Here is a 137279-nt window from a genome sequence, read left to right on the forward strand (position 1 = left end):
CATTATCATTCTAATAATTGAACGGCCCGAAGTCAATTATTCCGCTTATACTACGGTTACCACACCTCAAGACATCGATCCGATTATATATTTAATGGGATTCGTCCGGTTTTTGTACTTAGATCGCTATTGTGAGTGGGACTATTTCTTCCGCGTCTCATCCAACAGCTCTTTTGCTAGTTCCGAAACGTCATTTTAAAGCTGTTAACGAAGGCTTGAGCCGTTGATAGCATTCTACTGCAGTTATTAATAAAGTTATTAGAAAGAGAATGAGAGCGACAGAGAGAGAGAGAGAGAGAGAGAGAGAGAGAGAGAGAGAGAGAGAGAGAGAGAGAGAGAGAGAGAGAGAGAGAGAGAGAGAGAGAAAGAGCGCTTGTGTGAACTAGGCTCCCTCTGTGCGTCTCTAAACAGCGCAGTTATTACCTCGCTAGTGAAAAAATGTCACGTGTAGCCTTTAAGTTGCTTAAAATCGTCTGTCATATTGTTGTTTTTTAGTCCTGTAATTTCCGTTATTACAGTTAACTATGCGAAGTGATATGGAACTGTAATGCGGTCAAGAGAGCTGCCTGGAACTACGTTCGCTGTGCATCTCCCAGAAAATAATTGCACACCTCAGAACGTTCATCAGCCAATCAGATTCAAGCATTCAACGGCCCCGTAGTATAAACGTTTATAATTTCTATTACATTACTACTAGTACTGTTACTACTAAACAAAAGTGTGTGGGCCCTTAGAATCCCCCCGAATCCTCCCCCCGCCCCCCACCTTTAGTGGCGCCCCTTCCCTTTTGCATAGATGGTAATGAAATCTGAATTCTGAATATATTTCAAAATGGCATTACTGTAGAAATGTAGCAAATTGCTGTCATATTCAGTTTTGAAATGAAGTTCGAAAAAAGTATGTAAAGTGCAAATTAGCATGTAGGTACATAGAACATGTACCTAGGTAGGTACATTTGTTAGATGTAGTCATTGAGGCCAATAAAAATGATTCAGTCTAGCTACATAAATAAATGTGAGTTTTGAAAAAGTGACATAAGTATAAAAAAATTAGCCTGAGTCCAAACAATCACACATTTACTCAAGCTAAATGAGAGCAGGTCACTGGCTCGCTTGCTTGCACCTGGTTCTGAATGTGTCCTAACATCACACAAATCATCCCACTTATGGCTCTTATGTCTCTAAAGCTCGCGGTCCTCTACCCCCAGCAGCTTTGTCATGCTTGACTGTGTCGGTGCAATGCGGTAGATGGTAATAATGATTACGAGGTCAAAAGGAATGATGGGACCTAAGAGGCCAGAGGGCAGCTTTCTCCTGCCTGTCAGTCCGTTGATTTCGGTATAGGGTTAGATGACAGCCGACCTATCAGCCCCTAGCTTTAGGTGCAGCTCCCAAAGGGATCAATCAATTAGCAGTGTCAACACCGATATTAGCCAATGTGATGGTCATTCACGTCATGAGAAAGCAGCAGGCACATCCGATAAAACAAGAAAACTGCAATATTTGAACACATTCGGTTCGAGAAAGCACTCTATCTCTGCAGAGGATCTAATTGGATACTGGAGGGGGGGGGGGGGGGGGGGGGGGGTTTCAGTGATTTGTGCTGCACCTCACCTCTATCTGTATTGGCTGGAGGCAGCTGTGAGGAAGAGTATGATGGGTGTGCAGGCTGGCACGTTTCCTCAGCGGGAAAGCTCTCATACACTGCTCTGCTCTCCTTGATCGAATTCCATTTGCTGTTCTGGTCAGTTGCACCGTATCAGAGAGCATGACAAATATTAATCTCCTGTTCCTGTCAGAGCGGCGCTCCCATCGCGCCCTTGAATAATTCAACAGCGACAATGCGAAGTCGGTAACAGAAAAATGGGAGCGAGAGGGCTGATGTTGTTGATCGGTGAGGAAATCTAAAAAAATATTTCACTGTGCAACGCTGTCAGGCATGGTGACAACATGCTCACAGGTATGCATGCCCTGCAGCCACAGGTGCCAGTGCTGATTTCAAGACGATTGGCTCGCTGGGTTGAAAAGTCTCCTTTTCACCTCTTTAAAAGCAGATTACGGACACAATGTTAACACCAGCTTCTGAGGAGTACATACTTTGGTGACAGCACCTTATCTGTGACCTGAGGCGGGTGAGGTCAGAGGTCAACCACTGTCCAGAAAACAAGCCTGACTTAACCTGCACAGCTCTCAACGTCATTGCCCGCTTCAGTGAAAATCTACAAATCAGAACAGTTCAACAGACTTGCGCTTCTGCTACAGCAGATAATCTGCTCACAGATGTCCACCAGTCTGAAACCATTCATCTCAGTCAGTCTGTGCTCAAAGACGTAGCTGGAAGATGAAAACCATGATACTTCTGGGTTTTGATACTGCCAGGAGTTTGTCAGCGTATACCAGCCTTGAAAACATATAATACAAACCTGATACAAAAAAAGTATTTTTGTCGAGCTTCTAAAGCTGCACTGTGTAACTTTTCCGTCCACTAGAGGTCGCCTGCTCAAAACAAAGGTGTAGTTTGATGACGCCAGGTTTGAGCGTAGAATCTTGGGACATGTGGTCTTCACCTCACAGCCGGTGAAAAAGAATCAGGATAGGACTCGGGCAGAAATCATGTTCATGGATGCGATTATTAACGTTACTGTAGTATGAAGCAGAGCAGGACCGAGTGTTGTGGAGCTGAGCAAGGCCGCTGGAGCGATTGTTAATAAGATGAAGGTAACAAACGCCTCGCGAGCAGTGGGACTTTTATTATGACACAGTCGCTGGCACCACTTCCGCTTTTCCGTTTATCATAATAGATACATCTGAGTGTGTTGAAAATTAAGTTATGACGTTACTCTGTGCGTTCGCTCGGTGGCTGCTATGACACTGCAGTAAGAGTAAAGCGTTTCTGCAAAATAAAAACGGAAACTGAGGGTAACGCAGATATGACGCAATCGACAGGCGACTTCCTCACACGTCCCGGTTCCTTGGCAATTAAAATAGCAATTTCTCACGATTTACAAATAGTTGGAAACATTTGGGATATTGTAAGTACTCAACTGAACAAAATATATAACTGTGACCTAGTGGTTTTTGGATATTTTACTGAAAAATGTTTACATATTGCACCTTTAAAGTTTAAAGGTGCAATATGTAAACATTTTTCAGTAAAATATATTAAAGTTTAAACTGACAAGTGTGCTTGTTGGGCTTAATACAGACATTAAAGGGTAACGTTAGGCCATTGAGAATAATTACTGCATTTACATTTACAGTGATCATTTCTACACATGATTGATCAGAACCTGATCAAAACATAAACATGAAAATTGGAGCTAAACTATGGACATCCTCAGCATTTAGTCAGATTTAATGAATTATTATTGTGTGCCTGTCACTGGACGGAACCTGCATCAGGGCTCGACATTATTGCTTGTCCGGGACAAGTGGATTTTTTGAAGGGGCAAGTGAAAGAGAATTTTAATTGCCCGACCGGACAAGTATCCTGATTAAAACGTCCGAAACCAAAAAATATCTAGGGAATCACCAAAATGCAAGAATGATTCTGCATTAATTTAGTGTAAGTGGCGATCGACAGTGGATAATAATATATAGGCTAATGAACTGACGGTAGCGCTGTTGACACTCGTGCAGCCTCGAGGAGAAATCGAAAACAAATGAGCACTGCTCACACAGAGAAACTCAGTAACATACTGAGGTAAAAAATCGAAATGTGCAGTTTTTATATTTATAACATATGATACAGTTAAACAGCATCACACGAACAAGAGTGCTGTTTTTTCTGAATACCATCCTGATTGAAAATGTGACATTGATTTCATATGAAAGACAGTTCCATAAACAATTCACTTACATTTTAGATGCAATATGACTGTATCCTATTTCAGCAGCAGAAATTGTTCCAAACAAAAATCACAGCAGAACCACAACGCATCTCACAGCAACGGTTACGATGCGTTACTGAATGATTCAGCGTTTCAACTAATCGGTTGAATCAAAGATTCAATGACCTATTCGTAAACGACCGCCTAATTCTTGAATGAATCAATCGTCTGAACGAATCGACTCAATGACTCACTCATTAAGACGGTCACCTGCACCACCTACTGGTGGTTTAGTTTTGTGTTTAAATATTCTTTCCAACTTTTCGTATTTGTATATTCAAAAAAATATTTAAAACAGCCTCATAACATTATTTAATGCAGTTGTAATTTTTCAGTGTAAATTATTTAATTTGATTGGTAACAGCCCTATACGTCTTATTCTAGTTTAATTTATTGATCAAATTTAAGAATATAAAATGTAAGCTGAAGCATAGCCTATATTTAATAAGATTAGGGGAACACACCCTTTATAAAAGGTAAAAATATCACAAATAAGCAGATTTAAAATGACACAGCTGATTGAACACTGGTGAGAATATTGCTTCAGAATAAATTTTATTTACAAAAAAAAAATAAAAATAAAAAATATTCCGGACAAGCACATTTTTTACTCAGACAAGTGAATGACCGATTAACTTGTCCAAAGGACAAGCACATGAACAGGCTTAATGTCAAGCCCTGCTGCATTTAAAGCAAATAAAATCATTTCAATATATGCTATGCCATAAAAGATTAACAAATAGCTTTACAAAGGATTTTCAGTGTATTTTCTGTAGTTTTCAGCATGCTATGCATGGCAGAAATAGGCTTAGCACCAAACTGCTTATGTAGACAGTGTGAATAATGTGAAACATGCTAATTTTAGTGCCAAAGTAAATACTCTACAGTTCAAAAGTTTGGAATCAGTACTTTTTTTTTATTAATATTTTTATTCAGCAAGTATACTTTAAACTAGTCAAAAAAGTGACAGTAAAATATGTTACAAGAGATTTCTATTTATGTTTGTTTTTTTAAACTTTCTATTCATCAAAGAATAGAGAAGAAAAAAAATATCAGTGTCTACAAAAAAATATTAGGCAGCACAACAGTTAAACATTGCAACATTGATAATAATAAGATGTTTCTTGAGCAGGAAATAATCATATTAAAATGATTTGTGAAGGATCATGTGACACTGGAGACTGGAGTAATGATGCTGAAAATTCAGCTTTGCCATCAGAAATAAATTAATGTATTAAAATAGAAAACAGTTATTTTAAATTGTAATAATATTTCACAATAAAATATATATAATATGATCAAATAAAAGCTAATTCATCATTATTTATGCTTGTTTCCTTCCATGTCAATGTAGGCTGCATTGGTCACATATCCATATACCAAAATCTGCTTTAATGATTTTTTAACTACATAAATCATGTGGATTAACATTGACATGCATAATATTAAAAACCTTGGTCATGACCTTTGAAACAAAGCTCAAGTACCTCCAGCTTATTTGTTTGGTGTGGGAAAGTAACTCTGAGCTATAGAATTAAATGCTCCCCAAATGTTATGAGAAGCGTTTCAGTCAATTGCAGCGTGCAGGAAATTGAGCGAGTTTATGAGTAATTTACTGCAGCAGCAGCTGTGTTTGCTAGTTCTCTGACATTTACTGTTTGACTCGGATGTGTGCAAAAAAAAAAAGGGCTTTTTCAAAAGATCTACTATATTTTGCATAAACACGTATCCCATTAATGGTAATTTGTTTAAAAGTCGCAAAGATCTTTTGTCTAAATTCTGGGAACCTCAAGAAACTTTTATGGATGTTGTTACACTTGCACTGAACACAAAAAAGCAGTCATTCATAGCAGTCATTTTTACTATGGTAGTATCTCAGATCTCTCTGACCCAAACCAAATCTATTTTTACCCTCACAAATCCGTTACCACTTCATTGCTCTTAGACATGTTGGAGTATAGCTGACAATACAAACATCACAAAGTCTAATCCTTCCCTTTCTGCTCAGCTCACAAATACATTGAATTGCACTATTCAACTTCCAGAAATTGTTGTCTCTTAGACACCCATGCAATTTGAGAGGTGGTTAGCGGCGCGGTCAAGGACTCAATCTACTACCAAAGCCCAGAAACTCTTCGCCTACAGTCAGGACCTGTCTGTCTGAATATTAAAGACTACATGACATTAATCCCTAGCACACTACTCTCAAATGGCTAATGAGGGCCACTGAGGATCACTGTCTGGCTCCTCCGCATGGACGCTCAAATGTGAGTCTGGGAACTCAGTCACATGGTCACTCTCAGTCTCCTTCCATTTTTAATTGCCACATTTCCTGTTTCTGATATAAATAAATCCCCCTATCTCTTGAAAAATAAGCACCAAAATCAAAGCAGGCCGTGGAAGATGAAAGGAATTCTCTGTTATCCTTCAGATGAGGAGCTCTCCACAATGGATTAAACCTTCTGAAGCTGTTTCCTGATCTAAGACGTATTGTTATGCTGCAACATCTGAGTATAATTGCATTGCTAGAATTAAGTTATTGTTGTTTTGTTTTTGTTTGTTTTTTTGGGAGGGAGGGGGCTAGGGGGTTCAAGCTGATTTTTAAAGATTATAAAACAAGAAACAAGTCAGCATCATTACAAACACAAAACGCAACCTTATGTTACTAAGATGTCCTTCTCCTTTTCCTCAGTTTCTATGCACAATAGGAATAAGCATATATTCCAGAAAGACAAAAAAAAGGCACCAGAGAACAACAAAACATACACTTCACTTGTTCTTCATTACACTGAAGTGAACATGGCCCTCTGGACTTAACAATTACCCACAGAACAATGAGTCTGTCTGAGAGGGGTCGACAGGTAAGTCCCTAAATCACCCTCTCAAAGCAAAATCTACCTAGACAGTCACATCTTACACTCATAAAAGCAAATAGATAGACAGCACATACACACAATTAGAATAAATGTGAAATTGATTTTAGTTTTAGTATTGATTTTAGTTTAGAAAATAAATAACCATTCAAAATGTTGGGGTCAGTAAGAAATTCATTTTAAAGAAATTAATACTTTTATTCAGAAATGATGCATTACCTTGATCAAAAGTGACAGAAGACTTCCTAAGTGTTATAAAAATATGTTTCAATTAAATCTGGTTATTTTACACATTCATCAAAGAATCCTAAAATAAAGGATCCACTGTTTTCAACATTGATTGCTGCTGAAAATTCAGCTTTGCCAACACAGGGAATTACATTTTAAAATATAGAAAACATTTACTTTATATTGTGCTACGCAACACAGGGGTTTTCAAACTGGCGTCCGGGGACCCCCCAGGGGTCCTCCAGAAGGCTCTAAGGGGTCCCCAGAAATTTTCAGAGAATAAAAAGACAAAGCAAAATTGGTTAAAGTCTACCGAACATTCCGTTTCATTATGTTTTTCTCCATTCTTGCCGTATACATACTTTCCAGAATTGTATATGTTTGCTTTGTATCTTTCTAGTGAGTTTTTCTCACTACAGTCACCTTTATCTTGCTCACTGGGGTTATAAGGCAGTATTCTTAACGCAGTACGTAAGCTGCTTACATACATTTATTGTGAAAGTTGCTTACAAATATTTTTTATTAAAAATTTTCTTCAGGTTTATACATCCAACATTAAATAAAATTTGGAAACAATATTTTTTATTTATGTCACACGTACCATTTATCTAACTATTTAAATGTTTTTTCATACATAAAAATATATAGATGGACTCTAGGAAGGGGGTCCTTCATAAAAGGTTGATCATTTTTGGGGGTCCTTGCCTTCATAAAGTTTGAAAACCAACGAGAATGAACGTTGGTTCTTGCACATCAAACGAACATGCTTGAGCTTCTGTTCATCATAACGGATGTGTGCCTTGATGCAAGTGAATATTACATTTATGTGAATATTATATGTGAATTAAGCCTAAATATATATAGGCTATATATGTTCAGCGTATAAAGCGACCGTTTGTCTTCAGAACATTTGGACTAAACCGCTCGATTCATGGATTACGATCTCTTTACGGACTTTTTAAAGCGTCAAGTGGTAGTTCAAATATAAAAATGTCTTCATTTGTGTTCCGAAGACGGTTTACGGGTTTGGAGTGACATGGGTGAGTAAATGATGACAGAATTATTTTCATTTTTGGGCGAACTAACCCTTCAAATCCTTGCGGCTCCACATACAAAGTGTTTAATTGATAAATAATCGGCTCCTCAAGAAATCCACTTAGACTGACCACGGAATCCCTCCCTCCCTCATCTCTCATGAGATAAGGACAAAGAGCCGTTTACTTTGGGTGGCACGCATATTCCCCACTCACAAACAAACAGAAGTAACGTTAGCAAAAGAAGGGGGGCAAACTTGCCTTTCCCAGGTGTAGCACATGGTGAGGTGAAAGGTGGGGAGGTACTTTACCACCACTCTGTTCGTGAGGGGGCAGGTCTCACAGGGAGGAGGAGGAGGAGGAGGAGGAGGTTTATCAGATGGTCTGTCTGCTTTTGAGTCTCTATTGAATCTGACGTTCTGCTCTGCGCTCTCAAATGAGAAACAACTCCCACCAAAATCGCAACTTTTTTTGTTGCATCACAAAGCCAAAAATCGTCGGATAAACTTTGGTCGGATTTACAATTGTTTAAAGAGGTTTTGTACTGGTTTTGCATCGTTAATTTCTTGTGATTGCGTGCAACTGAGACTGGAAGTTTCCCCTGGACTGAAAGTCATGATGTCAGATATCTCAGTCAATGACCATCTGGAGGGGATATTGTCTGATTTCGAGGGTAAGTGTGCGCGTTCATTCATTTTAATGTATAAGTGATTTATGGAGCTATGGGAAACTTTGCAAGTGTAGATTATTTAAAATATATAAAGTCTATAAAAAACTTTTTTATAAACAACTTTCACCACGTGTATAGCTACATAAAGGTGCAATGTAAATTAAAATACATTAAGAATTCAGAAGTACATATTCTTATTTTAGAACTTTTGAAAAGTATATTTTAGTCTATTTTGCCATGCAATTTTTTTTTTTACTGCTGATAATGGGACGAGTATGAAAGTTTATTTGATGTCTTCTCATGAAGTTATTAGAAAAGCAGTACATTGTAAAGAGCCTGACACCATTCCACTGGTGTTCTGCTGTAATTATCCTAGTATTTTAGCATCTTTTTACACTGCAGTGCAGAGCATCAAGAACCATCTCCACAGCCATGTCCACTATTGAATCTGACACACATTTCTCAGGAAGAGAGGCACCCTTTCCAATAGATCCGTCATGGATGGACACAGCGGGAACTGGAGAACAATAGTTTCCCTCAGTGTTTAGACAGGTGCTGATGTGAAGAGGAAAAACAAATTAGTTCAAGCACTCAGAATAGAGCACCAGCTATTATTTTGTGTGCTATGTGGAGACAGTTGTCGGCTGAGGAAGAGCTTTAGCTACCTTGGTAAAGTTGCAGAGCGGTTTGTCGGGAGTGGTAGATGCTTCAGCAGAAACTCATTCTTAAGAAGACTGTGGCAATTACACGTGATGACAGCGAAAATTGAGGTGTCCTTTGCTTAGCAGTAAACAAATATGTTCACTGGGTGTGTTCCTTCCAGAGCTTGACTAGAACCACAGTCCTCAACATTTTTTCAATGCGTTAAACAAAATCACTTGACATTTCTGTCAGTTGCACTGAACTTTTATTAAGCTTTTAAAAAGTACTATGACTTGAGACAAGTCATAAAATGGATTTAATTAGAAGATGTGATCATCGCCATCCATGTCCCTTTGAGTATGGATGTGTAGGCATAGTGTTCTTAGCGTTGGCTATTACATTTTTCTCAGATTCATACCCAGGCCATGTGATTCCTAGTAGCAGATGCTACAAGAGAGATATTACATTCTTTCAGTTTCACCTCAAACCAACAAATAGGGTCATTTCCGAACAAGAGACCAGTGTGCCGCCATGTGCTTGAGCGAAGATAGACAGAACCGCTGTTCATGCTGTGAAAAACGCCTCTTGGAATGTTGTGGGACGTATAGTGAGATCCTTGGTTCTTTCATATGGCCATTTGTGGTCGAGAGGCTGTGAAATGTAGTCATCCATTTCTTATCAGCAGAAGTTTAATTGTAGGCTAGGCATGAACTTTTGTGATCCATAGTGATGTCTGTTCAGCGGGTGACGACGGATGCATTTCCTGTAAATGTGAATGTGTGGAAATGAGGGAAAGCAAAATGTGCCCCCCCAAACAGCCTCAGCCTTCCTGTTGTGTAATTTGAGACTGTCATATTCTGTATCTTGAGGCTACATTTTGGATCAAGCAGAGCCGGAGTCATATGCTCTTGAATAATAGTACTGATTCACTAAAGTCCACATTAAAACTAAGGATGTTGGTTTTCATTGCTTTTTCATCCTATACATTCCTCACAGCATTATGGTAGTCATAGAATAAAGATTGAGGAGATATAGGGGCCCTCGTAAAGCCTTTCGGGATAAGGAAGGCTAAGCTTTATGGCCTGTGTGAAATATCTATGTACTGTGTCTATGTATGTGTGTGTGAGCACTACTGGGGAAGAAAACAAATTGGACTGCTAAGTTTTTTGAGTACATAATATCACTCAACATAGCACACAAACTGACCTTGAACTTCAACTCTAGAAATGTGCCATTTAAGGAAAGACTTACTTGACCTTCTGATGTCCTTTTGAGTTATCTGTTCTTTCTGCTATAGCAAATACCACTTCACAAAATAGTTGTCCAAATAGTGGCTTTTCAAACTTACACTATGTAATGTCATACCATACCATACGTTACTCAGTTACCGGACAAAATATGTGGAAACTAACCACAGTTAGCCCCTTTATTATTCATACGCAGAATTCATAGTGAGGATATATATATATATATATATATATATATATATATATATATATATATATATATATATATATATATATATATATATATATATATATATATATAATTATATAAAAATTTAATTTGCTTTATTTATATATTTATTTTTCTTGATTATTTTACTTTTTTTTTTTTTTTTAAATGAAGAGCATGTTAACAGGCACCAAGCTTTTTGATGTCACATTGTGTTATGTCAGTCATAGATATTTAATTTATGATTGAGCTAGATTGGGGGCAATTACAGTAACATGATGCCTCTTTTTGCCTTAGCTGCATCTCAAAGACTCCAATGTGCACATACCTTCTAAATCCGCCATTTGGCTGTCTGACAAAACACTGATTATAACTTCATATTTCTAGAGTATTTGGGTGTAAATTGTAGTTTATGAAGGTAATGGAGGTTTACTATTAAATAGTAAGTTTATGGATTCTTTTTATCTCAGCTCAGCCATAGTTTGATTGTTATTCCTAGGAACAGGTCTACTCGAAACTAAGCAAGAGGGTGTAGCATTAATCAACTTTTGTTTACCCTTCGATCACTATTTAGAAGAGGTATCGTTTTTTCGAGATATTTCTCTTAGATCAGATTCGACAAAAAGCTGCCAAGTTAAAATTAGAAAGACACAGAAATCTGGGAGAACAACACAAAGTGGCTCAGGCATGTTTCTATGTAATTGCCTGACAGTTGATACCACACATTGAGTATATGTGGACTATTTTACCATTTATTCCCATTTGGAATATTAGATACCAAATCTGAAATGGTAATGAAAGCACACTGGTGTTGAATGGCACATGCTGCTAGACTGGATCAGTATGAGGGAGGAGCTAAATTCAACACTGTGAAAGTTGTTCATGGCCCCTGGGGGGTGTGAATTCAGCACCTTATTCGCATCGCTGCAATGCTGAAAATGGCAGCTCGGAATTCAGCTTCCAGATGTGCCTTAGCAGAGGTGGTCCGAACAACGTCTGAGCTATGTGCTTAGGGTGGTGTTTCAAGGGGTCGCTTGAGAATACCTGTGAGGAATGTGATGGTGGGGGATGGAAAACCACAACAGGCCCAAACTTGTCCCCTGACAATCTCCCCCCCCAATCACAGTATACTGTCCCTCCTTAGGTGCATCTCTAAAACTTTCCCTCAAAGGACTATCAGATTAGGAAAGAACCCACATTTATTACTCTGGAAATATTGGTGGTTGCTGATTATCTGTATGTGATCTAACAGAAATTTCTTGGGTAGATATATACATGCATCAGTGACTGTGTGGTGTCCCCTTGACCTCCCCCACCTTTCTTGTTTACTTCTCAATCATCCCCAGGTCTTTCTCTGTTTGCTTTGCAGCCCCACACCATAAACTTTAGGTCCAAAGTAGCATGGCAGCTAGTGTCGTAAAATCATGAACTGCATGATCCTGATTCTATGGCTCTTTTTTCCACCTGGTATTAAGATGCGTTTTGCCTGATCGAATCAAAAGTAGACGAGGGAGACACATACCCGTTTACACCTGACTTTCAACCACTTCTGTCCTGATTTCTTCGAGGGGAGGGTCTATGGGTGGGTAAATGTATGGGTTTTTTTCAGACCTTTGGATCTGATGGACAAAATAATATGCAATTTTCAGTTTTTCATCAGTTTTCATTTCTGCTCTGATAGCCACAAGACCACACTGAACGCTGTACAGCGAGTGTGTGTTAGAAAGAGAGAAGGCTGTCTTTTGTGGCGGAGAATCTACACTACGAAAGCAATCCGGTCGAATGGGTTTTCGACTGCCTCTGGAAGTGGTCGAAAGTGGACAAGCTCAAAACGTTTTAAACCCCGTTTACTCCTGTATTTAGCATCATCCACTTGTTATCATATCAACCAAAGCACATCTTAATACCAGGTGTAAACCGGGCCTATATGAACACACCATACACATAAGGAAATATCTCTTTTATTCTTCCGCATGCAGCTTCCTCTAGAAGGGGACAGAGATATAGTGACATTAAACACCTCTATGACTGTCTTTCTTTTGTGGAAAACGAGCAAAGATATTTTGTAAAAATTGTTTTCTTTTACTTGTCCATACTATGAAAGGCAATGAAGTGCAATGTTGTTTTAAATCAAATTGACTTTCATTGAATAAACAAAAACAGTTGAAAAACAAAATGTTATTTTGTGTTTCTCAGGGGAAAGTGTATGCATACAGGTTTGCAGTGAAATAATTAAAATTTTGGTTCAACTATCCCTTTTGATCATATTTCAGAAACCAATGGGTTTGTTTAGCCCATGAGTCCATCAAATTTTTACCCAGGTGCCAAACATCCCCAAGCTGTATTAAATATGGTTAACAGGAAATTACAAAAGGACCTAAAATGCCCTTAATGAAGGAATGTCAACCATTTCTCCCACAGGAAGCATATAATTATCACAGGAGGCATTGACATCCAAAGAGCCATAACATGTAGCAAACAGTCTCGATCCAGAGAAGAGACAAGGTTTAACTGTCAGGAAAAAGGGAACAGAGAGAAGGAGCTTCTCGGGTTCCTCTCTTTTATCAGATTGTGCAGGCATTGTGCTGCTCCATGTGTTAACCGAGAGGATTAAACTGCAGCAAAGCTGAGAAAAAGAATATTGAACAACGCAGAGATGGTGCGCTCGGCTGCCAGCGTAATTATTTCCTGAGCGTTTGACAGGGTGCCAGTAATTACCTGATACCAGCCCCTTTTTATCTCAGTCAAAGGGTAGTACAAGTTTACACTTGCATGTGCTGCACTGTACAAAAAGCTGCTAGACTGTGCCACTTGGTTTGCTGTTCCTCCCTCACTTTGTGTCTTTTCTTTCAGTTTCCAAAACTGTAGTCAGCTAAAGTGGTGCATACTTCTTTGCTAAAGTGCACTTCTCCATCACTTTGAGTGCCGAAGTGAGAGTACACACTGCAACTTTAACCTCTCCTCCATTGGATCAAATGGCACCCTAATGGTGTTCTTCTCATATTAAATGACTTCTGAGGTGCTGCAGACAATGACATTGTGTGTAGCAGCGATGCACAGGCGGCCTTACCAAGGGACATGCTGCTGGAATTCGATTAGGCCTAAACTTTCACAGCTGTGTGGATGATGATGGGCGAGCTGAAACAAAGGGTCTGTGGTCTCCTCACTGTAAAAGAGGGGGCTGTTCCTGCATGAAATCTGATTTCATTTAGTGCCTGTAGTCTTCTTGACTCTAATTGGTAGCATACCCTACAGGAAGACAGGCAGCCTCGACTTCAGCCCTGCCCCCTGCCGGGCGAAGATAAAATCAGGGCTGCTGGGCGAGATGCTTTGATTGCTTCATACTGATATATGCTTGTTTATACAGGGCAGCACCTGAAGAGGACTGAAAATCTGAAGTTTTTCCTCTGACATCCTGTCATGGTACCAGGGTTTTTGATATGCCAGAGATGGCACGTAAGCTGTGATAGTGTGCAATTACAAGCACCTCATGGCATCACACCCTAGGCAGATCCAATTGTCATCACATGACATGATGGTGTCTACGTGAAATAGTCAAGTTGCCACTTCTAATTGGGTCTGCCACAGAGCCGTTAGGACATTTGTACAGTTCGCCACTGGAATTCTCAGTCATGGTGAAGGGCTGTTGTAATCCAAGCCTTCAGCCCCTGACACTGTGTCTTTGAATTGGCTCTTTGTGCAGGAGGAAAAGCCACTGCCTTTCACAAAGGGAAAAGGTCGGAAAGCACTGTTTGCCTTCGGCTTTTGTGTTGCAGCTTCTGAGAATGAGGGGATTATACAGTGTCACTACAATTTACATGCTCCAGATGTAGACTTACCATTCAGCCCCACAAGAGACTATTTCCACTGTCTTCTTGTACCTTACATTTCCTTAGCACATGTTTTTAATTGAGAAAAAATGTCATGATACTTAAAGTTGATGTAGGGTGAAATGTAGGTCTTCACAATTTTTACTTCACAGTCTATGTCGTGTGGATTTTGATGCATCTGGTATTTTAAATAAAAAAAAAGTATAAATATTTGCAAAAACATGTTCTTAATCATGTTTTTTCTTGTTTTCTAGTAAAAATCGAATCAAAATATCATTTAAAGAATAACATTTACTTGAGGAGCAAAAATACACAAAAATAATGTTAATGTTTTCATCGACCGTATCTTGAATATAATGGTTTGTATAATATAATTTATAATTATATTATAGTATCTCAATACCACTGAATTATTGACTTCTTTGTATGAAAGAGCTCATTTCAGATTTTTGATGTTTGTGCTGTGTACAAATATTTCAGTCTACCTTATCCTACCAGTCCCAATGTCTTACAGACTTACAAAACATAACCTTGGTGCCAGAATAAAGCATATTTGTTCACAGTTGTTATGTCACCCTCGAAGCAAAATCGCACAGACACTAGTGTAATTATGGCTTGGCCCTTCAAAATCTGTCTGACTGACATCCATTCAGTGAGGGCTCCAGGCTGCCTTCACCGTGAAGTGTATCCTTTTAAGTTTTTTGTGGCTCTTTATATCAAATACAGGAAATGACTGTCCTGGCTGATTTATTTATGATTTCTATCACAAAAGAAGTCCAAAACCTTTGATGTATTATCAGTATTATCACAAATTTTGAAATGTGTTACCTGGAAAATAATAGCCTAGTGTTTTGGAACAGAAATGTGCCCTTTGGTTATTAAGTATAATTTAACTCACCTCATTTTACGTTATGTCAATTATTCATTCAAGCCTTCAAGAGTGTCTTCTAACTTTGAAAATTAATCAAATGTGTGTTATTTTTCCTTATACAGCTTTGAAGAGGTCATTTGATATCGATGACGTGAATGAGATCCCCACATTCTCCCCCACATCTTCCGTTACATCTCCCATCAGCCCAAGTGCAATCCTCAACAAGACAAATGATGTGAGGAGTCCAGGGAACCAGGTGTCTCCTCCTTACCGCTCCAGGATTAGTATCAGCTGCAGTCCTGCCCAGAGCCCTGTTATGAGAAATAGGATGGTGTCCAGTCTCTCCTTCAACCGAGGAATAGTGGAAAAGCCCACTATCAATGCCAACTCTGGGATCAACCGAGCGGCCTCTTTTCAAAACAAATTCAACCCCAATGGCTTCATTTCATCTTCAGGTCCAGGAAGCGACAACGACAGTCTCCATAGCTCCTCTTCCAGTCTGGAGTACCAGGCCTCTTCTAAACTCAACTCCTACACAAGCCCTCCCCAGAGTCCTCTTGGTGTTGGGGAATTCAAAGCCCAACATTTAGGCAGTCCTGCACTGAAGAAGTTCTCCTCCCACGGGAATATGTTTCATTCAGAACTAGAGGGTCCTTTGGTCATCGCAACTGAACCCATGGGTATTAGCCATGGCTCCATGCCTTCTCTGGACCTCCAGATGGAAACTGCGGGAATGAGACGAGTGATTTCTCCTGGATCACGATTCACTAATACAGGTCCACAGTGGAGCACAAGTCCCCATAATATGCAGAACAGCAGTCCCTTTGCAAGGGACTCCTCTCTCAACAACCAGTCTCCTAGACCTAAAGATCCAGTGCGCCTCAACAAGTTCCCTCTTGACCTTGACAACCTGGTCTTCAAGTCTCAGATGGAATCTCCAGGAGCACCTAAACCACCTCCAAGATTCAACACGTTATCCAACAGTCTCATTGTCTCTGCAAGTCCCTCTGCATCCATCAGCAGCTTGGACAGCACCGACCTGCCCCTGGCCCACAACAACAACAACAACATCATCGAAAAGAGGGAGCCCATCACTCATCCCGGAGCTATCCCAGTACCCAATATCAGTGAATCTCCTGTATTGCTGTCTCCAGCCCAGACTCCTCTGTTCAACATAGTCTCTAAGCCCCAAGTGGTCCAGGTGGCCCCTGCCTCACCTTTCCCATCAGGCGAGATGGAGATCAGCAATGATATCGATCAGGACGATATCCATGCCAAAGAGAGCGTGGGTTCCATATTACAGCGGATCGCCTCTTTCTCCAGAGTGGAGACTAAGGTGCCAGTGTCTGATCCTAGTCTGGTCATCCCCCTGAGTAATGGCATCAAGAAAGACTCGCCAGCAATACAACGCAAGGAGCTCAAGAGACCTGAAGGTGAGATGTAGTGTCCTTAATATTTCAGTTCAGTTCAGGTCTTAATAGTTAATTAATTGGGTTGTTAAAGTTGACTGGAAGAACAAGGTCAGTGCCACTCATGGTTATGCTACGTGCCAGAAAAAGTTGGTTGTGCACTTAAAATGGGAGGTATGCCCTTTGCAAAGAATATGATTAGCTAAGTAAACAGAACTGTGTGGGTCTAAATTTAAAGAACTTTATTTGAAGTGCTGCTGTCATCACAGCTGTCTTTCCGCACCTTACTGACATACTGTATAGAAAACAGTGACGGGATAGAAGAAAAAAAGACACAAAAAGAGGAATTCCTGGCATATCAACAAATAGCTGAGTGCAAACGGTGATAATAGTTCAGGGGAGCCTGTCATCACTACCTACCCAGTAAAGTGATCCCTGGCAGACATTGCTAAGTCGAACAGTGCCAGAGGCTACAGAATCAGACCCTTATACAGTTACATTTCTCAGGTGTGTCAATCTCTGCTACAGTGATCTCACCCAATCCAGAGACGCCTACCTTACTTGCCATTGGGATTAGAGCAAAACAGACAGGGCTTGGAGTCTTGGCACCTTAATTATGTTCTTATGTATGGCTTTACATAGCAATTGACAATAATGAATTCAGAACTGAGGCTTAGTGATATCAAAGGTATCAGGGTGGAAAATGTATATAGTTCATGTATTGACCCATTTGCAGTGTCAAATATCTATTGAATCAGGACTCTTTAAATTGCATTTCCTTTACAATTATTAATTTAGTAGATGCAAAGCAACAAGCAAATGCTAGTATGTTAATCCAAATTCAGCCCTTATCTTTTTGAAAAACAAATTCCCAGATGTAAAAAAGTGTTGTTAAAGCAGGATTGGTAAGTAGTGTCTTTAAGGGGAGGGGGGAGGGGACTGGGATGATGCATTTTAGCGGCCATCAGTATTGTAAATCCTGCAACTTTTTTTTATATTTTCTTTTTTTTAATGTGTGTACATTTATAACACTATACTTTATATTATATAACCTTTGCATCAAATTACATTAAAAACTAGGCAACACTGCTGCATGTTTCTAATACATACAGCAATACAGTTCTAATACAGTTGAATGTAGTCTCTCATTCAACACTATAGAAGTTTACCCAACTATGAAGGCTTCCGCTTCTGAGAAACACGGAAATGTGAAAAGGGTCAATAGTAATGATAATGATGGGGTTAGGTATCTATAAATGTTGGTTGCTTCATTGTGTGCTACACCACTGTGTAACTATGACAAAGCAGTAAAATGGTGGTGTGTGCATGTTGGATTCACATAAATTGCAATATGTGTATTACTGTGGTGTATTACAAACTGTAAAGAATTTTGAAATATTTCGGACAAAAAATACATACTGGGAAAGCTGTGGGTTTGATTTTAGTCTGACCAGAAATGAGTTGGGGAATTTTCATCTCCACATGTTGTATATTTGCCTCCTCCTGTTGTTTTTCCCTTCGTCTTCATTTCCTGGGGTCATGTTGCAGAGAGGAGAGGGGTGCATTTCCTGACCTAAGAAAACAGAGAGCATTGAACTGGAAGGAATCAGTGGGCGCCTACAACTATGTTTGGACTCATAGATCCTACTTGTATAGCTTATTTAGCAGCGCTAGTTGTGCCGGGTGGGCGTCTTGACATCTGCACAGATTCCAGGCAGCCAGCCCCCATGCTGAAACATCTCTGAAACATAAACATGACTTCATTTACTAAGTGATTTATAATTTCCAGTGTCAAAGTGTGTAAGAGTGGCAAAATGGGCGCCGCCCCAGGCTTGTACCTCAGGCTGATATGTGTTGTTTTCTGTTTGTCAGATGGTTGAGCTGTAAAGGCTGTGCAGATGGGTTCGGATGAAACCAACTTCCTGATGGTTGTACCAGTGGAAGTCTGGGATGTGGGTGCTGTTTATGTCATGCTATCTGCTTCAGGCAGTGTTTTTCAGTGGTTCTGTGGTGTCTTGTTTTCTTTATTTCTTTCCCCTCAATATATCTGGGCGCAGTGCGTACAGATGTAGCCCTTTCACAAAGCCAATGGGAAATACCCGCCCATGTTTTCATCATGTTCCATGTGCATTATGACTTGTTTTACTTTTTGAAATGGGGGTATATTTAGGCCTCACGTCATCCACCCATCATTGAGCTATATGTAGGCCCTTTGCACTGTTTCCTGTGATAACAAGGAAAGAGATCATTCACTGTTGAGGCCAAACACATGACATGCTCCCAACTGCGTTTATAGCTGTCCTCCTGGGACAACAGGGCTTTCCAGTTCATTTATGCTGTCAGTAAAGATGCTAATGTTAATGCCATAAGCTGTAATATAGGGTTATCATGATAACTTGAAGTCAATTTTGATGGAGAAGTGAATAAAATCTCTTTCGCTGCTTTCAGATTTGCATACTATAAGAGTATGTACTACATTTGATAAAGAACTTGCTTATCAACTGTTAAAAAAGTATTTGTTGTATGTAGGCTTATTCCGGTAATTCCTTTACGGTTATTTTTCATACAAGGGATGAAAACTGTGTGAAATTCTGTATCGGGTAAGTAGGAAACATTATGAATAAAACTTGCGTAATAATAACGTTCATTATTATTAAAGTGACGTCTGCTTAGCGTGTGGTTGACTTTTGAGAACAACACACAATTCATATTTTCTTTTGCTTAAATTTTGTTTTACTATAAATTACATGTAAGATTTAAATCACCTTGTGTTATTGTGTAGGCAGTTTTGTTCATCAGATGCATACTTCAGAGGAGGTAGTATGCTAGTGTGTTATTCCAAATTCATATACCAATCTTGTTTTTATTTGTGGAATGCAAATGTTCTAGAATAATTTCTTAATTGCTTAAAGTTGGTGAAGTGTGTAATTTTTTTTCTGCATCAAAAATTATGACCGGTTTTGGTGAGCATTCCTCCCATCTTCCATTGGCCAAACCAAACTGATAACCCTGCCCCCAAACTCACATCATTGGTTGAGACTGTGTTACTGTGCTGGGCTGGTTGGAATTCCCAAACAAACGGAGCAATGTTTTGATAGCACATCACCAAAAAGAATATCAAAAAATAATAATGAAAGGTTTTAATGAACATTCCTCCTATTTTCTATTAGCCGTCCAAAAAGATAGCTTATACCCAGACTCACATCATTGGTTGAGCCAGTGTTGCTATGCTGGTCTGGTCGGAATTCTCAAACAAACAGAGCAATGGGTTGACAACAGCTCAGAGCCACAGTTTTGATACTTTTTTTTTCTTTTTTTTTTTTTTTTACATATTGCTTACTTTTTTTTTTTAGCCTACACATTGTTTACTTATAGTCTTTACAACAAGCTGGAATAGAAGAGCGCATTTCATATATATATAGTTATGTAAAAAATCAGCCATCATGTTACATCAGAAAATGTTCTACTGATGCATGTAAACTGCTTAAATTATTATTTTGCTATCACTCACTTCTGCTCTAAGAGTTTGCTAGTAGAAAAACATGACAACCAAAAACAGCCAAAGGGCCGCCCTCTGCTCTCTTCCTCTAACTGAGTGAGAGAGAGTGAAATCATCTTTGAAGCTACTCATAAATACAGCAAGACCTCCTGAACAGACGATGGATTCTCTACTGAGACCGCCACAGCTACTTATGTGGTAAAATAAAGCATGTCTGCAGTCTGCTGATGTGCTGATGAGTTGCGTTTCTTTTATCACGATGACCTTAGAAGTTCCTCACATATCCGGAGTGTAAAATTCCATTAACCTTGCTATTTCTTCATATCAGCCAAAGTGCTGCTTTCTGCATTTTTACAGTATTGAAATCCAGTCAAAATGAAAGACTCTTTCCATATAAGTCTCTCTCTCTCTCTCTCTCTCTCTCTCTCTCTCTCTCTCTCTCTCTCTCTCTCTCTCTCTCTCTCTCTCTCTCTCTCTCTCTCTCTCTCTCTCTCTCTCTTTCTCTCTTTCTCTCTCTCTCTCTCTCTCTCCTTTCTCTCCTCCATCTCCTAGGTCTTGGAATCATGTCACCACTTGTCTGATGAAGGCTGAAAGCTCTTTGGTCCCTTTTACAGCACAATTTATTCTGGATCTAATGACAATGATTTAGGGAATAAATTCTTCCCAAGCAGATGTTTAAGGCCACCCTCCCATTATCCCCTCCAGCTTAGAGAGAGAACAAGAGAATGCTTGGCTTTGTAGAAGTCTATCGCCTTTCTTTGAGTAAAACTTAAAATTTAAAATTTAGTTATTTTATCAATTTCTGCGTTTCTAAATAGACCGGAAGTTCAGAGAGCAGAAGTAAAATGTCGTACAGTCAGTCGAGCACAAGTTCATTTTTATGAATCTAGGAAATAATGTCGATAGTGTTTTCTTTCTTTTTACCTGGGTAAACTTAAACTTAGGCTGTTTATGGTCCATTCTTGGTGCCATTTCCAGTCATATCACAGCTTCTTTTGTATTGAGAAGGAAATGTGTTTCCTTAGCAGATAAGACAACATTAACAAGCAGCAGAATTCTTATCTTAGGCCCATAGAGGTGGGTCAGTAATGGAATTGACTTGCCTGTTTACCAGAACCTGGTGCTTTTCTCTGAGAAAGATTTGGATGTCTTCTCCCAGTTTAGCATAATTTAGCTTGCTGTCATTGATGATTTATTACCAGTGCACTCTGTCTGAGGCATTGGAGAGATGAGCACTGTTTATGGGTTTCACTGGCATTGTGTGTGTGTGTGTGTGTGTGTGTGTGTGTTGCCATTCCCAGTATTTAGTCTAGAGGAGCTTTTACAAATTACCAAAGCAACCTTCAGGTGCTCTGCAATGTTTACTTCATGTGTAAAGGTATTGCCTGTGAGTACAGTTAAATATGATAGCACTCATTTCCATGAGAGGAAAATATGGCCCTCTGGGTCACATTTGACCTCATCTAATCCTCTGAGCAAGCAAAGTCAATGTTGATAACTGAAGGACAAGCTTTTAAATCTAATGCTTGGCCTCACATTCATCTGCTACATTTTAAAAAAAGGATAAAGATTAAGGAAAATCCACATTTTAAGGAGAAATTGGTTCAGATATCAGGTTTTCTTGTTTAAGGCATGAAGATTAAATTCAGTCGTGATCAACATTCTTTACAGAATAAGCGAGGAGTACCTGCAATGAAATCTGCTGCCAGAGAATTCCGCGTAAATCTCCAGAGATTTCACATGCACGTCTTTCACAAAGTTCTACAGACCCCCTGCCCCTTGCAAGGGTGCTTATGAAATCGTTTGGCTAATTTCTTAAAACTTTGAGCTACTTTATGCTTTACTATACGATTAATTGCGTAATACTCTCTGTTCTAGGAATGCACCAATATTAATAAACTAAAAATAAAAAGCTAAAAACGAAAATCAATGATTTCAAAAGCTACAAGTACACTGTGAACCCTAACGCTCAAAATAAATAGTTGATTTGAGTAGAGCCAACTCAAATTAAACAAATTAGTTCAAACTAATTAACTTATGAGTATTTAGACATTTCTTTTTCTTTTGAGTTCTCAAAACTGACACATTTTAAGTTTATTTTATTTTTTTGAGTTTTATGAACTTGTTTCTTTTAATTTAGACTAACTTAAATTTAACCGAAACTCGGCTGGGATTTCTATTTCCCAGCATGCTTTGCCATGACACTCAAAAGGGGACAGTAAATGTCCAAATTAAGTGTTATTTTGCTTTAGTTTTTTTGTGCAATATTAACGTTAAGTGGGATATTTAGTAGTGTGTAATGTTTTGTCATGCTAGTTTAGAATACAGAGTTTATGTTATGTTATGTTATTTTATGTTTTTTTTTGTAGGGTTACCATTATGGTGATGAGTGAAGCATGAGCTTAGTTTGAGAACAGATATGTTAAATGTATTATAGCTATTGCTGTCCTCATTCAGCAAGTGCTATTTTATGCTAATTGCCTCAGTTTTTTTTGTTTTGCCAACTTATTTCGGTTTACAGTGTACATTTAGACATCACAACATTATGAAAAATAAATGACATCAGGTTTGCCCTCAATTCTTGTTTTGGAGTAAGCTTGATGTGAATGAGTTCAGATTAGCAGCCCAGGGCGCTTCATAACTGATAAGATAAATGAGGATGTTTGGGGGGGGGGGGGTAATTTGATGGGTTAATTAATTCTTAGTGGAAAAATATTTCCACCCTGAGGGAAGTATGCACACATCATGAGTTCAGATGTTCAGTTTTGTTGATGGTCTGTGCGGGGAGCTAACCTTGTTGAGTTCAACACAATACACCGATAACAACAAAGGACAGGTTTATTAACCTGATATTGTGGATGCAAAGGTTCTCTGTGAGGTTTTTTTTACACTTTAGACAGGGGGATCTTTGTTAAATCTGGCCCGCTTCCTAAACAAATAATGCCACAAGTGCTTAAGAGTGACATTAGTTATACTGACATTGTAGTCCAGCTGCATAGAATTGTGGTTTCAGTATTCATGAATAATTTGAATGAGGTCTCAGTGAAGCAAAAACAAACATGTTTCATGCAGCTTATGTGGATAATCCAGTTTTTGTAGCAAAGTTTGTCTTTGACAAAAAGAAAGTTTACTTTTTAGTGAAGTGTGATCCAACGCAGCTGGTAACCTGATATCTGTTTGCATATGATATGATATATGTTGTCCATTAATAAAGAGTGGTATATTGTCTCAAACAGCCAATCTGCTAATGGGCTGTGCACAGAGCTCATTCCAAACATGTGACAGGGAGTGAGCACATCATTCAGGTCCATGGACAGAATTGCTGATTTAGAAAGTGCCAGCAGTAATGCATGGCAGCTGGTTTGGGGCGTTTTCGATCTATCTGTGTTTTTCCTCTGGCGAACAGGCACGGTGATGGGGTGCGAGGAGGGGGGCTCAGCTTGGAGTTTATGATTTAGCACGAGGGAAAAACCTGTTTCTGCTGAGAATTTACTTCTGAGACTTCAGGTCTTTCTACAGATAAAGATATAATTAGTCAAAGAATATCAACAATCTGACAGCAAGTGTCCAATATATTTTTATGGGATACATGCATAAATTGTAATTGTTTTAAAAGGATTTCATTTATGAGAGACTGCACACCTTGATAGTGTTGCATAAGCCTGTTAACTGTTTCCTTGCCAGCATTTTTTTTTAAGTCGCCAGCATTTTTAGGATCATTTTCACAAATCTTCCATTTCCCCCCAGAATATTTTGCTGTATGAATATCTGAATTTGCAATATTAAAAAGAACAGAGCCTCTGCTTTTAAAAAAAGCAACATTTTAAACAAAGGCTAAGAAAATTCCGTCAATGCCGGGGAAACGTTGAAAAATGCCATCAATAACAGGGAAAGAGTTAAAGGTGTCATGAACTGGCTTTTTAAAAAATGTTATACTGTTGTCTGAGGTCAACTTATGACAACCTATTAATACTAATAGACTATTTTCTACCCTGGTTTTGAGGCTCTCTCCTGGAACGCTCGGTTTTTATTGGCGTGCCGCATTGAAGACTTGAAAGTAAACGCCCATGGCTAGGATTGGATAAGATTTGCATATTTAATGAGCTTCAGCTCCCCCATCAGTACATGTGGGAATTGTTTTGAAAGCGTGTGGGAAAATGGCAACCGGAATGATGATTCGGCCACAGGGCTCGCAAAATGTGTTTATCAAACAAACACAATGATCTCTCATCCACCCGCGATTGATTGGAATGTTATTTTTTTATTACTTGGCCCGCCCGATCGGTGGATATAACAGCGAACCGTACACAAACGTGCATACAACAAGCCTCACTGCAGAGTCAGACAAATCAGCATGTTCAAAACTTCTGCAATTGTATTTTTCCTTCAAATATCAAGTCAAGAGAGTGAACAACGCACATCAAGAAAGGAATGTTATTTCACTATTTAAGATGGCCTGCCGTAAGGCTGAAATTACGTTTTGGTAGCCCGTCTGGAAAGCACATAGCCCGGGACGTTGGGCTTTGCGAGCCCTAAGGTATGTTCAGTTAGACACGTACACATGATAAATAGATATCAAACAATCTGTAACAATGCAATACTATCACATATAAAAAACATTTTTACTCACATTAGTGTTGCTTCATTCATTCATGTAATCTCATCCTGTCTGCAAATCCAGTCTCTCATTTACAAACGAATCCGTTGTGAAATGAAGGAACAAACACGCAATGTCTTCCCCACGTGAGCTGGATATTCATTAAAAATAAAGTTCATCCATCCATTCATAATATTGGAATCCGAATGAAGCTTATGTAGATGAACAAATGTAGAACGGGATTTGAATTCCGTTTCAAGGAAGAGGGGAGGTAAATTTTGTTACTTTTTTAAAATTTTTATTTAAGGGAATATACTTTTTACATTTCAATCTACTTGAACCCATGGAAAAACACATTTTAAAACATTTTTTTAAAGCGTTTTAAACACATTTTAAGAAACCTTATGCACTGCATGAATTTTAAATAATTAAAAAAAATTAAAAGGTATAGTTCACACATAAAATGTAGAATTAATAGCCCTCATGTCATTCCAACCCTGTACAATTTTCTTTCTTCTTTGCAACACAAAAGAAGATATTATGAGAAATGAACTATCAGTTTAATGAAATTGCATTTCCTTTTTTAAAATGTTCAAACATTTCACATATTTAATGTCACATGGGTTTCGAACGACATACATAAGGGTAAATAATACCCTTTAGAGTAAATAATGACTTAAATAATGAGTAAATAATGAAAGAACTTATTTTTGGGTGAACTGTCCCTTTAAGCCAAGCCAGCTTTATGTAAATAAATGTAATATTTCACATTTACTGCCTAAATATGGGTGAGTCACAGCATGTTATGCAGGAGAATCTTAACAATGGATGCTTCTGGCAAAAGTTAGCCAGAATGTTTTCATCTTACTGTGATTAAATATTCTCAATATTTTTTTTTTCGAGTCATGGAATTTTTTAATCAAGGTGTCGGTTCAAAGGATCATTGAATAAGTCTGTCAACAGAAGTGCAACTTAATCCCCTTATTTGTTAGACCTAGATGTTGCTCCATTCCAAACATTTTTTTGATCATCCAAGTCTGAACAATAGAAATCAGAATCAGAATTCTTAATTTGCCAAGTGTGCACAAGGAATTTGTTATGGTTTCTGGTAGTTGCTCCACGGGGTGACCGAGATACAGTACCTCCAGAGGTTTGAATAGGGACTGTTTGAAACTGTCCTGCTGGCACGAGCGGAAATAACATTTTAGGACTTTACTGTCGGTCATGTTGAGTGCCAAGGATATAATCACAGACCAGTGACTGCAATCAGAGTGTGGCTGGAGCGTCTCTACTGTTAAGGTAACCGCTCCACCGCGTCATAACAACATGTCGCACCTTCATTCTACAGACGTGACTCACTGGTCCTCGCTCGTGCCTTCGATAATGTACTGTTATGCTTGGTAAAGCATTATATATTTAATTTGTGAAATCTGGGCTCTTGGAGGAACTGATCTCACAGTCGCAAAGACTTTGTTATGCAGGGAGTCCATTGTTTTGACAGCTTCTCTGCCCACGTTAGGCTGACTTTGATCTGAAAAGGCCATTCGCATGTGCTATTGATTGATCTTTCTCTTGAGCCTGAGTTTCCATTTCTCTTACAGAGCTGTGGGAAATAGATGGGTCAAACAACAGACCTGCAGGTACTCCAGTTTCAAGAGAAAGAAAAATCTTACTCTTTATTCATCTTGAATCCCAAACCCCCCTTTTATACTAAAGGACCTCAGATTGGCGCTTTCAACAGGGGGGCTTTTTTGGGAGATTGGCAGGCTGGTGTTTTTTCATCATTTCCATACCCTTTGTGAAGAAGGTTATCTTGACGGTTGCGAAAAGAAAGTCAGGTTTTGAGCTGATAAATGAAGCCGAGAGCCAATTATTTCTGTTAGTGTAAAAGTCTAAACAAATGGCAGTCACAGACCGAGAGTTAGACGCTGAGAGCAGACTGTTTATTCTCCTGATCTGAAATGAAAGGCTTGTTTTTTTTTTTTATAGCTGTTATCTTTTAAGCTGTTTGACATTTTCTCTGGGTTTGTATCAGCCTTCAAGGCACCATATCTTAATAAACAGGAAACAGTAAACTCTGAAGTGCTCTTTCTCACTAATTCTTTACAGTGACTCATGGGTAATGAGGGGTGTTATGTGCTCTTTTTGACAGTTGCAACCATGAGTCTCTCCCCTAAATATATGCCCTGATGTGCAAAAACAGCTCTAAACATTATAACATCACATTGCCTGAAGAAGAATGAACTGATAATGATAGTTCTTAAAAAGAAAAGATGGGAAAGAGACACTCACTTATAAAATCCTTGGAGGCAAATTCACTAAATGGTTGCACCAATTTTTTTTCATGCTGTATTCTTATACGAGAACCACCTGCAACCTGACCAGGTGCTTAATGACGTATCATTAGATATGTACGGTAATAGCCAATCAGCTGACTTTTTAGTGTGCACAGGAATTAATGTGGTAAATGCGTAGTTTATGCGCATGTCTGCATATTTTTTCAGAAATGTAAGTAAACTTCAAATAAGGGTTTCCAATTTTAATATACGGTATATGAAATTAAAATAGATTTAATTCATTTATTTCATTATAAATGTCTTTACTGTCATTTTTGATCAACTTGATACGCATCCTTCATTAAAACGAATCATTTATTTCAAGAAAAATCTTACTGAGCTTACAGGAAAGCTTTAACATACTTCACCAATTCGCACATAGCTCCAGCTGTCTCAATACACACAATCTTATTGTGCAAATCGAAAAAGATTTCCTGGGGGCAACAGGAATCTGAAGTCACATCACAGAGGAGGTTTTATATGCCTTTTGTGGTAAACAACTGTCTCTTTGTCCAAATGGCCCTCTGTTTGTTTGAAGCTGATACTTCCCCAGCACCTGATATGTCTGTAAGTGCCAGATGATAATGCTAATATTTGGAATCTGTAGACAGACAGTACTGTCATTCATAACCAGCTACCACAGTTCATGGATAAACATAGAGAGTTTCTTATCATAGCCGTAGCGTAGGTGGGCAGGGAAGCTCCCAAACTAATCTTGTTAACTCCAAGCATCTGTTTTCCTCTCTTTGAAAGGATGATAGTGTCTTTGGGAGGAGAGCAGCATCAGCTGTGCATAATGGGAGGTTGCTTGTTTTTGTGTTTATCCTTTCCGACAGGACGGGGAACTACTCGCGAGGAAGGAAATGCCAGATCCATGTGCTGAACTAAACTTGTGCATTTCCCTCTTTTGAAAGCTGTAATAAACTCGACCAAGTGTGTAAACATGAAAGATAACCCCATGCAAGATATACTTATGCTTGCTTTTGAAATCCATACAGTTACTATAAAAAGCTAAATGTGTGCCAACTTCGGCCTGCGTTCCTCCGCCTGCGACAGTGAGAACAAAAACTGACAGGGCAACCCACTGACCCACTGCTGGCATTTGCATTCCTCGGGCCTGTCCGCTGAATGAACCGATAAGCTCCTCAATAAAGTTCAATGATTAATCTTTCAAACGCTACCACATAATGCATTTTTTCTCGGATGATGAGAAATCAGCCATACTTTAAATGTGTGGCTGTTGCGCTGTCCCTAGGAATAGGAATCAATCACGAGCCATTCTGATTCCTCTTAAAGGGTTAGTTCACCCAAAAATGAAAATTCTGTCATTAATTACTTACCCTCATGTCGTTCGACACCCGTCAGACCTCCGTTCATCTTTGGAACAGAAATTAAGATATTTTAGTTGAAATCTGATTGCTCTGAAAGTCCTCCATTGGCTCAATGGTACTCTACACTCTCAAGACCCTTAAAAGGTACTAAAGACGTCGTTACAAAGTCCATCTCACTACAGTGGTTCTACAATAACTTTATGAATCGGCGACAATAGTTTTTGTGCGCAAAAAAACCCTAAATAACGACTTACATAATGATGACGATTTCAAAACAAAGCATCATGAAGCTTCGAAGCGTTATGAATCACTGAGTCGATTCAGCGGTTTGAATCGCCAAATTTCAGCAGTTTGGCGGTTTGACACGCGATCCGAATCATCATTCGGCTCAGTCTGACGGGTGTCGAACGACATGAGGGTAAGTAATTAATGACAGAAATTTCATTTTTGGGTGAACTAACCCTTTAATGATTCTGATTCTGGTTACCTTGGCTGCTTGGTCATATCAACGCACCCCTGTCCCTAGGAAGGCTGAACAAAGTGGACCTGCAATCTGGATGAAAATAACAGCGTTTCGTCGGCATTGCGGCAACAACACTCCAGCCTACTAACTATACCCGCAGCGATACAAAATGGCCTCGCCCCCCCCCCCCCCCCCCCTTATTTAATATTCTCGGAGGAGGGGTTTATGTAAATATTGGGGCTGGTGATGTCAGAGACCCTGGAGGAATGTCTAGTAGTCCCTACTGGCCGTTTGCTGTAGTCCTTAGAAATTGATTTCTTTAAAAGCAAATATCTCCCTTTGCTTTAAACTTTGAACGTTGTAACTTTGCAGATGTTGTTTATGCTCAAACAGCAACATTACACACTAGCTAAAGTTAGAAAAGTGAAATCGTGGTTTACCACCCCTTTAAGTTACCGGTTGTGAGAATCCGCTCAGTATCTCTCAAAACACTTTATGAATATTTAGCGCAAGTTTACTAAGTTCTGCACCTGCACAAGTCCTCATTATTGTAAACAAAACGTAGACACTATGTAAATAAAATATTCATTGTGCAGTTTTAACAGATTCATTAATTAAATCGGGGGTTTTCACACTCGATGAGTTTGCACTGAACTGACTTGCTGTCATTCGCAATTTTAAGAAAAAGTTTTGTTTTTCATGAGACTTTGTGACTTCTCCTACATACTTCAGTAAAAAAATTGCACAAAAATCTATCTTTAAATATTATAATAGTGTTTGCTGGTCACTATTCCGATGGCTATAGTGGTCATTTTATGTATTTTTAGATTTTAAAATAGAAGTTTGTTTTTATCAAGTTGTTAGTTTTACTACATCGCGAAACTTACGGCTTTTGAGCTTTGAATTGCAGGAAAAAGTTGTGTGAAGTAGGATACTTGAAAGAGGGACTGTCACGTCAAGGTAGTATTATTGGATGACGTCATCAGAGTCTGCCATACCTTGACTTTTGGTGAATTGACGCCACTGGCTGTATGTTTGTGAGCTTGGATCCCAAATCTGTCCCTCACCTCATGGATAGTCCAACTTTCAAAATCAATTCGAAAAGTAGATGTTACAAGCTGTGTTTGCCACCTCCAATAAGAATCATTCACACCCGTGTGATCATTCCTGACCCTGGACCAGAAGAGCTCCAATCATCTAAGACGGCTTTATTGAAAGGGACTGAACCCGACGTGCTAAACGTGTTTTGTGGGTGTAAATGATTTCTAATTAGATGAGCACTCAATTACAGCGATTTGCTCTCTCAGAGTAAGTTAAGCAAATTGATGAGGCTAATGCTCATTTCACATGGAGATTAATTGAGGCTATGCAGAGTCTTCACCCTTCTGTCTGGAGATAAGGACCACAGACACCCTGCTGAAGCCAGGAGGACATGGACTAATGGGGGTTGGGCACCACAAAGAAAGAGGTTCCTTGAGTCTTTTGTGTCCAGGGTTGTTTGATAAGATATGAATGGAGCCCTTGTTGATGATTGGGTGTTGTTCTCTTCTGTTCTGTGGACAGAAAGTTGGGAGAATGTAGTGGATATCTTTACTGAGAAAGGGAGAGATAGACACAGAGCATCTGGTGGTAAGATCCTGTTATTGTTAGTGCATAGGAAAGCCCCAGCTTCACAGGGCCTTGACCAGTTACTCTCCACAGCCAGCAGAATGGAAACGGAATAAGGATGAGGCTGTTTTGAGCTCTTCGGGGGGACAAATCGACTCAGAGCAGGAAACAGTTACAATGGGATTGATGCCCTCGAATGTATTATAAATGTCAGTCATTATTAGCATAATCATACACACTTATTAAGGGGCCAAGCACCGAAGGTGCGTAGGCACCCAATGTAATCGTTGGGTATTCTTATTATTATTCTTTAACTTCTTCTTCTTCTGCTCTTTAGTCTATGGCAGCCCATAGAACCGCTTGTGGGAAAGTTATGAAATTAGGTACACAGATAGCGGACAGTCTGAACTGTCACCATAGTAAATTTAGAATCTCTAACTCAATCCCTCTAGCGCCACCAACTATCCAAACTTTCACTCATGCAAATAACTTTTGAACTGTAAGGCCTAGAAACAAATTTTTGACTCAAGACGATTCGATTGAATCCTATGACGTCATTTTCTGTAGTGCCAATTTTCCAGCCAAAAAAAACTACTTTTTTAGAACTCCTCCTAGACGGTTTATCCGATTTGCACAAAAAGTTAACCAGAAAATCAGACAATGGCAACAAAAAGCTATGGAATTCAAGTCGATTCATCAAAGTGTTTTGAATAACGTGTAAACGAATTTGACATATATTGGTATATGTAACTTGATACATATCATTACAAGAATGATCTGAGGCTACATGCTGCATTTGGGCTCAGCGCCACCTACTGGTCCGGAGATACGAAAAATGTCTATTTTTGCTTAGAATTTCTGAACGGTTTGCCCAAAAGTGGTAAACAAGGGGTATCGTTAGATTCAAGACAGCATGCTGAGTCGAATGATATCCAGTTTTTCCCTATCGCCCATTTTTGGGGTCTGCCATTTTGAATTTTGTAATAAAATGCTCTATTTTATGAACACATTAGCATATCTTTACGAAACTTGGTATGGGTCATCGGCCCTGAAGGTACCTGAGAAGTTTCATTAGTCTGATCGAGACAGAACCACTGTAGGAACATTGGAATAGCGGGTTGATTAAAAGCTATGGGCCAAATGTCAAAATGTTGATAGTAAGTGGCAAAAAAATGCAATTAAAGTCAGGTGTGGGCTCATAAATACACATATAACTATAACTCCTAAACAAAATTAGATTTTGTTCACCAAATTTGACACGCTTGTGTATGAGGGCACTCTGAGGACACACAAAATAAGAGTTGGGACTGCGCTTGGTGGCGCTATAATTGAATATATAACGCTCTATACAACTCAGTCTATTTATAGGTTTTCATCCTTTTTGCTTAAAATTGTCTCCAAATGTCTTTACTCATTTTTGCAGTTGGTCTGCTGCTAGCCTCCTTGTTTGTTTATGTTGTGCTTGACTAAAAAAATTATCAGAACAAATGTTTGACCTGCTTTTTTGACAGGAAGAGGAATTTACTAAATTTGCAATTCAATAAATGTTGAATAATCAATTCAGGATGCGTTATGGGAAATTAAGTGTTCTTCTACCCTATCTAAACCCACAATACCATACAAAAGTTTGGGGTCAGTAAAATTTCGTATGATTTTTTTAAGATAAAGAATTTTTTTAAGAAATGTATAGTTTTATTTAGCAAGGCTGCATTAAATTGAACCGAGTAAAGGTATTTATAATGGTGCAAATAAAATATGTTCTTTTGAACTTTTGAAAAAGAAAACTGAAAAAAAATGTTTCCAATATTTTGTGTTATCTTTTCAACATTCATAACAAATAAGAAATGTTACTTGAATACCAATATTAGAATAATTTCTGAAAGATCATGTAACACTGAAGACTGGAATGATGATGCTGAAAAATGAAGAATAAATTACATTTTAAATGTATTCAATAATGTATTCAGATATAAAAAATGTAAACAACAATTCACATTTATTTGTATAACGCTTTTCACAATACAGTTTCAAAGCAGCTTTATAGAAAATGCATGTTTCATAAGAGACTTACCGATCTTAAAATTTTGAGCAACAGTATGTAAACCCTTCAATCTTCACAGCTTTTACACAGTTTTTTTTAGGGTTTTAGACTTAGAGCTGCTTCAGCAGAATTGAATTCTGTTTGCATCATTTAATCAGTATTTTCCTGTTTTTCCACTGTAAAGCTGCTTTGTAACAACTTATATTGTATAAAGCGCTGTATAAATAAGGTGATCTTTTTTCAAAACTTTTAATGGCTTAATTTGTCTTAACAGTTACATATATAGTTACAATTTAGTTCAGTTTGTACTTAAATATAACCCTTAAACAAGTAACATGCACCACAGGATACATATTCTTTAATCTCTTGTAGGCATGAGAAAGAACCCCCTGGTTAGTTGGTTGGGCGGGGCAGGATTTATAAATCACTTTGAGGGGAGGGGGTCACCTCAAATCATGTTCCAGGGCTGGGGCCCTTAGGAAATATCCTTATAGGCCCTCTTGGCTTTTTTTTTTGTGCAATTGTTTAAATGTTAATATTTACATGTAAAACTGATATTATTGTTTAGTTGACTACATCTTTGCTTTTAACTAGATATTTTCTTGCAGTGTTTCACACAGCTCATTTTATGGTAGAAAAGAAGTGTCTAACCCTGTTCTTGGAGGGCTACAATCCTGCAGAGTGTAGCTTCAACCCTGATCAAACACACCTGAAAAATCTACCCAATGTCTTAAGAATTACTTACAAAATGTTGTATCATAAATTACAGGACTCAACAGTGCAACCATTTGCACTGCTCGCATTTGCGAGTGAAAAATCGATGTGTGCGAATAAAAATCACGGATCACATGAATCCCTGTGGAAAAACATGAATCGCGTTACTGCCTGAAGTGATAATTAAACTTCAAAAGGCTATGATTTCATTACATAAATGTGAGCGCTTCACGTTACAAATCCTGAACGTGGTGCTGTTGTGCGTTTTACAGGCTCACGCAACAGCTCTTCAGAGCAGATCGCACATATGCACATTAATGCCAAGCAATTGCTTATGAACTAATGATGATCAATTATGACAATGTTTACTTTACGGTGTTTATATAGTAATATATTGTATACGGTTGTAAGAATGCATATTTTGAACAAGCAGCCTGCACTAAAACCATGAAAAAAATATCCTTACTTGATATAAATAAATGTTAACTGACATAAAAAAATATATATAAAATGTACCTGTTATTTACTTTCATTAACTAAATACCAAACTAAAACTTAAATAAAATTAATAAAAACTCTTTCAAAGTTTTTCTTTTAAAGACATTTCTTTTCAAAACTGAATTACTACAATGTTTAACTAACATTAAATTGAAAGCAGAATTAAATTGAATTTAAAATATTAACAAAAACTATATAGTGACGCTAAAATAACACTATATGGCAAAATCTGTTATGGTGTGTTTTATATTTATAAATAGAGAAATATTTGCGCCCCTAAAGTTTCTAAATGTGCTCCTAAACTTTTCAACTTAGGAACACAGGTTGCTCCTTGGGGGGAAAAGTAAGCGTCAAGCCCTGAATTACATTATATGATTGATTAGGGATGGAGCTAAACCCTGCAGGACAGTGAACCTCTAGGGCTGTAATTGCCCATCCCTAAAGTCGAGGATGAGGCAGTTCAGCAGTGTAAAACTACAAGAAATGTATATGCCTCAATTTTAGGACACTTAGACATGTCATACATGCAGCATATTTTGAACTTTTTTTGTTGTTGCAACAAATAATTCATAGAAATATTGATGACTTTGATTTTTTTTATATCCTAATAGGGCAACGTATCCTGGGAGACGAGAGAACAAAAAATAATTTGGATTTGTTTTACTTAAGTCTAGGTGATATAAAAACAAAGTGACATGAAATTATTTTTTGCTGATAATTTTCCACTCTTGCCTGTTTTAGGGTTACATTTAAATTCCAGTTCTGCATTCTGTTTGGTACCATTGTTCAAATTCTGAAATTTAAAAGGTTTTCTCAATTCAATTATGTATGACTATCTAAGCACCGCCTTATACAAACATTGTGGGTATATGAGACCTGTCACTGATTAAATGCTAATAAAATGTTAGCATCCCATTGCTGTGATCCTGAGAAAGTATTGTATCTGTGTGTCAATGTGGAAGTCATTTGGCCTGTTTTTGGAGATGCATGAATTTGTTCTTTCAAGACCCAGAATAAAACGACACTCTTAATAATAAATGTTCCACAAGAGGGGTTTCGCAGCGATGCCATAGTAGAACCATTTTGTGTTTCCCCAAAGAACCTTTCGGTGAAAAGTTCTTAAAAGAACCATTTTAGAATATTTAAAATGCAGTGAAAAGTTTCCATGGATCTTAAAGGTTCTTCATGGAACCATAGATGCCAAATTATGAACCTTTATTTTTTAGGAGGGTAGAGAAGTTAGAAAAACACCCAGGGTCCCCTAACCAGGTCCTAGCCACTCCTAGTGCTTACAGTTTCAATAGCTGGACTCTGATCCCAGGAGAATTTCAGCCATCTTTCTGGCTGTCTTGTTGACTCAGTGCTGTAGTGTGCAACTGTGATGGAGTAATTAACCGTGTGCAACAGACATGTTATTAGAAGCAGAGTTTGGATACGATTTTTCTGCAGGATACCTGATACGGTGTCTGATCTGGAAGCAGTACTCTGTGTAAAGGCCAGGACCATCAGTATTCCCACAGTATGGTTTAGCGCCTGTAGGCATGGCAATTTGTCTCAGCTCCACCAACAAACAAACCCAGGGGAAACGGTGCAAGGCTGGACTTGTAATAGTGGCAAGGCTGATACAAAAAACCCAGAGTTATGGCTTGTGGAAAGACAGCGGCTTTATGTAATGACTTTCCTAGCCGACCTGGAAGGCAAGGCAAACGTTTGTGCTCAAACATGCATTAACATACATGTACTCCCCCTTTCCGCCATACACACACGGGAGTACATACAGACTTTTGACACAAGCACACACAGACTCGCTTATATGTTCGCTTTGGGAACATGATGCTGCCTGCTCATCGCGTTTCCCTGTGGTCTTTCCAATCAGTTGCGTAAAGCACAGGAAATATAGGTCAGACAGCAGATGTGCTCTCGACTACAGGACAAATCACACCCTCTTTTCAACGTGTCAGGATCAAACAGCGTAGCCGGGGGTGCCAAAATTCAGCTTTCTAAACGTCTCTAACCTTTCTAGAGGAGAGGAAAAGTGGGAAACGGATACCACCGTGCTCCGTGGTGGTGTATTGTGGGGGTCCGGCGTGTACGTGTTTGTAGAAATGTATGTGAGTGAGCATGTATTTGTTTGGAGATTTGTATGTGTGTGTGTACCATGTAAGGGTCAGTGACGAACAAGGATGTCTGGGATGATGGCTGGGATGGGATGATGAGGACCTTTTTTTAAAGTGTTGGTTTCATGGATTTTTTTAAAGTATTTTTACAATTTTCTACAAACGCTATACATGTCAGGTTGAGTACCCATTGTGTAAAAATATATGAAATATTTTCCTCGCATAAGAAATCATAATTATTATTTTCAAAAATGCATTTCAAAGTCATGCAAAGCATAAAATTATACACTACTGTTCAAACATTTGAGGTCATTAGATTTTTTTAAATGCTTTTGAAAGCTATTATGCTCACCAATTTTATAATTGTATCCCTTAAAACTCATCTTTACTCTCCAAATTGATGCCTTAATGCCTTAAAATATCTTAAATGTAACTCTACACCCTTGCTTCACGTCGATCCATGAACGATTAGACAAGACAAGCATATAGTTCATCATAACATCATCATACATAATTCACCTATATTGCTAAATGTACAAAATGTTTCATATCATAACAGAAAAACATCTGTATAACCTGGCTTCTCTTGAGACTCCCCTGCTTCAAGCATAGTTAATGATATGCTAAATCCCGCCCGCACGTTAACATGATTGGTTACTTGGTTACAGTAATGTTTTTGAGACTGTCTTTGGTTCACTGAAGTTTTAAGGAGAAAATACTCTGCAATGGTGTTGACTTATGAATTTGCACATGGTTTGTCTTAAAGCATATTAAAAACACCACATAAACATATAAATAACTGTTTGTGGAAACTGATACATAATTGTCAGGATTCTTTGATGAATAGGAAGTTCATAATAACATTTATTTAAAATAGAAATCTATTGTTAGAAAATAAATGTCTTTACTGTCACTTTTGATCAATTTAATGTGATCCTGCTGAATATGAGTATTCATTTATCTTTCTGATCCCAAACTTCTGAATTTCTTCATTTTTTTTACAAACATTTTTGCTTTTCATTGAGACCTATACTCTCTCTGGATATCACCTTTTTTTACACAAAAAAGCACCCCCCCCCCCCCCCCCCCAAAAAAAAAAATATCACTAGTAATTTACTGTATGAGTAGCATTTGAATTGCATTTTTAATAATTCCTGAACAAAAAAAGTGAGCAACATTGACAGCTTGCAGGTACGAAATATGAATGAGCGCCACAAAGGGGAGATATTATAGAAAAAAAGCATCACTGAGCAGTAAAAGTCTGTCATACTGCTGAAGTGTCTGTGATACTCTCTCTCTCTCTCTCTCTCTCTCTCTCTCTCTCTCTCTCTCTCTCTCTCTCTCTCTCTCTCTCTCATTCCAGTCATGCTCATACAACGGCAACGCAATCACATTCTCTTATGACACATTCATTGAGATTGACCTACATCACTTTAGATAATAACTGCAGATTTAAAGAGAAGATGGATAATTTGATGGATGGATTCTAATTTTTCCTTTTCATCCGCTGCAATTCTGGCATACAGGTTCACCCTCCATGAAACCACAGTGCCTGCCTTTGTTTGATCCAGCAGTTATCAGATCAACCACTAGGGGGTAGCAGCGTTCTCATGTCAGATTACCCCAGCTGATTGAAATCCTTTATTCTAAAATATCCATTTACTCACCCCAGTGAAAACATGCTTTCTCACATTCTTTTAGAGTGATGCTAATACGTTTTCAAAAAGCTGTAATCAGCTCTTCACGCACGCCGCTTTGAGAGCGTGCTTTTTTTGCTGGAATTTATACGGCATACTGAAAGATGCTGATTTGTTCTTATTTCACTTTAAATAAGCCTCTAATCACATAAAAACAATAATTGAGAGTCAATTACTCCTGAGTGCCTGGAGCAGAAAAGAGAGAGCATGATTTTTATTAGGCCATGATGAGCGTGTATTCTACATACTAACTTAGTTGGGGCGAGCAGGAGTTCTCATTCTCATTGGTGTTAAGCACCATGTTGGTCAAATCTCCTTTGATCCCATGTAGAGATGCCCGATCTCTAGTGACCCCTATGCAAACCCCACTCCACATCATAGGATAAGGGTGGGATTGTGAAATGCTGATCTGGCAAGGCGGCTCATCTGGAATGCAGTGCCCTTCATGCGTTCCCCTGCAAATGAGTGGGTTAACTTACACATTAGCACAGATTAAGGGTACAAATGAGACCTTGTGTCACTAATGGAGGTCAAAAGAGGGGAAAAGGGTGGAAAGGAAAGGGCGAACACCGTAGGGTACTAGGGAACTGTAGCTCTGTTGTTTTTAGCTAATCTGGGTATATTTTGGTTGTTGCATATGACTGATTGCTTATTTGACCGATGTGATGTGGTGGGATGCATACATATGTGTTATATATTATATTATATTATATTATATTATATTATATTATATTATATTATATTATATTATATTATATTATATTATATTATATTATATTATATTATATTATATTATATTATATTAATTATATTATATTAATTATATTATATTATATATTAATTATATTATATATTAATTATATTATATTAATTATATTATATTAATTATATTATATATATTATATTAGTTATATTATATTTTATTAATTACATTATATTATATTTATTACTTTATATTTTATTTTATTACATTATATTATATTGTATTGAATTGTTATTTATATTATATATTAATTCAATTATTTAATTTGTCTATTAATTTATTATATTATTGTATACATATGTATACACACACATATTATGTAAACAAACTTTTATGTTATATGCGATTAATCGATTTGACAGCACTTATTATTTTTATATATTTTTTTCTTTATCTTTTATAATTTAGGTGATTAATGGCTATTTATGTTTATTTATTTAGTGATTTATTTTTATATATATATATTTTTTATATTATTTTTACCATTTTGATCACCTTTTTTTGCTGTTGATTAAATGATCCGGCATTTCTTATTGTACAAAATGTAATCTGTCAATTAATATAACTTCATAAAACTGATAAACTACTTAAAATTGGAGGATGGCCCAATTTAAAAAAAACATTACTATGCTACTGTCGTTTCTATGCAACCAGCCTTTGCTCTGGGCAGGGGTGGTGCAGTCTCCATCTGAATGTTTTTCTTCGGCTCTAAGCGACGTGCTGAGTCTCTCGCCTCGACCTGTTGGGTGTTTACATGTTGACACTCGCTACTTTGGGACTCTACATTCCTGGCAGAGGCCTTCTTGAAGTTAGCATGTTAGTAAAATTTGAGTTTATTTATTTATTTAGTTTTAGTAACTTTAAAGTAACTTTTAAAGGTAGATTTCACTTGAAAACTTTAGTGAAAAGAACACTCTGTGACACTTCCCCTTTTCAGACCACTTCCACTTTTGTAGATTTTCTAGAGATTTATGTAAACTATCACATTTGTATAGCATTTGGGAATTGTTAGGTGGGATTATTAAAGGGGCATTCAGTTTGTTTTTACACTATTTGAAGTCAGCCGTGATTAATTCGTTCAACTAGCGTGTGCGACCAAGAACTGGGGGGATATTAAAGACCCACTGTGGTGAAAATCAAAGTTGTTGAATTTGGATTTTTCAAAGACAGTCTCAAAAATGCAGTTTGAAATCGCAGTGTTTCTTACATCACAAATGTGTTGTAATCAATTGTGTCAACTTGCGGGCGGGCTTTAGCATATCATTAACTATGACCGCACTGAAGCAGGGGAGTCTCAAAAGAAGCCAGGTTATCCCAGGATATTTTTCTGTTGATATGAAAAATCGGGTACATTTAGCAATATAGTAGGTGAATTATGTATATGATGTATATTACGATGTTATGATGAACTATATGCCTTTCTCCACTGACGTTGTAGGATGTTCAAAGCGTTTCTAAGGATACTGATTTTCTGGAGGCGTCTGTCTGACTCTGAGATGGCGACCGGGAACATGGTTTGTGTAACATTAAAGGGTTAGTTCACCCAAAAATAAAAATTCTGTCATTAATTACTTACCCTCATGTCGTTCGACACCCGTAAGACCTCCGTTCATCTTCAGAACACAAATGAAGATATTTTAGTTGAAATCCGATGGCTCAGAAAGGCCTTTATGAAGCGACGAGAATTAGTTTTTGTGCGCAAAAAAACCCTAAATAACAAATTATATAGTGATGACCAATTTCAAAACACTGCATCATGAAGCTTCGAAGCGTTATGAATCAGTGAGTCGATTCAGTGGTTTGGATCGCCAAAGTCACGTGATTTCAGCAGTTTGGCGGTTTGACACGCGATCCGAATCATGATTCGACTCGCTGATTCATAACGCTTCGAAGCTTCATGATGCAGTGTTTTGAAATTAGTCATCACTATATAAGTCATTATTTAGGTTTTTTTTTGCGCACAAAAACTATTCTCGTCGCTTCATAAAGTTATTGTAGAACCACTGTAGTGAGATGGACTTTGTAACGACGTCTTTAGTACTTTTTATGGGTCTTGAGAGTGAACCGTGCATTGTGCCTATGGAGGCCTTTCTGAGCCATCGGATTTCAACTAAAATATCTTTATTTGTGTTCAGAAGATGAGCGTTGGTCTTACGGTGTCCAACAACATGAGGGTAAGTAATTAATGACAGAATTTTCATTTTTGGGTGAACTAACCCTTTAACAACACATTATTAGCTGTTTGATAACATAGTCAAGCAAAAGGCTAATCATATTTATTACCGTTATGTGTCTGACGTTGTAGAGAGCGATACATAAAGTGCATTATATGGACTTGTAGATGAGTCTTTCAGTTTCTACTTCAAACGTACATGGCTGAATTAAACCAATATTCCCACTTGCCATTGTGCAGCGTTTACTACAGTAACCTAAGTAAAAGTTGACAGAGTGAATCTTTGAGTTGGTGTGAGTGAGTGTAGGCAGGGCTAATTTGCATATTCATGGCTCTGTGTATACTAAATGAAGCAAGGGTGCGGTAGAGTTACAATCAAGCTATTTTAAGGCATGAAGATTTTTTTTTCACAGGAAAAAAAGACATTTAAATATGTAATCAAAGATGAGTTTTAAGGGATCAAATTGACTACAGAGGGACTCGGAGTAGTATTTGGTCATGTGATTTCAACATGGCAACCCCCATGAGGCAAACTGCTCCATGTAAAATATAACGGCCTTTATTAGGCTACTGATTTGGCAGATTTTTTTTCTTTTAATTAGCTCTGTGTAAAAAAAAAAATACAGAGGGCACCTTAAATGTAAAACATAAATAATTAAATCGCAATGCAAATGTCTCATCCATGAGTCTTACAACATTGTGTTTTAGATCTAGTGTAGAAGGTCAAAGTTCTGAGCCTTCTGGACCCACATTTTCCCCAGCCCGGATGAGGGGGAGAGGGGAAAGGTGATTTCCTCTTGGACAGCATGACAGGGCTTCCTGGAAGGGTCGTCCCTCCCTAAGAACAACTGCATCCTGCCTTGAGAATGAACGAGACTCAGTACAGCCACATATGTTGTAAAAACATGCTCAGCCCTAATGATACCAGCATGGTGAGCCATCTTGAACCAGTGCTAAAGAGTCAGCTATTATCAAAATTAATTCGATTAAGTCACTCTAGGGAGCAAGGCGGTCCATACATTAGTAGTAATAATTATGAAGTCACCTTGCGTTTATTGATACAGTTTTCTGAATGTCAGTGATTATATAATAGGCCATGACACAAACACAAATACAGAGATAGAGAATATGAAAGTGATCATGTGTTTTTTCTCCTAAATACATCCTCTTGGCAAGGATCCATGAGTGAACGGTTAATGGAAAGACAGCAAAATAGAAAGTGAAAAAGAGAAGTGTGTGGGGGCGTTTGTGTGCGTGGGTGTGCTTGTACTAACTGTGTGCAATCATTTTTGCTGCTTTTGGAAATTGTGCCCTATCAGGAGCAGCAGCTGTCAGTGCAGGACACGACTCAGCTCTTTGTGCACTGTTGATGGTAAGTTGCTCTTTGTCATCCTGATTAAGCTTAATCACCAGCTGGTACTAGGAAGCATTCGTTTACCTCAAAGAGGTTTGATGTGGAGGACACTTGACTTTACGCATGACTGGCATAGTGTTTAGTGACTCCCTCAGATCAACAGTTCACTGTCAAACAACGACAGCCTTGATTTGTGACGACTGTAAAAGCATTTCAGTTGAACTCTTTTACTTAAAATAGTTTACCTACAATGTATAGATGGTTGGTAGGTAAGTAAGTAGGCAGGTAACTGTTAGTAGTTGGGTTGTTGTTTAGTTTAGTTGTTTGGTTTGTCAGTTTGATGTGTAGTTAGTAATTTATTCAGTTAGTTAGTTAGTTAGCAATTAAAGCTTAATTATTGTAGTCTGACCATGATTCAAACCAGTGAGTGAGTTGTTTAGTTTAGTTTGTCAGTTTGATATAATTAGTAGTAATCCAAACCAGATTAAGAAAATGTCTGACCAGTCCATGATCCAAACCAATTGGTTAGTTAGGTAGTTTCATGTTTAGTTTGTTAGTTAGTAATGCAAACTAGATTATTAAGATTATTGACTAGTGAGTGAGTTGTCATTTGGATGATTTGTTGTTTAGTTTATTTTACTTCATTGGTCAGTTGGATGTTTAGTTTGTTAGTAAGTTAGTTTTTAGTTAGTTAGTAATCCAAGCCAGATTATTAAGTGGTCTGACCAGTCCAGTGAATGAATTAGTTGTCATTTAAATTATTTGTTGTTTAGTTTATTTTAGTTCATTGGTCAGTTGGATGTTTAGTTTAGTAGTTCAGTTAGTTAGTTAGTTAGTTAGTTGGTTAGTAATGTAAACTAGATTATTAAGGGGTCTGAACAGTCCATGATTCAAACCAGTTAGTTAGTTAGTTAGTTAGTTTCATGTTTAGTCAGTTAGTTAGGAATGTAAAATGGATTATTAAGTGGTCTGACCAGTCCAGTGAATGAATTAGTTGTCATTTAAATCATTTGTTGTTTAGTTTATTTTATGTTCATTGGTTTAGATGTTCATTGGTCAGTTGGATGTTTAGTTTAGTACTTCAGTTAGTTAGTTAGTTAGTTAGTAATGTAAACTAGATTATTAAGGGGTCTGAACAGTCCATGATTCAAACCAGTTGTTTAGTTAGTTAGTTTCATGTTTAGTCAGTTAGTTAGTAATGTAAAATTGATTATTAAGTGGCCTAACCAGTCCAGTGAATGAATTAGTTGTCATTTAAATGATTTGTTTTTTAGTTTATTTTAGTTCATTGGTCAGTTGGATATTTGGTTTAGTAGTTCAGTTAGTTAGTTAGTAATGTAAACTAGATTATTAAGGGGTCTGACCAGTCCAGTTAGTGAGTTAGTTGTCATTTGGATGATACGTTGTTTATTTAATTTAATTTAATTGGTAAGTTGGATGTTTAGTTTGTTGGTCAGTTGGTTTGTAGTTAGAAATCCAAGCTAGATTATTAAGGGGTTGGACCAGTCTATGATTCAAGTTAGTTAGTTAGTAATTCATGACAGATTATTAAGGGATCTGACCGATTCAAACCAGTTAGTTGGTTGGTTTGTGGTTTAGTTTAGCAGTTAACTGCTCAACGTATATCTATGTGACATGCATAATATTACAGTGAATATACACTATTTAAACATTATGCACGATATAAAGGAAGATATGTAATGCTGAAATACATTTTTAATTGCACACCACATGTATTTTGACCAGGAACCTTTTTAGTGAGTGCCTAATTCAAAATGTATTTGTGCTGTGATGCTCTTCTCTTCTGATAAGTTCTCAGCAGAAAGTCCAGCTGTGCATCAGCTCAGTTTACAAGACACTCTAACAGATGTCTGGTAGTTTGCCACTGTCCTCCTGCTATGTCCTCACCTGTCCCTCATTCAGTGTGGAAGACACTGAGAAAGCAAAGGAGGTTGGGGTCAGACTTTGGGAATCCTTCTCTTCCGTCTGCCACATTCTTTTAAGTATGCTTGGATTAGGATGAGGTTAAGATGCTTTAATTGAATTTACCCCTTGAATCCCACACAAGTAAAGCTGGAGTAAAAAGGCAGAAGCTTTCTCACGGTGTGTCTCGAGAGATCTCCACTATAACCCGATACTTTCAGTCTCTTTGGGGAGGTTACCCTGGCAACAGTATGAATGAACTGACAGCGTCTGTGCGTACATGTGCTTTTAATTAAAGAGGAGCAGTAATAGAGACATTTAGTGGCAATTCGCTGTCCCTTGTGGCATAGCAAACACATACTTCCTCCCCCTCTCTTCCTCTTCCTCTCTCGCCTTTTTGCTCAACCATATCAACATCCGTTTAGATAACCTCTGTTTCTACGGTTTTATGAAATTAAAAAGCTGGTTCATCTAAAAATGAAAATATGCTCATTAACTTTCCATGTTACTTTTTTTTTCTGTAAAACACAAAATAATATATATTTTTTTATTATTATGTTTTGTCCATAGACATTTTTGGACCCCATTGACTTTAATTACAACAAAAACAGTTAAACATTCTTTAAAATATCGTCTTTTGTGTGTCGCAGAAGAAGGAAAGTCCTACAAGTTTGAAACGTCATGAAGGTGAGTAAAAGTGAAGTTCCTAAACGTAATTTAGGGAGGAGCGAGCCCATCTAATCTTCCAATCAACAGCCAGAGTATATAAGTTGCTGCTTACTGCTCCTCAGACTCAGCTGTTCCAGCATCCTTCCACCTCCCAAAACTCCAACTCCATCTTAGGTACCTTGCCCTACATATTCATATCCTATATTTAGTCACTGTGGGGATATATCAGAGCTCGAGTTGAAACTGCTTCATCGAACCCCTCATCAGTGGACAGCAAGGCAAATAAGTTTAACCTAATATCTTAAGATTATATGGGCAAACAAACTGGTTAATAACAGAATTTTAAGGTGAAATATTCTTTTAGAGTTTTTAAATGGTATCCTTTTTGGGAAAAATGTCACTTTCTTTTTCTTTTTTTTAGTTTTTCATATCAATTCTTGTCAAAATAAGTGGCTCAAATTTATTGTCCAGATCATAGATGTCCAGAGTGTGTGTATTTGAAGAAACAAAGATGCATTAGTCATCAGATAATGACCTGGAATGACCAGAACGATGTGGCGGTGGAGAGCACTTTGTGGGAAACTCCATTAACAAACCTCAGTCAGTTAATTAGCTGTAGACGCAGCGGAGCATACAGACCCTGCATGTGGCTCTGAGCTTTGCGAAAGGCTTTTAGATGAAAGTGATGAATTGCTGTCATTGGGCTTGTTCTATACTTCATCAAATGATTAAATATTGAATGTAAAATAGACAGCTCTCGCCGCATGCAAAGGTCATTTTCCGATTGCCACATTAATCAAAATGCTTTTTCCTGTCAGCGGTGAAGAGAGAATTCCCAAAACAGCAGAGATGCGCTGTGTGGTGATATGCTGCAGGCACAAGTGTGTGTGTGTGTGTGTAAGGTTAGACACTGTAGGATGGGAATTTGCCGCTTTTGGAACCCTGCACAGCCTCTTTTAGTTCGTTCCGTACCGTATTTCCATTCATTCATCCCAGCAGATTGTATTCAATTCACAAGGATTGCATTTCCATTTTTCTACTTTACCTGCCTGGGATTGTGAAAGTCTTTTTCTCATATCTCAAGGGTGGGATTTTAACGGAGGCTTGTGCTGATGACATAAGGAAAAGGGATAAACATCCATCCCACTCTTGAGAAACACTCTTATTTAGGTAACTATGGCGATAACAGAGCTGGAGAAACTGCCTTTCTTTTGTGTGGCATAAAACTAGTTAAAATACAACCAGGAAGAGAGAGACCCAAAGGCAAGGAAATGCATCACCCTCGGAGTGCTGTCTGTGGTTATGCTACGACACACCCTCACACACACACTCACACAGACACGCATAGACTCACACATTCTCGTAACTGACATCCTGAGCAGTGTGCAATTCAGTCTCTGACAGCACATGGGGCCTGGCAACTACTCCAGGATCCCACTTATCTGCTAAGGTAAAAGACTGATTTCTGTTAATATTTTACTATATCAATCTCTCCTCTGGAATGTTTCTGGTTTGTGTAATCTGCTAACTAGCTGTCATTTGAACGGTTGTGGTTTGCGAGTTTTGGCTGTTGTATTGAGCTGGGAGTGCTGTAGGTACATGTTGTGGTTTAGCTGTTGGCTGGTGTCTATTGAATGGAAGTGTGAATGTGTTGTTTTGGGGCCTCACCATCATACATCAGGCATCTATTGAGTTCCAAACAAAGGAACATTATTGTGATTCAAACATTAAACTGTCCTTACAACATCTCAGCATGAGCTTGACCTGCACACACACACACACACACACACTTTCTCTTTCACACACTTTTTGAAAAAGGTCCATCCTTACATGGATGTATTTGTTCGGTCTCCTTGAATTTAATTTATATGAGGTGGACTTCATTTTATGGAGAGCATAAAGACTAAACACTCAGATTGTGTGATAAGTCAGACAGACAGCTTGAGAGTGAGACTTCCTCTGTGAAACTGTGCAGAGATGCTTCACCTCCTCATGTTTAAACAGATCCAGAGAGGATTCCTTAAAGGGATAGTTCACACAAAAAAAGAAAATCCTGTCATTTGTTTTACTAACTCGCCCAGTTCATATTTGGCCTGAATGATTCATTCATTGGAAGATTTTCTACACAAGTTCATCCCACTGACTCAATGGTCAAGTCACAGCGGTTAACAGCCAACTGGCTTATAAATGAATGACAGCTTAAATTTCAACCTTGTCATTATAAAAGAGTATGGCTTCAGAACAGGGCCCTAACCACCATAGACCCCCCCCCCCCCCCCATAATTAGAAATGGCAAAATTAATTTCATTGTGCAGTATGTTGTTGTTAGGATGACAAAAAGGTTTAAAAGTTACATTTTAGTCTGGTTTGCCTCAGTCTAACAGCGCTCAATGTCAAAATGACTGAGATGGCCAATCAAATCAAAGTAGGCGGGGTTTACGTTCTCCTTTGGCTCGTGCACAGTCTTCACACAGAGACGAGCGCGTCAATCTATCGCTTAATGCCGTTGCGGAGAGAGACTCTATTCTTTCTGGTTAATTCACAAAATAAAATGCACACAAACATGTCCCTGCTCTTAAAGGGGCACTTCAGCGCTGGGAAGATGAATGTGTATTTAAACTGTGTCATTTATGTAGTAGAAATGTGAAATTATTTTTGAATTTGGTGCCTTCTAGACTGAGAAAAGACAGACAATGTATTTTTGTCTCATGTGGATCAAAGACAACAATTCCCAGAATGCACTTGCTTCGCTGCCCTACGAGGCCACTCCCTACAGCGCCCCCAGCGTCGTTTTGATCTTCATAATAATACAATAATTTTGTTCAGTTAGAGAATAAACACTACAATTAAAAACTGAACTTGTCTTTTCAATAAAGTGTGAGTGAGCCGAACGAAAGTCACAGGAGAAACGCAGCTGCAGGAGTCAGATCACATTCAGCACGAGAGGGAAGTAAGAGCTGAGGTAAGCGTGGCTGTCATTCTCAGCGCGTGTCCAGTCTGGCGCGCTTTCTGATCGCATATGGAAGCTAAACTTTCAGAGGAATTCATTGAAAAGTTGAAACACTCACTTTGCTCTGCAACGCTCTGTTATGAATGCCCGAGGCCGAGCCAAGTGCATTTACATTCTGTGCGTGAGATCTCTCCCCTATGGGTGGGTTGAAAACATGCAGAACAGTTCCTTCTACTGGCTGTAGTTTTTATCCTCTGGACAAAAATTCCTCCGATGACGCAAAATGACGATATTTGCGTAATCTGAGGATTTTTTCCAGAAATACAATGCATAATTCTCTCGTCTCAGGGGGATATGAGGGGGGAAAGTACCATAATTCAAATATACTACGGGGTTTCTATTGATACAAAGCTTAATGCTAAATCACTGAAGTTACCCTTTAAAGGGCACCTATTATGCCCCTTTTTACAAGATGTCATATTGGTCTTGGGTGTCCCCAAAATGTGTCTGTGAAGTTTCAGCACAAATACCCCACAGATAATTTATGTTGAAAATGTCATTTTGAGGCCTGTCTATAAAAAGCGCTGTTTTGGTGTGAACCGCTTTAAATGTAAATGAGCTGCATATCCCCGCCCCGTCTTTAGAAGAGGGTGTAGCATATACATCTCTCAACAATGGCAGATTGCATACAGGTCTCACAGGGCGGGTCTATGTTAAAATGGCAGTGTCAGTCAAACCTTGCGGGCGGGCCTTTGCAGTGTGATGTCACACTGCAGAGAATCTGAGAACAGCTTGTTCTGAAACACTGCTTATGATTTTTGGGGATTTTTATCGTTATAGGGTGGTTGTTTACACTGTCAACACACATTTATATTCAAACATCATGTAAAAGTGGATTTTGCATAATAGGTGCCCTTTAATATACAATCATTGAACATCTTTGATTTTAATAAAGAAGAAAAAAAAAAAATATGAGAGCAGATTAGAACCCGGAACCTTTGACACGGTTTACAAAAATTCTACTACAAGACCACTAGGGAATTCATATATCACCAGGAGATCTATGTATTCATTCACTAATGCAAAGAATCTCGGGACTAATAATATATTTGACGCAAATTAATGCAAATATTGTTTGCAAATAGTCCCAAAACGATTATTTCTTTATGCTTTATAAATATATACAAAAAAAAATTGGTCCCCATCAATGTTCAAGACATGGTTACGGCCTTGCTTCAGAAGACTTAAAGGTTGGGTAGGCGATTTTCAGAAAGGCTAGCAATCGCGAGCTAGCTTTTGAAAGCATAACCCCCTTCAGAGTGTTTCCAAAGCATTTAAAACACATGAATGCGTACAACAGGGAGCAAACAAAAGCATCACGAGAGATGGTGTTAAACTACCTCATGTCTCAAAGCACATAACGTTACAATAATAATGACCATAAACAACTTAAAGAGCACTGACTTATACCACCTGACTGCTGCAGATTAATTTTGCCATTAATAGTGTTGCCATTGAAACACATAAATTCGACTCAAGAACCACTCCGAGTGGTTGCCATAGGTTGCCATCACTTCCAAATTACATGGCGTGAACTCATAATTTTGTTGTTTTGGTTCAGGAGGAGCTATAAACCGCTGTTTCGGTTGCGGTGCCCGCGCTGACATCTGTGTAACTGCATAGCATGAAACGCACTGATGACACACAATGTTTGCGCGAGCAGGGTAGTTGACAGGCAGGTAGGACATCCTATCGTAACCCTCGGAATGAGGTATGATTGGACGAACATTTTATGGTCCTACGCCTTCCACAGATGATATAAATACATTTAGACCACTTAACTTAGTGATTGCTATAGGGATGTGAAGAGACTTTCAACCTGCATTACAAAAGATGTTTTTGAAGCAAATCCCCTACCCTACCTTTAAATATATATATATATATATATATATATATATATATATATATATATATATATATATATATATATTAGTTTAATTAAATGTCTGCTTTTGTGTTCCAACGCGAGAAAATGGTGGCACAATTTTCATTTTTGAGTGAACTGTCCCTTTAAAATCACACAGGTTTCTCAAGCAAATACTTTTCCTCAAAGCCTGTCTAGTTTTTATGGGCAGTTTTGAAGATTTCGTTTTGAAGAGCAACTAAAATTATAACTGTTCAAATAAAAACATACCAATATTATTACCCAGCGATAGCATGCTTGCTGTGAACTAATAATATGTATCCATGCACTTAAACTCCAATGCTGCTTTTCTGTAAATGGTAAAATACAAGCTCTTTGTCAGTATAAAAACCACTCTCATCTGATTGACCATTACCATGTCTTTTAACGGCAATCCACAGGCAAACAGCCCAGCATGACAGCACGGGAGGCACTTATTACCAACACAGAAATTTGCACTGAACGAGTAACCGCAATTTGCTTTTCTTTTTTCTCTCAGCCGAGCAAATCTGTGGATGGCGACTATTCAAAGAAGCACTGAAATTTCTCCTAATTGATTTTATAGGTCAATTACATATTTTCCTCATTGTTCGGTCAGCAGGGGAGCCTGGGCCGGCCGACTGACAGCAGCCCCACTCGTGTGCAAATGAGTTTGAGAGAGGCAGTAGAGAGATGCAGTGGGAGGAGGAGGAGGGGTGGATGGGAGAAGTCTTTTGGATTAGTGGAAGCTTCTTGGCGATCTGCATGTGAATGAGTGTGAGCAGCTTTAGCCGTTACCCCTGCGCTCTTTCTCCATAGTGAGGGAGAGAGACACAGAGAGAGGGGGAGAAGTGCATGGGCAGTTACACAGAGCACAAAACAGAAGTTTAGGGACAAGTCTTGAGGTACATCACAGTTGCGGACTGCCTGGTGTGGGCCGCTGGGTCTTCATTTGGGAGAGTGGTGTGGACAGAGCTTTGTGAATGAGAGAAGGTAAGAATATTTTTTATCCCATGAGCTTTGCGTATGTCTCAGCTTCACTGCCCTTCTGATAACAATGGAGCCAAGAGCAATGGAGCACTTCAACTGTGCCAAAAGGGGGAGGGGAAGAGTCTCATGGTTGCTCGAGAAGACACTTTTTTTTTTTAATTATGTCTTCAAAGTTGGGTTGTTTTGCTCTATTTTTGTCATTTGAGATACATTCAGGCAGGAAGGAATTGAGGGTTGACACACTCTGATGTTTGAAGCTTGGTTATGGTTATTGGTTACTCCTTTTCAAGATGCAACAGGCGTGTTTGCCATTTGAAGCAAGTATAATGAAATGCTTACTCTCATATGAAACCGTTTGAGTCATTTCCTCTTGTGTGCAACATTTTAGATGTAAACTTTTGAAGTTTTAGTCATTTGTGATGAAAATAAACAGGAAGTTGACGCAGAGAGCCCAGGAGTCCAAAATGGCTCCATGATGAGGTTCAGATGTAAGGTATTTTTTGTGGTATTGTTGACTAGCATGGATGAAATGTCTTTTGCATGGTTCTGGGATTGATTTTAAAATGTGTCCTTTACTTAGATTTAGCTAAATTAAGCAAAACCGTGCAAAATCTGCACAGAGCCACATAAAAGACAACATAGGCCTTGGAAACTTTTATAGCCATTATCAATGCTTCATATTGACATGCGCTATTTGATCATTGTCTTGTTCTCTCCTTTTCATTCTCTGCCAAATACACTGTATTTCTCAGATATATTGCTGTGGTTTAAAACCATTTAAATTTATATTATGATAATAATTCCCATATGGGAAGAGGTTATGAGGCAGAAAATTCATATAACATTCATTATTTTGAGCTGTAGATCAGATGTTAGCATTTAGCATAACAGAACTGAGCATCATTAAGTGTAAAATGGATGCTCTTCATTCTTTCTATTCATGGATTTGTGGGTCTTTGTGATGCTCAAGAGAAAATGTATGTGATACATTAGTGTGTGTGTGTGTGTGTGTGTGTGTGTGTGTGTGTGTGTGTGTGTGTGTGTGTGTGTGTGTGTGTGTGTGTGTGTGTGTGTGTGTGCGTGCGTGCGTGCGTGCGTGCGTGCGTGCGTGCGTGCGTGCGTGCGTGCGTGCGTGCGTGCGTGCGTGCGTGCGTGCGTGCGTGCGTGCGTGCGTGCGTGCGTGCGTGCGTGCGTGCGTGCGTGCGTGCGTGCGTGCGTGCGGGCATGTTTTCGGGAAATATCAGGACACAAATGTGTATAATGACATGGGTATGACACAGGTATTACAAAAAGAGGGTGAAATATGAGGACGTTCCCCATGTCCTCACTTTTCAAAATGCTTATAAATCACACAGAACAAGTTTTTTTTCACAGAAAGTGAACTGCACAGTCTCCTGTGAGGGCTAGGTTTAGGGACAGGGGCAGTGTAAGGGGATAGAAAATACGGTTTGTACAGTATAAAAACCATTACGCCTATGGAATGTCCTCACATTTCACAAAAACAAACATGTGTGTGTGTGCGTGCGTGTGTGTGTGTTTGCCAGTTTCCTGCCATAGGTCTGTTCATGGCCACATTGGGCATTGGTGTGTTTACACCACACATTAGTTGTAGATCATCTTGAAATGTACTATTTAGTTTCTTCCTTTTATATATAGGCCTATAAACAATATTTCAAAAGTTTTGAATGCAGATTGTAAAAGTCAGTTTGAAATATCTAGATGTACTTGCCCAGGTCTCAGGCAATCAAACAAACATTAAAAAAATATATATTTCAGTGAAGTATGAGTTAAAATGAACACATTTATGATTTGGTGTCAGTGAGGGAGTACTCAAGTCTTAATGATGGGGTTGCGGGGGACATACAGCAAAACGTTTGGGAAACACTGTTTTATACCATATATGAGATGCTTCTTTTGTACTAAGTAAGATTTGTGTTTTCTTGCTCATGTCAAGTGGAGATGGGCCACATCTGTGAACAGTTTTTATTAAAGAGCAAGAACAGACACTGAGCAAACCCGGGGACAGGGTTTTTATTTGAGCACAATATGCAAGGCTTTTATTAAAAAGTTCCAACTTCTTTCCTACTTTCTAGCCCTTTTTCTCTCTGTTTGCTTTTCTCAAGCCTTTGGAAGACAGCTTGTCTACCCTCTCTATCCCTGAGCATGGCCCTATTTGTCAGCTTGTATTCGTGTGCAGGCAGTTTTCAGACCGCATCAAATAAATAAATCTGTCAGTCCACCGTCTGGTTGTCTCTTCTCCTTTTTGCACAAATTGTGCTTCTCACAAAAGTCTTACATCAAACTTTATGCGTTTAACAGTGACAAAACATACGTTTAAAATTCAGCAAAGTTCAAAGCCAGAAATTCTCTTTCTTTGCCTCAAGTCTTGCATAGATTCTCAGGTGCTGGATGGATCGCTTGTATGTGAAGCCATTTAGGCAATAAGAAGCCCAGGATTAGTTCCATTTTGGTTGTTGGAGGACGTACAGTATATTTATAGCTGATTAAGTCATCTGGACCAGCAGACAGGCTCCTCAGTTCACGGCGGTTCTCTGTCTCAGCTGATCAATCTCAGCACATGATGCATGCGGATGTACTACACATAGTTCTTGACTCACTGAAATGAACATTTATCGGCTGCTGCACGTGACGTATGATTTTTCATATTTTAAGCTGATGTAATTGGACAGTGTGATTCAGCAAGACTCAGGGCTGTGACCAGGCCAAAGCCACAGCATGAGAAAGTCTTAAGTAGTCGTGAGAAAGCCATATTGAAGTGAGCAGCTTTGCAGCCTCTGGCAACAACACATCAACACTTTCACAATGTTCGTCTTCTTAGAGCTATTGATACCAAGGAACATAACATAGTATTAATTTTTGCCTGAGGTGGATGATCATATATAATCATATTAGTTGTAAACTCATGGTGTAGCTTGTCTTAAAAGGATAGTTCACCCAAAGCTGATCAGCATTGTGTTTTGTTTCTCCATACTGTGAAAGTCAAAGAGCGTCAGTGTTTTTTTTGGACCCCATGGTTTTCATTGTATGGACAAAAACAGCTGACACATTATTGCAATTATCAACAGGTCTGGAACAACATAAGAGGGAGTCAATTTTGTGGGGAACTATCCCTTTAAGATAATCTTATTGTGACTGTGTTTTGGCATACTTGTGTTAATGTCATTTTGGGGACCTGTTAATGTGACACACTCATGTATATGGTGCAGTTCACACTCACTGCCATTAGCAATGCATAATAAAGGATGGCTGACTTGGCATTTCCTGGGGAATGGGGATCATTTTACATTTCCATGTTTTCATACACAAATGAGCTGATTTTAACACACACATGGACACTTTGTATATGGGTGTGAAAGCAGCACTGGTCTTTGCAAGGTAATGCAACTTATCTTCTCATATTTGAGATGGGCCCTTCTTATATTCTAGACTAGAGCATGTCATAAGATTACATGTAATACTCTTCTTTCCCACAAGCTTTAGCGCAGATATCGTTGTGCTGTTTTCCAAGTTCAAGTTGTTCAAGTTTTGTTGCCATTTACTAGGGCTGGACGATATTGAAGAAAAATGTGATATGCAAAACCTTGTTAAATAATGCGATATTCGATATGCGATACGATATTGCTTTAAAGGAACACTCCACTTTTTTTGAAAATAGGCTCATTTTACAAGTCCCCTAGAGTTAAATAGTTGAGTTTTACCGTTTTTGAATCCATTCAGCCGATCTTTGTATCTGGCGGTTGCACTTTTAGCATAGCTTAGCATACATCATTGATTCTAAACAGTCCATTAGCATCTCATTCAAAAAATGACACTTTCAATATTTTTCCTATTGAAAACTTGACTCTTCTACAGTTACATCGTGTGCTAAGACCAACTGAAATTTAAAAGTTGCGATTTTCTACACCTATATGGCTAGGAACTACGTTCTCATTCCTGCGTAATAGTCGCGGATCTTCGCGGCCGTACCATGGCTGCAGCGGCGCAATGATTCGTTGGTATTCTGTGAAACATGGTGGTAGTTTACACCTTCGACTTACTATCACAGCCCTTTACAACACACAGAACCATGGCTAATCACACAGGTAAATCCACAACACAATTTGTCGGCTGCAAGCCTGAAACTTTCTCTGCAACTACACAAACTTAGTGCCGGTCACATTGAAAGTTACCTAGCTGGGGGCTACTTTCAGGCGCTGTAATATCATTGCGCTGCTGCAGCCATGGTACGGCCGCAAAGATCCGCGACTATTACGCTGGAATGAGAAAGTAGTTCCTAGCCATATAGGTGTAGAAAATAGCAACTTTTCATTTTCAGTTTGTCTTAGCACACGATGTAACTGTAGAAGAGTCAAGTTTTAAATAGGAAAAATATTGAAAGTGTCTTTGGTCATTTTTTGAATGAGATGCTAATGGACTGATCAGAATCAATGATGTATGCTAAGCTATGCTAAAAGTGCTACCACCAGATACAAAGATTGGCTGAATGGATTCAAAAACGGTAAAACTCAACTATTTAACTCTAGGGGACTTGTAAAATGAGCCTATTTTCAAAAAAAAGTGGAGTGTTCCTTTAAGTGTGTAAAATCTTTTTAAATTATATTAAAAAAATTATTTAAGAAATGAGAATGATACTATTTATGTGTTTCACATTCTTTCTGGGAAAAGAAAGCATCGCTATGACTTCAGAAAGTGACCAGTGTTTTAGCAAAAAATAATGTCACAAATCTGACAATAAAATTTTAACATCAATGTAAACAAACCAAACAATTCTTTCCCCAACTGATATCGTTCACTTAAAGCACAACCGACTGTGTTTACATGAATTCTCGTCAAGACAGCCATTTTGACATAACTGTGTGTGTTTGACAGTTCGAGTGTGTAACAAGGCACAAAACAGAACTGAAGGGATCACATGCTTTCAGAGTGGCGGCTTGTGCGCACGTTTCGGTGTGTGTGTCAGACAGCGCGAGACTGCAAGGAGTTGTTTTTCCGCAAGTTATTAAGTTTAATAACTCTTTTTAATGTCAAGCACGTCACATAAGTAACAATCGTGTGCCCAGTCTATTCTCTGCTATATGCATCAACCTAAAACGTACACTTTTCTCAATGTTGAAGTAGCCTATTAAAATCATTCAGATATTGCGTGCCGTTGCGATATGCATATCGCGATATGAACATTTGCGATATTTCGATATTTTTAATATATATCACGCAGCCCTACCATTTACACCCCCCCCCAGAATTTAAATTTAAGAACTAATTGAAATTGAATTAAATTCAAATACATTTTAAATACCACGACATGACAAATGTACAAAATGTCACATTTAGCGAGAATTTTGCCCAACACTGAGCTACTATGGTTGTGTACTTGTGAAGGTAATGTGATTTTGACTTTGTTTTGAACAATCTGACTGGGGTGTTTTCTCCAACAAGACAACTTCAGAGGTCATCGGGGGGATTGTTACCAATCCTCTTATAAAATGGAGCTGTCTCAAGATGGCAATAGTACAAACTACAGGGATAAGACAAACATTAGTCCTGTAACACTATCCACTAGTCAGATGGGGCATCCTCCGGCCGAGCCAGCTGACAGATGTCTGTGGCTCAGTAGTTAACCAGTGCCGTGTGAACTGCTGTCTCTGTGTTGGCCGCTCTCGCAAGTGAACGCAATTGAGCTGAACAAACTGATGCGCAGGCAGCAAAGCCATTTCTGTTCTGTTTTTCTCTGCTGACACTATGCTGCATAAAGTTCAATGCACATTGAGGGTACTTTCCATATTCATTTCCATTCAAATATTGAGGAAATCTTAAGATAACATCAACCCCTTCATGACCCATATATAAAATGTTAACAAATGAATCTAACGCCTCATTTGGAAGGATGGAAGCACAATTATGAATAATTCTCAAATCTTCGTCCTCATTATTTCAAATCCACGTCTGAATCGATCAGTGCCTCACCTACATTTGCCTCCTGTCAGTCATAATGTGCATTAATTTCCACCTGCATGCTCACAGCACAGAGCTCTCTGGCTCATAAACAAACCTGGCAAAAAATTAACATCTCTTCTTCAAATTAATTGCAGCAGTGAATTGTGTTATGCAATGCACAATGCACACAACGCCGGGAAATGTGGGCGCTGGCTAAATGTGGGCAAAATAGAATCGCAATGTAAAAATGCTTGGAGGAAAATAATAACCTAAACTGGTCCAGGGCTTTTTCTACTTTCCGAGTAATAATGTAAACTGTTATCATTGACTAAAACCTAAAACTATTACAAATAATGTCCCTTAATTGAAATAAAGCTGAAATTAAATTATTAAATTATAAATATTAGATGAACAACTTAAACTTAAAAAAAATTCATTTCTAAAAAAAGAAAGGAGAGAAATGTCATTTCTAAAGGCAACTAACTAATTTGACTCATTTAATGCCTTGCACATTGCCAAAGTGCCATGTCCTGTTTGTTATATATATATCAGTGGCGGCTGGTGATAATTATTTTTGGGGGGGTGGGCGTTTTTTTCGGCGGGGTGGTGGGGGGCGCATCAAGATGCATGTTGACCTAATTCAAGTATTAAAGAGAAAACAGTGTCTTCACTTTTATCTTTTTACACATTAATTTCCCACATATAATTGAATAAGGAAAGAAAAAAAAAAACAGCAACAACAGACTAGCATGTTGACTACTTGAATATAAATTTGAACATAAATTTTGCTCTCCTTTCTTTCTGGCCAGCAAATTTCTCAATGACTCTCTCTATTAAAGTGATTAAAGTCAGTCATCTCAGTAGTGTCGTGACGTTTGCATTGTTCAGTCAGATATTTGAGGTCTCTTACCCCCGTTGTTGTCCACAAAACTTCAGTACAGACACTTTGAAATAAAAGACAGGGAAAAAGACAATAAAGGGCATTGCTAACAAAACATCCAGCCAGCCACCTACGTTTCTCATAACAAGCGCGTGAAGATCCGAGTGTAGCTTCATCCTCGGTCACTGGCTGCTGCTGGATTTGTAAATTGCGTTGGTCCGGTTCGGGATCCTTTATCATTTTTTTTCTTCCAACGAACGCCTTGTGAAAGAATTTGGTTTAACTGCTGCCATCTCTACGAAAGTGATCATCCTAACAAGGTTTTGGCGGAATCGGAGTGACTGTTTCGCCCGCGCACTTTCGCTTTAGTTGCCAAGAACGGAAAGTTGAATGACAGGTGGCGAGAACCAATCAGATTTGATAAAATAACACGCATCCAATTCTGATTCGTCAGGGACGCAGCGACCTGCGTCCAGAGGAGGATCTTTAAGAAACCAATTAGAGACCAGCTTCAGGTCACATGCTGCCCATAGATTTTTGTACTCAGATAGACATCCATTTGTCCGGCGTCCCTCGCGCAGGAAACCGCATGAAACATATTGAAGAACATATAAAATAGTTAACCGATCAAAGCCAGTTTTTAAATTATTTTTTATTTAAATTAAATGCTGAGGCTCTTACTAACAGCCAGCACATCGTATGAGTAAACTATTTTATTTTTATTTCATTTTTATATCATTTTTGTATACATGTATATTTCTGGAATTTTGATGGGGGCGGCGCCCCAGTGCCCTCTATTGACCAGCCGCCACTGATATATATATATATATATATATAATATGTGTGTGTGTGCCCGCAATGCACATCAGACTGAGAACAGACAGTCTATGAGGCATTACATCACTAAAGTGTCTCAGACACAAACTGCAAAGACTCAATTGGGACCGAGCTTTAATTAGACTTTTCTAAGAAACATGTTAGGTTCCTGTATGCTAACTTGTGGGTGTCTGTCTCTCTCTCTCTCTCTTGGCAGACACAGCACAGGAGCAGGGCCTGGATCTGGAGCCACCTGTCCGGATGGAGGAGGAGAAGGAGGTCATGGAGGAGAGGGAGAGGGAGGTGGAGGAGAGAGTGGTGGAGATAGAACATCCTCTGCCATGCCTCGGTGAATCTGACACACAAGGCATTATCAAGGGCAGAGATCTATTCGGATATGTCGGCATTGAGGCAGTCTTGGACCAGATGAGACGCAAAACCATGAAGGCTGGCTTTGAATTTAATATCATGGTGGTTGGTAAGTGGAACATTGGTTTGATTTAAAGTTGTTTTTTTTTTAAAGCAGGATATGTATTTGAAATGAAGAATATCAGGCCCTTAAAACAATACAAAACCTTCAGAGCTCATTTCTTTACCATACACTTTCAATATCAAACGTCTTGCATAATTACTGGGCCTAAATAACTTCACACATCTTGTTTATTCTTTGCTCAAAGTGTGAACTTCAACTCGGGTAGTTTTTGCCTAATGAGCATTGTTGAGATGGGGCTGTTTTGGCCAAGACTAAGATGAAAATAGAACAAACTTGAAGTGTCAAATTAGGTAAAAAGATCTGTGTAAAATCACCGTGCACCAAGAGCCGAGTATGGTTTAGAGTGGCTAAAGGGGGCAGGAAGACCGTTCAGACTATATAGTTCAGTGTCTTTACAGGAAACACAGACAGGTAAAGGGTAAATGGTGCCATTGGCTGTTAGGGGAAAGTTTTAAACTCAACTCTTTTCAGAGACTATAGATGCATTATAAATGTGTGTACTTTTTAGCCATTTTGTCATATGAATACGTAGTGTGAGGGGAAAAAATCATAATGCATTTTATTTAGAGGCGCCTTACAACTTAATGGCAGTCATAAAATACAATCAAAGCAACATCTGTTAAACATTAAGATAATCCGTTAATTCAAATTATTCAAAAAAAAGCTCATTTGAGTATTAAGACGTGATTTAAAAGTAAGACATACAAATTGTGGAAGAGATTTTCAGAGACGAGGAGCAGCACAGCTGAACGCTCTGGACCCCATGGTGGTTAAACGAACAGGAGGTATAACAAGGGAAACAGTCGAGGAAGATCTAAGAGTGCGGGTGGGAGTATAATTATGAAGCAAGTCAGAGAGATATGAGGGTGCAAGATTGTGCAGGGCTTTAAAAGTGAAAAGCTGAATCTTGTACTCTACGGGATATTTAACAGGAAGCCAATGTAATTGATAAAGAACGAGAGATATATGCTCAATGGAAGAGGTTCTAGTAATTATGCGGGCGGCTGAGTTCTGGAACTAACTGAAGTTTATTCAGTTTGAGAGGTAACCCAAATAGGAGAGAGTTACAGGAATCAATGTTTGAAGTAACTAGAGCATGTACTAGAATGGCTGTGGTAAGGAAGGGACAAAGACGACTGATGTTCTGTAACTGGAAATATGCGGACAGAGTAACAAAAGACAAGCTACTATCAAGGATGAATTAAAGTAGTGTGTGCTGAGAAGAAGAAAAAGTGCACTTTACATATCCAGATGGTGCACTAATATATCAGACATTATACCATGACAAAATAACCTTTAAAACCTCATGGATGGTTAGAGCAATGTATTATTCATTTGTTAAAATTGTTTATTTATTAAAGGTGGCTTCTCTTCATCAAGAAAGAGTTTTATTAAAAAAAAGCATTACACATTTTTAAATAGGCTGTAAATAGAACGGGGTGATTATAAAATGATATGGCTTATATTCTTGGATTAAATGATATGGCTATACTTTTCACGAAATTGTATATTTAGTTCAAAGGGTTTTTCTCCAAAGAGACGAACCATCATTTTAACCAAAGATCGTTTTACCTTATAAGTGACAAAATAACGACACATAGTGTGTATACACTCCTCTTCAAATGTTTGAGGTCAGGTTTTTTATTTATTTATTTTAACTTAAATTTTGACAGTAATTACATACATTGTACAGATATTTCTATTTCAAATAAAAGCTGCTCTTTTGAACATCTAAATGTTTCTTGAGGGTTAAAATCATCATATTTTAATGATTTCTGAAGGATCATGTGACACCGAAGACTAGAGTGATGATGCTGAAAACTCAGCTTTACAATCACAGGAATAAATGACATTTTAGAATATATTCAAATTTGTTATTACAAATCAGACAGTTTAAACTAATTCACAGAAATTAATCAAACTTTCCACACATTTTATTACAAATCTACAAAATCTCCATCTTTATTGTGAATATATGATATATCACTCAACTCTAATTACAAAAAAGAACCAAAATAATATTCTTTGAATGCAATTCATGTGAATACAGTGGTTTTGTCCAGTATGGGCACTCTGATTTTATACCAGTTACCTACTAGGGCTATACTGTAGGGCAGCTTGCTAGTATTAACTGTCTTGGGCAGTTACTGGACATCTGCCTGATTCAAACTGGCCACCTTTATTCAAGCCTAACCAATCAAAGTGCTAGAGCCTCCCAAAACCCCCTGTGCTTCTACAGAGAGTGTGGGTAAGCATGCAGGAAGGAGGAGGACCAGGAGGGGGTGTTGGCCGAGTGTGGGCCTTACCTAATTAAATGGCAAGGGCTATTGTTGTGTTGTCTGTGGGCTGGGAGGCAGGGCCAGGCTGGAGCCAAATGTGGCTCAGTGTGTTCCCCAACTGGGCCAGCCAAGGGGATTTATGATGGCCACAGCATCACAAATTCAAGGCCATCCAGCTCTCCAGTGAGAGCTATTCTTCTTTTCCTCTTTTGTTTCTCTCCCTATTTTTTTTAAACCAAGCTGGCAGGTTTTCCACACTCCCTTGCTTGTGCTTTCATTCCCCTCGGTGGCTCTTCCATAGTGTTAATAGAAAGGACATTTTGCTAAATCCTTCAAAGGCTGCGAGTCTCACGGAGAAACACAGTATCAACCGCTGTTCCACAACGATGTCAGCAAAACAAATTAAAGCTGAAGTGTGTCGTTTTTGCACCACTGGCGTCGCCACTAGCGTTACAAATTGTTTTTCCAAAACCGTCCTGCAGCCCTGTTTCCATCTGTCATTTCTCGGACACTCAGGTAGCCCCATCCCAGGAGAATTGATCATTCTTTTTTTCTGTAACTAATGAAAATCCCTACAACAGTATCATTTTCGGCACAAGTTTGCTGATTTAGACCAGCTTTGTATTGACACAATGTCAGTTGCATATGTAAATGAACAATACTCTTTTTCCATGCCACCTGCACCCAGATCTCCCATGTTCTTTATCAGCAAATGTCAAAATGACTTTTGACAGCTTCAGGGCTTTTGATAAAACTACAGATAGAACTAAAAAATGTTTGTATTCCTGCTTACAGACGGTTTGACTTAGCCCAGTACATTATGGGTGTTGAAGTTCCCCTACCTTTTTGACAAAAGGGAACATCAAAGCCCTTTTCCCTAGTCAGTCAGCACAGATGTATTGCCTTTCTACTGCACAGACAGCCGAGTTTTCTTAAAAGCGCATCTTGAACTTGAACATACCCCTTTATATTTTGTATTTATAGCATTGATTGTTTTGTTTTGTTTTTGCTTTTTATGAATCCTAAATACGCACTCAGATAATCAGATAACATTTTCACACTTTTGTTTAATTTGCAAAAAACACAGCTCGATATGTACAATAAGTGTATTTTTTTATTGGCATATTCACACAAATATTGCATTGGCTTATGTTTACTTCACACTTATGTTTACTTTGTTGAATGATCAATTAAACATGTAATAATTCATATTTTTATGATGGATTTTTATATTTTAAGGCTGAAAGTGAGTCTGGAACAATACATCTATACAAAATGTCAGTTTTAACAAAAAGAAAATGTTGAAATTAGGGCTGGACCAGAATATTCGAATATTCGTTCAATGGGTTGGTATTCGATTTTCAAATTTGGGAATCGAATATTCCTTTTTTGTTTTTTTTTGCGCACACCTGGCATCCCCCTCGAAACGGTTCTCATTCGCGCTTGCATATGTTTACACTATAAAATCTGGCGAAATACAATACTCTTTTATTTACAATTATTTTATAGCCTAGCCATTTTTAATAGGATGGACAGTTGAATAGGAACCCAACCTCGTTATACTTGATCAATATATTTGCTTCTTAGTGTTCCCTGCAACAGAGTATTCTCTGTCTAGAGCGCACAACTGGGTGCTGTGCATTTTGGATTAAGCTGCGTTGGTTTGACATTGTGGAAAATAGAATAATAGAATCAAAATGTATTAGCCTTTTTACCCGTTAGGGATGTGACGGTGAGAATTTTCCCTCACCGTCACTTTACAGTGCTTGTGCACTGAGCAGCTGTGAACGAATGCAGCCGTGCGCAGTTTACTTTCGGTTTGCCAATTCGGGGGCGGGTTGCTTGAATTGTGGGTTCATTAGCCTTTTATTCTTAATGAAAACACATCAACAAAACAGTACAATGACAAACTCCCTTGAATAGGTGCTTTTACATTTCGCTTTGAAAACAAATCTTCCGCGATCATCTTGTCATTCAGCTCCTCACTACTGATGAATGAAATATGACTCCTGCTGCAGTTTGTGCAGCGACTCTCGTTCAGCTCATGCGGCACGTTCAGTTTTTAATTATAGTTAATCTGTTCTCTAATTGAACAAAATGATTTTTACTACTATAATATATCAAAACTGGAACAGGCCTGTGTGTTTTGTATCACTAGGTCAGTGTCCGTTCTCGAAGCATATAAGCCCTGCCCGCGTGAGGTGCGCCGTTTCTTGAGATTCCTGCCTTTATTAGAGAGAAGAATATGTTCAGCCCCTTCCCTCCGAAGCTTCGAATATTCGATGTTGATTACTACAAAAGCTTCGAAGCTCAAAAAATGGTATCCGGACCAGCCCTAGTTGAAATTGGTTCATTTTAAAGGGGGGGTGAAACACTAATTTTCAGTCAATCTCATGTCAATCTTGAGTACCTATAGAGTAGTCATCGAAAAGTCTTTAGTTTTATTATATTTATAAAAGAAAGATACGCTGTACAGAGTCTTTCAGAAAAAGCAGAGCCGGCTGGGGTGTATTGTTTGGGCGGAGCTAAAGAACGACGAGCACGCACAGCTATTGCATTGAGCTATGCATGTTTACATAGAAAAACAATGGAATCGATAGCTAACAACACAAAGACATTTGAAGCAGTTTTACTCCCCGCCTGCTACCAACACACAACCGTGAACCTTAATCGCTGGGATTGCTCCATCTTTCAGCATTAGACGAGCTACAAATCCGGAGTTGAACTGTACCATGTTTATAAACCATCTTCGCCGAAATTCAGGGAACAAACAAACACTTGCACAACTCCGTTGCTGCTCAGGAAAAAAAAACTCCATCCACTGTCGCTGGGTTCTTTGGGAAGTTGTGCAGGGTTGTCTTGCCATTACAACCAAAAACACACTTCTTTGGTGACATTGTTGATTTCGTGAAGTCCTGTGACTACAGCACAGCCGGCTTAAGCATTTGCTCTCTAGCTCTAGTCGCGCGCGTGCCCTTCTGGGAGCAGAGCCCGTACGGCCCGTACAAGGACATTCCGCCCCATCTGACATCACATATACCCATACTCAAAAAAAACGTTACTGTCCAACTTAAAAAAAAAAAATGTTGTCCATTTTTAGGATAGGGATCCAAGTCTTTAACAGTGTAAAAAGCTCAGTATGCATGAAACTGCATTTCAGCCCCCCCCCCCCCCCCCCCCCTTAATAAAAATAAACCCCTGATAAAAGTAGCCAAATTTGAAGAAAATCCAATTGAAATACTCAATAAATAAACTCCAGCTTTAAATACGATATTGTCTATTCTCTCAAAGTGTGGTGGAATTATTTTAGGAGGAGATATGACAATAGCAGTCTTCACCTGTTCACATCTTGGCCATGCTTTTCAGCTTGAAACCTGTTCAGTAGGGAGCAGATCAAAGGCATGTTAAAGCATATCATTTTTGCGATGGATTCTATTGAGCAAAAACAGCTCTGATTCAGAGCTCACTTCTCCAAAAACTGGCTTTTGGCCTGCCTGAGTTTCCTCCTTGCCTCAGTGAACTGTGGTGGTTACAGCATTGGTATTGTAGAAAGTACGGTGGTGCTCTCCATGCCTGCCTGCTACTCTGGACATACATCAAAGGTGAACCTCTCCCTCCCTTTGCTGGTAGAGACAGGTGTGGAAATAGTGGTAGTAAAAGAGGGAAGAAGAAAGATCAGTTGACTCACTCTTGACACAATGTTCAGCTATTGACAAATCATTGACCTTTTATTTAGAGCAAAATACTTATTTTGAACAGAGAATGTTTGTATTTTAATCAATTTAATGGTTTGTATAGTTTTCGGTTTGTGTATTTTGCTGTTGCCTTGGCAATGCATTGTAAATTACAAGGGCAGAGGTTCTGACAAGGGTGTGTTTGGGAACACTAGCATGTATTAGATGACATGACAGCAAATGCAAACTTGACAAAATACAGGAAGAGGAGGAATTGTGTGAAAGCAAGATATACACAACAGGATGAAATTGCAGGAACGAAGGAAACTCTACAGGATGAGTTTGGTGCGCTACTCTCATCTGTCCACATTTTCCTGCCCTGGGGTGCTCTTATCCGAGAGTCGCACACACATATGGTAGCACTTGGAGTCTGTTGGTCTGTGTAGTTTGTCCTCGGTTGTAAAGGTCAGGACCTTTTTGTAGCCTCAGGGCTTAAACTACTGCGAGTCTCCCAGTTTCCCATAAGTCAAGTAGCAGTCTGCTCCCAAATACGAGGTTAGCATATTCTGACATTTTCGATGCAGTCAATACATTCAGCTTTGTTGTCGCCCTCAAGTCGAGGGGGCTTTGTAGATATTGTGTTCAAAGGAAAGCTTTGTAAACTGCTTTTCAAAGTGTCTCATGGGAGTTGTGTTTTCACCATTTGAAATGCTTTTGAGAAATCAATCAGAGGTAAACGCATATGACACTGGTAAAATTACTACCTGCATTTGTTGAAGTTTCTTGTGGTTGCAGTAAAGGACAAGCTGTTACAACGCAGCGTTTCTGGGTGAATGTGTCAATGCATGACTCAGACAAGCACCTGACTGGGTCTAGCCAAGCCTTTCTTCTTTCTTTCATCTCGGCACAGGGTCCTTTATGAGATCATCAGTGCTTGTACCGATTACATTTTTTGCTAATTCCTGAACCAAATGACGTTTGGTTAGGTTAACAGTTATGATCATTGTTTATGCATTAATTTGCAGATGCGGATGTACACTCTAAAGGTGCATTCACATTTACCGTTGCTTGATGAAATTTATAGTCATTTCCAGTCATTTCAATTGGAAATATGCAAGTATGGGAAATCTGCGTGTGGGCAAAAGTTACCCACCTCCAAAAAATGTATCAAAACATATAGCATCACAGGTGTAGACTGAATCATGAACGAATGATTCGAATGAGTCATGTGACTCATATGAATTGGTTCTGTCTGGTATCAGTCAGCGTAGTTACTGACTCATACTTCTTATGACAATGTGTACACAGAAAAGTCCGTAAAAATATGGTGCAATATATCAAGTTCATTCCATGAAGGAATTTTTCATATTTATTTTAAATCTGCAGTGAGTTGGGCAGCTGTGATTTTAGCTTTTTTTTTATACAATCCGTGTTATTACCTGGACATCCCTTTCAGACAGCTTCCTCTTGCCTCACACAGTTACTCCTGTTGGATGTGGTTCGTCCTACGAACAATACTAAACTATGTGTGTGTGCGTGTGTGGATGTATGTATATGCAAACTTTAGAAAGATTGAAAAATCCTTCTATTATATTATTACAAAAATCTCACCATCTAGCAATGGAATTGAATTTCTTTTTTCCAAATATCTCCTTAATATTTAATTCAAAATGCAAAAAGAATGGTTAATGCTACCGTTGAAGAACTCTAAATAATTCAGGGGAATTAAAGCTTCTGTTTCCCATCCCTACTGAGCAGGTACAGTATGTGTGACTACACTGAGAGCGTCAGGAAGACCTGCTTTGCTCAGCCACTGTCTGAACTGTTAAATCAAAGAGGCCCAGGAGGACACACAACGTGGGTTGTCAGTTCCTCATAAATTTGATGTCAACTGCCTCCCATGGTAAGAGGCCATGGCGTAAATCCATCAAAGCCTCTGTTGAGGTGGGCAATGATAGAGGGCCCAGATCTTCCCGGCTTTGTCGTCTATCTCTGTCAAATCGTTTCATCCATTGACAGCTTCCCGAGGCGGCCAGGCCTCTCAACAGGTGCAAACGGAGCGGCGAGAGCGTTTAGCACATTCCCCACCCCTGCCCTGCGAACGGGAAACTGACTTGTGGGCCTGAGGGGCCCTCTGAGTGAGACAGAACACACACACTGCCCATCATCAGCACTCAATACTAAGCAGCTCACATTAACACAACACATGTCCTTTGAGGCAATGAAGGTGGCCCCATAGATTTACCCTTATTTGAGTGAATTGAGATGGCCTTGATAAGGCTCACTCTCTGGTAATAGCTTCCTCCCTCTGATCTGATGTCCGTGAGGACTAGTGTGAAAGAGTCATTAAGTGGAAAAGCTTCCCAAAGCTCCCAACGGCGTGGTGTTGTCAGTGTGTTTGGACACCAACCAGATAAGACGCTAAAGCACTTTGCCTTGGCTTGACCTGGTCTTATTACATCACTGATGATTTGCAGTATCAAGGGCTTAAGTAAACCCCGGAGGCCTTCGCTACCTGGTCATGTGATACTTTATGGCCTCAATTTTATGTGTGCCATCTTATCTGTGTGCAGTAATAAAGTTTTATCCCCCCTGCTAATGCTAAGCAAAGGTCGTCCTGCAAATAAACGTGCTCAGGGTCTGCTACATATGCAGTTAATTGTACTTTACTGCAGTTTACAAACAAAAGTCATTAAATCTATTCTTGTTCTCATTGACAGGTCAGAGCGGTCTGGGGAAGTCGACGCTCGTAAACACACTCTTCAAGTCCAAGGTCAGCAGGAAGTCCTGCACTCCTAATTATGAGGAGAAGATCTCGAAAACTGTCCAACTGCAATCAGTCAGCCACAGTGAGTATTGAACACTCACAACACACTTCTTTCTTTACACATTCCCCGTCACACACCCGTCACACCCAAGGGGTCAAGGAATTAGCTGGTTCACACAGCACTGTCAGCCCCTGCTGGTAATAGCGTTACTACAACATTTGCACCCAATAAACATCTTTGAACATTGATGGTCTTTCAAAATTGTGCTTTTGTCCTAAACAGCCGCAACAAGACATTTTGGCAAAAGGTGTTTTTATTTAATGGTGCAGTTAAGTCATACTATGAAGTTTTGAGAGTAGTTGAAATCAGTTGTGTCCAAATCATTTTGTTTGGAGCAACATGGCGATTTAAAATATACAGCAATTTTCTTAATTTTACTTCTACAAAATTATGAATAAAAATTGGTCATTAGGTGTTTTTAGGCAATTCATGGAGATGCTGTAAACTGAATCATTGTATATTCGATCGTAATTGTACTATACCATCTTATTTTGTAAATGCAACTTAGCCAGCTCTATTGTAAATATAACAATGCAAAGAGAAGTGGAATACCTAACATGATATTAATCATGAAATATTCTCTGACTGGCTGTTATTGCGTTGCACAGAATTTCCACTTTCAGTGTAGACCGTACGGCACCTTGCTAGAAACATACGGCATCATGGATGGTTTGCACATTGCGTTGCACATCATTAAGTTGACGTTTTATGCCATGTTCAGACTACACAATATCAGCCTGATTTTGGCATGATCCGTTTGACGTAGGGTGTCGCGCTGATTCGTAAATGACAATGGCCGTCGGGACATAAGAATCAAACGTTTCATCTCGTATAGCGTGTCATAGGCAACGACAACCGTGTCTGCGACACGTCACGATGTTACGGCAGAAAGACTAGCATTTTTTATTTTCCCTGACATCTGTGAAGTTGACCAATAGGAGCACAGAAGCTCTTCCGTACATAGCTTTCAAACATGGCAAAACGGGAGAAAGATGATGGTATTGGAGCTGCTAGGTGGAATTATGCAATGAAGGAACACTCCTACACTCCTGCCTTTATGATGTTCCCTCGAGTGACTACCACGACAGAGTGAAAAATGATGGCGAATGAAAACGGAGGCGTACTGAGTACTGGAATTAGCATTAAGCTAAATAACTCACTTCGGGAGTTTGTTTATGCTTTTGTTTCCAGAAGTCAGTCGCTTCTTACGCCTACTTGATGACATCACACGTCGATTGGTCAGCAAGCAACATGTAGTCTGACATGTTTCTTGTCCACTACACAACAAGAATATAGAGTCAAAATCGCATAATCTGACACAGTCATTATCGTAACAGACAAAAATAATATGTAGTCTGAACCCGGCATTACAGAGTTTGTTGGCCAGAGTGATTTCTGAAAGGATGGAAGAAGAGTGACATTTAGACAGGACGAGCTGGAGGCAGAGCTCAGTGTTTTGTAGGGTTTGATTTGGAGAAGGGCCAGAGTGATCGGAGCATGTGCTCTGAAAGGAAAGAGAAATTAAAAAGCCTGCAAGGGGGACGGATTAGGAGAGATCAATCACACTTCAACTGTTGAGATCGGGCCACAGCTGTCATTATGAGCTCTCTTTCACAGAGAATGATAGAGGAAGAGCACACACAGGGACATATTTTATCGCACGGGTCAGGAGATGACTCCTGCTCTAATGGAAGCCACCACTTACACACGGCGTCTGACTTCAGTGAAGCAAGCTCAGCTGAGTGAATGAATTGGTTGATTGAGCAATGGACCATCTCTGTCTCGCATACTACCACCAGAGTAACAATCAATAGATGCTTGGGTTCTTGTCTACAAACAGGCAAGTGTGTTTTTGTAGATGTGTAGAGTTAAGTTTCATTTAGGCTTGCTTTGGCAATGAAGCAAAGCTTATTTGGATTGTTTCTGAGGGATTTTTGCTTTGCTTTTGAGGAAAACTATGTCATAATTGGATCTTCTGGTGAAAAGGACAGACTTCTCTCTGGTAGTTTGCAGGGGTAGTTCTCACTTACCCCTGCAAGATTGCGTTCTTCTGCCTCCAGTTTTGAGTGCAACGCCCACATCTCAAAATCCAATCAAAAACCGATGCGTCGAACCAAAGTCCCCGCCCTACACATGGAAGAAAATATATGTTGCTACTTCAGTTTCATCGCAACTTTTAAATTTTAGTGTCTTTAGAGATTAAAGATTGAGCATTAAGCCTGAAGTACACTTCAGTCTTGACATTGACAGTATATGCCATTTGATACCGTGCATAAACACACGCGGTCCACACATGCGCACAACAAAGTGTCATCTTAGTCCAGTGTCTCTGCCATTTATCTCCAGCATACTTTGCTGATGTCTAAATTTATGTCATGTGCACAGTACGCATAAAAAACAAAGTATACTTTGGGCTATAGATGATGCTAGAGGTAATCTAAATGTGAAGTTAGTGGAAATAACATAAATCATATAATCAAATATACAATATTAGCGATAAGATAAAAAAAAAAAACCTAACGTTAGTAGCTATGCAAGGATCCTGCTACTAAGTTTTGTACTGAGCAGAGGGAACTGAGCTATAGATCACGCAGAGACGCACATACCTTAAAACATCCCGCATATGCAATGAGAAAGCAATGAATCTCCATTTTACTTCTGGCGGCGCCACCATGCTTCGTTGGTAAGAGATGTGAAAGGCAGATGGCGTAGCCAACTTCACTAGTCCTTTAAATGAAAGTATTGTTTGAGTGTGTGTGTGCTTGTGTGTGTTTGCTTGCCCTCAGTAGTTAGTGTAGTCGCACCCAGCTATCCATCTTCATTTCTCACTATAGACCGGCTGACAGGGGTCTAACAAACACAAAATTTGATAGTGGTCCTCTGTCTCTTGTATTCAGAAAAAGCCCTGTAGGACAAGTAAAGAAAATGTGCTCTCTTTGGATGGATTGCATGGTGCACTGCAAGAATGAGACTAACTAATAAAATGTATATGCTATTGCACAACCTAATTACCCCTGCCATTTTTGTCTGGGTCAAAAGTTTGTGGAGTTACCCTTGTTATGTAGTTTAACCGCGAATCTGCCCTCTAGTAGATTGACTCACAATTTAGCATATCGGATATAGAGAGAACATAATCTAATGATTCTGTCAGGATGTTGCAAGACGCCAGAAAAGCATGCCGCCTCTTGTAGTTTTAAGTGTCAGTCAATTGCTGTGTAAAGGCCTTTGCTGGGCTGGGTCATTAGCGTAGCCTGCTATGTTAATTGCCATGGTTCCTAGGTGACAGCAGAAATGTATGAAGACTGCTGAACTTTACTCCCAGTCTAGATAGGGGCACAGGCAAATCCAATTACAAAACCCTACAGAGAGATAGTGCCATGCCAGGGCGTAGCTATGGAGTTGTTATACAGCCATGTGCAGGTTTTGTAGCAGTTACGCTAAACCTCTGTCCTTCCTTTAGTTTGCTGCCTACTGGTTTGGAAATTAGTCATTTGATTTTTTTATTCAGGTAAGATTTTAGACCTAGATCTGCTTGCTGATCTCTCTTCCGTTTCTGACTTCCCCTTGACAGGTTTTAGATATGTAAATGTTACTCTGTATAACACTTGCAGTAGCTGAGCTTCTTCACAGCTTTCACTTCAGTTAGCCAAAAGTCATAATGTTGAATCTGTTTTTAGATCTGAAACTGTGATTTCCTGTAATTCTGTGCATCAAAATCTTCACGGTTGCTGTATCTGCCTGTTATTTCTTTGTGTAAAGTCTTAGGAGCTTTTGAAAGCATTCTGTGTAAGATCAAGAACAAATGTTTTTTAGCGTAGCAGTGTCATTGCAGTGGAAGGAGGTTTCTATCCAGTTGCAGCAGCAGCATCTGTTGTATCTCTGTCCATAGCCTAACCTCATTTCTCACAGACCTCTCAAAACTTATGGCCCAATAGTTTATAAATGTTTGACTTGTGTTTGACTTGTAGAATGAGAGAGAGGGTGGATGAGAATAAAAGAATGGGAGAAGCTGGGTGTGCTGTTTCTTAACAAAAGAAGATTGACGATAAGTCGGTTCAGCTTGTGACTTCCTGAGATATCCCCATGGTTCAGGAGACACCCCTCACTGACTTCTTAGCGTAGCACAACGTAAACATTACAGTGAATGAGAGTGTCCTGTTCCTCTTTGTTGTTTTTTTATGTTAGGCAGCGCTTGACACATGGCGCAAATATTTACTTTCCTTTACTATTTCGATTGCATTAGCCCTCATGCGAGAATTTATTATTATCTAATCTCTATACGATTACGGTTTTGGAAAATTCTTAACATTAAACTCTTTTACATTAAACTTTATATACTATACACAGCCGTTCAAAGTTTGGGGTCGACTTTTAAAACAATTTTGAAATGTTTTTGATAAAGTGCTCACCAAGGCTGCATATTTGATCAAAAATGTAGTAAAACAGTAGTATTGTGATATATTTTAAAATGTAGGCTTCATTGATTCCATGTTATGGCAAATCTGAATTTTCAGCATCATTACTCCAGTCTTCAGTCTCACATGATCCTTCAGAAATCATTCTAATATGATGATTTGCTGCCCCAGAAACATTTCTTATTATAATCATCATTATCTTCTTCTTATCAAAACATTGAGTTGAAACATAACGGATAACTCCATTAAGTCTCCTGAGCTGTGAAAGAGCAACTTCGGAGCAATATTTCTTGTAGAACCTAGCTTTTTTTGTCTCCTAGCAACATTTTTCGTCTTCATTACAGATTATTCCAGTATTCATCAGTGTAAATATGATCTTATAGCTTCAGCAAATTCTTTAAAAGGGCTGGAACAATAGACCTGTTCTGGTATTCTCTATCAAAATGACAAAACTACTCCTTGTGTTACTGCTAAACTAATAAATTGCCTTTGCCGACTCCGATTTGAGACATTTCGTCTAGCAGATGTCTTGCTGTCCCTTGCTTCCCCAGCAGTTTTGTCTTTCCAAAGTGCAGGCCTGTGGAAAACAAAGAGTAGCAAAGTCTCAGGGTGCCTGACACCTCCACACACTACAAAGCGGCCCAGTGGCCCTCACAGCCTGTGGAAAAAAAGCTGGCCTGCAGACTGACCGCCAGGGGAGATGAGTGTTACACAATCCCTCCTTTTCTCAAAGACTACACAGTGCACAAAATGAAGTGGCGGGCCGCTCAATGCCACCATTCAGCTCAGCTCCCTCCATGTGGGTGAATATGGGAGGAACTAAGCCCTGCTTTGTTGCTGAGTCACGCCAAGATGAGCATATGTGTTTCCATTAGCTGATCATGAGGGGTTTTCAATCATTGGCCTTCCAATCCAAAAACTGGCACTCTCTTTTTCTAATGCCCCACTGCGTACGCAAAATTGATCATCACCAGATAGGGTTATAGCACTTTGAAACTGGAGTGTTGACTGACAGTTTAATTTTTCCTTGTTACAGTCTCGTCATATTTTCCTTGATTGCCTCATCCAGAAGGATTAACATGATGAGTTAACCGCAAATGCCAATCAACCAATGCCAGGGATACAGTAGGGGTCCCTGCTTGCACAGACAGCTTATTAGACTCTTTTTGCAGGCTGACTTCCTGTTGTACAAAGCATTCCTGCAGCATTATATCAGAGATGGAGATTAAATGGAAAGCTCAGGGTCTTCAGTATGCGATTTTAACTGATTAGTCCCAGAAATGTATGTATGTTGCTAGAAAAAGACAGTTGAATCCTTGTCAGCTCCTCTTCATTCACATCTGCTGCGGATTCATCTTGAAAGGACGTTTTATTCTTTTCTTCTCTAATTCTTTTGTCTTGTTATTTTTTTAGTCATCGAGGAGAAAGGGGTGAAGATGAAGCTTACGGTAATTGACACTCCTGGATTTGGAGACCAAATCAACAATGAGAACTGGTGAGAGCAACATTTTAAACCTTCTCATATACAATGTATGTACTATATAAAAGTATTAAAGTCTGAGACCACAATTCAAAATGTGGTATTCAAAATCTAATTTAAACTTGGAGATAAAGAGAAATTTAAAACACTAAAACAAACGTTCCCGATTCTTTACTATTTCTAGGTCACTAATCAAAAGACATTTTAAAAGTACATTTGTGGCTGACATTTGTGACCTTTTTACAGAAGGTCAGACGTTCTTGCTTCCACTGAAACACAAGGTGTTCTTTGGATCATAATCATCAGGTTTTACACAAACCAAATACAAAGACATCCTGAAATTCATGTTAATTGTTATGCTAATAATATCATTTTCAATGAAAAAGCCAAATAAAAGCTTTTTCGCTAGATGTCTCAGGCTTTTGAACCCCACTAATGCTCAGAGAGCTCTAAAGCTGTGTGAGATCAAATCTGTGCGAGATCAATTCTCTTAGTAATTAGAGAGCATTTTGGGTTTTACTGTTAAAGTGATTATTTATTTGACACTAAAATCATGCCTTGGTGTTTTTCAGAATATTAATTTTAAGAGTTATGTTACACTTTGACTGCTACATTCACTTTAAGTATACGCATGTGTTGTTAAATTGCGATGTTAACCCTTCCCTGTGTCTTTTTTCCTCAGCTGGGAGCCTATTGTAAAGTACGTCAATGAACAGTATGAAAAATACCTGAAGGAGGAGCTGAATGTCAACAGGAAGAGAAGAATCCCTGACACCCGCGTTCACTGCTGCGTCTACTTCCTGCCAGCCACTGGACACTGGTGCGTGTCGACTTCTTGCACGCCTGATGTGGTTCACACCTAGCCAGACATGTTAAAACGCTGTTGTGCTTCTGTCACATTAATATGACAAGGCTTCATTTACGAATCTCAGGGGTCTTAGTATGGAGATTTGAACTCACTAACCCAGTGGGATTTCATGAAAAATCCTTCTTTGAGCAGCAAAACATGAGGGTTTTATACATCATCTCACTAAAAACTAATTTGATGTTTAATGCTTGCATCTTACCTTGAAAATGTGGACTATTGTTCAAAAGCTTTGGATCGGTAAGACGTTTATTTAATTTGATTCCTGTGATGGAAAAGCTGTATATTTAGCAGCCATTACTGCAGTCTTCGGTCACATGATCATTCAGAAATCATTTGAATATGCTGATTTGCTACTCAAGAAACATTTCTTCATTATAAATTGTTGTGCTGCTTAATGTTTTTGTGGAAACCGTGATACGTTTTTTTTTTTTTTTCAAATTTTAGTAACATTATAAATGTCTTTACTGCCAATTTGATCAATTTAATTGTGAGTAAGAAAAACTTACTGATTCTAAAAGTTTGAATGAGGGTCTATGTAATATTATTTGATGTTACTTCATGTAATGATATTTTTGCTTTAAATGATCTAGATTGATTAATTTCCATTTATTCATTTTGCAGACGCTTTTATCAAAAGTATGTTTTTTTTCCCCCATTTTCCCCTGTATTTTAGTCAATATCAATGGTAATAATGGGTGTTAATGGAATCAAATGTGTAAAATGGGCTTTATTAATGATCTATCGTGCCCTTCTACAGGTTACGCCCTATAGATGTGGAGTTCATGAGGAGACTGGGGAAGATAGTGAGCATCGTCCCTGTGATCGCCAAAGCAGACACGCTAACTCTGGAAGAGCGGTTAGAGTTCAAACAGAGGGTGAGCTGTCCGTCATCGACACCTGCGCACATTTTATCATATGCAGGCACAATCGCATCACCCTCTGTATTTCCCACCCACACGTAAATATTAAGTTCTTCGCATAAATTGAGGTCATGAATATGGATGACCTGCTGCTGTACATGGTGGAATTATTAGAATCCACAGTTCAGCTGTGTGGATAAAAAGTGAGATGAATTGAAAAACCTGGGCAGAATGGATTGAGAGAGAAGCGTACATTGCATTCGAATCTCCAAAGGTCCCTTGGCATGCGGCCGCTCGCTCTGGGTTGGAAAAATGAACAGGCCAAGCTAAGGTTACGAGCAGTGTCTGCAACGTCTCCGTCAGGAGACGGTCTCTCCTCTGACTGATGTATAGCAGCTACTTCGGCCCGGGCCACTTGCCATTAGTTCTCCCCACGGAACGCTTTTGGACAGCTCCGACGGCACGGACCGCAGGGCCAGAACAGCCCCCGCACGCTGTGTGTCTCCTATCAATATACACCAAACAACACTCCTAATGATGTACTCTGTCATTTCAGCCCATTATCCAGAGCTGTCTCTCACTGCTCAATAGCCTGAGCAGAGCGCCATGCGGGGGCGGACGTCACACTGTGCTCAAGATATCAATCGTAGATATCATATCCATGTTCAACAGCCACACTCCAAAATCCTCCCCCACACGAACACATGGCAGCAAAGGCATTAAAGTCTAATGCTTTGCACCTCGGGCCCGAAATTCTGACAGTGAGGGGGGGTGGGGAAAGAATTTCCCGGTGAACTTTACTGTGGCCTCCGAGTAAAAGAATGCATGAGGGTCGAGATTGAGACTAGTAAAATACAGCGGGAAGAGCTCGAGGGAGAGGAGCTGCTGTCATATTTCACCCCCAGGGCGATTGTGTGGTTTTGTGTATGTGTGCGGTGGGTGGTAAAAATCAGTGTAATCCATCTAACTGGAAGCCTCTCTCTTCAGATAAGACAGGACCTCCAGGCCAACGGGATCAGAGTGTATCCACAGAAAGAATATGATGAGGACACTGAAGACCGGATACTCAACGATAAGATTAGGGTATGATGACGCTACTCTGAGACTTCATTGCAACCAATTAAAACCACTTGATTTAAATGGTTAGATCAACACATAAATACATTTATGTTCATAAAGTTTAGAAACTAAATGATTATGGAGGTATCATTTTGGGGGTGAACTATCCCTTTAATTGCTTTAAGTGGTTTTATACTTCGTACTTGATGAAATTTTGAGGTATGGCGAATGTTTCTTTTAGGAAAACATCCCCTTTGCTGTGGTGGGAACAGATAAAGAACACCAGGTGAACGGAAACAAAGTTTTGGGAAGAAAAACAAAGTGGGGGATCATTGAAGGTGAGAGTCTAAAGACATCATCGTGTCTGCCGTGAGTTGCTGGTCACTAATAATATGTTGTGTTTTGGATGCTGGTGTCTCCACCAGGCTTCTTAGCTAGTTTTTTCCTGAAAAATTGTTGGTTGACCTATTTTGGAAATTTGGAAACCCATGCTGGTCTTTTCAGCAGGGTAACTGTAACAATTGTCAGATCTAATTGTACAACGACGCCTGACAGGCTTCGCAGGGCAAGGTTGTCTGTGATTTAGGTTATTCAACACTGCCATCAAGTGGTTTGTGTAGAAAGTACAGTGATGCAAGATGCCTGGATGAATTCATAAACATGCCTTTGTAATTTGTTTATTTCAGTTGAAAATGTTGCGCATTGCGAGTTTGCACACTTGAGAGATCTTCTTATTAGGTAAGTCATTTTTTTTACTTGGATGTACTGAATTATCGAAATAGAATGATATTGGCATATGATGGACAAACTTGCTTTTTGGGTATAGTGGAAGTAGCCATTTATACCCTTGCATTCCGTTTGATGGGATTAGATGATGTAGAACATGATCTTCCTGAATTTTAATATGATCCAAATGGCTACATCAATGACATCCCATACTAGTTTAGGATAACATTTTCCTTTAATGGTCAATTATAGGTGAACAACTGTAGGTTTAGCTATTCATAAGCTAACTTCCTGAAGAGTGTAAACACTGTTCCAACATGTTGACTGGCTCAATTAATGTTGTTAATGCAAAGTAAATGTATAATATAATGATCATATCATAATGTGGAACCAATCGTACATGGGATCAAACAAAAATCCATCCTTTGTTAAACAAGACCATATTCTAATCTGTTTTTGATGTTTTGTTTGGATTTTTGTTTTGTCATTTGTCTTAATTTTTATATTGCACTCTAGAAATATGTGTGTGTGTGTGTGTGTGTGTGTGTGTGTGTGTGTGTGTGTGTGTGTGTGTGTGTGTGTGTGTGTGTGGTTCTGGGGCCCGTTCTTCGTACCTCGCTTAATACATCTAAGATGATTTGACAGATCCCAGATCTTTTAATCATGATAACTGATCTCTGGCTAATTTGGTTCTTCAAACGAATTTGCGGATTGGATTAAAATATCTGGATTAAATGATCTAAGATTACTGAGCGTTCTTTTTTCCCCTGAAGAGGGCAGATGCATCGATACTCGAAACCACGATCAGCAATGCAGCGATTGGCTAGCATCAAGACAGCAACGTAATGACATCATATAAAAAAGCCACCTGGCAAAAAACTTGACAAATTACACAAAAAACCCCCCCGAATTTCTGAACCTTTATAAGGAAACAGCCAAACGACCAAACCAACATAAAAGTTATAATAGATAAATGATAAATGTTTTTTTTTTAACATGATTACCAATTATTTATATTCACGATTTTATACAGTATTTGTACACCCTTTACATTTTTATTTCAATGTTGTAATTTAATTTTTAATTCAATTTGAAGCAGATTTGTAACGTGACAGTATTCAAGTTTCTTATGGGTCAAGATCAAATTATCCTCTCTTGCGCTGCATCATGCCACTCCCATAATATACGTGATCACTTAATGCACGGCTCAGATTAACTGTACAACATGTGTGTAAACCAATAAAAATAAAATTATATAAAGTAAATATTCCATCACAAATAAATCGCTCAATCAAGTGGCTGTCTATAGTATTATACACAACATTATACATTCTCATATACATATAGGACCTACAATATAAAATTTTTATATTATTATTTAAAATTATTATTATTGCCCCTGGTTCAGTAATGCACTCTTGTAATAAAGTAGCAGTGGCTGGGACAGATTTTAAGTATCACCTCAAGATGCAATCTAATCCTGTTTACATGAAATAAACTCCCGAGCAGGTTTAAGCTTACGGACCTGTTACTAAGACAGCAAGTCCAGGATGAGCTTCGAAGAACCAAACAATCCAAGATCATGCAAAATCGTCAACAATCAAATCCAGCTAACTGAGTTAGCGAGGTACGAAGAACGGGACCCAGGTATACCCTACGTTATGGAGACCAAAATGTCCCTACAAAGATGGCAATTTTGGAAATTCTTGTCTTTGTGGGGACATTTTTTGTTCACATGAGGACAACAGCTTATAAATCATACTAGGTGATGCTTTTTATTTAAAACTGCAGGCAGTCTTCTGTGGGGGTTGTGTTTAGGGTATATATATATATATGTGTGTGTGTGTGTTTGTACAGTATAAATATCTTTATGTCTATGGAAAGTCCCCAGAAAACTTGAAAACCCAATGTATGTATGTGTGTGTTCATGTTTTTCTATTCCGGCGGGGACTTCAACCTGAATGCACACACACAAACACATAGGGAGTCGTGTCACAGTGGGTACCTAAATTGAGGTCCCCATGTGGAAACAAGCTTATAAATCATACAGAATTAGGGTTTTTTTAATGTAAAATTGTAAAAATGTTTTGTGTGATGGGTAGAGTTAGTGTAAGAGGATATAGTATACAGTTTGTACAGTATAAAAACCATTACGTCTGTGGAGCGTCCCCACAAAGATAGTAAACCAGACGTGTGTGTGTGGTTCAGGTATACCCTGCGTTATGGAGACAAAGTGTCCCCACAAAGATGACAATATTGGAAATCCTTGTCTATGTGGGAACATTTTTGTTCCCCATGAAGACAACAGCTTATAAATCATACTAAGTGATGTTTTTTGCAAATGTAAAACTGGGAAACATAATGTGTGGGTGTGTGTCCTGTCTAATTTTACTTGATTTTTATTTGATCCCTTATATGGTTGGTTGCAAGTTATGATAGAAATTCCATTAGCTTTTTTATCAACAGATTGGTCAGCAGATGTCAGAGTTTCATGCAGCTGCAGGTCAAATTAACTTCTGGTCAAATGACATCACTTTTACCTTTTTTTTTTTGAAAACGTAACATCTTCTGATAACTGACAACTTGAAGGTGTCCTGACTTTAGAAAGCTGGCACTCATTTCAGTTGGTTGTGTTTGTAAAGTGTATATATGAGTAGTTGGGCAGAACAAGCTGAGAAGGTCATGAGTACATCCTTCTCCTGTGAGCTCAGTAAAAAGGACAGGTTAATTACAGAGTCCGATCGGGTGAGGCCAGGTCACAAAGCCCTCTCCCCTTAACTCTTGGATGGCGGCCCATTGACAGATGGTGTGAGAGCGATTCCCTGCTGAAACGGGAAACAAAGGATGACCGTTATGACACTCCACATTTTTGAATCGCCTTTCACACTTTTTGATCGGCCTCCTGCTGAAGCGGAGATCAAATTACAGCAACCGAATCACACAAAGAGATCATAAAAAGCTGATGTAGTCAGTAAACAATTCAATTGAACATAAGAGAACGACTTTTATTTTACACGGTGCATATTTCCCTTAGGGGATGTTATTGTGGGGTTAAAATTGATATTATGCTCTATTGCGCTCTACTTTCAAGGTCCCACTTGCAAGATTTGAAGGACGTCACTCACAACATCCACTATGAGACGTATAGAGTGAAAAGACTTAACGAGAGCAATGCCAATGGACAAGCGCTTTCACCTTTGACCCTGGAGAATGGTACCCTAGAGAAGAGCGATGCAGAGAGTCACCTTTGAAAGAGATGAAGTGTGCGCCCGCCTTCACCCCCCCGTCGGAATGGGAGAGATGAACACTGTTGGAAAATCGACACGTTTGACTAAAGACATTTCTGCTTAGGCATGTAAACTTCATATATGAGTCTATTTTTGAAATGAATCTATATTGTGGGTAGGGATCTGGGATGAGAAACAATAACTGATGAATTACCATGTTTTGGCTAAGAGAAAGTTTCCCTCCATGTTATTTTTCTCTCTTGATATCTTTCAACCTCCTTTTGCTGAATGGCACAGAGGTATGTTGGAAAACGTGTGTGTGTGTGTGTGTGTGTGTCTGCACGCCCGGCACATAACTAGATGAGAAAATCCCATAATCCCTATCCGTGTTACTGCACCTATACATTGACACTGAACCAGCAATGTGACATGATCCTTTTGCTATTTTATTTTCATAAGTAATTATTTTAGATTTTTTTTTTACAGCAAACTATGATCTTTCCCTGTACTTTTGTAAAAGAAGAGATTAAAAAAAGTTTAGACAAATATTTTTGTTACCATAGCTGCTTCGAAGCTGAAGGTATTTTCTTAACAGATACTTAAAGACTGCTATCCGTACATGACTGCTGCGATGATAGCCGACGTGTTGATATAATGGGAAATATTTCAAATATAACCTTTGACCTTAAAGGTCCGGTGTGAAATGTAATACTGTTGATCATTTCTAATGCAGAGATGGGTAAAGGAACAAGAGAAAGTCGATTCTTACTGATGTTTGCTGTACAGTAACAGGTCAAGTTTACGGTTATATGTCTTTCACTAACTAGTTAACTTGCTGTTTAAAGGTACACATTATGCTGTTTACTTCCCTCCACTAGACATCAGGAGTCCATTTTGCCCTTTTGCTTATCAAAGCTACTGTACATAACTATAATGTGTTCTTATTTTCTGTCACAGCATCACATTTTTTTATGCGACATGTATTAGCGGCATCATCATGATTTCCTTGTTACTAATATTACTATTCATGTAAACACCATTGATTTATGATTAAAAAATTGTCACCATTCAATATTTATGTGGAGCCACTGGACAATGCTATTGGTTTCATTGGAGATTGCCATAATATTATACACTACTGTTATAAATTGTGGGGTCAGTAAGAATTTTTTTTTGTTTTAATTTTTGAAAGAAGTCTCATGCTCACCAAGGCAAAATATAGTCAAAAACATATTATTATTACAACTTAAAATAACTGTTTTCTGTTTTAATATATGAATTTTCAGCATCATTACTCCAGTCTTCAGTGTCACATGATCTTTTAGAAATCATTCTAATATGCTGATTTGGTACTTAAGAAACATTTATTCATTTCCTGAAAATGGTTGTGCTGCTTAATGAAGTTAAACAAGTTCAAGATTTGTTACATTCTAAATGTCTGCAGTCACTTTTGATCAATTTAATTTATCCTTGCTGAATAAAATCATTTCTTTTAAAGAAAAATCTTACTGAACCCAAACTTTTGAACAATAGTGTATATTCATAATCAGTTTGCCTGTATTCTACTTGCAAAGACTTGAAATGTGACCCTAGACCACAAAACCAGTCATAATGGTATTTTTTTTTTAATTTAGATTTATACATAATCTGAAAGCTGAATAAAAATGCTTTCCATTGATGTATCGTTTGTTAGGATAGAGATATTAGGCCGAGATGCAACTTTGAAAATCTGGAATCTGAGGGTGCAAAAAAAATCTAAATATTGAGAAAATCGCCTTTAAAGTTGTCCAAATGAAGTCCTTAGCCATGCATATTACTAATATTAATACATTTTTGTATATATGTACGGTAGGAAATTCACTAAAAATCTTCATGGAACACGATCTTTACTTAATATCCTAATGATTTTTGGCATAAAATAAAAATATAATTTTGACCCATACAATATTGTTGCATACACATACCCGTGCAATTTATGACTGATTTTGTGGTCCAGGGTCACAAATGGATTCTCTAATAATTTTAGAATTATGGCATAAACGCTTTACTGAGGGCTAGCAGTAAGACTACCGTCTTTCTGCATTTAAAAACGTAATCATACCTCGACAGTCGCTTCAACCTTTGATCCATTTTGTTCTTCTGACGTCCTCGGTTATTTGCATTTCTATTTGTGAAAGCCACTGGGTGCCAAGTGAAGATGTTTCCGTTGTGACTTGCTTCAGGGGTGCTAGCATTAGGCTAAATTTGCTAAAAATAGCTTACTTAAAGCTGCACTATGTAACTTTTCCGTCCACTAGAGGTCGCCTGTTCAAAACAAAGGCGTAGACGTTTGAGCGCAGAATCTTGGGACATGTGGTCTTCACCTCACAGCCGGTGTAAAATAATCGGTATAGGACTTGGGCAGAAATCATGTTCATGGATGTGATTATTAACGTTACTGTAGTATGAAGCAGAGCAGGGCCGAGTGTTGTGGTAGCTGAGCAAGGCCGCAGGAGTGATTGTTAATAAGATGAACGCAACCCATGCCTCGCGAGCAGCGGGACTTTTATTATGACACAGTCTCCGGCACCACTTCCGCTTTTCCGGTCATGAGGTAACGCAGCTCTGTTTATCATATTAGATACATCTGAGTGTGTTGAAAAGTAGCTATGACACTTGTTGCACACTGCAGTCAGAGTAAAGCGTTTCTGCCAAATTAAACCGGAAACCGAGGGTACCTTGGTTAAAGGGGCTATATGCAACTTTTCCCCAAAAATAAACGTAACAATAGCCTTTTTATTTTACCATTTATGACTCAAACATCTCCTGATGAGCATACTGACACCTTGTCCGCTCACAGTGGGTGCACCTATAAGCCTGTAACCTATTTTTCCTATTTTCTGGCGGGTCGTTTTTTTCCCGCGCTGTCTGCGGATGTGACGTCACCACCGCTGCGAGAGCGAGCAGAAAATAAGAGCAGTTCTGTTTTTTGGTCACAGGTGTCAGTCGCGAGTTTAAATTTCAGAAAAACGCATATAGCCCCTTTAAAATAGCAATTTCTCACGATTTACAAATAGTTGGAAACATTTGGGATATTGTAAGTACTCATCTGAACAAAAAATATAATGCTGGCCTAGTGGTTTTCTAATATTTTACTGAAAAAATTTTACATAGTGCACCTTTAAGACTCTTAAGTAACACATGCTTATAAAGCAGAACCACAGCTGCCTGATTGAAACATCTTTTATCAAGCTCTGCGGGACAGGTTTTTGATGACCTGCAAAGCACTACTAAGCCTTTCTTCCATTTTATTGCCTTATTCCTAAACAAAAATATGGTCCTTGGGGTCAAGACAATTTATACAAAAGGTGTGTCTAAGAATAGACAAGGTAAACGTGTTTGTGTGTGCATGCACATTTAAAAGCAACATTAAAACACAGCTGACAACATGTCTTAAAGGGATAGTTCACTCCAAAATTAAAATTCAGTAACATTCACACTGAAATGAGTACAGTTTGATCATTTGAAATTTTGGGGTGAACTACGCCTTTATAATTGAACGTCAAAGAAAATTAATGACGCAAATATGGTGCTTATTTTGTACAACTTTTACTAAAACGGTGCAGACTGGAACCAACCAATTGAAAACAACAACGCTTGTCTGACAAGGCACTGCAGCCATGAGATGGAGTTCATAAAACTTTGTCTTTTTTTTCTCTTTCATTTGAAATTAACCACCACAACAGTATTTACAGAAAGAAATGTACCCTAAAGAACCGAGAACTGTGACGTGCCCATGTCACGCCAGAGAAATAAAATACCAAATAAACAAAATAAACATTTGAGATAATCAGTGTGAGGAGGATATCTAACATTGCTCATTAGGCTGTTGAACCACAGTCACCCAAACCATGTTTGCACCAGAATAAAAGTCGTTGTTACTGACCCTGTATGAATGTCAAAAGCATTACTAATATTGATTTAGTATTACATGTACACGTACATACAAAGAGTCGTTTTCTGTTATTGAATCATGTCATTCTCAAATGTATAAAAAGAAACAATCCTGACATGTGTTAGCTGGGAAGAGTTAGAGGATCTATTCGCTTAACAATTAAAAGCGCCAGACAAGTTAAAAGCAAGCTGGAGGGTGAACAGAAACTGCCAACACACTCTGGTGGTAAGCTAGTAAAACTCATTTAGAGCGCAAGAATAGAGGAGCACTATTCATAGAAACTGGCCTTGAAAATGGTTTAAATTTACAGTGTAAATCAGACAGAAACACTCCATATCTGCCAGCCAGAATGGTCCTGTTGGAAAGCGAAATTCACACAGTAGTACCAGTATTTCATTGAGTCGGAAAGGTAACCTTGCCTTGATCGTATGAGGAAGGCAGCAGGCGTATGCGCACTGCCCACGCAGTGTCAATGTAGACACGCAATAAACATCTGTTAATATTCTTGCATTTAGCCCCTATTAACATGTCTTTGATATTAGCTCAGTGTACAAAGTGAAACAAGCTCAAGTCTCTTATACTATCGATTGCTGATGTGATTCATCGCTAAAAGACATGGACCTTTTTGCATATCTTGCCACTTTTCTTGACCAGGTTTTTCTGCTGACTCGTTTTGTTTCGTTTTGAGTTGAAACTTTCTGAGAGATGACCTCGACATATTGATATCTATTTACAGATTACAGTGGGGTTAGTGCACAAGCTATAATATTTATATTTAGGGTTCTATTAGGTAAAAAAAATCCATCCCACACACATAAACTCTGATTCCATACAAAGAGGGAAAAGGCTCGGGTTTGAAGTGAAAACAATATTATTTATACAAGATTAATACAATATCTCCGACAGTTTCATATAATTGTCCTCAAATACTATGCAATGCCTTAGTGATATAATAATAATCTCTTTTTATTTCATTCATCTCAAATGGTTCCGTTTATGTTATCAATGGAGACATACGGGATGAAAAGTGTTTTGATGGGATTTCCTTTAAACCTTCGCTACTTAATAAACACAGTTGTTTTTCTTTATAAGACAATGGGTGAGTGTAAATACTGCTATACGTCTTCTAACAGTTATCAGGATACCGCAAATCAATCAAACACAGCAAAAAAGTATTGAGCTCATATGAAGTACTGGTGCAGAATATTCAACATCCAATCCTGGAGACAATGCCGTTTCACTATAAGTCAACTGACATCCATTTTACAACCAAAAACAAAATGTGTCACTAAGAAAAAAAATATTGGGCTGCAGGAGGGTTAGAAAAGGTCAACATTGTCAGCACATGCCTCTGTCAAACAGTTATTGCCCTTCCATTCTTCTGTCTGTCAGCTTTGTGTGTGTCAACAGTTTGCCCACCAAAAACATGCCCAGTTGCAGTTGAACCGTTGAAACCATGGCAAAAATTCATCAATTCAACGCATTTCCAATTCCTGCTAGTTCCTATCTCCTCGGTTACCCCCCCAAAAACATCTGTTCTACTTATAAATAAACAACCTTGTACCATCCTCGTAAATGTAATCAATAAATAAATAAATATGTCCATTGTGCCAATAAATTAACCCACTAAGTAAAAGCAAATAAATATGTAACAACTTCAATGATTCAAAAGAAAAAGTCACACAAGGTAGTGAGATTAAAAGTTTCAAGGGCTCGACTAGCAGTGACCACCTATTTAACAGGTCACTATATACACACAAAGAGAGATCGACTGTATGAGGTGAGTGCTAATGTTTAAATGCATCTTTTAGTAGATATAATCTGTTATCTTTAAAGCCTAGATTATTTAGGACTTTGGAAACAGTGATGCTGGAATTATCCTGGCATAGTATCCACTTTTTTGGAGTAAGATTAACTTGCTAGCTAGCTGTCCTTTACAAGTCTCATTCATTTCATATAAATAAATGTTCTTTATTGGTAAAATGCTGGCCAATTTTTTAAGAACTGGTTGAAAAACTCTTCACTGCAAGGTTCTTTGGGGTTCTTCTATGCCATCACTCTGAAATCCTGCTTTAGGAAGCGAGTTATTTAGTCAGAATAAGTTGTTTTATTCTGGAATAAGTCCAGATAACGTAGTTGAGCCAGCCAAATCCCTGGTTTGAATGAGTTATAGCAAGTCAATTGATCTAAAAGTTCACAAGTTAAATTTCCTGAAAAAAAAATAGCAATTACCATATCTGTCCACATTGTAATATTCAGAAGTAAACATTTCACTAGTCAGAACTTAGGGGGTTCTTTTAATTCAATTATTCACCAATCTAAGACTCCAAACTTGTGTGCCATGCCATTTTTTTTGCGTGTCTTAAGTTTTAGACTGGGTAAAGTAGGTTTTACCATCACAGCAGACCTATCTGAGATGATCTGAGCAGCACATTAATCTCCTGAGAAGACAAATGCAGGGTTCGGTATGGGGTATGGAGCGGGTTGGAAAAGAACAAACGGTTTCTGTAAATTCTCCGTATTCCACGTACCCCAATTTTACAATGAGGTAGACACCACAGATGAGCACAACTGTGAGGACGAAGAACCCGGCATCTCTGAAAATAAAAGAGGCGCTACTGATCTAAAAAGCAGACATGTGGGTATTGCTTAGTGGGAAAGCAAAACTGCTAGATGAAGAGAGACTACTGTAATAATCTGGTGTGGGATGTTTGTGATGATTTTAATTACACTGGCCTGCCTCTGCATTTGATGCAAATCACTGTAAACTGTATTCATCAGATGTATATAAAAGCATTTGGGCTGAAAGAGTCACTGCGCCCGTACTGTAAGAAACCATGGTAGAATAGAATAGCCATGCTGTAATGGTTTGGTCTGGTGACAAGTAAGCAATGACGTGCAGTTTCAGTCTGTGAAAGGCCGTCACGTGGCCCCGCTGCATTATGGGATCAGTCAAAGATCTCATCTTCGTTTGAATCAGGATTAATATGGAAACCTGCACATAAGCCACTAATATCAATCGACATCAAAATGGAATTAAAGCAAAAACAGGCAGATGAAAAAGCCAAGCTAGCTTTTGTACAAGCCACAGTCCCTTTGAACCACATTAAAATGTATGAGCAGTTCTGATCCGATCCGCTCCGCTCCCCGACTCGAAATATCTGGAAATGTCTGCTGGGGGGAAGAAAAGAAAAAATAACCTCCTGACTTCTGATTATGCTGGTTCCTTCCAAAGGACAGTACCTCTTAATACTGTACCTTCACCGTACCTGGATTTCCATCTCATTCAAAGTGTCCGAAACCTCAAACTCATGCCATAAATGTTTCACAGTAATCCTTATCATCAAAAATAATACTTAAAAAAATAATATTTCAAAAAAAAAAGAGAGAAAAAGAGAACCGCATGACAAAAAGCAAGTAGCGTTGATGTGAAACTCTACGTAGCTGTTCATCTCTCAAGTTCTCAAATTTTTTTTTCCTTTGATAAGACACAGACATGGAGCGGCAGCACCACAGCGGGGAGCGAGAAACCCAGGTGCCGCTGGACAAAAGCGAAGAGACCCTGTTGCAGTGGCTCTTTAACCTCGTTCTTTCCCTTATGGTTCCTCTCTATCTTTCCCTGGATATGAGAGACAGCTCAAACAGGCAGCGCACACCTTTGTCACTTCAGGAGAAACAGTTTTGGATGAGACATGGAAGCTAGTCTCACAGTTCAGTGGAGGAATATGTTTCATGTATGGGTGGGGGCTGATTCCTATGTGTCATGTTATTTAATGAAAGCTCTAGCCACTGCGCTTTGTACATTTTCCCTCTCGCTCGCCACTCCAGGCCCATTCCGACCTTTTTATCCACCGATTTCCCTTTATATCTTCCATGTCAATGATCCCTTTTCACCCCTCCAGAAAATAAACGTCCTTTCAATTTCTCTCGTTGATTCTCCCTGTGGGTCCAGGATGAAGTTGGGTTTATCATCAGTCTGTAGGAGGAGGTTTTGGTGATGTGGTGGGTGCTGGTGCCCATGAAACTCTTTGCTCTACTCGATGACCATGCAGCGGGGCAGATGCTGGGAGTAGTATTTGAAGAGTTCGGCTGTGGCACCCGGGCAGTTGGTCAGTTCCAGCTCCTCTAGCTCCTGCAGTTGGATCAGGCCTGATAGGCCAGTGGTGGTCAGCAGGGGGCACCCTGAGACAGAGTAAAACAAGAGAGCCGGTTCAATGCAAGCGCTAACAGGCCACCTCTGCTCAACAGCTCACTTCCTGTTTATAATGCTGTGTGACAACACTACTATTTGCAACAGCGATGATTCCCGACCAGAAATATTTAGATTTTGCTTCGTTAAACCTATATACAGGAATTATGTAAACAAATTAATAAATAGTGTTATTGTAACATCGCTCTTTCCTATTTTCAATCCATTAAATGCCTCTAACCAAAATAAACGCAGTTTAAATGATCAGTTTGATAGGAAGTGTTTTCATCCATAGGAATTGAATGTTCTTAGTTTAAAAGTTCTCATGCTAAATACATTTAATAAAATTAGTTTAAAGGGATAGTTCACCCAAAAATGAAAATTCTGTCATCATTTACTCACCCTCAAGTTGTTCCAAACCTGTATGAGTTTCTTCGTTCTGCTGAACATAAAAGAAGATATTTTGAAGAATGTTTGTAACCAAGCAGAGAGAGCAACCATTGACTACCATAGTAGGGGGAAAAAGTATGGTAGTCAATGGTTGCTCTATCTGCTTTGTTACAAACATTCTTCAAAATCTCTTCTTTTGTGTTCAGCAGAACAGAGAAACTCATACAGGTTTGGAACAATTTGAGGGTGAGTAAATGATGACAGAATCTTCATTTTTGGGTGAACTATCCCTTTAAAGAAACTAGTTTGGTCCTTGCTGAAACGGGCAGATATTTCTCATCTGCAAATGTACAATGTTCTTTCAAATTAGACTTGTATATCACACCGTGATTGTGTTTATCAACTTAAAATTTAAATGTATCTTTCTTTTACAAAGCAATATATTTGTACTACTATATTAATAACAGATAGCAATATCTGTTATTGAGGGATTAACTGAGCTTTTTCCATAACATGATTAAGCTCAGGTATTCATAGAAACGATCTACTTCAGAACATAGTGTCATTTCATTATAGTGCTTCATCTGGACTTTACTGTACTTTCAGAGAAAGAGTGGTTGTACCTGCTAGAGAGAGAAGACGAAGACTCCTCATGCCATATAGATGCTGTAACCCAAAGTCTTGCACCTAAATGCACACAAGGGGAGTTGACAAGAAATTTCAAGCAGTTTTAGCGATGAATTGGGATTGATAAAACCCATAACTTCTTTTTTAACATAGTAAGATTATCCCATTTAGGTGACTGAGATAGCTGTACTTACTTGACAACACCAGCGCAGGTAGAGACTTCTCAGAGTTGACATGGTGGATAAGTAACCCAGGCCTGTATCTGTGATCCGCACACATCTGAATATAGTCATATGAAGGAGATGTTTTCATTTAGGATCGTTACATTTCATTTTCTTTTAGATTAATTATTCAGTGTAGGAAGTTATATTGTTTCACTTACAAAAAATGCCATGACATTACCAGGGGAATTTCATACTTTAACATACTTTATTTATGTATCAGACTATCATGCTGTTAACTATAAGATACCATCACTGAATTACAGCACTCCATTAAAATTGTTATAGAAATAGGATTGTAAATACTGCAGTATTGGAAATTGTCTCGTCATCAGTGTAGCTTATTCTTATGCAAAAAAAGGCCTAATAACGCTGGCAAAAAATGAGAACGTTAAAGCGACCCCACCCATACAACACAATTGCGAATGTGATTTTGGTAGTGTACAACAGTTCAGTTTAACAAGACGTGTTATTGTTGCGCTTTTCAGAGCAAAACACTGTAGCGTTGTTTTGTTTCTGAATTGATCAGTGTTTGTGAACTAATCGGTTCAGTGAATGACTCAATGGCTGTTTCTGAAATCGGCCCATATACCCTCATTCACTATTCCCATTAATCCTCAACTATAGTCCCCTTGAGGGAGCGAATGAAAACGAGTGAGCGAATTTAGACACTAAGTGCGCCAGAAGGGCTTCTGCTTTTGCATTGTTTGTTCTTGCTGTTTAAAAATCATTTGAAACTTAGTAAACTGGCCGCTCCAGTAGTAAGATGAAAAGATTTATCTTAAACGCGGTCATGGAAACTAACATGTCGAACAATTTAATAGTCAGTTAAAAAGGAATTTATACCTGTATAAAATTATGTTTTTATGCCACATTGGACAAGCGGTTTGGAGAATGAATGGCTGGATGATTCAACTGCGGGCGCCATCTTCTGGCGAGACACAGGAATTAATTTGGCATGTGACTCTCACAGTGCATTGTGGGTATTCTCTAGCAGTTGTACACATACATTTACATTATAAAGGCTAGATGTCTTACGGTGGAGTCTCTAACGTCATCACAGGCAGCCATCTTGTCACAGGCAAGCTTTCTGGGGGGCTCTGTGGTACCTAATGTAAGGTGAGTGATCTGAACGGACACAAATACTCATATCTTGCTGAAATTTTGGCGGATTTACAAATGGTTTGGTTTCTTACAAAAAGTATTAACGTGGCTATAATTCTGGATGCTTGAACAAATTATGAATAATTATTCATTAGTATGCAGTGTCATAACTACATCTCTGACGTTTATAACAAACCAAACAGTTTGAAAATCAGTAGAAAATTGTGCAAGTTATGGTTATTTAAAAAGTACATGCACCATTAAAACACAATGTTACGAGTGAGTGAGCTGACTGTGACAAGATGGCCGCCAGGTGCGGACATCGACCTCCATTGGCCAGCAGCGTGGATGAGACATCTAGCCTTTATTATGTATATCTATGGTTGTACGGCTTGTCATTGTGGTGCCTTGTGGGATTAAATAATAATAATAATAATAATAATAATAATTTGTTACATTTATATAGCGCTTTTCTAGGCACTCAAAGCGCTTTACATAGAAGGGGGAATATCCTCAACCACCACCAATGTGCAGCATCCAGATCCGCATCCTGGATGATGCGACGGCAGCCATTGCGCCAGTACGCCCACCACACACCAGCTGATTGGTGGAGAGGAGACAGAGTGATGATACCAATCGTTAATATATATAGGGAAGATTAGGAGGCCATGATGGACAGGGGCCAATGGGCAAATTTGGCCAGTTACACCCCTACTCTTTTTCGATGGACATCCTGGGATTTTTAATGACCACAGAGAGTCAGGACCTCGGTTTAACGTCTCATCCGAAGGACGGTGCTTGTTACAGTATAGTGTCCCCATCACTACACTGGGGTGTTAGGACACACACAGACCACAGGGTGAGCACCCCCTGCTGGCCTCACTAACACGTCTACCAGCAGCAACCTAGTTTTCCCAGTTAGTCTCCCATCCAGGTACTAACCAGGCTCAGCCCTGCTTAGCTTCAGTGGGAAACCAGTCTTGGGCTACAGTGTGATATGGCTGCTGGCGTGCCAAAAATGAGTGCACTCGAGAGTGTCCACTCTGGGGCGAATTCCAAGCAGCGTTTTTGCACCCTTGAAGGGCACTTCGGGAAGGGGACGCCCTTTGTAGGGACGTTCCAAACTAAAGTGATCACCTAAATCCCTTCACAAAGGGCCCTTTCACAAGTCCGTTAGCAAAGCGAACATGCGATGGTCACTTTAAGGAGGCAAGTTGTTTTGTTGAGATATATTACACACATTTTATATTAAGTTAAAAACGTTAAAAGTTTCATAGGTAAGAAATGTGTTAAATGCTTTATGTGTTTAATCCTTAATTTATACAGTAAAAGAGTAAATCAGGAACATGTACACACACATAAAGCATATTTTAAAAACTTCATTATAAATGTACATTTATTTGTATCATATTAACAGCAATAAGATTTTCCTGATGTTGCTGGCTAACGTTGTCGTGGTAACATTCATGTGAAGCTAATAAGGAAATGACATGGTCTTTCATTGCTCCCTTCAAGTGCGTTCCAAATGGCTTCATTATGACACGCAAGTGCCCTGCTCCCTCCAAAGTCCATACTTCTGATTGGAATTTGACCATGGTTTCGGACACCACTACAAATGGCTGTCCCTTCAAATAGTGCCCTATTTAAGGGTATAGGGGGTGATTTAGGGCACAGCCAGTGATTCACAAATTGTTTTATTCCTCCTAAATGAATCAGAATATTTGAACAAACAGTCATTTGCCCCCGTTTACTGGCGTAATGATGTAACATGCAGAAAGAGCCACTGTTAAAGCAGTGAAAAGCCAAAGCTATTAAGTAATTGAATGTAATAGCATAAAAATTTAACAAATGTAGCCTTTGCAATTCGGAGGCCCATTTCAAAGAAACAGTTGGAGGTCCCCCCAAAAGAAAAAAAAGACATTGTATGCAATGCGACTGCAATTCTATCTACCACTATCCACAAATTCTATCCTGTTTACCAGAATCGCAACCAATCACGAACAGAATCACAATCACAAGCTAAAGCATTCAATCTTCGTCACTCTCTTAGCCCCTCAGCGAGCACCTTGGACCGCGAAATGACCAGGCATTGAGAGCAAAGAGATAAAAATTATTCGAAATGGGATTTTATAGGAATTAGAATACAAATAGAACTTTCTGATGATGGAGTGCTGCAAAAGCTTTGACAAGTTTATTCTTTTCCAGCAATCTCATAACCTCGTGTTCGAATGACAGCAAGTGCGGACAGTCTTTCTTTCAGCATGGCAGGCCGCAGGTATGATATTATCAGCTGCTGGCGATATTATTTATGATCATTATTTAAATTATAGAAAAATTTAAATGATACTGAAACTGCCAGTAGGTGGCAGCAAATCATCATAATTAGTGTTTCATTGAATCATTCAGTCCAATTATTCATTCAACGGACTGATCGGTGCATGACATAACCTTTTGAATCACTCTCATGGTACTTTGATATCATACACCGGTCTGCACAGCGCCACTACAAGTCGACGCATCCAAAATCACATACTTCCCTACTATATAGTAGGCGAAAAACAGTATGTGACAAATTAATTCACAGTACTCATAAAAGAGTAGGCAAAAGCCCACCAGATTTCGGCCACCTTCATTATGAGTGATTCATTGAGTCAATCATTAGACCGATTATTATATTCAATAATGTGGATTCCCTGTTCCTCAGAGATGCGCAATTGCTCTACTGTGGATTTGTTTAGAATTATTTTCATTGGCAAAATAGAGAAAAACAGATAAGGTTTAAAAAAAAAAATCTAAAATGTAAATCACCTAATATTACATGTTGTATCACATTTGCAATCGCGTTTATATGGGAAGACAGCACTTCACCGTTTAAAGTGAAATGGGTGAAATATAGCAAAGGCTATTTTATTTATTTTTTTTAAGAATGAAAATATACCTTTATTATAATTATTATATATTTAAACAATTATTTTTTACAAATATTTTTTACTTATTGATTGATTTAAAGGGGTGGTAAACCACGATTTCACTATTCTAACTTTAGCTAGCGTGTAATGTTGCTGCTTGAGCATAAACAACATCTGCAAAGTTACAACGTTCAAAGTTTAAAGCAAAGGGAGATATTTGCTTTTAAAGAAATCAGTTTCTAAGGACTACAGCAAACGGCCAGTAGGCGACTACAGACATTCCTCCAGGGTTGGTGACATCACCAGGATCAATATTTACATAAACCCCTCCTCCGAGAATATTAAATAAGGGGGGGTGAGGCCATTTTGTATCGCGGCGCTGTTGTGGTATAGTTAGGCTGGAGTGTTGTTGCCGCGATGCCTAGGAAACGCTGTTATTTTCATCCGGATTGCAGGTCTGGGGTACTTGCTTTGTTCAGCCTTCCTTGGGACGGGGGTGCGTTGCAGAGCGTTTAACATACAGCATGTTATATCAGGGCTCCAGACTAACTTTTTTCACTAGGAGCACAGTGGCCCCCAACTGAAAATTTTAGGGGCACAACCAGAAATTTTAGGGGCGCACACCGTAAATCAACATGCTAACCAAATCTACTAATTTCCACTGTATTACTAATAGGGATCGGTATCGTTAAGGTTTTAATGGTATTACTACTCTTACCGATACTGCTTATCGATCCGGTATTTTAACAGTATTCTTACCGGTTCTTTTTATAATACTTTATTTTATATATATATAAAAAAACATAATTAAGAACATAATTAACATGGCTTTATAATCTGAAAAGTAAAATATCTATAGCAAAAGAAACCGCAAAGTTTTAACAGAAATATAAAACATCTATTTGTAAATGGACCAGTGTGCAGGCATTCGGAAGGTCTGCTAACATTAATATTACAGTAAAGAACAAACCTACAAAGAAATCTAATAAAATAATGAAATGTAAAATAACACTGCATAGTTTTCACTGTATACATTGATAGATTAATGCTTATAAAAGCTAAAGTTATTAATTGAAGAGATGTGAATATTTTCTATTTGCCTTTTGTTCGATTTGAATTAACGGCTCAATCGTCAGCAGGTTTATTAGACGCTGCCCCTTTAAGACCGATCGAACGTAGAACTAATAATATATTCTCCTATTTCTCCAAACTATTTACGCCCATTTAAAATATAAACTGTTAAAATAACTACTCTCCAATCCGGTCATTTTGACACCGGCTATTTGTTGTTTATTTGATGGTTTAGACGCGCACACGAAGCCTAAAATATTAAGTGCAATCCGGTCCATTTCGCAGCACACACACATAAGCCGCCTTGAAGTTGGAAACAGCGTCTCTTGCGCGGATTATTGTGCATTTAATAGCTCTTTATTATCAAACACATCCCGCAGTTTAGCAACAGTAGAGACTGCAGTTTACAACAATCACTGAATCTGACGTTTAGTTTAGGTTTAGGGAGAAATGACAGCGCAAGGCTGTGACGGGAAGGATGTCGCGCTATAGGAATATTTTTACCTCATACCATCTTTTTATAATTCTTGGAAGCCAAAATCGAAAATAAAATTAGATTAATATCACAGCACATCCCTAAAGTTTAAGCAGAATAAACTTTTGTTTAGTTCTTGGCCATCGTCACTCATTCAAGCTGACTGGTGTTGTGTTCGCTCGAGCTCCACGTGAGAGCGCTCGCTTTCTCTCTCTCTCTCTCTCTCTCTCTCTCTCTCTCTCTCTCTCTCTCTCTCTCTCTCTTCTGGATTGCGAATGGCAAAAATGCATCACGGACAAATGGTTTAATCTCATATAGAAACGGCTGGCAAAGATAGAATTTGCCAGACATAACGTCTATCAATTATAATTAGTAAGTGTATTTTCTTAATTTCTCCAGTGCCGACAGCAGGCAAATTTACTGGTCGCACATGTGCGACTGGATGTAAAATTCAGTCGCACACTCTCAAATTTTAGTCGCAAAATGCGACCATTTAGTCGCACTCTGGAGCCCTGTATATGCACGTGTGTATGAGACAGCGGGGAACAGGCACGCGCGGGGCTCCCTGCAGCACATCTTACGGAGGAAAACATCCACCGTCTTCGCGATTTCATTGCCGGATTTGCACAACGTCAGCTGCGTGAAAAAAACACTGCCAGTGCGTGGATGCACGACTCGCGCGCTGCACATTTCACGAACTTCCACAAACTTCGCGAGTTCAATACAGGATATGCACCACGGCTTGTCCTGAAAGCTGGATTTACAAACAGAAGCTGTTTACGGGCCACAACCTGTAAGTCTGATTTATTTTTCATCTATGTGTTTTCCTGTAATAGGTTGTAGCAAGGAAGTAAACAGATGACAACGCTGTTCTGCAAACCAGTCTGTTAAATGCTCATTCATACTTAACGTTATCCGACGAACACCTATCGTTACAAACACTAACGTTAAAATCTCAACAGCGAACCTGACATTAGTGTAAATGATTCTTTGATTAGAGCTTTTATGTATTGTTTATCTACAGGCATGCTAAACATGGTTCTGTGTGTGATTTGTCTAACTTACTAGTAAAGCCAGTGCTTAGTGTTCGTTTTGGGTTAGTTCTTGCGACAGATATTTGGCTATAATCGTTCTAAAAATACAAAAGTTAAAGTGCCATTCAGTAGCGATTATAGATGCGCAGTCTTTACTCTTGAGGACTGAACAGGTTCTGCTCGATCATCTTCACTCAAATGTCCTGGGTCTGATTCGGGCTCATATGGTTTTATTGACGCCGTTGTTTCTAACACTGACCAAAGCACAGCCTCCGGTAAAGGTAAGGGGCGTGGCGTTTCCGACAAACGTGCACTAGGCGGTTAGCGAATCACAACACACTGGGCCAGCTAACCAATCTGAGCCCATTGCGTATTTTTGAGGGACTGGCTTCATACAACCTGGAAAGCATCAGACCGTTTTACAAGGAGGGACAGAGCAGTGTAGAATAAAGGTCAAATATATGAAAAATAAGGCAATTTCTTTTTAAAACGAAGCATGAACACATGTTACAGTGCACCCCACAAACACAGTCAAGCCTTCAAAAGAATGTGTTTTACCACCCCTTTAAAAAAAAATTTGATATGCACTTTCAAAAATAAAACCATGCATCCACTAATGAACCAGACAGTCTGATAGCCAAATTGGTCTAAAACTACTTTGGAACACAAAATTTACTCCCAATGAGGCTCTGTAAGAGGATATATCAGCAAGATTTACTTTCCGCTCCAAAATGCAAACTCAGCACACTCACCGGTCCAGAACCAGCTCCTCCAGTTTGTGTAGGTCACAGGCGATGTACTCCAGAGCCATGTCAGTGATGCGGGGGCACCAGGACAGATCCAGACTCCGGAGCTTCCTCAGATTCTCTGCAACCAACTCCACGCCATCGTCTGTGATCTTCGAGCAGCCCGACAGGCTGAGGGAGGTGAGGTTGGGCAGGCTGTGCACCATGTTGACTACACCATGGTTGGTGATCTCCCAGCAGGAGTTCAGGCGCAGCGTGTGGGTGGTGTAGCCTTGCTTGGCGGTGAAGTAGGCCATGGCCGTGTCGGTCACATGATAGGCCTGCAGGCTGAGCTCCGATAGGTTGGGAAGGAGCTGAGAAATGGCGGCGATGGCGTCGTCTGCCACGTTGATGCAGTCACTGACGCTGAGAGAGGTAAGCCGTGCATTCAAGCTGGACCACAGGCCGGCTTCTGTAAAATCATTGCAGCCGGAGAGTTCCAGATGCATCAGCCCTTGCATCTGTTCCAGCATCACCTGAAGAGCCCAGGATGGAGGAGCAAAGTTATTTTCATTGAGAGCTGTCCAAAACTTAATGAATATTCACAGCATTATCCTGAAGTTTTTTTCCATTCCTGGAGCATCCTTTCATCCTACCCATCAGATTGTCCTACCTGTGGCATGCGCACATCAATATTTAATGTATATATTTTAAATATTTACATAGTTTGAAGGGTAAGTTTAGGGAACGGGAGGGGTAGGTATGTTTATTAATAAAGCCTCAAATTTTTTCTGTCGAATTGTGCTACCTACTTTTTTAATGGGAGGTTGAAAAATCTGACAAGGTCAAGAACACGGTCAGTGAATGTAGAAATTATTACAAGTATCAAATGTTTAAATATATAAATGTATAAAATAAAACTTTATCACTGGCAACATAAGACCATGGCGTGGAGTGAAAAACATTGCATAAATCATACATTTATGTATAAATTGTTTCTAGCTTATTTTACCACGCACCTGACTGCACTTTCTCACTATTCCCCACAGAAAGCCAAGTCGAAACTCAAACTCGTCAGTTTTCCTGCTCACACACTTGTTTATAGATGTCTTTATTTAATAATTAGGCTGCTTATGAGAGTAAATAGATATGTTTGTGATTTCAGCGAGATTTGACACGTCTACTTAATTAACAGAATAGCAAACAGAACGATTCCTCTGCATCACAATTCTTTCTTTAACGACTCGGACACGATCAACAAAAACTCAGAATCGATTCTGAGTTTCGACTTTAAACTTTTTGATTTCTCCATTTAAAAATAATAAAATCGCGTCAAAACATTAAATCCGAATTAATTGGAAACATCGCCCAGCCCTAGCTTAGGCCTACTGTTTTTGAGCCAAACCCTTACGTCACAGAACAGATTAATTCAAGAGACCTGATTTCAGTTTTGGCCAGATGTGCAGTTTACATGTGACACTTTTTTCTTCTTCTTTAAATGAATGAGGGACAGAATTATTAAGGGTCAAAATGATTTCCAGTAAATATGTTTTGAACCTTTAACATTCCTTTAATGTCACAAACTTTAATTTTTAAAACAAAACAAAATGGAAATAACGTTAATGAAACATTCAGCTTGGAACCATAAATGCAGTTTATTAAGTTTGTGTGTATTAAATGTAAACATTGTCCAAAATATATATATCTAGTGTATGTACATAATAATGAATATTTGGCCTAATTGTTGTGAATGTTTGCATTCAGATGGACTGCAACTAATGGATGGTGTGACCCCACTGACCTTTTTATCAAGCCAAAGAAAAAAGAGGGAAACATGTGCACAGTTTCTGTTTTTAATCACTAAGTTTTCAGTGACATCTTATATTTATAATGAAGGGACTAAGACAAATTGCAAGTGAAAGAGCTCATTTCAGCAAGAAAACAACTCTTGAAGGCGGTACTTTGCTCTTTTATTGAGTACTTGGTCATGATCCAAGCCTTGTGCTGTGATATCTGCCCTGCCCTATATAATTCACACACAAGCCCGAGGTGCACAGTCCTCTCTCAGACAGAAGAAGCTCCAGCTTATATCACTGCACATGCTGGTTTGCATATCTGAGGGGAAAAAAGCTTGGATGCTGTCACGAACAAATTGAGAGTTCACCATGGCAACAAAAGCCCAGTCCTAGAATAGCAACAGCATAGAGACAAGAATGATGAGTGTGATTATTGCTGCATGTTCTTGCAAAACGGAATTATTTCTGACCATGTATGTTTGCTGCTAATGACCACATTACCATCCAGCTAATTATTTAGTCAACTTAATATGAGTGGGTGGTAAATGATGCAAAATTTGGAAATCATAAAGGGTTAGTTCACCCAAAATGTTTATTTCTGTCATTAATTACTCCACCCTCATGTCGTTCCAAACCCGTAAGACCTTCGTTCATCTTCGGAACACAAATTAAGATATGTTTGATGAAATCCTAGAATACGTCGAGAATGCTTTTGGTGTCTGCAAAAACTTTATTCAACAATTTCTTCCATGTCAGTCTCCTACGCTGTTCATGTAGTAAACAAAGTGCAGCTCTTCCTGGTTCTACGTCAGAACGCCGGCTCTGTATTGGCCGACGCTGTTTACGGGAGCACCACAACGCATGTGTGTGATGCGGACGCAGGAGTTGGCCTAAAAAATGAGACGGCGTTCTAACGGCATAGGAGACTGACACAGAAGAGAAGAAATTGAAAATGCACGAGAGTCTGGAAGGACCAGGCTAGCGTCCAGCAGCGTCTAGCAGCGTCTCACCCATGAAACGGCATTCTAAAAACGCATCGCTCAAGTTAGAAGAAAGTTCAGCTGGCGTCTAATATCTTTGCTTTTTTCCCCATTCCACTACCCGCGTCTTGTTTTTTCAACGCAATATCGCATTCTGATGAGGCGGCGTTCTAACGGCATAGGAGACTGACAAAGAAGAGAAGAAATTGATGAATAAAGTAGTTTTTTTTTGTGTGCACAAAAAGTGTTCTTGTTGCTTCATAACATTAAGGTTAAACCACTGATGTCACATGGACTATTTTAACAATGTCTTTACTACCTTTCTGGACCTTGAAAGTGGTCATTGTGTTGCTGTCTATGAGGGGTCAGAGAGTTCTCGGATTTCATCAAAAATATCTTCATTTATGTTCTGAAGATGAACAAAGGTCTTACGGGTTTGGAAAACCATGAGGGTGAGGAATTAATGACAGAATTTTCCTTTTTGGGTGAACTATCCCTTTAAATCATAAAGTAATTCTTAGGAGTAATCATAGTTAAACTAAAAAAACTCCATTAACTTTTTATAATTAATCAATAATTTAGAATTACTTTACAAAGGAAATGTTTTATTTGATTGTTGCAAAGCAAAATGTAAGATAATTTATAAGTTCTGTAAAATTATTTTAAATAATGGTAAGAAATAAAAAGGGACTATTCTTGTTTTCATGGAATATTGCCGTATTTATTATAAATGTTTATCTGTGCACATTTTTTGAGTGTCTATTTACACCAAGTGCAAATAGTGTGCCTTGTTGGCAAGTGCTATTCGCACTAGCTCTGCCTAACAATGCCTGGTTGGGCCAAACAAGATTTAAAATAGCGCTTGAACTTCAACATCTACAGTGGTTCAATCAGTGAAGCGTATGGCAAATGGATCTTTATTTTGCCGCGATTGACATGGGTTCGAATCCGCCTTTTGCAGAGTTTATTCTTATCGCTTTTCTCATCACAAATCACACCAGAAATGCATTTACTTTCAATAAAAATTAAGAAAATTTTCTAAATGTGGAAATACAGTGCCTAACGAAATGTTTAATAATAACAAAAGCATTTATTGGTAGGGTTAGGGGTAGGTGTTGGGAGGGCTTTTATTGTCCCAATAAGGTGGCATCCATTTAATAATTTTAATAAATATAATCTTTACACTCTGTTAATATTGCATCCTGTTAATGTACAACAAAACTGAGGTGCAAATAGTATGTATCTGTCAAAATAAAGTATAAATAACATGTAATTACTATTTACACATATTGCAAAGAACTGCTACTTTTACATGGTAAATAGAATATATCAACCTAGTATGTTATTTCACTTAGTAAATAGCATCTGCAGCTATTTGCACTTAGTGTAAATATCATCTATCGCTAAGAAAATGTTATTTTCAAGTGTAAGTTTTCTATTTACACTTGGTGTAAATAGCATCTATCACTATTTGCACTTGTAAATAGAAATTATCATTAAGAAAATATGCTATTTTCACTGAGTGTAAATAGAATCTAGTTGCTATTAACACTCGGTGTAAATAGCATCTATCGCTATTTGCACTTGGGGTAAATAGCATCTATTGCCTTTTTTATTCATGTGCATTTGTAATTTTTAATCCGAATAACTTCCCCTCCCTCTTGTAGCAACATCTCTTCTCTTCTCTGATTAAGTCTTTACTGGCAGGAGGGCTAAACAACCTGCCACTCACATGACATCACATCCTGATGGACAAAATCAAGTCCCGCCCTACATTTTATTTTGTTCGTGAAGCCATAACTTTTTTTGTTTACACTGTCACTGTGAATATAAATCTCTACGCGTACCTATTGATGGATCTTTACCATTGGACAGTATATACATCGTTTTTTGCATGAAAATGTTAATGTAATTTCTTCATAGTCAAATAATTCCCGGACATAATTACCTCAAGTCCTGCATCCGTGATAGTCGACCTCTTAAGACTGACAGACTTGACTCCCTTCTTTGACAGCGGATAGTTGTCGATGAACTCACAAATGTCCAAATCAGAGACCCCCACCAGACAGAAGGACTGGAAGCCTCGAAGAGCAAAAGCCTGCAGGCTAACAAACTCCTTCTCCCCATTGGGCAGAATAGTGTAGAGTTCCTTGGCATGTAGAATGGGCATCACACCTTCCCAGAACTTGGGTTGGTAGAGAACTTTCCGCCATGTCTTGCACACCTGGGCTAGAATGCACTTTTCTGCTGTGGTGAAGTACCATAAGAGGCGGTTCAGCACCTTTTCGTCCAGCACCAGTTGTCTCTCCAGCAAGGGCTTGGGGAATTGCCGGAGGGGAGGTTTGATGGCAGTCACGGGGCTCGTGTCCAGGTCAGGGCCCAGCAGGGAGGCGGCTGTGGGCAGGGGCTCCAGGTGATAGGGCAGGCTAGGGGGAGGTAAGATGGTGGGCACAGAGGACGACTGACACAGGCGATTCTTGGCAGCTGGTGTGCCTTTAGTGATACTGGCCGAACCGAGGCCGTTGGGCTGAGGGGGCAGCTTGACCATGCCGTTCCGCGTCATGCAGGGGGACTTGAGGTCACTGGGAGTGGACATATTCAGCATTGGAAGCCTGTGAACAGACCAGAGTTGAATCATTGCTCTTGGATGCAATAACATCTTGATATTGAAATAAAAATATTTTATGATTGAAAAAAATATATGCATATGTATAAATGTGATCACAGCTCTTTAAAAACTGTTAATTTTTTTATGGCAGTGCTTAACAAAAATGACAGATTTTTACTTGCCCTGCCAACATTTTCACTGGCCCACAAATATGATGGATAAATATTTTATCAGCATATTTTTGTGTTTCTCTTTTGCAATAAATGTTAAATTTTCTTAACATTTCTATATATAAATGTTTTTTTTTTCTCTTCAAAAATCTTCATCTATATTAGCCTATTTGTGGTAAAAAGCCCTCATCGGGCTAAAATTCCCATTTGAAATGACTGTTCATTTCAGTTCCCCAAGAGACTTTTGCCCTGCCTTTATCATTTTTAATCAAAACAAACTTCTTTTCACACAGTTTGTGTGTGGCTTAAAGGGATAGTTCACCCCAAAATTCAATTCAATTTTCAATTCACATTTATTTGTATAGCGCTTTTCACAATACATATCGTTTCAAAGCAGCTTCGCAGAAAATGCATGCGTCTACATTATAATTTAAAGTGATTTGTCCACGTTATGCATTTCAGAAATGCACATATACAAAGCACACAGATTAGCTAACAATGTATTATTAATCAATATAATAATTAAATTAAAGGAACTGTATGTAAGAAATGTATTTCAATTAATCATAAAATGGCCCTGATATGTCACTAGACATTAAGAAATCATGTTAATTTCCAATACTTTTATCACTGACAACAGTAGTCTGGCCAGGATATTGTCATTTTAAAAGTGAAGTTGCAGCCCTCAACTGATGTTGATGTTGACATGTTGTGTTTTGGCCTGAAGCGCCACCCTCCGCCTATCTACTAATCACGAAGTCAGCAGTGTTTCGGCATCCGGGTTGCCAGCTCTGCTCTAGTTACCACAGCTCAGCTACAAACTTTTTGGATAAAAAATAAAACTTTACGAAACCTAAAAGACCTCGTTATGAATCAGAAAAACGTTGTGACAATTAAAAAAAAAAAACTTGCTGTGTAGGACTCGTCACTTGCCATTGGAAGCTGCTTGTAGCAGCCTACGTTCTTGCTGGATCCTGCAGCCTATCTGGCAACCTCGAGTCAGGGGGGAGGGGGAGAGGGGATACACCGCTCTACAGTAATTTGAAAGTGATTGCAGTACCAGTTTTGGCCACAATTTTACATACATTTCCTTTAAGGCACAGAAATAAGTGAAATAAGAATACATGTTGTTAATGAAAATTGTCATCATACCCTCATGTTGTCTGTATGAGTTTCTTTCTTCTGTTGAACACAAAATAAGATATTTTAAAGAATGTTGGTAACCAGACAGTTGCTGGTAGCCATTGACTTCCATAGTATTTTTTTCCTACTATAGAAGTCAATGGCTACCATCAACTGTCTGGTTACCAACATTTTTTTAAATATCTTATTTTGTGTTCAACAGAAGAAAGAAACCCATACAGGTTTAGAACAACATGAGGGTAAGTAAATGCTGACACAATTTTCATTTTTGAGTGAACTATCCCTTTAAGGTTTTTTTAGCCCCACTGTACCCTAATATTTGTAACAGTATTCTTCGGTTCAGAGGCTTGGTTAACACTGACCAAATTAGATTTGTGTTTCAAATCCGATCTTTTAGACTGACTGTCTACGCTGTCATTTAGCAGGTAATCTGATCTGTTTGTTCAATATCTGATATATCTACATCGATTGCCATAGTAAGCATGATGACATGACTTGTTTTTTTTCTACACTGATAGTAAATTTCAGTATGGAAAGAATGAACGTAGAAATGTGGCCTTTAATACACGCTGATGATGCACCATGGAGGTGCATGACACAACATAAGTGTCATGTGCTTTACTGTATTTTACACATCAATGCAGGTGTTCACTCACTAACTTGCCGACTCTTTAATTATTCACAATGTAGTTACATTCACTGTATGCATTAAGTGTGAGTTAAAATCATTATGTTTCAGCACAAAAAAATGTATTGTCCCATAGGGCTGCTCGATTACGGCAAAAATCATAATCACAATTATTTTGCTCAATATTGAAATCACGATTATTTAACATGGTTATAGTTGGGTGATATGATTAAAGTCTGAGTTATTTTAAATGTCAGTGAAATTTCACAATTATCAATACTTCAGCAAAGACTTAATTAATGTACAGTAAGTAAAAGTCTTCAAAATAGTTACAGAAGACAAGTAAACAGTCAACAATACAATAAGAACAAAGAAACTAAATTACAAACAAAACCGACCTAAAATATAAATAAAATACCAATTGCAAGTGATAAAATATCAAAACAGGACATTAGAATCATTCTGAGAAATGCCTTGTATAGGAAGTGACTGAAGAATATACTCTGAACCGGAGCTGCCTTTTCAACACCCTGGTCCACCTTAAAATCCTCCATGCAGGTGTGCGTGCTCTGTGAACTAATGGTTCCAGTGTAAAATGTCAATGAGTGTTGCTTGCTTTCAGACATTTTTCTCAATAAGCCTATAAGCTATCGTTGCAGCTGGAATACTTGCAGGTTCCAGCATATACTGATTTTGAATGCAGAACGATTAAAAGTCAATGAGTTGGATTTACATGAAGAAAAGCAAAACATGTTGATTTTGCATGAGCGTTTAGACTGAATGACCACAAGACCTTCACAAGAGAAACACCATCTAGGCAAAAACTATGCAAATGCACAACTTATTTCACAGCTTTCGAAAACTAGAGGGGAAAAACACATCTAATTTGTTTCCCTAGGAAACCAAACACTAAAGAGCAAACCACAAACCCCATTTCCACCCACACTCAAGAGCTGGAGCGTTCTATTACATCTGGTCAACTGAGAAGTAGTGCAAGAACTTACTGGTTTGATTAGACAGTTATTAAAAGAAATTGATCAAAATTGGGATTCCCTATTAGGAGTACTTAAAGGGGGGACTAATGCGATTTCATGCATTCTGACTAATTTACACTGTTAAAGAGTTAGATTTTCATGCAAAACATGGCCAAAAATTCAAAAAACGAGTTGGACATTTAGTATTTCTGTACCAAGTTAGTCTGGCTATCACCAGACCAAGCTCAATTTAAGATTGAACATTGGTCTGGGGAGTCTGCTCTGTATTTTCTACTGCACAAGAGGCATGATAAACGAGCATCAATTAAATGACTCTACGCAATTGGATAGTCCTTCAACCAACCAGACCACAAGAGGTGTGATCAACGGGCAATGACCCATCGCTTCTCTATCCGTCATAGTGTTAGCCAGTCTGTGATTGGTTCCTGCAAAAGTGTAACAGAAGCAGTAGAAATGAATGTACAGGTTTCCAGACTGAGTTGCAGGGCGAAATCAAATCGCCGGCAGATCAGGCTGGGTTTACCCAGTCTAGTGCCAAGTATTTCTGAGTATTAGTTTTTAGACCACAAAATCAACAGTGTCACTAAAGAAGTGTATTTTTGGTTGTGAGGGAAAGAGAACATTTTTCAGCTTCCCAAATAACCCAGCGTTAAAGAAACCGTGGATGCAGTTTGTTTTTCTGGAGCAGCAACGGAGTTCTGCAAGTGTGTTTGTTTGTTCCTAGTCATGAGTCAGAACCGCAGGCGGTGATTGAAACTGCATCAAATGTCTGTGTGTTGTTGGCAATTAGCGCGTAAGTGCATATGATGGCACCTAAACTATAGAATAGCCTTCCTAATAATGTTCAGGGCTCAGACTCACTCCTCCAGTTTAAATCTAGATTAAAGACGCATCTCTTTAGCCAGGCATTCACATGATGCATCTCCTAACCTTGTACTCCAGTTATATCAGTGCACATGATTGTCTTTGCTTAATGCTTTGAACAGCAGCTACGCTAATTCTTTTTCTGTTCTGTTTTATCTCGGGACGCCCATCCCGAGGTAACTTACTAGAGAGTCCGTCAGCTCCAGTCTGGATCAAGCTTCTCATAAAGACTTCAGATGACCAACACCTGTGAAGAGACAACTCGCTATACAAATACATTTGAATTGAATTGAATTGAATATAATGTAAACAACACGAGCGTATAGTGAATCGAAAGTGATCCAGGGATAATGCCATGATGTATTGTGTGTGCGTGCGCTAGGGATGTCACAAGTACCGGTACTTCGATACCAAGTCGGAAATTATAAAAATGTGACGATACCAGCATTTCTGTAGTACCGGTAGTACCGACTCCCGAGTATATCCGGTACCCACAGCTGTGTTCAGTCGCTTCCGTGTTTATCTAAGCGCAGGGCTCCAGACTTTAGCCGAATATATACTAGTGTCTGTGAATATTAAACTGCAAAATACTATTTAAATATAAGTATGTGCCGTGTGTCACTAAATGAGGACACGAACGCTTACCGTTTCATTTGAGAAAACTGTCATACCATGAACACAGACACTCAAAGATCTTCACGGCAACCCGTCAAAATAAAAGTTCTGTTTAAAAAAAATTAAATTGACAGACTATATCAGGCTAATATGGTAGCCTACAGTAGATTTAGCTACGTATTTATGTAATAATAATACATCTCTACTAATAATATTAATTATGCCTAGATGGTTGATTATTTTTCACTTGATCTTGATGTTTACTTTTAAACAGCAGACAGCCTTTAAATGTTTGTATTATTTACTTATAATGATTATCATCATAAATAATAAACATAATACTTTTAATAAATTTGTTTTAAATAGTTCAATAAAATAATAAAAAAAACATTTAGCTGTGGTACCGAAATTGGTACCGAGTACCGTAACATTTTTATGGTATTGGTACCGACTAATGGAATTTTGGTCCCGTGACCGTGGTAATCTTTAGCTCCGCCCACTGCACGCCTCGGCTGTTTTTGGAAAGAATCGGTACAGCATTTCTGTCTTTTATAAATGTGATAAAACTAAAGACTCTTCGGAGATATGAAGAATGCAATACTATAGGTACTCAAGATTAACATGAGACTGGCAGAAACTGCGTGTGTTATATACCTTTTAAATAAGGGAAGGATAATTCAAAAGATTTCTATTTTGTTAAACCCAGAAAACTTTACATATATTTTTTTTAATAAAAAAATATTATATAATAATATTAGAATATTATAGAGTAATAGTTTAGAATCTTTTCACTAATATTTGTAGTTTGTAACTACATAAAAAGCCATAACTCCAGTCAAGTCATTCTAATATGATGATTTGGTGCTTAATACATTTATTAGAAAAAATTATTAATGATGAGAACAGTTGTGCTGATTAAAAAGTTTGTACCAAAACATCTTTTCAGGATTCTTTGAGGAATAAAAAATATCTTAAAAAAAAAAAAATCTTACTGACTCCAAACATTTAAATCAAAGTGTGTGTGTGCAAAAAAAGAAAAAATGTCATCACAATTACATAATTTTTTTTAAATCATTCAGTTCCTGTCTGTGGAAAGAATACAAAATAGGTATGTTTTGAGTTTAATCCACTAGTAAGGTTTCTCTGTTTTCCTCCAGAAGTGTCAAAACCTGTGAAGACAAACTTCAAGACAAAGCTCAGGTGTCTCATTAAAAAGAGAGGTCGAATGAGGTTGATTTTCAACCATATTCAAATCTATTTAAATTTTAAAGTGAAACATTGTGTTAATTGACATTTTACTAAGATTGATTTAATAATAATGCTAAGGGTTTGGTATCGATGAAAGGGTATTTGAGCTTTACTGATGGGACTGCGGGGGTACATAAAACAAAAAAAGGTTGGAAAACACTGTATTACACCAAATGAATTCATGTCAGATGCCAGTGCAAATAGGAAAACTGGCATGAAAGCAAAAAAATATCAGCCAGAATTAAGAGGAACTATAAGTATCTCAAACAGCAGACATTTATGTGATGTATAAGGAGGAAGCAAATTGCGTGCAGCAGGTGGGAAAGTGCAGCAGGTGGAGAGAGAGAGAGAGAGAGAGAGAGAGAGAGAGAGAGAGAGAGAGAGAGAAAGAGAAAGAGAGAGGCTTGTTAGTGCAACTTCAGCACCAAGGAGAGCAACTGAACTGCCTGATGAAGCACATCAGAATGCCTTCAGTTACACTTCTGCACTGCAGAGGAGGACTTTGGCCCACCAAGATATTGTGTGGGCAATGCAGTCGAGAGTTCCTAATAGAAATTGAAGCCCCATTTAATAAGTTGACACAGAAAGGGCTAGTGGTCCTCTGCACTGGGGCAAATCAAACGATGCAATGTCAAACCATGTGCAGCAAATGTTTAAGTGGCGAGGGACTTTTTTTCTTTTTTTAAAGGAGGCTTGTTGACATATTCTGGACGGGACTTGATGGGAACTCTCTGTACTGAGATATGTGCCAAGCAAGAAGCAGTGGCAGCTTTCCAAGGCCCCTTCCATATGCTGTCTTTACCTTCCTTCTCAGCACAAAATGTACAATTTTAAAGAAAAAGAGTAATGTGTGTTAAGGGTTGGGGTGGGGATATTTTTACCTCACAATACCGTCGTGATATTCCCACAATATTTACATTTCACTTTAAGAAAAGTGTTTCACTCGCAGAGGAAGTATTATATCTGCATTAAAATAGCCAGTATATGTTGCTCAGCAGTTCTCTGACACCGTGACCTTTCTCTGTGCAAAGGGCTAACTATAACATCTGTGTGTGTGTATGTGTTCTCATGTTTCAGTCAATAGGTTTTTATACACAGAAAGAGTATTACATAAAGGATGTTAACACCTTATATATGTATCTGCTTGTCATTAGAATTCCGAAGAACATCATACAATTCAGATGCTAAATCTGTGTGGTTCTTCTCTTAACATCCATCACTAGAACAAATCAGTTCAGCTGTCGCCCCCATGGAGAATTTGAAAAGGGGAAGTAGCCAGGGAAAACCTCCAGAAACAGTTATTTGAAAGCAAGACATGGAAAGGGCATGGCTGCCATCCAGATGGGTTCAGGCGAGTTCATCTGGATATACAGAAGGGGAAAAAGCACCTCTTAAATAATTAGTGGGGTGTTTTAAAAGCACATGGTTATAAATTATGTCCGCATGCTGAGCGCCTTTCTACTTTTCCAAATAAAACTGCCACACACACAGTTCGTCTCTGAATCAAGCAGAGAGGATTAGAAGAGCAAGAATTAGTTTATCAAACATAAATTGGCTAATTCAATACAAACGTATCAATTAAATAACTGATTAAATTGTTTGTTTAGCTTCTTCTCATGCTTTTACTAGAGGTTTCATGTGATTTCATCCAGATCTTTAAATTTGACGTCAAAATAAAGACTCCTATTGGGTCAAGCCCAGAATTCGGAGAAATTCTAAGTACGTACTTCCTTCTTTCTTAGGGATGCTTATTGTCTGTTCCCAATCCCAGCCAAAACTGAGCAAAATAAAAATGGCAGAAATTGAGTACACATGCTAATCTCTTTTGCTATATTGTCCTTCTTTCATAAGCCATTATGTTTGTCAGTATAGGGGCTACTCATGTCCTTTTAAGCCCAAAGTATGTGGCGGGGAAGTCCTTTTTGGACCTTGAAAAAGTCTTCTTTTGTATTTTGTAGATAAAAGAAAGTCATGCAAATTTGGAAAGCATGAGGGTGAGTAAATGATGTTCTTTCTTTTTTGGATGAACTATTCTTTTAGAGTCTTCTTTGGGGAGTTCAGATGGTTAGAGAGTACTTGGACTTTACATAATATGGCCCTGTCCAGAAACTCATGGAGATGTTTGGCCTGCAAGTTTTCCCTTTACAATCATGCCATTATAGAACATGTCATTTTGCTTTCGAATACAAGGACAAACCACTATAAACTTTCTAGAGCATTTCGCCAACTGTTGGCAGTGTGTCTGCATGGAGTAAATCCGTTCTCCCCTCCGCCACTTTGCAAGCCTTTTCATTTCGCCTACAGGCCCGGCCTCCTTACCCATGTTATTTGGATTTACTGACGGAACACACAAGCCCTACAACAACAAACAAGCAGAGAATGGAGACCCGCCGCTTCTGCCACGGACAGATGTGTGGTGCTTGGCACACAATGTAGGTGGGGGATGGGACGAGAGAGGGAACGGGGGAGATGGGATAGTGGAAGCTCCTTGGAGTGGACAGGATTGGCAGTGGTCTCTTTGAGAGGGATTTGCATGTTCAAAGCAACCGCGCAATCTAGTCGTGTTCTCAGCGAGAGGTGGCTTAAGAGCACTTCTGAGACTTCCTCGGTGGAATTTCAAATTAAGTTTTGGAAGTTAGATGAAGTTGAACCAAGTCTTTGGAAGTTTGGAAGTGGGACAACGGTATGAAATCTGTACTCTCTGAGGAATAGTTTCGCTTTACCATTACAGACTTCAAACATGATATTAATGTAAAACGAAAATCAGCACCTGTATCGGTTTTGTTCCTAACTACTATTTCGAATTTAGAGCATGTGTACTGCAGGCATAGAAAGATAAATTAGCAATGATGTACGGTCTCTAAAACCATCTGAAATAGGTTCACATGGTGCCAGCGGAAAACTTTGTGTTGATCCGAGAGTTTGAAGTGTCCCCCCCCCCCCAAAGCCACCTTCAGCCTTCAGCACATTCACAACAAGAATAATAGCTAAATTAGTGTCCACAACAAGACGATAACAATCTGTTTATTATAAGCACAAACTGCAGTTATCTTACGTCATCTTTAATGGTTTCGCTTCCGGGCTCTACGAGAATACTTTCATCGTCGCTTCACAACATTAAGGTTAAATGTTCTACCTTTCTGGGCCTTGAAATTTGCTGTGATGTTGCTGCCTATTGCTAGTTAGAAAGCTCTCGGATTTCATCAAAAATATCTTAATTTGTGTTCCGAAGATGAACGAAGGTCTTACGGGTTTGGAACGACATGAGGGTGAGGAATTAATGACAGAAATGTCATTTTTGGGTGAACAATCCCTTTAAATAATCAAGCTCATTAAAGTAGTGTGGATTCTAATTGGCTCTGTCTATGTTTTTAACTTTCTTCAGCTGGAAAAAAATCATTCTCAAAAAGTGATTTCAATGACATTGTCTTTATCATTATAGCTGTGCTCTGTTCTTCACTATTCTCACAGAATTAGAATGATTATTATAAGACTTTGTAGTTCTAATCTTCGGTGTGAACAGCCCTTAAAACTGACCCGGAGAGAAGGGGATTCTCTATGAAGGTGAAGATAAGTAATCTACACTTTCTCATTAAGGGTAGTGTATACTATGCTGTGTGGGTTGCATGGGGGCCCAAACATGCTCACTTTCATCCATGATATTAGTTACAACCTTAGCTGTTGTCGCTGGTGTTTTTACTGACAAACCAATTAAGAAGAATGTGTTACTGTTAATGTTCATCCAGATCGTAATTTTAACGTTTTAATGTTGTCTGAAAGGATAGCCTCATGAGCAGCCCTTCAACTTGTGGCGCGGTTTTGCTTCAGTAGACCAGAGTTTGAGTTCCGGTTTGTGGTATATTTTCTGTGCAGTAAACTCTAGTTCTGCTTATTATTGTCAAATGTAGTCTGTCATCCAGGTATGCATACGGAAAATGTGCATGCTCATTGCACAATACTCTGTACAACGGTAATGGTAAGAGTAGTGTGATTGTGTGCTTTTCTAAACATAGCTTAACTCTCATTAACTCACTGGTGTTTTTACATTAAAATAGTAGGCCTAATCACTAAGGGTCTTCCAAGCTTCTAAACAGCTTAGCAGAATCAATCCCTGACTAGACTAAAGAAATCCCTAACAATTGAGCTTGTTTAGTGAGAGGTGTGTCTTCATTTGCAGCCATGTGCATGTGTTTTTAGTGAAACTTTAGCTCTAACAAGAATGGCCGACCCAAAAATAAGCATTCTGTCATCAGTTCATCACCACTCTGTTGCTCTTAACCTTCAATTCATTTTTTAATGTACACAACAAACAAAAAAAGCTAAACATTATAAATATCTTTTCACGTTTCACTTAATAAAATCATAGAGTTTCAAAAGACATGAAGGTGAGTAAATGATGACAGTATTTTCAATTGAGTGTGAGCTATCCCTTTAAGTTCCTGTCGTCGTATAACACAGCACAGAGAGCAACCTTGACGCCAAGTGTGGAATCATGCAGTTGTCTAAATATTAACAAACACTGTAGGGCCTTGTATCATTGTGTAAACGGCGTTGCCGTTTATCGAACAAAACATTTGCCTGTTAAGTCATGACAACCGCGCGAAACGCGGACGATAACGTGTGTGTATCTCGACCTCAGGAAGACGGACAGGTGACGTCATGTACATGAGGAATATTCAGCATCCCATAAGCGAGACAAAGGCCGTCTCAAAAACCGAGTGAGTTGCCTACCTGGGCATCACGTGAAAATATCTTAATCCGTATTTCTGTCTCGTTTTAAACAATACTTTTAGTATCTTTCGCGAATAGTATGTTGTTTTACATGCATTTAAGATGTTGTACTATCATAATACACAGTAAGGCAATAGTGCATGGTCGCGTGCAGCATTTTTGGGCAGCATGCGCCTGTGATGTCCAAAAATGCAGCCTAGGTAGGCAGCACACTAGGTTTTGAGACGCATCCAAAGACATACGTTCACCCGAGCGGTAATAATGTTGCATTCTCGTTTCCTTGTCCATTCCTCTCTTTTTAAGATCAGCACTATTGATCCTCTTTCGATCAAGGCTCGTTCCCCGGGGACAATTGTTATTACCAGTATCCTGGTTTTCCTTGAATCCTTTGCGTCAAACGCCATCTAGGCTTGATCAAAACATGCATCACATTAAAGAATAATGGAATGCAATAACAGTCGACTGTCTTACCTTTCTTTCATATGCAGCTCACACGACCATTAATCCATCATAAATCAGAGATCGCTGCCTGGCTTGATCGCGTTTCCCACAACGTTGCAGGACGCATGAGGGGAAATAAATAAATATACCAGCAGCAGCAGCAGCAGCCCTGCCCGTTATTTCCTTGCGGAGGTAATGATAATTTGAGACGTAAACCTCTCTCGGTACCAAAGCCGGGAAATACCACTTCATATGTGTATGGAAAGAAATATTAAACAAGTGAAATAATGCCCTAGCCTAAAATAACAGCCCGTTCATTCTGTTTCTCCACACAAAGCTTGCCTCCCACTCGCTGTCTCTTTCTCTCTCACATGCACACGCACACAAAACAGACCAATCCCATTTAAAGAGATAGCAGCAAAAATATCAATAATGCATCGCTTCGGGCTGGTGAGCATTGAATGTTTTGTGAGCGTTGGTTGTAACTTCCGTAAGAGAAAGATGAAGGCATTGTTTTATTATGTAACCAGTAACCACATATTTACTTGCGTTTTGAAGATGCATAGGCCTACATAATATAGGCTAAATACACAATTATTATTCTTAATATGGCAAGTCCATCGAGCCCTTTAATACATTTGATTGGCGTTCCATGAGTGAAAAGTAACGAGTTACTAGTTACATGTAACGGAGTTATGTAATTTAATAACAATAATGTAACTGTAATCAGATACTGAGAAAAAATGTGTAGGCTAGTTAAATTACAGTTACTTATGAAAATGTTACAAAGGGGGTTACATCTGAATATTTTCTGTAAAAAGCTAGGTTATGTTGAATAATATTAATTTATTGCTTTGCCTGTTTGCAATCCACATTGCCAATGAAAGCTATAGACTACCACCATGGCAAGTGATAAAAATGCGTTCCAGTGCTGGAAATTAGAAAAGTAATCAAAAAGTAATTAAATGTTATCAGTTACATTACTTTAATAAAGTAATTGAAATAGTTACACTACTTATTACATTTTAAATAGGGTTTGCAAAGCATTTCCAAAGTAAGCTTCCCAACACTGGATATAATATATATATTTGTCTTGTGCAGGGCTTCGTACTTTTCTTTGGAAGGGAACAAATATATAAACTAACCAGTCATTTTTTGTGTGGAAGGCAAGTTACTTATTTTTAACTTAAAGTTTTCATACAAAGGTTCAATAAACAATATCACACTTGTAGTTTTGGCCAGAAGGCCTACAGCCAAATCACAGCAGCAGTGCTTTTTCTCAAAATGCATTAATCATTTTGAATATGATATTTCTTAAACAATGTGAGCGAATGTAATGTGTTTACCGTCTTTACATTTCTAAAGACAAACAAACATGTTTTTTTTTTCTTGAGGTGCAGTTAGTTGAATCTGTCATTAACCTATTACAAATCTAATATATTTAATTTTGGATCGTTTCAGGACACTGTGGTGTGCACTAGCAGATTGTTTGACTCATGCACACTCTGATCAGTCATTTCAGCATTGCCCAGAGGCATAGGATGTATCCGACGCCCATTTTAGCTGCCATTACATAACATCATACTGGCTTCAGTGCTCAGCCAAGAAGTCTGCATGTCCTACAGCAGTTGTTTGGATGAAATGTATGCAGAGTACCAGCTAAAGCTTCTCACGGACTTTTCCGCTTTACACCTTGTTTATAATCAGCAGGTCTGTCAAATGGCTGCCAATGAGTTGCAGCGTGCAACTAAATGCTTGGGCGCAAGAATTCTTCGGTGCTACCTTTACTCGTTATGCATGCTGAGCGCATCCCGTGTCAGCCTCCACACGGAGTCAGAGAGCTAGAGAGCTGTCTATTTATAGCCCGCTCACTTGCTCCCACCCACTCCCAGCCTCCCTCATTGGACGGAGCCTGCACAACAAATGAAGAAATCCTATATGCCTATTAGGATCCTACTCAGTCCTTTAAGCATAAATAATGGAGGGATTTTGGTGTGGGGAGAAGAAGTGCACCTTCTTAATAATGCATGAATTTAGGGGCAACTGTGCCTCACTCTTCCGATGGGGGAAGGTGGGGTGGATGGGCATGTGACTGTATTGTGTTTAATCATCTATTTAGGGTATAGGGTCTCACTAGCCATCTGGCATACTGAATTTGTTTTCTTTAGGGGCTGAATCCCTGGGGATTCGGTTAGTTCTTTTAAACCGAGAAGGAAGCAGTGTTGCCCTAAATCTAGATCCCTCACTTTTCCTTGGTTGCGTGTTTTTTGTGGTCCTCTGAATGGACGGGCCCCTCTTGGTCTCTCCGTGGCTGGCACCAATCTCATATCAGTCATGACTTCATGCCGTACAAAGGGTTCCCTCACAATCAGGCCCCGTCCTTGCAGACTGGCTCACCATTGGTTTGCGTGTCTGTGTACTTTGACTGCAGGTCTAGGGAATCTCATAAAGATGTGCTTACTCTGGATTATCGTACAAAGCAGCTCAGAGAGGGAGACAGTTATGGTTTATGGTACGTCAATAAAAACGAGGTATGTGAGAGACCAGGCTATAACTGCCAAAACCTGATGTTTTCCACCTTCCGCTTCCCTTCTTCGTAACTCCTCTTAACTAACACTTGTGAAGTTGTCTGGAATATTCAGTAATAATGTGGTCCAGGTTTTCTTTGGAGAACTACACTGAAAAAAAAAAAAAAAATTCAAAGTTGAAAATAAACATTATTTGAGTATGTTTTACAAGAAAATATTAATTATCATTCTAATAAATAAATCGCATTTAATTCAATGTGTTACTTGCCAATTCTTTGTAATTCTTTGTGAAATTTACTAACAGGTTCAGAGTAAAAATTGTAAAACCTATACACTTTTTTCAGTTGTGTAGTTCATAATGCTAATAATACACAGATGGAAAACTAGGAGTGCCATATACATGTAATAACATAGTTTTTAATAAATCAATGTTAATCAATAATCAATGTTTTGTTTTGGATTACAAAAACTTTCATATTAACAAATAAATGCAAGTGTTAACAAATAAATGCAAGAAGCAAATGTTGTTAAATGTTACAATAAATATGAAATCGATAAGTCAAAAACATTTAAATCCATTCTTTTGGCTGATCAAGTTAAAATGCCATTGGACATTTCACACATGAGAGAAGCCAATGAACTTTCGACTGCCAGCATGACAACAATGCAAAGTATGTGGCTGTTTGAACCACCCATCTAATTTTTTTTGGTGAAAATCAAATTTTTGTTTTGAGGTGACAAATGAGAGCTGGATCATGTATATTTATGCAAAATCAAAGAGTACAGAGCAGGAGACACCTGGCAATGCTTGGCTCATTTGGGCAGTCAAATCAATCCACCAACGGTAAACTGTGGTCAGGAGAGTTAACAGAGTAAACCTGAGAGTGAGTTTGACAATCTGTATGTGATAAACATACAAACATTTGCAGGATATTTAAACCATATGAAAATTACTGCCATTTCCATAAATATCCCCTTTTTGAGTCAGGACAAAGGCAAGGGAGTCTTGGCCAGTGTAATCCACAGGGACTCTATGCCCTGGAAAATTACATCCAACTGGAATAACAATCACACAAACTGATCCTATACATGATCTGGCTAGAGACTGAACAGACCAGCTGTATAGTTTGCTTGTTTTAAATTATTCTCTGTAGGGCTGGGGGGGGGGGGGGGGGGGAACTAGTATCCATTAAAAATAAGATAATAAGGGATTTTCAAACTGGGGTCTGTAGGGTTAATGTGTGATTATTATAAAAAGAAGATTAATAAAATGTTTAATGTAATGACTTTTTTACATTTGCCAAATTTAATAATTTTACGATTTCATTCTACTTTTTAAATACTGATACTTAAATACCAGAAATAATGATAGATTAATATAATAATAATAATAATAATAATTATAATAATCTAATTTATACAGCGCCTTTACAGAATTTGAGGACGCTTTACAATAATAGTACAAAATATAGCTGCAAGCAGCCATTATCGGGGCCAAGCGCAAAGAAGAAGACAAGACATGCCAAAATGGCCTGCAATGTCAGATCAACTGCAGCAATGAGCAATTAAAGACCTATTAAGGTGATTTTAGGCAAAATAGTTGTAAATTGATAAATACAGTCAATAATAATGATTTAATGATTTATCACTTTTAACCAATAGGTGGCACGGTTACAAAATTGATGTGGTGTGGCCAGAATAAGGGAACAATGACACATGCAAAGATTGGTGTCAATATATCAAAGCAGGGTGTCAATATAGTGTCAATATGTCATTGCAGAGATATAGCCTCAAAAGGCCTTTTCATTATAAGTATGGACCACATGCGGTGCTGTTTTGATACCTTTTAAATACCTTAAAGGCCTGGTGCTGATGGCACATACCAAGTTTCGTAATGATACAACAAGTCATTTGTGAAGCATAGCATTTTATATCATAATACTGCATTGTAGTCAATGGGAATTTCATGTTATGTTCTATTATAGCGCCACCAAGTGGCACAATCCTACCATTTTTTGTGTGTGTCCTTGGAGTGAGCCCATACATGTCTGTGTCAATTTTGGTGAAAATATCTCTTTTAGTTTTGGAGTTATAGACATTTATATGAAAAAACACATGAAAAATGACTGACACCTGACTTTGATTGGATTTTACACCCCCTTACTATCAATATTTTGACAATTGAGTATTAACATATGGCTATCGACCTATGTTTCCGAACTTCTGACGCTGGTTTCATCTCGATCGGACTAGCGGTTTCGAAGATATCAGCTAATGTTTTAAAAGTGCTAAATTACAACGCTGCACAAACCATACGCCGAAACCTAGCAAGTCTGGTAACGTTGGACTCTGCGAGGATTCAGGAGACAAAAAAAGTTACTCTCATGAAAATAAGTCAATCTCACCTAAAGTTATAAGCATTTGAAAAAAAAATTCTCCACTAGGTGGCGCTGTTTCGAAACTTCTTGGGCTCATTCAGGGCATCGTGTTGATGACCCAAACCGAGTTTCGTAACAATCCGTTCATGTGTTCATAAAATACAGCATTTTAGCACATAATTCAAAATGGCCGACAGCCAAAATGGCCGATATGGTAAAATGTAATATCAGACGACTCGGCATGACGTCCTGAATCTAACGAGACCACTTTTATGATTTATGATTTGGATAAACGGTTCAAAAGTTATAAGCAAAAACAGCCATTTTTCGTATCTCCGGACCAGTAGGTGGCGCTGTGCCGAAACGCTGCATGTTGCCTCAGGTTATGCTTGTGATGACATGTACCAAGTTTGGTTTGAATACAATAAAGCGTTGCGGAGATATTGCCTTAAGTGTGTTTTCGCAAGTGTTGCGTAAAATTTGTTGGCACGTTTATCGAAAACGATTTGATGAATCAACTTGATTTGATTTTTAGATAGATTTTTTGTCAGCATGGTCTGAAGATGATCTGGTTCAATTTTGTGCAAATCGGATGAACCGTCTAGGACGAGTTCGCAAAAGTAGGTTTTTCGGAAAATCTAAATATATATATATATATATTATATGCACTTATATATGCAGCTTATGTTTTAGGAAGTGAGTCCCTTGCAAGGTGATTGTTTTGATTGGGGTCCTTGGCATTAAAAAGTTTGAAAACTCCAGATTGTGAGAAATTATGTTGCTAAATCATTCCAATAAGTAAAGCAAACACATAGACTTTGTTCAGTAAAAATTCAGTTTTTATGTTTTATCAACATATGATTATTTTGCAAACATGAAGGCTTTTGTGAATATAATTTAGTATAACATACTTGAGATACATGGCATGATTCATGAAGGATTTCAAGCTGTGTGCTTTTTATGTATTGTGGGTCAACAACAACCAATCAGATCGCTCTCCACTCAAGCTTCGCTTTTCATCCAGATGTCGCCACGGGCCTCATAACAGCTGGAACGGTGACTATAGGGTGGGTGTGTGTAACCTGTTTAATTCAAGCAAACCTCATGGATGATTGAATAATAAAGCGATTTAAGCAAGGGCGCAGAGCATTAGCTTATAGATCGTACTTTAACGCACCAGCCCTCTTTCATGATGTGTCCCGTGTAATTTAATCCCATAGGAAGCAGATTTGGGGTATAAAAATGTGTTGCATTGCATCACATCACTCTTTGTGACATAACAGCAATTCGATTTTCAGGGCCCTGTACTTTCACCATGACACCAGAGACTGATCAGCTTGCCAGTCCAGCAACATGCTGCACTGCGGATGACTCAGCCACAGCTGTTGCCATAGAAACCAGCCTCCTTTGCAATCAGTCTCTTAGTAACAGTGTTGTTGCCAAGTAACCGCATGTGTGAGTGTGTGTGTGTTTGTGTTTATCGAGTTACATTCAGATTTTTACGCGAGGGCTTGTGAATCACTGCGTCGCCGTTATTGCCTACTCCAATCGCTCTGAAGAACTCTGCTTGATGTAACGAGCGCATAAACAAAGTTTGCACAAATAAACAAATTCAGCACATGACTATCATCTAAACAAAGAGAGTGGACCTCTTCTGGGATAGAAAAAGACCATTCATTTAACTAAAAAAATAATAATTTTAGAGTTTGCTGTAATATATAATATATAAACCTTTGAATATAAACTGTTAAAACAATGCAGATGCAGTTTTGTTTGGTTGTCTGCACTCTCAGATATTTTAATCCAGAGTGTGTGCCGTCATGACAATTCATTACATTTACATATGCATTTAGCAGAAGCTAAAATGCAAAAGAGGAACAAAGCTATTCGCCACATAGCCAACACTATTCGTAATAGGGCTGTCAAAATGACCGAAAAACTAAAATCCAATTCTTTACTCAAAAAATGGGGAAAAGGCTTTTGACTTGTCTCCTGAGGGCACAATGAGCAAAATATTAACACACATTCAATTGTTTATTCAAAGTAATGAAATAATATGATCGTCTGTAAAACAAAAAACGTGCATAACGTTTATAAATCCATTTTTTTTTTTAAATGCATAACAATTATGAACACAACAGCATCATGTAGCCTATTTATGCAAAGTGCCTAAGCGCAGATCGTACAGACAACTTATTACGTTTACAAACCTGAGATGTAGTGGAATGGAAAAAACCCTCACAAAGTTCGACATGTTTTTAAAAAAGAGTTTTTTTTTACTTCACATGGCTTTCTAAACATAGAGAGACGCGAGTGCAACGGTCAAGCTTGTCCATCTAGCGCATGTTTACATAGAAAAGCAGCGCAGAAAATGCATTCTGTGTGAGCGGCTTCTTGCGGTTTTGACATAAAGATTTGGCAAATGATGAGATGATTTCAATAATAAGTGGTTTATATAGTTTAAAAAGTCAAACACACACACATACACACACATTTCACTTCAGAAGACATAGATTTTTCCACTACGGTCGTACGGATTACCGTCATGCTCGTTTCGTGTGGTTTTTGAAATATACATTTTTTGAGAATTTTCAGGTAATACAATTTATTAGAATGCTGTGTATTTACATGGACTGTTTACAGAGATGTTAGAGATGTTTTTTTTAAACTTATTTTAACTTTACATGGCTTTCTAAACATATGGCTCTCTTGTGAGAGACGCGAGAGCAACGGTCAAAATTGTCCGTCTAGCGCAGGGGTGTCCAATCCTGCTCCTGGAGGGCCACTGACCTGCAGATTTTAGCTCCAGCCCCAATTAAACACACCTGAACCAGCTAATCAAGGTCTTATTAGGCATACTAGAAACTTCCAGACAGGTGTTTAGGGGCAAGTTGGAGCTTAACTCTGCAGGACAGTAGCCCTCCAGGACCGACTTTGGACACCCCTGGTCTAGCGCATGTTTACATAGAAAAGCAGCGCAGACAATTCAATCTGTGTGAGCGGCTTCTTGCGGTTTTGGCGTAACCAAGATCTTCTCCGCATTGAGCGTCTCTATTTCTTCGATGTTTTGAATGAACAACACCCAGCGCCCCATCCAGTGGGTTCAACTGGATAGGCTAACAAAAGCATTAAATGGCAAAAGACTCTTTCATTGCATTTTTTTCCAAATAGGTTTATTAGACAGCTTGATTAGGAAGCAAGATCGGGTACAGAATGGGAGAGATGCAGTGAAAATATTTAGTTTGGGGTTTATGTAAGTGCATTTATATTGGAACGAAGGAATTGGAATCAAACGTGTCCATTGACCCACTCAATGTCAAGCAGCGCCTCAAAACGGCGTTAACAATGTAAATAAACACATTTTGCGTAGGGGATTGAGAGGCTGGCAATTAACAGACGATGTAAAGCATGAGTGGTTGAATAAGGCTGGGATCCGGGGCCCCTGCTTCACAGACAATGCAGATCTCTCAGCACTCGGTTGTTCATTCATACCGGCTGCAGCAGCCCACCCACAAGCCGCTCCACCTACAACAGGAGCCCCTCTCCAGCTTGATTGACGTCATTGCTGACGCACAGGGCCCGGAGTGGCCCGCAGATCAAAGGCAGACACGCGCAAGCCTGAAAAGGAAGTATTTTTAGCTGGCACTGAGAGGAGGGGTGGAGGGGGTAGTGACTGGTCTTTGTCTAGCCCCCTCAAACAGCATATGCAGCATTGTGCTCCTCTTTTCTCCTCTCAATCTGTCATTCCTCTCCATTCCCTTCTGTTTTGCTCAAGGTTGTCACCCACAATCTGTACATCTAGCAGTTTGGCTTCCTTGGGTAACAAGTTTGGTAATGGGGAAAACGTAATCCTAATACTCTCTCACAATTTACTTCCACAGCTGCCATGACAGAGATTTAATGCGTTTTCTGTCCGGTGTCCAAAATCGTTCCGCATGGTGACTGACATCACATAGGATGTTTGTGTGCGAACGTTCCTGATGGTTTATCAAAAGCCTTTAGTGTGTGTTGTATGGCTGATACACAGGGTGTTGTTTATCATCGCTGACCCGGACAGAATTGGGACTTGCTGAGAGCGTGCATTGGTGTGTCTGAATTAGTATTTGTCTACTAAATGACTACATTTTTCTGGTGTGTTCCGTATAGCTGCTCCGTCAGCATTTACACAAGTGTGTGTGTCCATGGGGGGAAGTGAACACAACTGGAGTGCTGAACAAACTTTAGCATTACATTAGGGCTGGGAATCATAAAGAATGTATTGGCTTATAGGACTTGTAATGAATAAAGATTTGGCAAATGATGAGATGATTTCAATAATAAGTGGTTTATATAGTTTGAAAAGTTTAAAATATTAGTATTTTCCTAACAAACACACACCTATCATTTCACTTCAGAAGACTTTGATTCACCCACTACGGTCATACAGATTACCGTCATGCTCGTTTTGTGTGGATTTTGAAACATACATTTTTAGAGAATTTTAATAGACGTTAATAAAAGATTTTAGAATGCCTTTTCAGGAGCAGCATCCAAATCGAATACTTATGTACTATTTGATGCCATTTTGTAGTATAAATACTGTGAGTAGTGTGTTCACACTGAAAATTCCAAAGATACATTTTTTTTTTAATATATTTTTTATTTCCGAGTGAAGCCCTTTCACTCGGATACACACTATGGATGCGTCTCAATCAGCTCCCTAGTTCAGTAGTCAGAGCACTGATCAGAGAATCAGTCAATGGGCTGACAACCTGACCAGTGCCCTGACTACTGAGCTAGAGAGCTGATTGAGACGCACCCTATATTGCCAAAAGTATTGCCAAAAGTATTGCCAAAATTCAATGACTCCTCCAAATCATTGAATTTAGGTGATCCAATCTCTTCCATGGCCAAAGGTGTATAAAATCAAGCACCTAGGCATGCAGACGCTTCTACAAACATTTGAGAAAGAATGGGTCGCTCTCAGGAGCTCAGTGAATTCAAGAGTGGTACCGTGATAGGTTGCCACCTGTGCAATAAGTTAATTCGTGATTTTCCCTCACTACTAAATATTCCACAGTCAACTGTTAGTGGTATTATAACAAAGTGGAAGCAATTGGGAACAACATCAACTCAGCCACGAAGTGGTATGCCATGTAAAATCATGCTAAGTCACACAGTGCGCAGAAGTCGGCAACTTTTTGAAAAGTTAGCTACAGACCTCCAAACGTAATCAAACGTGACGTCACGTAATCAAAACTCCGCCATTTTGGCAGGCAATCAAGGGAGTGATAGAACGGCTGTTGCATGGGTATCTATAGTGGTCGAAAAATTATTTTAAAACCAGCCTGTTTAAACATGGTGGACAGCTGCTGTGTGCCAGGATGCCAGAACAGGCGGGGGAAAGCAAAGAGGAAATTATATTATCGTAGTAAACTGTTGAAATGCCGTGAATTTCAGTTTATTCTTCATTTTAACTACTTTTACCTCACGTAACTAATGATAAAAATAAGTTCCCATTAAATACGATACTTATGAATAACATAAATTATTTTATATATAAATAACATTCAGGAAACTGTAGGCTATATGAAACGAAATAAGGATCAATAAATGAATACTGAAACAAAAATTACATTTACTGATTATGTACAACATGGACCGATATGGGACAGATGCACACTGTTTTGGAAAGGTTGGTGTTAACCGTAATCATAGTAATCTATTCACATAATGTTTTCTCTCGTAAAATGTAAGCGAGTGAATATGTCAGTATTATCATATATACGTGTAAAGAAGTCTGCCATGTAAAACACTCTTAAGGCCTGTACACACCGGGACGAATATCGCGCGCGCTTATCGCCAGCGTTTTTCGTGACGTTTTTCGGCGCGTCTTGAGTGTTCACACCCAAGCGATTTTCACTGGCGATGCGCCAAGTGAACGTGCACATTCAATAGCTGGCGCTCCCGGTACACAAGGTGGTGCTGCGGCACTTTACGCTTCTGACACTCGCTTGTCACACAGAAGAAGAAGAGAGACGTATTTACTGGCTTGCCAAAACCATAGACATATTATGTCTATGGCCAAGACCATTCACACACTTTTTGCTAACTGGCAAGCAGCATTAGCAGCTCATCTTCTTCTTTGTCTACTTACTACTTCTTCATCGTATGAATGTGTGCTCGGCAAGACCGTTTTGTGCTTGAGCGCCACCAAGTCGTGTTTTACTGTCACTTGAGCAGCTCCAGGCATGTGAACAAAAGCGCTGATCTCATTGGTCGGCCAGTTTTTAATGCGCCGCGTCAAAATAAAAAAACGAACCCGAGGCTTTTTTTTTTTTTAAATGACGCTTTTACGCCTGCCGTTTTGCGCGTCGGTGTGCACACTCACATTAGTGCCCTTTGTTTAGTCACAAGGCGTTAAACGTCGGCGATAAACGCGCGCGAAAATCGCCCCGGTGTGAACAGGCCTTTAGGTTACATATGTTACCTATGTTCCCTGAGAATAGGGGACAAGACACTGCGTTGTAACGACGCTTTGGGATATAACGTCACAGCGTGACAGGTGTCTGAAATCACTATCAAATCACGGTAATCCTATTGACCGGCGACAGCCTATGATGTCATCAACGTGCGACCCGGAAGTATATAAGGGCGCCTTGCAAACATACATACACCTTATCGTCTGAAGGGACTGTTTGGCAGGCAGGCCCCGAGGCATGGCAAAAAGACGCAGTGTCTCGTTCCATGTTCGCAAGGAACATAGGTTACATATGTAACCTGAGAGTGTTCCCTTTCGAAAGGAACTCGCACTGCGTCGTAACGACGCTTTGGGAACGATATACCCACGCCGCCATGCTGAGGGGAACTGTCAGAACAAGCAAGTTCACATGAAATGCCTGAGCCACTCCCCCTCAGGTCACACTGTGCTGTCAGTGACAGCATTCCCTATGGTCATAGCCCAAGCTATAAGCCTCAAGAGGAATCTTTATGCTCTTCACATGAGGTCCTACTGCTCAAAGGCCTGGGACCAACCACTTCAACAGAAGGGGTCCCTTTCAGGGAATGTGGCTAGGGGACCCGAAGGAACCCCAGCCAAATCATTACCCGGGGAACGTATTCACCCGAATGGCACCAGGGAGGCCTGACCTGGTGCCCTTTATCTTCGACACTTTGGTTGGGCCAAACCTGTCTGTTCAGGAAAACAGAGCCTCCGGACACTGCCTCAGTGAGGCATCCAGACTGAGGAACTGAAAAACTGGCAGTCCTTCTCAGACCGAATCTCAGAGACGGGTATCTCAGAGAACAATACTCAGCGTAGCGCTGTACAACCCTTGCTAGTGAGGGGAGACTAACTGCTCATTCAAGGATCTACAAAGCACCTATATTAAAAGCACTAAGGAGGCCGGACAGGCCTACGGATTGATCTAACAGGAAGGACTCACGAGAGGCCTGCGACTGTCTGATCAGACTCAGGCGGCTGTGTGCTCATAAACGACCCTCAGTGAGGGGAGCACCTGAGCCTGCCTGGTGGGTAACCCCCAGCTGTAGGCTAAACTACCATAGGTTCTATTCTGCAAAGAACTGGTAATAGAAAGTGCCTAATCTTGGGTACTTCGCCTTCAAGAAGGCCAAGAGAGGCCTACTACCTGATAGCAAGTTTTTCAGGAGGCCTAGAGAGGCCTACCACCTGATAGCAATTCATGCCGGCTGCCAGAGCATCCAAACTCGCCTTCATGGAGGCCTAGTGAGGCCTACCACCTAAAAACAAGTCTTCAGGGAGGCCTGGTGAGGCCTACTTCCTGCCAGCAATGTATGCTAACCCCCCAAGCAGCTGAGTTCACCCTCAGGAAGGCCTGATGAGGCCTATAACCTGATAGCCAGCCAGGCTAGTTGTCCAGATGCCATACATCGGTACTTGCCTTCAGGGAGGCCTGGTGAGGCCTACCACCCGATAGCAAGTCATGCTAGCTGCCCGAGCACCCCAACTCGGGAACTCACCTTCAAAGAGGCCTAGCGAGGCCTTCTATCTGATAGCAAACCTTCTAGGGAGGCCTGGTGAGGCCTACTACCTGATAGCAACATATGCTAACTGTCAAAGTGACTGAGACCCAGAGCACCCCTCCAGAGAGGCCTAGTGAGGCCTACTAACTGATAGCAATTTATGAAAATTGTCAAGGTGACCAAAAGACCCTGGGGGCTCGCCTTCAATGAGGCCTGGTGAGGCATACCACCTTATAACCAGTCAGACTAGCCGTCCAGATGCCACACATCGGCACTTGCCTTCAAGGAGTCCTGGTGAGGCCTACTACTTGATAGCAAGTCATGCTAGCTACCCGAGTATCCAACTCTGAAACTCGCCTCCAGGGAGGCCTGGTGAGGCCTACCACCTGGTAGCAAGTTACAACTGACTGCTAGGAACCCCTGACAGTTAGACCACTGGCTGACAAATAAATACCCATCTCTGATGGAGACTCGTCCTCAGGGAGGCTTCATAGAGCCTACTAGCTGGTAACAAGTCTTCACAAAACCAAAGTCCTTGGGAAGCATATCACACCAATTCACACAAAAACTGGCTAGCTACCTGGTCGAAGCTGCTATGCATGTCTCCCAGACAGAGAAAGAGGGCGAGCTTTGATCGAACGACTCTCACATTAAAAGGAGGCTGACAACACAGGGATGGTAGATGAACCCAAATTCACATAGTGAACAGCCAGAGGTGACATACCCAACTGAAACTCCAGCATCAGTCTCTAGTAAAAACACTCTAGAAGAGACAAAACTACTAGCCCTGCATGGGCCTCAAAACTAGGCCCTAGCCCGGCCCTGGCCCGAGACGCTGAGGCCCTAGCCCGGCCCGTGTCTGACAGCTCATCAAAATTATCAGCCCGAGGCCGACTGGAGCCCATGTTTTTTTTTTTTATCCTCCCTATTACACATTAGTTGCAGCCATTAAAATAGTTCAGTTTTGTTTTTAATGTCAAAGTAGTTATATTTCGTTTTGTTTCTTTATTAAGTTAATTTAGTTAATTCATTTAGTTTCTTTATTAAGTTAATTTAGTTAATTAAAAAAATATATATTTTTTTGTTTGTCAAATTAAAGTTTTTGTTTTAAGTTAAAGTGACGACCAAGCGGCCAGCGGCCGACAATGAGTTAACCCAACGCTTTAGCCTCTCAAATCAACACTTGTCAAAGTAGTTAGGCTATATTTCGTTTCATTTCTTTATTAAGTTAATTTAGAAAAATGTTTGAAGCATTTTTTTGTTTGTTAAATTAAAGTTTTTGCTTTTTAAAGTGACGAGCAAGCGGCCAGCGGCCGACAGTGAGTTAACCCAAAGCTTTAGCCTCTGAAATCAACACTTGACTTGTCTTGCTTATAAAATCCATATAAAACACTTAAAGCATCATTTAAACGTTTAGCCTACTATCACCACCATCACAGTAAAGAGGCATTTTTGACAAGATGAGGCAGGCAGATTGCAACGGCACGTGCAAACGAAACGCTAGCCTACACAATCTAAAAAAATAAATAAAAAAAAACATGCTGGTTGTCTTACCTTACACCTCTCCACGAAATGAATATAAATCCGATCTTCAATTCCCCTGCTATATGCACATTTAACGGAGTTCATGTCAACAAAAGCAACCGATATGAGCATTTTATTCATCAGCTCATTTCAAAATCTCCGCATTATGAGAACGAGCGACCTAAACACTGGTAAGAGCCTTGTCTCATTAGTTTTAATGAAGATGGTTGTGTTTTTGAGCATCTAAGACTTAGCTTATTTTCAGTTTCACTGTCGCGCAATTGTCCGTGATTTCTCTTGTAAAACAAAATTTTTTCAGTGTAAACTCTAAAAATAGATAAATCCAAAATAAATGTTAAAGAGCAAATATGTTGTAGATTAGCCGATGGGCTGTCGATTAATTAAGTAGGCCTAAGCTATTTCCTCATAAAAGTGGTTTATTTTTTAATGACATCCAAAAAAACAGCCTCTTGTCTACTTTCATGTGCACCGCAGGCGTTGCACTTTTTTGGGCTAAAGTTGCAGGCTTGCCTTCAAGTGGTTTTGCTTGAACACTGCTGCGTGAGTGTTAAAAACGGACAGTTCCCATCCTTGATTCTGTTTGTTTGAGCCGTGTTTGAAGCCATTGAAAATTACTCTACAAACATACACCTGTGACCTCATTACATACAGTATAACTGCGCCTCTGTGTTGCTGCGGTCCCATATATTATGTATTTCAGCAAAAGTAACTGTTATTTATGTAATGAAGTATATGAGTGACCCTGGCGTTATGTTGCATCATTCACCTTGTCGCGAACCGGTCTGGTTTAAGCTATGAGTAGGCCTACTTTGCTGAGAGATATCATATATTGTGTTAAATAATAAATAACAAAGCCCATGAGAACAGTTCCAGTCTGTTTTTATTTGAGTGACATCAGTTAAGGCATTACACCTAAAAACATTGTTACCAATTACTGCCACTGTCTACTACCTATTTGTAGTGGAAAGATGGCATGTAGCCTAATGATTTAACTTTTAAAAAGTAGCATATAATGCATATATTTTGCCTTTAATAGGTATTGTATGGTTACAGTTTCATAAAAGCAAGATTCCCTGTGAAGCCGTGGTTTATAGTGAATTTAGAACAGCTAAGGGGTTTTTAACAACGCCCCTTAGCTGTTCTAAATTCACTGTAAACCACAGCTTCACGGGGCTTATTGCTTTATTCTAATACAACGGCTGAGGAAATGATGGGAAATTTGAAATCATTCTCTCTTCTGGCTGCTGTAATCACTCTCAATATTTTCCCCCTCTTTTGGAAAGTTGTGGTAATGCTATCATGGACTTTTTCTTTTGCTATTGGATCAAATGGAAATATAAAAATTATATTTGCTGTTGTTGTCTCCCATTCACCACTGGAAGTTTCACCTCTAGTTTACCCAACTATGATGACTTTTGCTTCTGAGAACCCTGGAAATGTGAAAAGGGTCCATGCTAAAAAACAAAAAAACATGTTAGCTATCACTTCTGGACAACTGTAAAACATGGGTTCATGAAATTGCCCCTGATGTAAATGATACTCGTGTTGTATGATTTTGAATCATTAAAAAGCTCATTAGAGCTGTTCGTTCTGGAGTTTTATCACTAACCCAAACTGGCGCTCTAACTTTGTGACAAAGCAGTTCACAGTACAAATTGAAGCCCATCAGATCAAGTGTGTTGTTATGATTTAATTTAATACAAAATGTTAAAAGCATCATAAAAAGACAAAACATCAGTGATAAATAATTATATTTGTCAAAGAAAAGCACTTTATGAACTATTGAGATGACTGAAGTAAAATGTGTGTACTGGAGGAGGAGGAGGAACTACATTAATAATTTCTCTCATCTTCTAGATTTATATTTTGCAACCCACTCATGTCGAGGAACAAACAGAGAAATGTTTATGGCTATCTGAGTCCTCCTTGTGGTTGTTTTAGTGGTACTACATCAAGGGCCATAGATGCAAGATACTCATATCTCTAACATTGATCTAATACTCTGCAGTGTCTCAAACACCACAGTAAGTCAGAGAGCTCATGCCTTTCTCTTTTTATTGAATAGACTGAAGTAGATGTAAATACTTGTTACTTACAAGCTCTGTTTACACTGTGGATAGTTCTGCAAAGTTCTGTACCATGGAATTGTAAGGGTGTCAGATAGTAATGCCATTTTACTTTGGAATATATCTATCATGGAACGATGTACTATATTATTTACATTCTACTCATTGCTCATTTACCTTCCAGAAATGTCATGATAGTACATAATTGACTGTTATAGTGACATTTTGAAAATGTTACTTTATTTCATTTTGTAGCTTTAAGAAATACTACAGACTTTAGATAAAATGTCAGATTTTTTTATTTAGATTTTTTATTTAAGTCATAGTAAACCCTGCCCTAAGTGCTTTACAGATGATATGACGTAATGTTTTTAAATGCACTCAAAATCCTTTATTAATCTGAACAGTAGATGGCAGCAGAAGCAAAGTGTTTTCAATGAATTGTTGCACATGTTCATCAATCTGCAGTTTTCATTGGGATGTTGATAATATATATATAATATATATATGTTTGTGTGTGTGTGTGTGTGTGTGTGTGTGTGTGTGTGTCATTCCCCTGTATGCCAGTATTCTAGCTTCACTCCAACAAGTCTTTACCAAAATGCAAAAGAGTAACAGATCCATTCCAGACAGTACTCCCAACAGGATGCTATGGTTCCTCTAGGGGGCAGAATAGTGAAAGAAGAAATCGTGATTTGTTGTTTATATAAACTGTCTTAAAGTATATACAGCTCTGAGCCTGGAATCCTTTTGGGAGTCTTCTTTGGAATGGATGGCTTGTGTGGAACATGGATCAATGGATGTTCTGGTGTCAGCTTGTGACAGAATCCCTTGTGAGAATGCAGCATCAAACAAGAGGCTCTTCAAAGAGATGTTTGTACTATCATCTCCAATACAATGCTCAGTAAACCATGATCCATATTCCGAAGAAATGAAAAATTATTGTGACCTTAAATGTATACGTGTTTACCACAAAAATCAGCTGGTGTAATTGGGCATTCATGGGTATAAAAAGTTTGTTATTGCCAAATACAACTTGTGTTTTATACATCTCTTACTGTGTGGTCTAAACAACGAGTGTCCACACCAATATATCAAAAAACGTTGTGATTCTATATATGAATATCAAACCTAATGGAGGGAAAAAGAATACACCATGAAACAAGTGGCATATGGTTAATGACAGTAAAAAAAAATAAAACATAAAATGAACCCACAGGAGTGCTCTTCCTGCTGGATATTGAGCATATTCATTACACTGCCCAGCTGTTGCTCAACCGTCTATCATCATTATGACATTAGCTGCCTCTTAGGGCATATGGGAACTGAGATAGCTGAAAAATAGTTATGAAAATATTAGATTTATTGCAGTGAGATCTCTTCTCTCCTCTGATTAAGTGTTTACTGGTGTGAGGGCGGGACAACCTGTCACTCACATGACATCACGGCAATAGCAAACCACAACCATTCAATCAATCCCTGATGGACGAAATCAAGTCCCACCCTACATTTGTTCTTGTTCGAAAAGACGTTATACTTGGATATACATCGCAATAGGGAAGAAAAGACAATTACAACTTCTGTTTCATGTCGGCTTTGCATAAAATGAGGTCTAATGGTACTTTAAGAGACTTTCACGTTCCCTTTGTTGCTCCCTTGACGTCGTTGTGTCGAATGAGAGACACTAGGGGTCGAACTTGGGAGGGCCAAGCACCTCTGACATGCCAGGCCATGCCTCCGGACATGTAAGGAGGCCGGCGTGCACACACACTTCAGGTTTGTTCTGAGGAGCTGGGACAGCGTCTCAACCCCTTCAGTGACAGTTCAATGTTGTGGCAGGATGGACACAACAGCTAACGTGTCATTACCTCCATCAGGGACTGAAGGTTACATCAGTAACCGATACGTTTTTTCTACAACATAAATTATACATGGGTTTGAGTTCATGCACTATGCATAGTGGCTTCATCATTTTTGCTCAGTGGTCCAGTTCTGATGCTCCCATGCCCCGCTGTTGGTGCTTTCGGTGGTGGACAGGGGTCCGCATGGGCAATCTGTGATGCACTGTGTATTATGACACCTTTCTATCAGAACCAGCATTAACTTCCTGACCAATTTGTTCTTTCCAAATATTTTTTTGAAAGGTAGTGTGTTTCAAACCCTCATTTCAGTGGTGTGATGGTCAAAGATGTGCGATTAGAGTAGATCTAAATAAGATTATTATCTATCACTTTAAGTGTGCTTGGTCTCTGTATTAAGCCAATGGTTTAGTTAAAAGCTCCTCTGATGGATCTGATGTTCCAGCCAAGGTAATTGAACGGTAATTAACGTGGACATGTTTTGCGGTGGGCCTGGCCTCACCTGGCAAACTAGGTCATCATTATAGAGGACAATATGGCACGGCAGCTGTTTCACCTGTCACAGGGGCTTCAGTCCATGCCAGACTCCCAAACAGCTCTGTAAAAGGTGAGAGAATAATCTCAGACTGGCAGCGAGTAAAATCCATTATGTTTGTCTGCCCTCTGTAGCTCAGAGCAACAGAAACTAATGAGAATTGACAAAATGTGAATTGATTGATATCGTTGTGGAGACCCCGCATTATTTATTAAGCCGTAATCCACCTCCCCATATGCACAATTTGATTATCACTAATCACATATGTGAGTGTTTCTTTTTTCTTTTCTTTTTTATGGAGACCAGTGAACTGCCTTCTTCAGTTACTTTGAAAATCACAGTGCTTTACGAAAGGATTGTTTTGAAATGTTAAAGGTGCTGTGTGTAGTATATATGAGGATCCATTGACAGAAATGCAATATAATATACATAACTATGTTTTCAGTGGTGTATAATCAAGTTTAAGTCGCTGACGCTTGCCTATAGAGCCACCACGCACTCAGCTCCTGCATACTTTGACTCGATTCTACGTCGCCACACCCCCACCAGAAGCCTTCGTTCAACCAAGGAGCGAAGGCTTGTGGTACCTTCACAGAGAGGCAAAAAATCCCTTTCCAGAACATTTTCATTCAATCTTCCCAGCTGGTGGAACGATCTGCCCACCGCCATCCGAAATGCGGATTCATTGACAACATTCAAAAGTCAACTAAAAACTCATCTCTTCCGTGAGCACTTAACCTCCTAAAAAAAATAAAATAAAAAAAAACCTTTCCTTTCCTCCTTTCCTCCTCTTTCCCGCCCTACTCTAGCCTGTGCAACACTGAGACCAAGTATTTCAGGCACTTGTTGCGCTCACTCGACTCTTCACGACCAATCGCTTATTGTACCCCCAAGTTGTAAGTCGCTTTGGATAAAAGCGTCTGCTAAATGCATAAATGTAAATGTAAATGTATAAAGACCTCATAATGAAGCGTTATTGTAACAGTCCACTGCAGGCAAGCTGATAGAACCCATGTGCAGTTTATTACATCCAAACGTGAACAGATACAAAAGCAAAACAAAGACTTGGCTTGACATGAAATAAACATGAACTTAAACATAAACCATGAAACTAACCTCACCCAAACAGTGGTTACACAAACAATACTAGACAAAGTAACAAGGTATTTGTGCACAATCAAACCAGAACATGACAACATAGAACATATGACAAGGGAGCACATGGCAGGATCGCACGACAACAGGAGTCATGATAGTGATAAACTTCAAAATAAAAGAAATTAAACATGAACATGAAATCAAAACTATACATGACAGTTATGTTTTTATAGAGCCATTTCTATGTACTTACACCGCGGGTCCCCTTACAGTGAAGTCGCCATTTTGCGCCGCCATTTTTCTACAGTAGCCCTAAACGGACAAACTGCTCTACAGAGCACTAGCTACTCTCTGCTGTCTCAGACAACGACATCTTTGTCCTATGTTGGTCACCGTAGCTTCTCTGTTTGTTTCGAATGGGAGGGGTGAGCGGTGGGCAGTTGCAATTCGCAACCTCACCACCAGATGCCGCTCAAATTTACACAGTGCGCATTTAACTCTTGATTAGGCAGATTGCTTGCAAAAATGTTTACGTATTAGCTTCAAGAATAGGGAGAACAAAGAAAAGTAATAATGCATTTATTTAGTCAAGCAGCATTCAGGACGAATTAAAAGTATTGTTCACGGAGTTGTATATGTAAACACATTATGCATGTATGTATCACAGTATGATATGATTTACACTGGGAGCATGATAGCAAAATGATCCCACAAGTAATTAAAATGTTCCTGGAAATATTCAGTCATGACAAATGTGCCTTTGTACAACACATTAAAGGGGAGCTGTGCAAATGAACTGTGTAAAAGTGATTTCTATTGAGTGCATTATATTAGCTGCATACATTAGTGCATTGTAGCTGGTGCTTTGAAAGCTGTATTTATTTGGCAGGCTGCGTTCTGTGCATCAATTATATGAATGAGAATGTCAGAATATAATGCTTAGAGAATGTAAACACCATGTGATATGAGATACAATCTGATGTACAAGTGCAACTCAAGCACAAATTATTTAAAGGAACACTCCACTTTTTTTTGAAAATAGGCTCATTTTTCAACTCCAGTTGAACAGTTAAACAGTTGAGTTTTACCGTTTTCGAATCCATTCAGCCAATTTTATTTTACATTTTTTTAATGTTTCCTGAGGTGTACTCGTATTGTTAGTATGATTTTTACATAATAAAATGTCATAATTTGGAAATAAAAGGCATTTTTCTATCCTGATTTTAGCCCTCTGGCTTGAATGCTCTGTTTAAAGGGGCGTATTTGCTGTGAGACTTCAGTGTAAACGCCCACTTTTGTGATTGGTTGACATCTTTGCATTTGAAATGCGTATTACATGTGGAACCCCTCTCGAATACTTTTACTATTTTTTTTTCTTCTATTACAGCTGTCGAGATTAACGAATCGTGAAAGTGTTGATTATAGCATTATTTTTATTTATTTTCCCATCACATGAAAGGCTGCAGTGACGAGCATTGAGTAGACAGACAGTCTGTTGATCACGTGAATGCAGTGATCTCGTCATTGCAGAGCTATTTCTCTCACAAAAGGCTTTCACCACAACTAACAGCAAACACAATATCGATATGAATACATCAAGAGCTTCGTTGTGCAGTGAAAACAGCGTCATTCATTGTAACAGGAGTTTGGGCAAGTGTGCAGATATACTCGCAACATGTGATTGACAGCTTCAGTCAAACCCTTGTGTTATGTAGCGGGTCAATTTGACCCGTTTTGATTTTTAAGTTGTCAGAAATATCAGTTAACTTATGTTTTTTTTCTTTAAATTTTGTGACTTTTTCTCAGTTAGGGTCATGAACATGCATGCAAAGTTTCAACACGCTGATGTGTTTTGACATATACACACAAAAGTACTGTTACGTTCGTGATGTTCACGGGTCAATTTGACCCGCATATTTTAATGTTCTATGGCAACTGTAGAGACCCAAAATAATAACATTTCTTGGTTATATTTTGTTATTTTAGTTTTTTACTAACCTATGAAGCTAAAAAAAATGTGCTTTTCCCCATTTTTTTTTTCAATACAGAAATATTTTTTGTATGCCACAAATGGAAAAATGGACCCGTTTTGATTTTTAAGTTGTCAGAAATATCAGTTAACTTATGTTTTTTTTCTTTAAATTTTGTGACTTTTTCTCATTTAGGGTCATTAACATGCATGCAAAGTTTCAACATGCTGATACGTTGTGAAATGTGCATATCAAAATGTTATACACTCTTGCTGTTTGTGGGTCAATTTGACCCATATAGCTATTCAAAAGCAACTGTACAGACACAAAATACAAAACACTTTGTTGTATGTCAGAGCTCTTCAACTCTAGTCCTGAAGTGCCAGTGTCTTGCTGAGATTAACAACTTCATGAAGCAAAGTTTAAAACAAGTAATAGAAGTTTATGAACATGTAAAATATATAACATATATATATTTTTATGTTTTATATAAAATATACATTTTACAAAACATGTTCAACTCTAAAACTTCAAGAAAATCAAAGCTAAATATCTGAACAAATTCTGTGCCAAAAAAAAAAAAAAAGATCTTTTTGTGCGCAGTACCAACGTTTTCCACTAGATGACATGTAGACTCTTCGATTTCCATATATGGTTTGAGTGATCTGAACGTTATATTTTCATACTTTTCAAAATATCTATGAAGTAGACATCCTATTCAGAAGTGGTTTGGGCTGTAATGTTAATATTTGATTTTAATTCAATCTCTAAAATGCATATAAAAAAAACATATGGAAAGAGTCAAAACGTGCGTTATAGTTTGGCACCGCATCACAAATGAAATGACAAATCTTTCGCTATTTATCTACTGCTCTGTCATCTCTTTTGAAAATCAGTCACCAAATATGAAAATTAGTGTCTGAAAGCTTTAAAATGCTATATAGTTGGTCAAGATTACTTTGGGTTTAGACTAAGATATTATTGTTCTAAATGTATAAAGGCAAGTGTCCCAAGGGCCAATCTTAAAAATAGTGGTTAAAAGTATTTTTATAAATCATAAATTCAGATATGTATTCTTTGTAATGTGCGAAAAGTATTGATATTAAAAGTTAATTATTTGTACACGATTGTATGTGTTTTTTCACAGTGTGATTTTTGGGGAATTGTATTGAATCCAATTAGGGTCAATTTGACCCGGACCATAACGAGTGTAACCAGAAATTGAACAGTGCACGAGGGTTACAAAGAGAGTGTTCTTTGATCGGTCTCTAGTTTAATCACAATTTAAATAACAGATGTGTTTCATGCTACTATAAAGAGAAACAATGTGAAGTTGATTGTTTAGTCACTGGCTTGATTCACTGAGGCATAAACAGTATTAAACGATTTAGAAAGTCTGTGAACTTGAATGATTAGCTACACATCAGAAGTCACTGATCACAGATCAGGCATTAATGAACACTGTTACTTACGGTTTTTGGCGGTGCTGTCGAATCCATATCGTAAAAGTCTGTTTGTAAAGCCTGTGCTGACATTGCGACTCAATTAAATGTACAAAATCAACTGAATCCCTTTTCTCCAAATACCCTGGGCGGGAAAGCAGAGAAAGGGAAGGTAACCTTTCCCCGTATGACGACATACGGGGAAGATTCCAGTTTGGCCAATCTGTGCTTTCATTTTCTCAAAGGCAGAGCAGGACACCCAGGGCTTGGTTTACACCAATTGCAATTTCTAGCCACTGATGGACCATAGACCGGCTAGGGGAACTCATATTAATGTTAAAAAACCTCATAAAGTTACATTTTCATGTCATGGGACCTTTAAAGGAACTGTCTTATGGAAACCTGAAACCTGAAATCACAGCAATAGCAAACCACCATCCAACGATCCAATCAATTTAAATGTTAAACGTAAGGCTTTGTTTTTATTAGCAAAACAGCAGAAGTCTGACTTTTGTTTCTTTCAAGAAGTTCATTCAACTCCCAAAAGATGTAAACTACTGGAAAGCACAACGGGGTAATGATGTTTGGTTTGCAAATGGATCTGAGCGAAAAGGCTGGTGTTGAAATTTAAAAAAACACATTTTCTGGGGACATTTTAATTTCTGTGGGGGATCCCCTTGGTCATTATATTATTTTAGTTATTAAACTAGATCTGGTGAATGTAATTATAATAAACTTTTAGGGGCACAATTCTAAATCTGAAAATGATGTTTTAATTAAAAGTTTATAGAGTCGAATTACATACTGTTTACATATTGTTCCCAAATTCACTTATCTAATAGGAGGATATT

General features: G+C 38.8%; 2 protein-coding genes across 2 annotated transcripts; one reads left to right on the forward strand and one right to left on the reverse strand.

Moving 5' to 3' along the window:
- Positions 1 to 8254: 8254 nt before the first annotated feature.
- Positions 8255 to 81210, forward strand: septin12 (septin 12). The gene is made up of 11 exons (XM_079835881.1): positions 8255 to 8697; positions 15615 to 16925; positions 58435 to 58695; positions 67384 to 67512; positions 73320 to 73401; positions 74069 to 74206; positions 75012 to 75129; positions 76102 to 76197; positions 76415 to 76511; positions 76860 to 76911; positions 79991 to 81210. Exons 1-11 carry the CDS (start codon positions 8640 to 8642, stop codon positions 80148 to 80150), a joined length of 2502 nt encoding a protein of 833 aa, XP_079692007.1. The 5' UTR covers positions 8255 to 8639; the 3' UTR covers positions 80151 to 81210.
- A 2483-nt stretch (positions 81211 to 83693) lies between these two features.
- On the reverse strand, positions 83694 to 113409 carry fbxl16 (F-box and leucine-rich repeat protein 16). Its single transcript, XM_079813403.1, has 6 exons — positions 113055 to 113409; positions 101530 to 102193; positions 96833 to 97341; positions 89461 to 89545; positions 89263 to 89326; positions 83694 to 88242 (listed from the first exon to the last, which is right to left on the reverse strand). Exons 1-6 carry the CDS (start codon positions 113063 to 113065, stop codon positions 88094 to 88096), a joined length of 1482 nt encoding a protein of 493 aa, XP_079669529.1. The 5' UTR covers positions 113066 to 113409; the 3' UTR covers positions 83694 to 88093.
- Between the last annotated feature and the right edge of the window lie 23870 nt (positions 113410 to 137279).

This window comes from Gobio gobio (genome assembly GCF_949357685.1).
Source record: "Gobio gobio genome assembly, chromosome: 1".
In the NCBI taxonomy this organism is placed as follows: domain Eukaryota; kingdom Metazoa; phylum Chordata; class Actinopteri; order Cypriniformes; family Gobionidae; genus Gobio; species Gobio gobio.

Excerpts from the sequence above, each read along its gene's own strand:
- septin12 (XM_079835881.1), top strand. The coding sequence starts at position 8,640 with ATGATGTCAGATATCTCAGTCAATGACCATCTGGAGGGGATATTGTCT. Across the intron at positions 73,402-74,068 it reads CAAATCAACAATGAGAACTG|CTGGGAGCCTATTGTAAAGT; the intron begins GTGAGAGCAACA and ends TTTTTTCCTCAG. Across the intron at positions 76,198-76,414 it reads TACTCAACGATAAGATTAGG|GAAAACATCCCCTTTGCTGT; the intron begins GTATGATGACGC and ends TGTTTCTTTTAG.
- fbxl16 (XM_079813403.1), bottom strand. Across the intron at positions 89,546-96,832 it reads GAGGAGCTGGTTCTGGACCG|ATGTGTGCGGATCACAGATA; the intron begins GTGAGTGTGCTG and ends GACTATATTCAG. Across the intron at positions 88,243-89,262 it reads TCGTCTTCTCTCTCTAGCAG|GGTGCCCCCTGCTGACCACC; the intron begins GTACAACCACTC and ends ACTCTGTCTCAG.